This window comes from Leptosomus discolor, chromosome 4 (genome assembly GCF_034619465.1).
Source record: "Leptosomus discolor isolate bLepDis1 chromosome 4, bLepDis1.hap2, whole genome shotgun sequence".
NCBI classification, from domain to species: domain Eukaryota; kingdom Metazoa; phylum Chordata; class Aves; order Leptosomiformes; family Leptosomidae; genus Leptosomus; species Leptosomus discolor.
The window spans coordinates 11609084-11724359 of NC_141394.1; the positions used below are offsets into that span (position 1 = coordinate 11609084).

At 42.5% G+C, this 115276-nt stretch overlaps 2 protein-coding genes across 2 annotated transcripts; both read right to left on the reverse strand.

Annotated features, from left to right (window-relative positions):
* Window positions 1-14852: 14852 nt before the first annotated feature.
* Window positions 14853-20847, reverse strand: COX18 (cytochrome c oxidase assembly factor COX18). Its single transcript, XM_086464310.1, has 6 exons — window positions 20602-20847; window positions 19157-19257; window positions 18267-18430; window positions 17043-17155; window positions 15937-16044; window positions 14853-15144 (listed from the first exon to the last, which is right to left on the reverse strand). Exons 1-6 carry the CDS (start codon window positions 20845-20847, stop codon window positions 14971-14973), a joined length of 906 nt encoding a protein of 301 aa, XP_086320436.1. The 3' UTR covers window positions 14853-14970.
* A 1698-nt stretch (window positions 20848-22545) lies between these two features.
* On the reverse strand, window positions 22546-112249 carry ANKRD17 (ankyrin repeat domain 17). The gene is made up of 34 exons (XM_086464420.1): window positions 111875-112249; window positions 71135-71288; window positions 70366-70522; window positions 67921-68068; window positions 67480-67627; window positions 66156-66389; window positions 65143-65237; window positions 59770-60007; window positions 59024-59215; window positions 58529-58638; window positions 57631-57718; window positions 56572-56699; window positions 55970-56113; window positions 55291-55393; window positions 52988-53743; window positions 45545-45693; window positions 43718-43829; window positions 43398-43543; window positions 41230-41372; window positions 40244-40457; window positions 39006-39181; window positions 38029-38191; window positions 37160-37255; window positions 35855-35971; window positions 34915-35086; window positions 33770-34217; window positions 33210-33365; window positions 32827-32976; window positions 30675-32323; window positions 28655-28852; window positions 27407-27655; window positions 25324-25499; window positions 24812-24976; window positions 22546-23129 (listed from the first exon to the last, which is right to left on the reverse strand). The coding sequence occupies exons 1-34, from the start codon at window positions 112247-112249 to the stop codon at window positions 23070-23072; spliced, it is 7809 nt and encodes a 2602-aa protein (XP_086320546.1). The 3' UTR covers window positions 22546-23069.
* Window positions 112250-115276: the final 3027 nt, after the last annotated feature.

A 115276-nucleotide genomic window follows, 5' to 3' on the forward strand; every position in this document is an offset into this window, starting at 1 on the left:
CTAGAATGAATCTTAAGTTTGAATAATAGTGTTATGTCTAGGCATAAACAAAAACATTTTCAGAAGCTGTCTCGAGTTTTATGTTCTCCTGCTTTACAGAACCTTAAAAAAAAAATAAAAATCTTATTTCATTACATAGACTGGCCAGCTAGACTTCAACCAAATGCACAAAGACAACAAGTGCTCAAAAAGGCAAAGCCCGTTAGCTGTACCCACAAGATAAAAGACAAGGCCTAGGCTACCTTATGAAACCTCTAAAAAGTAGTTCTTTGCCAACTTAGAATTTCAAAATTTCCTCAAGGCAGAAATAATGTGCCTAGAGGGTACTGCCACTAGTCGTATTTATTAGACACGTTTCTAAGCACCTGACTTTCCATATTAGAAGATTTTATCATTTAACTGCTTTCTAGACAAAAACGGCTCAAGTTCTCAGCCATGAAGAGAGTTCAAGTTCCACATTTCTTTCTCCCTCCCTATCCTAACAGTTCAGAAATTCACATAGACAAGAATTTTATCTGCCTGCAGCAGCTCCCATTAGTTGTAGTTGCCCAAGGTTAGACCACATGGCATTTTTACAGCGCAGACCCTCTGACTCTCGTTTCCTTAAGAAAGTATGTTTCCTGACTCACATAAATCTGTAGTTACGCTCAATATGATTTCCATCTGCTTATGGCAAGCATGTAAAACAAAAAGGGCCTGAGTTTTAATTTCAGCCCTTAAGGGCAATTACGTCTATTATTTAAAACTAAATTCCTGCATCTCAGCTTTCTTCCAGCCAGGATCGTACTGGAATACAGCTGGGGGTTTTTTTGGCCACTTACGTTTTCCACAGGTGCTGAGTACAAGACGACCCCTAAGCTGGCAAGTGGTCTTTCAATGCCTCCTGCACAGCAGGCTAGAAGTCATACCTTAGCATCTCTTCTTGGGGCAAGCACAGAAACTTCAAACAGTTTCCAAAGCTGGCCACAATCCCACCCTACAGACATAGAATCTATTTTAAATACCAAGAGCCTCAAAGTACAAGACTCAAATAAACAAGTTGCCCCTCGTAACATAATGTGTATGCTCAGCCTACAGTGAGATGTACCTTCAGACCAATCCTGCTACCACAAGGCCAGCTCGTAGCTGCCAGCTCTGCCATGAGCGATGCTGCTGGAACTATTACAGAATGCAGGACTGTCCTGTCCACACCAATTCAAGCACATAAATAGCATCTATCACCTTAGGTCACTTGTGACATTCCTGCCACATTTGCTCAGTTTAAGCTTCTTCAGTCTTGAAAGGACCAACACACTACAGCCATGGCCGTGGCAACGCCTGTACCCTGCTACACTACTCAAACAGCTCTCAGCATCTGATGGTAAGTGACCTAGGGCAAATAACGGCACTTTGAGGTACTAACTGTAGACTAAGGTGGGAAAAAGTCAGCCTACCGCCACTGGCTAGGCAGCAGCTCCACAAGGATCTGGAGAGGCACTCTCACTTCCTTAAGGAGCAAGTTTCACACCACACTGAACTATGTATTTCCTAACACACAACGCGTCATGAAAGCGAATACACAAACAGTAAAGTCTGGAAGATTTTCCAAACTGCACATGAAACTATAACAGCATTTTTCCTTCTGCTCTCCCTCTCCCCCACACCCCACACTTTAACAGTGTTTTTCTGACGTAGCTGGCTATCTTTGCAAAGAGACTTTGGAAATACTCAGCCTGCATACCAGTAGTTCAACTTTATCCAGGTTTATCGAAGTACAAATCAGGTAATAACCTGCAAGATGCAAGACATTATTTAATATAGGGACTACTGACAGTAAAAAAGGTCCTGGAGGATCAAACCATGGAGACTGACCTTTTGGCTCACAAAGTCTAGAAGCATCATATGATACAGAGGTGAGTACAGAAAAAAGGCTCAGCTACTTAAAAACTAAGTCTGCATATTTGCAAATTCTAACTCTGCCTGAAAAACTTCTTTACTCAGTTTGTGCAGCGTCTAAGCAGAATTTGTACTTCCCTAAGGTACCATTTGAACACCTGGCTATTGTTTAAAGAAAAAGGGAAATACAAGGCAGTGTGAAAGACATGGATGCGCACCACATACAAAGCGTTATTTGGATTTTGCTACATTGGGAAGACGGAATTTCCACTTACAGTTCTGCCACAGACTTCCTCTCGGCCCCCTTGAGCAGTTACAGTCGGTGTGCATATTCCCCTTTTTGACGTGCCACCTATGACCCTTTAGGAACCGAGTGCTGACCGCTCCTCCATGTTTTTTCATGGCCGTCCTCAGACTACTTCAAGCTCCTTTGCCCAAATTCAAGGAACATTTTTTAGTGTAGGGACAAACAAACATAAAAATAGCTAAATATGGAAAAAACTAGGTTGTCACTACCTGCTGCAGTGGCTGACTTGACTTCTGGCAGCTTCTGGGTTACACACCACAGTAGGAACCCCTACAGGCCAAGTACAGAAAAGGGTATTGATGTGTACAGTGATGTTGCACCTGTGAAAAGTGTTTCTTAATCTCCATTCACCTCATTTGCTGATGGAAATAATCCTGCATAAAGGTGTTAAAAAAATAACCTTCAGTGGAAGTTGAACTGGCGTCAAGGAGGAAAGGAACACTATCAATCCGACTTTTCACCCAGCAACTGCAAAGGGAGTAAACTTCAACCAAACGCTGCACCAGGAAGAAATGCATTCTAACTGCCTTGGGATCCCCCTTCTACTCCACTCACCCTCCAGGAAAGGAAAACAGCTTGTGTGTCCCAATCCATACTTATGGTCTCTAAGCTACTTGAGGCTATGCATCTCTACCCAAGGCTGCAAAACTCAGTCTCCTGCAGAGCTGATATACAGCAGCTCAACAGTGTAAATAAAATTCAACTCCACAACAGTGACACTACTTACAATTCTGAGAGAAACAAGATGGGTAAGGTAGGCAGGGGTACATGTGCTTGGGATAGGGCTGGGGCAGATGTCAGGGGCTCACAAGTAGAAGACAGTTTGTACAAGTAACATTTAAGATTATAGTTCTGACAGATGCTTCCGAGTTTAACAATCATATTCTAAAGAGCCCACCATGAGACAATGTTCCACTGCTATCCATCTCTCCCAAGCATTAAAAAATAATATTCTTTCCCTCCACCTCCAATTAACAGACTGGCTATGTACTCCAACCGGGACAAGATCTCACCGTACCAAACTCCAAGCACATAACCTACATGAATCTACTATCTAAATTAGTAGCTGTACCAAATATGTCACACAGGCAGTACAAAAGGAATGAAGAAAAACTGAAAGACTGAAGTACCCATCCTCAAGGAAATAAATGTACGTGTGGCAGAGCCCTGTACTGTATTCAAGAGCATCGTCTACCTACAGCTTTGGCAAGAATTCTTTTTTCCTCGTGAGTGATATCAGCTCAGTCAAGGTCTAGAAATGGCAGGGTCCTTTCGAAGGAACTGTTATTCCCCTGTGCTCCTGACTCAGTTGTCTTGGTAAGTTCTAGCTGCCCTACCTTTGGCATGCCTGCCAGTGACATGAAACCTGACCAAAAAGTGGGGATCCTCTCCAAGAAGCTTCATACACAAACTAATTTTCCTGTCACTAACAAAGTACACTATGAATTAACTGGCGAACAATAACTAACTTAATAATTCACTACCCTGAGTGAATTATATTAAAAACACCTTCACAACTATGTTTTTCCTTTGTGGCAGCTACATCAATCAAGAATGCTAAGAAAGCCCCTCCTCATGGCAAGGCTTTTCATCAACAGCGATGAAACTAAAATAGTGCAAGGAATTGGATGGAGAAAAAGTGCTCTCTGAATTCTCCTAACAGTCTGCTTCACTAACCTATCCTGCAATTACTGTTTCGAACAATGTTTCAGACACTTAAAGGGCCTCTTGTCCTCACACACATTACTCATCATGTTTGAAAAACCTCTATCAGCAACACCCACCAGTAGAGAGGTCGTTATGTTCAAACTTAAGATACAGAAAGAAAATCATTGGACTTAAGTGCTCTGGTACCTCAATTTGACCTCTCAGCCTTTCAAAAGCTTCAAGCAAAATCTGTATTTAAAATGTTATCTTCTCAGAAAAAGTTCACGGTTCAGCATTTTCTAAAATATGTTCCCAAAGTGAAAAACACACAACGACAAATGGTCAGCCGTCACAGCCCTCAAGAGGAATGAAGACTAAAGCCGGTCAGATGTTCTCCTCCACTCAAGTTCAAGTATGTCAAAAGTTACCATGTCTCTGCCTGAAGATTTCCAGCCCGTCTCAGTGCAGAGTAAACCAGGTAATCTTAAAATACTAGAGTGGAATTGGCTTGCTCTAACTTGGCTGCAAGAGTATGATTTAACGATGATCCAAAGTCTCACCCTCTTGCACTTCCCAGGATCAATCACTCATCATGGTTTTGCGTTCTATCCCCTCTGGAACAACTGCACACCACTTGTGATCGGCACTGAGGAACAGTCCCCAAGCAAATTCAAACCAAACATATTCGGTCCCAAACTCCTGAATCTGACAGGCCCTTTTCATCAAAACTGGCTGATGCTGAAGGCTGGCATTTGTTTCTAATTAACAACATTCTTCCCGTTAACAACGTGTGTGGTACCCCTCAACATTCCAAATGGCTTTTCAACTTTTCTGGCCCCTCCATTTAACACATTTGAGCCTTGGACTCATAAACCCAAAATGAAGCTTGTGGCAGTATCACAAGTTCTCAGCTGTACTCTAGTAACAAAACCACCTTTTTACTGTTCAAGTGCGGATGCAAAAGTGTGATTTCCTTGAAGGAAGGCCAGGTACTTGGCACAGGTAAACGTGTTTTCCTTCCCTACCTCTCTCTAGGCCTAAAAAGGCCTGGTATTATTAAGCTTCAGTACGATACCCCATTTTTTTTCATGAGGGATTCAAGTACCAGCGGTTCTGGGCGCAGGAAGATTTCACTGCTTTTATGCTTGCCATGGTGAAGATCGTGTTATCTGCAAGGACACACTTGTATTTGAGTATCTGCTGTTGGTATGAGATGAATGCTCAGGGCTTGAGGAATACTCTAAGCATGGGACAAAAGCCTTTCTTCGATCCTGGGGATCTAAACAAACAACTGAGACGCTTGCCCGCACCATACTTGTTCCATGAAGCCAGACTATAAGATTCCAGAATTTAAATGTCTTCTGGGCTTCATCTGCAGAATGCTAAACTGGAAACGGCTGACTGCCTTGGCACTCCAGTGAGAGAGGCAGAAGGGTGCGAGCGGGTGAACAGAGGGGACAGGCTTCCAGGCAAAACGAAGCATGATGTTTCCCACACAAATTCTTCCACTCTGAAGGATGGCACAAGGACTGCCATCCTCCCTTTCCTCCATCCTTAGCTTTTAGGTGTGGCAGCGATGGCTGGTTCCTTTCCAGGCCAGTCAGGAGCATTTGTTATATGTTAGGTTCTCCCCTGGAATCTGCATGAAATGAGAGAATTCCTCACTGCTAGCTTTGCTAGTCTATCTTTACACTCCAAATCATTATAACATCCGAGGACTGTAACAACAGGATAGTTTTCAGAGCAGGAAAGATCATCTGGCACTTAGGGAGAACTGTGATCCCTAACAAAAAAAAAAGTCTCCATCATTCTGTAAATATGTGACATATTAAACAGCTGACGGACCTTCCCAAATCATCTCCAGCACAAACAATGTGGACAACTTCCAAGCACGCTGTTTAACTGAAAGTAGCTCCCCAGCATTTAACATTCCACCACCTGCATACCCCATTTGGCTCCAGGAGTACAGAATTACATTTGTTACTTGTTTTTGTGAAAATGTTTGCCCATCCCCAGAAGCGTGTTGGCTTTTTACCAAAAATATCAATTGTCCATCTGAAAACCTGGAAATGAAGATTATTTGTCTCCCATTTTTCGAGGGGCTTCAAATCACATTCATTCAAATTGATCCAGGACAAACTATTTTTTGTTCAAGTGGTTCATCACATACCCTGCAAACAAGCTAAAATGTATATAAACAAATAATAAGATAATGTAATTTAGTGTCTTTTATCATGCTACACAGGAAAAAAATAGTACTTAGAAAACAAATACTGGGAATTAGTTTGAAGGGAAAAAACTTAAATAAAATGGCTCAAACCACAATACTTAGAATTCAGAGGAAAAATTTTCGCAAGTTCTAGTAGTTTGTTTAGATTCACACCAGTCTACATGGTTCTTAGCCTCCCTCGATGTGCAACAGAATCTAACTACTTCAGAGAGATGATGACAGTCTTAATTCACCAGTCTAAGTATGAAAGCAGATGAAAATCATAGGCTTCAATTCCAGTTCTCACTCATCACAGCTGATAACACTACAGTTCTTCACCATTTTCTACCATGGAACTAAATAAAAGCAGAGACATCATTTTCACCACCATTTTATCTACTCCTGGTCAAAACCACAGAAGGCTGAATAATACGGTCAATGAAGAATTTGCTAAAGGAACTGGGGGGGACACACATACAGTCAGGGACAGCACGTTTATCGAGTCTGTATCCGACCCTACACATGGCAACAAATTCTTATCGGTCACCTTGCAAAGAGACCCAGAGAGGCATCCTCCCCACTGGCAGAGGGGACCCCTCTCCTCTTCCAGTAGAACCCTCATTTCCCCAAACAAGGGAAGCAGTGGGCAAAAAAGAGCCAGTTGGGCTCTATGGTTAGCTAGTGCCCTCACCCAGAAACCAAATCCCTAAAAATAAAGCAGCAGCAGTCTCTCCTGAAGGACTCTTACCCTTCTTCTTTAAAACAAAAGTAGGGGATTACATTAAATAAAGCAGATTAAAAAACGTTATTTACTGTTACTTCAATTGCAAAGTTAATTAACACATTCAAATTATCAACTGGCAGTTAGACAAGTGAGTCTACAAAGCTCTTTAGATAAGGGAACATATGGACGTGCGCGTTCACTTTAATTTGCACTAGGTTGGGCACGTAACTTACACAGGCTTCCTTAAAAATCCCTACCCAAACCCATAGCACCACGGGATAATTGTGTGCACCAAAAACTGAGCAAAACCATCATGGCGACACTGATGAAAAGCACCGATCCCTTATTATGAACTCACTTGGCCGATTTACACGTGTTGTTCACAAGTTTCTGGCAGGTTAACTTTGTAGCCTGAGGCTCACAGCACACAGTGTCTTTCTGTGACAGACTTTTTGCTAGATCTAGCATCTTCGGTCCTCCCGCAGCTGGCATGATGCAAGCGAAAGCCCTGACAACAGCATAAACTCCGTATTTGTGCCCTCTAATTTGACACAAAGGCAATCACACAGTCAAGTTTGATCTGCACCACGGTTGTACTGCTGAGAGATCCAGCAATGCCTAGCTATTACGAAACCATGCCCTAAACTAGCCTATCTACAAAACAGAGGGCAGGGGGAAGAATGAAAAAAAAATAATTAAGGATGTTCTCTCTGCCCATTTTTCTGTGGCACAAATTCTCCGTTGGCCTGTTCCCCTCTCTTTTAAGATAATACTAACTTGTGATCTCTCAAACTTCAAAAATAGAGCAACAACCCTCACTTAGGACCACAGCAGCTGCTGTTACTTTTGGCACCATGCTGAGCTTCACAGGAACAAGGATTATTTTATTTAGCGTTAGAAACAAGTCAGATCAATTAAATACAGGTAGTCCAACGATCAAGTGAATAAAGAAAGAAGAGTTCTCCTGCCAGCTGGCCACAGGGCTGCATAAACGGATGGCTTTGCAAAGACAACCAGCCAGTAAGAGGGATTGTCCTGACACCTGCCAGTTTCCATTTGGCATCCTCAGCCCACAAAGAGGGAAAAGCTAGCAAGTTCCTTCCATTATTTTAAAGATCAGCAGTGTTAAACACTGGGCTACTTCAAAGGGACACAGCAACGAGGTGGAAAAGCAGTGTACACTGCAAAGGGATGGGCTGATTAAGTTCTGAAACAGCATCAAGATGAAAGACAGAAGAAGAAAAACGTTTTGATCTGAGGCCTGCCTGCCCTAGATTTTAGAACCCTGAGAGCCCAACAGCTAACAACACAAACTATAGCTCGAGCACCCCCATGTGTACAGCAGCAGACTCAAAAATACTTCAGCACTTTCTTCTTTCCAGGAACGATGGAAGCGCCAAAAATGACACTTCGCCCTTGAAAAACTTCATGCACTTCAAGGAATCCACCCTTTTAACTCAGTTTTGAATTAAGAATTTGGATTCCTCGCAAAGACCACCACAAAGAACAAGCAGGTGGACTAGCAAAGCATTAGATCCTCAGGCAGACAACAGCACTCCCCTCTAGCAGCCTGTAAATGGCGTTAATATTATACTGACATTTGCATCTTGAATGTGACATTGATCAACCCATCTTTCTTACAGTATTCCAAGCCAATAAGCAGAGGGAAGTTAAGAACGAAACTCTCTCCTCCTTTCTAAAATCTCTAATCTTTTATTACTAGCTGATTTTGGTTATTTACTTATATTTTTTTTTTTTAGTAAAGCCAGAATGGGAGGCATGCAGAATAGCTGAAGAAACAGTTAAGGCAAACAGAGCTGTACCTCACATTACTTAAATAATACGGTTTCATCCGGAATGAATACTAGACAGACTTTTTCAAGACGCTTCAATTTTGTTTCTCAGAAAACACAGCAAATTTTTCTGATTTCTCCTCCAGAAATCCACCTTTGCTTGCTCATTTGCAGAAAGCACACCCTCTAACACAACACAACTGCCTGCAAGGCTGGTCACTCACACGATCAGCAGGAAGGCAGAGCAGATGTCTTACTGGGACTACTTCCCCTCCACTGCCGACAAGCCTGTTTGGCCCGAGACAGATCACTATACCTTTCTTTGCTCCACCCTTGTCTCATCAACAAGGACTGAAAACAAAAGAATTACATTACCATAGGAAGGGAAACAGCAAAGTTCCGATCCTCTTCACTACAAACAGCATCAAGCATCAAGACAAGGATTTCAGCACAGACAATATATTTTAACAGAGTAATTACCATGGCTGAGAGAAGAGGTAAGCTTTTGGGCATACAGGGTTTTTTTTCAGGTCAAAACTATTTAAGCTAACAAGCACTGCAGCCCTATTGTCAAAGTTTAGCCTGTATTTTCAAGACAGAGAATGAAACACATTATGACCTGTAAAAATGTATGCTTTTCAGTATCATTAATCCTAAACTAAGAAGGTCAGTATGCTGCGTGTGCATGAGCAGGCTCTGCCAGCTGTATGCATATAAAGGAAACCCCACCTGCACTGGCTAGGCAGGGGCAGTCACAGAGCATGTAAAACGGGGACTTTCCAGACTCAGGTTTCACCTAAAATAATGCTATAAGAAATCCACCTTCAAATACATTCACTGGAGGAACTTCACTCTCTTTTTAACTTGCACTGGCAGACCTTGGGTGCAATTTTTTAAGGTAAGCAGAATTCAAAGAGTGTAAACCAAACAGCAATAAATGGAGAATGGGGCATTTAGATTAACAGACTGCTGCACCCACATACTGCTGAAACAGAACCGAAAACTTGCTTGTATGGTAGAAGCAATCAAACTGACTGGCAAAGTTCACGCTAACGTTCTATGCAAGTGAAAACTTCCATCTGTATACAAATTCCCACGTTTATCTATGGTGCACAATTTGCTAAGAGCTGAAACAGACTATTTGTGATAGAGAACACAGTTCACAAACATCACAGACACAGGCTAGGAATAAGCTGGCCTGAGTTCAGCACAGCAATCTTTCTGCCACAGATGGATTCACGGGGATTTCAGACATAAATGAGAAACACTCAAGTGGTACCTGATACATCAAATTGTAACAAAGCATCTAATATAACTGCTTATCACTGCTGACAGAGCCCCACGTTTAAATCCGCACCTGACAAGTATCTCCTGGGACAGCCATTATGCATGCTAGCTGTTGAGAATACACACAATTACCTGCATACAGGAACATATATTTATGAAAACACATGGTGTACATGTATCTACATACCTGTACGTAACTACTAGATACACTGCTTATGTATATATGCCACAGACAGAACACCAAAGAAAACAAAGATGCTTCTTCCTCCGAAGCCTAGGGTGACTCAAATCTTCGACAGTAGCAGACACTCAAACAGACCAAACACCAGCAAATCTAACAAAGTCCATTGCGTGTACTAAACACTTGGTGTCCCGACAGAGCTGTTAACCTGTAGGAGGCATTTTCCAGTGACCAGTTTCAGGGCTCTCTTCGTGCTTCCCGCAAAATCCCACGTTATTTTTTACTACAGAATAAACCTATCTGGTTCAAGGCCCTGCCCAGCAGCTTCGGCGTGCCCTCTTCCCAAGCTGGAAGCATGAACCCATTCCAGGTTAACCATGCTAAGGTGAAGGGGACGTCTCTCCTTGAGCTGCACGGAGTACCAGCTCCCCCTACGGCCAGTTTACCAGCCAAAAATTCACTCCACCTTTGCACATACTTTTTCCAGCACCTTCAGCTGAGACAAAACGGCATTATGACGTTCAGAAATACCTGTCACACCCTCTAAAAAACTAGAAACAATTTCCTACATCTGATCCGACCCTGGAAAGGACTTCCATCACATCAGTTTGGACCCTGTGCCATGACCTCCTTGCCTGCAGTTTTTAAGTTGTTAGGTATTGTTGGATAAGATGTTTTTCGCTGCCTCGTTTAACTCGCAGTTTCACACGCACAAGGGGTTTTTTGGTGTAAGAATATCCTGGCAGCACACAGATGTAGCTGCACCGTAGACGTTCTGAGATTCATAACCGGACGGTGAAAACATCTCCACAGGTAAACCAGCCAAACTCGTGCAAGCCCAGCATTACTGGTACGAGGACACCCGCACTTCGCACTTCTCCAGAGTCGCTGTTCTCAGTCAGAAACGGTATCTCAGCCCCATCTGTAATGTTTCAGCTGCATGAGCACAGATCTATATACAGTAGGCAGCAAGCTGGAACATATTGTTCCTTGTACGGAAAGCTGACTTGCGCTACCCTATCAAAACCCGTATTTCGAAAGCCCAAATATGTTTGCCAAGGTGCCGAAAAGCAACTCCAAAAGTTTATCCAAAAAGGAGAAACAGGATTCTCCAATTCCATCACACAACAAATGGCCAAGTGGCTGACCCATGAACACAGTGGCAAGATGAACACATATGAACAACAGAATTGGTGGGCATATGGTGCAACTAGTTCTCCTTGAGTTTCACTGAGCCTTCACCACAGTCCAAATAAATGCTTCAAATGCTGTGTTAAAAGCTTTGCTCCCATTTTTTTTTTGTAATTTAGTAATTTGGTTATTTAGTTGACATCGAAGTAGTAACTTGGACTCTTTTACAAATTTAAAATAAATAATTCCTTATCCTTCATTTTAACAAAGAAAAAACTTAAGATGAATGCAGTTATTTACACAAAGCACAGAAGCAACTATTCTAAAATCAGAGTGTTTTAAATTCAGACACACGGCAGTTTCTGGGGTAAGGAGCACATATACTTGTAACAAAACTTAAAAAAATCCACAGATGTATCTCCATGTTAACCTACACAGTTGTTAAGGTGCTTCTATTAAAAAAAAAAAAAAGAGAAAAAAAGGCATTTATAAATAAAAGGAGGAAAAGGAGGACAAAAGACACATGGATAATGTATGATTAACTAATGCTAATTTAAAGGCCTAGAAAAAAAAGGCTAGGAGAAAATTTCCTATAAAACAGAGCATTCTCCTGTTCCTTCCCCCAAATGAGAGGTGAAGTCTAGGGAACATAAAACATAGATACCAGTAACGGATTTCATTTCTCCTACCAGTTCAAGACTAATATCCTGCAGCTATACAAGCACAGCTTATCACTGGTTTCAGACAGGCTTCAAGGCACTGTCAGGAAGCAATGTCAATAAATGTCTGGAAGAAAGGGCCACAAATTATGGAGCAAGCAGGCCAGCTACAGAATAAAACCCTGTGCTTAGTCTCGCCGTGCCACACAGCGATTCCTCGCACTGAACCTGTCATGTCTTGATATTGATAACCCGTTACGTGCTGTGAGCTCACTTCTGCTCTTGGCCCGTTACCCATGTACACATGGGCTGCCTGCAAAGCAAGGGTGCCTGCTTGTGGCTCGCTCAGCTGCACGAGCAGCTCAGGTCTTGGTTATGGCCCGTCAGTGGATAGCCCTGATAGCTACAGAGAAGCACTAAAGTACCAGTTAATACAGGACTAGAAACAGTACGGGACTAGAAACAAACTACATGGAACAATTTTATTTTCTTTGTTCATCTCGTGATGCTGAAACACAAAGTATGGCTTTAAGGACCTCAGCATGACTGTTCCGCACTCAGTTACTTTCAACTGAAAAAGAATCTGGAAAAAGTGCACTCTGACAGGGGTAACACTTTCTTATTCAAGTTCAAGTTGCTGAACTGCCCCTGCTTTTAATCTGAGCATTATCAGTAAATATAAAACTGTTTTCTTAAAATCACGGAACTGTGGAGAAAGGCTAAAAGAAAGACTGGAGAGGCGTGTTTGTGTGTATACATGCATGCCTGAAGGTGTATATAAACACCGTCTTTCAAAAAAAAAAGGTGGTTTTTTGCCTCTTTCCAGCCTTCTTGTCTCTCGTTTACTAAGGGCTTGTGGTATCAGCTCTCAGACAAGACTGAAGCCTGTCTGAGGCATGTGGGTTTCTTCAATGCTGGGTGGGACACTTCCTGTTTTATAGTTTATTTTACAATTTGTCCCACCTTTTTCCTTCAACAGTCATCAGAGAGTTTTTGTGGCTGAAATCCATGAATCTTCTTTCATACCTGGGATGGTATCTAATAATCCCTTTTTCCCAATTTTCCATCCAGTATGGTCAAGTAGAAACATTTACTGAATTTGACTTATTTCTGTTACTGTTTAAAGGTCAGCTTAATGTTCCCAAGAGATTCTTAAGGTTTATGGTACTTATTTCTACTTTGTGGGTGCTTTTTTCCGCAATGCTAGGAAAAGCATTTTTAAAATTCCACTGTTTCTCATGGTACTGGATGTATTTAAAGAATTCATGGAGCAAATTTTTGGAATTTGTAACTGGCTGAAGTTCAGAAACTATACATAAATTGGAAGCTTCTTTATATTTTACAGAAAAGTTATTGTTAGGGAATATTTTGACAGATACCATTAATTTAATCAAATGTAGACATTTTTGAGATGTCTTCAAAGAAACACTAGCAGATCAGGATATAGACCTGCTTTTATCCTGCCACCAGGTGACTATGTTAATCAACAGCAAGAAACCAAGCCCAACAGCTACTGCTGTCATTGTCCTGTCTAATGGGTAGATTGCAGTCTGAAAAACCATATGGCAGTATTAAATTCAAATCAAACGCAGCACAAAGTTAGAATTTATATGAATTTTTATAAGCTTCTGAAGTAAGCATGAGAGAATATCGCCATACCTTCCCCTAGCAAAAATACAACCACTAAAAGCCAACATTAAGTGTGGTATTCAGGACTGAAAATGAGAAACATCTAGTTTCAAACAACTTTTCTGAAAAAAACATCCCCGCCCTGTCTACACACCAAACCTTGATGAACTCGTTCAACCCCATCTTTTGCTCAGAGGTCAAGGCGACAGTAAACAAACTATCAAAGAAATAAACCAACAAGACTACAGATTCTTTCCACCGCAACAAAGGCATGTGACTGTTGGCTTGTTACTGTTGTCTACGTCTGCCTGGTATTCCACCTGCTTCTCTCTTGCACAGTGTAAATCATATTCTCTAATGACAAAAAAAATCCCAGTTATTTTAAAAATCACTTCCTATTATTTTAGATTAATGAGCACTAACTTCAACAGTTAAAACATCATTCATCCTGACTCTGCGCTATGACAACTATCTGAGAGCAACAACCACAAGCAATGCTTTGCCACCCTCTATCCCAATTTCTGCTTCTGTAAGCAAAAAAGACAACCTTTTATGAGATGGGAACTTGTGCAGAGTTCCATGTAAGCGGACATTAGCGTGCAGTTTCGGAGCAACGTACATCTGCTGACTTAAGACATATGCAGAGCAAGGCGAGATGTGAACCTGAGCACCCTTACAGAAAGTGCCCACGGGCAATCACTCTGCTCTTTACATGAAATACTGCACAGGGATCCTTTATGGCACAAAATATTTGCACTTGACCTTTAGGACTTGAAAAAAGACATTGGATATACAGTTCTTTTCTTGTCATCATTCATTCTTTTTCAAGGTGCTACTTGCCTCATTTTAGTACATACAATAAGCAGCTGCTACTCTATTTTACTCATGGACAAAGACATCAGGAAGAAAGAGAGTGCTGTCACTCAACAGGTGATTGCCAGAAACGACACAAGGAAGCTGTCCTCCTAACTCCAAATCTAATGCACAAGAGACTGACAACAGCCTCGTTGACTTTGCAGTTGCAGGAAATCAGCTATCAGAACTGTTATGAAGAACCACCCACGTGAAACACCTGGATATCCAACAACTACACCTCATTACTGATCAATCTGCACCACTGTCTTAATTAATACACCAATAACTACAGCATCAGTCCATCTAGCCTCCTCCATCACCCCAAAACTTGCTGTTCGCTAGCCCATGGGTCAGACCAGCTTGCCCACAAGGTGGCTGCCTAGATGAGTCATGATTTTATTGACTATTCATCTGCACAACTCCTTACAACAGTTGAGGAAACAAACCCGCATTATTGGGAGTATTCTAATTGTGAAACAACCACCCTCGAAACACAGCTTCCCAATAAACATACGCTTGTGCTGATGAATCAGTCAGTCAATGCTTTATTTGGAAAATAAATATAATTCCAGCTGCAACATTTTACAGTAAGTAAATACATCTCAACAGAACAGCACTACTTAATTACCCATGCAACATTTATGGGACAGCTCTTCTGACAGTTCAAACGACATCATTTCTTAAAACTGTATTTGGTAGTCAAGGCAGACACGATATCCCTGTAAGGAGTATCCGAGTCAGACTTGGTCCTCGGTATGCAACAGAGCCGACGAAAGGCCGGAGAACGCAGCAACAGGTTGTGTGAGAGTCCCACGAAGCTCGAGGACAGCCAGTACAACGCCATGGACTGCAACGAGACAAACACCGAGTTCAGCCTAGAGGCAACGGAAACGCTACAATTTCAGGCAGCTCTTCATGAACCACAACCGCCGGTTACTCCCAGTTATTGAGAAAAGTAACTCACCTAAGACCACTCCTCTCAATAACAACAATGGCTTCCATTTCAAATGTGTTTTTCACTCTCTCAACTATTCTGGGAAGAAGAGTTCTGGGGAAAAAGGTCATCTACACTGAAGTTTGACAACAGTTCACAAATTAATTCATATTAAACTTGCTTGAACTTTTGTACTTCAGACTGTGAGGCGATGATTTAAACAACGAGATAGTTTGTTTCTGCTAACCACTGCAAAAATATTCAGAAGTAGAACACCTGGTAAAAATGAGAAGTGTTTTAAGATCACGGAAAATTTCCTAACCTAAGAACTACGCTGTTTTCCTCTCACCGTAAGTAAACACTTGGCAAACCTTTGCCTACACATTCTCGTATAAAGTTTTCCTCTCATTTCTGAGATCACAAAAAGGATGCCAATGCGCTCCAAATGTTCTTCCAAGCCCTAGTTTGTGAAAATGATTTAAAAATGGTAAGTTTGCAGATTCTTCCCTCTTGAATAAAGATGTTCCAAATGTGTTAAGAATTTAAACACAGACATAAACAAAACATTTTACTTATTTGAGGGCACACTGTAGCACAGAGTATGGTCTATTACATACACCAGGCATTTGCGCTGCTCTTTAAGCACCAGGTTAACAGATGCAGAGTCCCAGGTTAACCGATGTGCCACTAAGGCTCTGTACTTACAGAGGGGACTGATGCAGCAACAGGGATCATTACTACTGACACCACTCGAAAGAAATTCGTAGCAAGCTTCTGGAACGTGGAAACTTTCATCTTCTGTGAAGCAAAGATCTGAAATGGGGGAAACCAGTTATAAACAAGTTCTTTTTGAAACAACTAAAATGAGGAAAAAAGGCAATGGTGGAGTGTCCTAAAACCCAGCACTCTTGTTCACCTGCTACTTGTGCTCGGCATCCTCCACTTCAATTAACATACTGCTACCACCTTGCATTTAACTTGTTCGCTGTTTTACATGTTCAGCTCTTTGTAGGAAATACTGTACCAACCCAGCAGAGTACCTAACAGTCATTTCAAGGTAATGCAGCTTTACACAGTCACTTTTGCACATCCAAAAGTTCCAACGCCTCAGCCTGAAGCACAGCCCCTGGAGAAAAGACTGCCGACAGGGAACAGGCCAAAGACGGCCGACAGAAAACCGAGCAAAAGCAGAATCAGGTCTACAGTCACAGATCATTTTTCTCTAAGACAGTCTCAGTCCACATGACACAGAAAAAAAGAGAGTATGAATGAAATCCAGAGGGTTAGTTTTTGATGAGAACGCCTAACAGAAAAATCAAGAAAATTATTTCCATTAAATTACCCCCAAAAAAGGGAAGACTTTTTTCCCTTTTTTTTTTCTGTTGATTAACCTCCTCAGCAATCTTAAAAAATTATTTTTTTTTTAATGAAGAACACATAATATAATTAGTTTTGACCACAAGGCAGTAATAAATAAATGGAGGTGGAGTGAGTAGAACAAACCAAAACCCCCATATGTCTTTTTGGATGCTTAACACCCAGAACATCATCCTAAGACAAACTTCACAGTCAAGACTCAACTCTACTGAGGCTCAAGTAAAGCCAATAAAGTATCTGAGACACGTCACATCAGAATTTGTCATTCCTAAAGAAGACACGCATAGAACAATTCAGTTATTTTTCAGATCTGCCCAATGCATTTAAAGCAGTCATAATCTGAAACTACCCTTCTGCTACCTTGTTTTATATCTGGTTTATTCTATAAAAAGAATTATCCTTTTGCAACCATCCTATCTATTCCACCAACTTACCTCCACTATCAGCAAATTCACGAGCCCAAGAGAAACTGGCAAAATCCACGTAGAATCTGGTGCAGTGAGGTCTGTAAACCACAACGTTCCGCCTGCTGAAAACTGTTCTTGAACTACAAGAATGGTTTAAAGAAAATACGGAATTAAGTATGATTTGCTACCTCACGTGACCCAGAACCACAGCATTTATTACAATCAAATCATTCAAGTTTCTAGGTATATTTTATCTACATGATAAATACTACTAAAGCAGAAATGTTTGTGGTTTAAGAGACCACATGTCAAGGCGGTCTGCTATCAATACAAGTGAAAATGGTGGGAGATACAAGCTGAGATCCAGCTTAGCTCATGACAGCCACTGACTCGGGTAAACCTCCAATAAGAAGCTAGCTTGATCTCAACCTCATTTTACAAGCCAATGAGGACAACCTGTATTGCAGTGACTACATATTTTGTGGGTTTGAAATAATTACTTTTTTCTTTATAACTATGTAACTTGTTGCATTTTTGTTCAGAAGAACAAACTATAAACTCTTTTCTAAAATGAAAGTATCAGTACTTTAATTTAAAAAAAAGAAACCCCACACACGTCTATAGTACTTCACATGGAAGAAAAAGATACAGATTAATAGCTAATGTGCTGTAGCGTGGGTAATATCACTTGCTAAATATGCTTTATCTCATGAACCAGAAAAATCCCAAGACAAATTTTTTTTTCTAGTAACCTCATCTTCAGAAGACCATGAAATAATTGAACGCTCACACGGCCCAACAAAATGCCTCACATTGCTCCCAGAGCTCAGACCCCGATACTGCTTTTAAAGAGGCATCCCACAAAGCTCACACCACTATCCCAAATAATGAGTGTATAAGCAGAGCTCAGTGATGCTCTGGGTGCTGCAAATACGTGCTGGAAGAGTTCAGACCAAAGAAAAGTACAGGTGTGGTCCAGATGCCAGTTCTTTGGCTATATGAACTATGTTTTAATTTAGTACAACGTGTACAATGTACCTAAACAAAGTCTCTGAAATTAATTTTTATTTTTATTAGATATTTATCTACGCTTAAATTATATTAAGCTTAAAAACTCTGTAGTGGAGTAGTTTTGCTATCAGTTTATATATCAAGCTCAGGACATTGTGTTCTTTAACCAACAAAGCATACGTAAGAACTGTAACTGAATGAAAACCAGCTGTTAGGAGCGTGTCTGTTCAGATAAATCACCTTCCGAGTCCACGGCACCTACGCTGCAGTTGCGCAAAGCGACGGACACGCAAACCCACATTGGAACCTGTACCCAAACCAGCAAAGTGGCTTTGAAGGGATGGCAGTTGTCTCGAATGTACAGCTCTGTAATAATCCTCCGGAGGTTTTTCTTAAAGTGAAACCTTTTAAAAAGAAATAAAAAAGTCCCCTCTCAACACCTGCTCCAGAGTAACAGGGTTCTCAAGTAACACCTCTACAGGCTGTGCATGTCAAATTGGCTTCTTTACGTGCAGCTGCGGAAACCCCGAAAATCTCTCCTCTTCAAACACGCCCCTCTCCTTTGCCAAGGCCCTTCCCTCACAACTTTTAGCCCTGTTGCTTTAAGCAGGTTTTCACACCAAAATTTCCCCTTGTCATTAGCAGCTACCAGGAACTTACATGATACTTTATTTCATGGTGCTTTTTGTCTGAACTAGGGTGTAATTTTCTCAGCACAGAGGCAATCAGCCAGTTACGTGATCCTCAGTATCCCAGCTCAAGTACACTGCTGCTGCACGGCGTGCAGTACTACACGAACGAAGGAACAGGACCCACAACCACTCGAGCCTCAAGTTCCAGCAATTCTTAGATACCATAATAGCTAAAGAAACTGTAGCCACAAGTCAAGCTAACAAAACCAATCCTGGACTGGGCCCTGTAATCATAAGCCTATCGAAGTTCAGAGCTTTACAGTGGATATACTCTGAAGCGCAACGTAACAAACATAAAGAAGTCATAAAAGTGGAATGAATATCTGAGCTTTGGGCAAGGGCAGAATCTTGCTGTAAGACTGTCGTTTGTAGGACTTTCTCTCCTGCCACCTCTCAGTCTGGAATGGGTTTCTAAGGTGTGTATCATCGCCATCTTACCTGGCCACCTTTTCAGACCAACCCAGCTGCTTTCCACGAACAGCAACTTCATAGCGAAGACGCTCAGCTAGTTTTTTAATCTCAGGCTGCAAATTTTCCAACTAGCTAAAGAAAAGGAAAAATGTTTATGCACAATTACATGTAACAACCACCTCCTCTCCCCACCTGGAACTGTACAGATATTGAAAACCACTGTGAAGGACAAGGCACACAACTGGGAACATCTTTTATTTTTAAATAAAATGAATGTGTGAAGACACTAGTGAGAAATATTTACAGTAATAACCAAAGATACTCTCTTATTACTAAACGGCATAAAAATAGAATTAGATTTTATATTTTGTTCTTGTTGAGTGTCTTTCTGTTTTCATTCAGGAACGGTGACCAGCTACTTTACTGAACAAAAAGAACCTTTAATGCCACTTCAAAACCATTAAAAGCCCAGCAGAACACACAACTCCACAGTCACTGAAGTCACTATCATGAGGAATAAGAAGGAACCCCATTATTCAAGAGTGCAATACGATATTCACTTTTGCAATCAAAAGGAAAAACGAACAGTTGTTAAAAAAACCCACCAAACCGTCCCCAAAACTAACCAAACAAAAACCCTCACCCCAATCACGCTGCAGTAAAAGAATTAAGCTATGTTTCTTCTGCAATAACCCTCTTTGATGGTCACTGAGGAAACACACCTGCCTTTACCAGGCTGACCTTCACACAAGCGAAGAACAAAGATCCAACTGATTCCAAATCAGACCCGAGTTCTGGCAGCTGAGAAGCACCACCTTAAAGTCTTCATGAGTTGGTAAAGTCAGCACAGAAAAGGAGAAACATCCTACTTGACACCACGGCTCTGCAAATGCTCCTTTACTGCTGCAGACACAGCATACAACCTCTTAAACTTCAATTTTTTCCTCACTTCTGAGGACAACAGATATTCAGAAACTGCTGAAGGCTACTTTACATCGAGTTTTTGCTGGAGCAGCTTTAGCAAGAAGCCTCTCCAGCAGATCACAAGAGAGTGCCTTGCACGTGCCCTCCGATTCTCACACTGATCCAACTCGATTTCTACACAGTTGCCGCCAAGTGCCACATTCCCTTTTTCCCATTTCAGACTTCTCGTGTCCCGGGAAGGCCCAAGGCAGGTTTACAGCCACAGGAAGGCCTCCCGCAGGCCTCGGTGCCCTCCGCCACACCGGGCCGACGCGCGGCACAAGAAGGCCCCTGGCAAAGGGTGGGGGGAAACCGCGGCCACGACCACACCGGAGCGGCTCTGACCACACTCTGCCTCCCCTCGACGCTACAAACCGCCCCCCTCACCACGAACCGGGAGCGCCGCCCGTGCCCCTCGCTCCCTCCCTGACCCAGCCGCGGCGCTCCGGGCCAGCTCGGCCACCACGGTCCGCCCTCAGGACACGGGGTCCGACGGCCGCGGAACCCACCTTGGCCAGGAGGCGGCTCTGGTGCGCGGCCAGCGGCAAGGTGACGGCGGTGCGGAGCAGGGCGGCACCGCCCGCGATGGCGGCCCACCAGGGCAGCCCCGCTGCCGTCTGCAGCGCCACCAACCCGCCCTCCGCCCAGTGCACGGGCGCCGACTGCGCCAGCCATTCGTACCAGCCGCCGGCGACGCCGCTCGGCACCGCCGCCGCCGCCGCTACCCGCCAGCCCGGCCGCGATAGCCGCCACATGGCTGACGGCTCCTCCCCGGCGGAGCTGCCTCGCCCTGCGCATGCGCTAGCTCTGCACGGGGAGCCGTCTTCCGGCGCCGCGGCGGCCATGCTGACTGCGGGCACGAGGAAGGGTACGGGTGCCATAGGGTACTCCTCAGCAGCCCGGCCGGGGGGGGCTGAGGCGGGGTGTGAAATAAATGCTCCTCATTCCGATTTCCAACGCCTCAGGATTTCATTGAACAAGGCAGACACCACAAAGGTAGTGGCCAGTCTCATTCCCCTGGCCACAGTTTTTTTTTCAAGCCACCAACATACAGGTAAGAAACCACAGCCTCAGCAGCCCCGTTCTCTCACCCACAGAATGCAGGAGGGTTTTTTTGGAATAAGAATGCAAATAATCCTAAATAACAGTGAAGCCTTAAGCAAAAAATTGTTAGACAGCAAAAGGTCACACAGAAGAGTGGAAGGGCACTGTTCCCTACGCGCAGTCAGGTGCTGAAATGGAGCTTCAATCACTTTTGTCAGCAGTTCTTCAGTTTGGTATCCATTTTGCTACACTACGTATTTCAGGTGATCAGGCAGCTGGAAAAGGAGCTTGCTTTTATTTACAGCATCACCTGAGGGCATGTATATGGATATCAGTATGCGTAAGTGTTCTGGACACCTCAAATATCTCAATACTTAAAAGGCTGCAGGTTTCTTTGGACAAGTGCTTTCAAATGAGCACTGTAATAAATATAAATTCACACTTTTTAAAATTCCAGCCTTAACAGGAGCCTGTTTAACTAATCCAGGATATTTCTTCCCCAGATTCTATCTCTCAGGATAGTAACTTAGAACAGAAGGGTTGACTCCAAGTGGCACAGCGAGGAAAAAACAAGATTTCCTTCACCCTTCCTCCATGGAGAATAACCAGCACCAGACCATGCTGGCCCTCACTTGTCCTGCACAAAAATACATTCAACTTGCAGATCTATTTTAAACCATATGTACACAAACCATATGGGGAACCTGACTGGAGGAGCTGTGTGTCACTGCTGACCGAGTCTTGCCTCACAGGACCCCCGAGACTGCACCGCCAGTACTGCTGTTCACTGCAAGCCATTAAGTCAAGAAGGTGACAGCTCCTGACCATGACTGCAGGGGAATTCTCACATCGAGTTTTCCAAATAAACCTTCACGGGGCAGTGACCCAGTTTGGGGCAAGGCATCATCTACTAGAGCTTAGCCACTTGTTCTGAAGTGAGCCTTCCTTTGAGGATGGTTTTCATCAGTGAAGCTCTGCTAAAACTGCAAAGTCTCATTGTTGAGCTAACACGCACCAAGGGTATGTATTCTGAAATGACTTTTGTAGGCAAAGGAAGGACCCAGAGGAACAGAAGCCCTGGGAGAACTCATGGAACAGAACAGACCTTGCTGCATCAACCCAACTTAAGAAAAAATTTTAATAGATGCTGCAGCATGATACATTTACCCTGTTTGCCAGGTGACTAGGGGAGCTGAGGGTGGAGATGACTCTCAATGTGCCAAAAGGCTGTTTCCTCAGGCACCTTTTGCTGAAAAGCCTTTCAGGGAAAGAAAATGGGACTCAGTATCTGGTTACAACTGATATATGCCTTTCAAAGAAAAAAAAAACAACACACATTTGGAAAAAGCCCTCTGATAATGCCCGTTTTTTTTTTTTTATAATGTACTTAAATTACACAAGTAGAAAAGTTATGCTTATTAATAGTTTAATGTATGAAGGAAACATCCAGATTTCTGAATATGAAGGTACATATCTCACATTAATTTAAGTCTACATAAAGTAGAGCCTCTATACTGACATATTGAAATTTACTTTCTGCTTAGCCATTTGTTATGTAAACAATTGTACATTTATTTGCCATTCTAAAACTTCAGGATCAAGTTTACATAATTTTGCTAAATTTCTGTGTTTGCTCAGAAGCAGTTTACAGTACTAAAACCAACCAGCCAAAGAACAGCTTCAACAGAAAGTTATGTCAAAAAAAAAAAAGGTAAGGAAAGAATAAAGGCTAACTAAGTTGAAACGTATGATGGTGGGGAATGGGCGGTCACAATGTTCACAGAAAAAGGTCAGTTAGTAAGTTCTTCTGCAAAAAGCCTACACACTTCAGTCAAGCACATCAGTAGAATGATCTGGGAGCACATAAACTGTTTCTGCCACTTGTGTTTTCCTCTGCAAAAAAGGAATCTCATGGCTAGCAAGTCGATCCCACTCAGCCAAGTTGGTTCATATGCACACTGTTCATGTGAGGTGTCCAAGTTCCAGTCCACACCTGAAAGAGAAAGCTCCATTTAACACCGTGCGGAAGTCAAAACTGAAATTACCCGGCAGTGCTGACTGTTTTCGCCACACCCAAGCCCAACATCTGACAATGCAGCAATCCCTCACCAAACTACACCGAGCTTCTTTCAGCACTTGTTCTACCCTGCTGTAATTCAGGTGACAAGGGGGAAACAGGGTTTAATCTTTCTGCCTGACCTTTTTCACCTTGGCCAAAGGGTCCATTTTCTCTTCAGTGCAAAACCAAAAAATACTTTCACCCAGCTTGACTGCTCTCCAAATAGCAAAATCCAAGAGAAATCAACAGTATTTATGCCTGCTAGTTCCCCCATCATAGCAACGCTGATATAATACATATCTTACTATTCCACAGGAAAACCATATCCCTTCAGACCCAGGAAAGTAAGTACGCCCTCAAAACATTCCAGGTCGGCTCTCAAGGAGAATTAACAGGACTCTGTACATGTGCAAAGTTATTTGCAAGCAGTGCCTGAGGACCTCTTGCTTTCAGAGGAAGGGACTCTCTACCTTAAGAAGCTCAAACAACTTTATTTCCAGGACCTTGAACTATTTCCCCCCACTGCATACCAACATCCTCACCCATGTAAAACGAAGGAAAGCCTTCTTTGGGGGACAGTTTTCTCACTAAACCCAAAGGTGCCTCGTTAATGGTCAGGAGCCACTTCAGAGCAACATATGAACTGTGGGCAAACCACAGACCCTCTCTTCTTCTGCACATCTATAGTCTGCTGTTTGCAGCTTGGATGGTTCCCAAGCACATTAAGTCCAGAAATATCTTTATTTAATAACAGTGTAACAGAACTCACTGTATGATTAAAAATAAACACAAGATATAGCATAACAAGAACTACTGACAATGCATTATAATATTAGTTTCTGGCTGAGTATGAACAAGGCGTTCAGGGGAACATAATGGCTATACCAAAGTCGTATTTAGTGGACAAGCCTATAACCCAGGCAAGATCAGAGGAGCAGACAGAAGACCTACTTGCTCCCCTCCTACATGAACTCCTAATACAGTGAAGATGTCGTACCTTTCAGAGCCCACCAACAATCCTTGAGACCTAATGCTGTTTGTCCCTTTTTGGGGAGGGAATGCATATGTAACAGCAAATAAATGGCTTTTTCTCCCAAAAGCCAAAGTGACTGTGTTTTCCCAAATGAACTGCACAGACAGAAATCATGATAATTTTTAATAAAATATTGAGTATAAAACTACCTTTTCTATCCAGACTTGCCTACAACACATCATCCAAAAAGCTGCAGCAATTAACCAGGTGTCTACTTTGGTTCAATAGGCAGCTTCTCCAAGCTCACCTAGAAGCAAGCTTCCCAATTCTCAACAAGCACAAATACCTTCACAGCACACTCCTTTGAACCGCATTAACTTAGTGATGCTGATTTTTTTCTCAGGACAGCTTACACTTATTTTTGGAGAGGTGACTAGTGTTTAGAAGTTGTCAATAAGCACGTAGAGCACTCAGTGCTGTAGGGAGGCTGTGTCAGCTCTTTGGACAGACATGAGCAGAAAGAAGAAACACTACACTGTACTTTCATACTCTCTAACAGCTAGGATCTTATTTTCACCACACTGTTTCACCACACTGTTTCTTAAATTAAAACAAAATTGCGAATATAAAAATTGAAAATTACCGTCTGAGGCCCGTTATTTTCTGTGGAATTTGAAACCATCTTTATCAGCGAGTTCCAAGATGGGTCAGCAGCATGAGGCCCATTAAATATAGGGCCTCCAGTACCATCTGTGATGGGGGCTACAGGGGGAATCATTGCATTCCCATACACAGAAAAAGGCATGCCCTTAGAGGGAGGAAAAAGCAAGAATCAGTATGTAAGCATAAACATTGCTACTATTGCACATACAGAATGACAAAAAGGGATTGGTGTTAAAGAAATTCTCCATCTTAAAGCGATAATGAAACACCTGAACTTAAAAAAAAACTCCTTCTATGCATCTATTTATTACACCATGAGCAAGTTATTTTTTATTTGCTCTAGGTTCTGCAACACTATGAGGGCTAGTCAGCGTTTCAGCTTACGCACGCTCCCCTGCGCAGCGAACGACACCTCCGTGTTGCTCACCTGCCCCACACACCGACAGGGAAACAGAGCAGTACCGCGCGGATCAAGGCCGAGGTGGTCATTACCCCCACTTTTGGGAAGTCCATGTATCCTGCAGGAACAGGCTGATGGAATGTACCGGAAGGCGTTACGATTCCCGTGCTGTCTCTCTCCATGGCTTGGTGAGAGAACACCCCTGGATCAGACATGGGCCTGTGGATCATGTGGCTCCCCATTCCGCTGTGACACCAGTCCACTTTGTCTAACAACACAGAAGACACAGCAACAGCATTACACGCTACACTCGCTAATCAGCCATTTTCCAGCCTAAGTGTTTGCACGCTGTAACATTCTCCAAATGGCACATGCTCAGCTTGCAGTTTCTGGGCATCTACCTGCATCAAAACTTGGGTGCATGCAGGATGGAGAGCATCAGAAATGGTACCTGCACACTCGATGGCAGGAACCTGAGCCAGTGCAAGGAGCTTTGAACAGCAATATGCGACTGAAGCATCATCCCTGCAATTCTCCTTCAACTGAAAGGGAAAGCTGGCACTTGCGCTAACTCTCCCTCCTCCAAACACCTAAATTCCTTGTGCTTTTGGTGCTATGAAAGGGGTACGTAAGCTATGAAGACTAATTTGCTCCACTTGGATTACCACTCTTTCATGAATTATTTAACGAGCTAAGAGACAGAGAAGTACTTTTGAAAAGCAAAACCAGAAAATGACCAGCTGGAGACGTGTGCTCATGTACTAATTACATGAATTCATTAGAGGCAGCTCGGTATTGTTACCGCAGTTCAAACCTCAGGCATCCAGAAAGCAAATTTTTCAAAACAGAACAATAAGGAAATGGCATTTGAAGGGGTGAAAAAGGAATACAGGAACATTTCTGAAGCCATCCTAATACTCAACGAGAAGAGAGCCACTCCCATTCTGAAATGAAAATCAAACTTTCGAATTAAAGGAACAAAGCAGAACACAAGCAGCATTCCAAAGGGAAAGACAGACACAAAGGGCAACTTCCACACCCAGACAGTGCAAATAAAAACATTCCATTTCTAAAGCCTTAATGATGAACAGTCTCTCACTACAGAGACGGCGAAAAGACCACTAGTGAAGTTAAAGGTTTGGATACGTCCTATCTATTTTGTAGTTGGGGAAAAAAACCCAGGACAGTATACTCAAGGCATGCCGTAGCATGTGCACAGTCAGTCTAGCATAACCATAAGCTGTTTGGACTCCTCAGTCAAGCAGTGGAACAGGTTGTTCAGAGAGGCTGAGCAGTTTCCATCCTTGGAGGTTTCCAAGATCAGATTGAATAAAGCCCTGAGCAATCCCGTCCGACCTCACAGCAAATCCCACCTGGTGCAGGAGGCTGACATGACCTCCAGAGGTCGCCTCCAACATGGTCTCATGATTCCCTTCCCCTCACCCCAAGCAAAAACCCCAAACAAATGAATAAACCAACCAAAAAAAAAAACCAACTTTAAAAAAATTCAGCAGTCTCCTACAAATTGCATCCAAGGCTCCCGGAGCGTTTGCTGAGCAAAGCTGTCCTATCAGTAACTTAAGTTTTTAATGAATTCTGAAATACTGAATTCTGTGTGACTAGAGGAGAGCCAAGAACCTTGCGTTAGTAAACGCAAATGGCACAACTGGAAAGGAACAAAGACGACTCAAATATAGAACACTACCCATTCATGAAAGAAATTGCATGATCCTCGGCACAAAAAGCTCCATCTTGGCTACGCATTGAAGTTAAATATTAACTCCTATTGTACAATATAATCTCTTTATCAACAGAACAAAACTACACAGTTATCTTGAGACATTTTCATTTCCCCTCTTCCTAAATCCAATGATCCTCACTCAGTTCATCCCTGTAAACCCTGTGGTTTTATTTTCCGTGTTATTTCTTGCTTCAAGTAACAAATCTTCACAGCCAGGGTGTTTCAGAACCCCTGAGGTTTTCTGAGACCTTGTCAAAACACAGTTAAGTGGATAGGAGGGCAAACACAAGTCTCTGCTCCAACTCCTTCAGAAAGAGCACTCCCACATTTTGAGGCACTCACTTCTGCATCGTCCTTCAGCTCCAAAGGCAAGTTAGGAAAACACAGTATTGTGGTCAACTGCAAGTGCAGGAACATCTGTTAACACTACATACCTTGATTGCCACCTATACCTTCGAAGGACCAGATCCCACTATGTCCCACTGGAGCAGCTAAGTTGCTCCCAATAACAGATGGAGTAGAAGTTCCAGTTTGTCTAATACGTGCAGACCGTTCAGTCCCAATTGGAACAGGAACTTTTCTGTCCTGAGAAACATTACTGGGTTTTTCTGATCCCAAGGACACCGCTGAAGGGGTGGGAGATGGTGCTCTTACTCCAGCCGACACCGACTGAGCAGGAGATTCTGCAAGAAGAGCAACAACAGCACTTAGTAATGGCAGCCAGACTCTCTCAAGTCACCACAAACCTATCCTTCTAACGTCAAGCCACACATCAAACAAGTGAAAATGGGTAGTTTGTTAATGCCAGATTCATACAGCAAACACTTCAGGACAATTTTAACAATTTTACTTTCAGATCAGAGAGATCAATTCAGACTCTTATATAAAGCAATTATCATGCCCTGTCAGCTCAGCTACTGGACATACACCACAACTGATGACAACAGACAATTCAAAATCTTAACTAAGCACTACTGTGTATCATCAGCAATAGAGGATTTGAGGATTATATCCAAAAGCATAGCTCAAATAAACCCACGACACTGTTGGGGTTGGGTTTGTTTCTTCTCGGTGTTTGTTCTTTTTTTTTTTTTTTTTAATCCTGATCTGTTCTCTGTGGGGTTTTTTTTAATGTGTTTTGTTTGTCATTATTTTTGCCAGTAAAACAGACTAACTTGTTCCCTGAATAAGCCAGCACTTAGTTTATTTGTTTTCTGTCAAGCCAAAACAGCAACAGCCAAACGTGGAGGAAGGTACTAGCATTTGCCATGAGTTATTTTCTCCTGGAACACATCAGACAGTTCTGTTTGAAGAACATCAGAAAAACAAAGCAGTCACCACTGTCGAGCTACCTTTAGTAAAACATGATTACAAAGTCTACACAACTCACACTTGGAATATTTTCTTCACAAACCAAAACCCCAACCTTTTCTTTGCAAGATGACTAAAAGAATGTCATATATGTTAACAGGCCAAAGTTAATTGCAGTGAGAATACAGGACTCCACAACAGCATGGCCTTAGCTGCCAGAAAAACGACACTGGAGATCAGAACTTGCACAAGAAAATTTTATCTCAAAAATCTGTGATCACATAAAAGTTTAAAACTTACCTAAAAACCTCAAGTTAAAAACGAACAAAACTAGAAAAGCCTCAACTCGTTTCCCACTCGCTCAAACTCACCATTTGATGCTGATGAACACGGAGGCAATAAACTAAGTGGAGAAAAATGCTGTCTGTTAAAATTAGCAGCTGCAGGTGCTCCGCCAAGAGGCGTCCCAGGCGCGTATATCTGACCTCCCGAAAGGTTTGAGGCGAAGTTACCCAGGTGTGTAGAAGAAGGTGTTACAGAAGCATAGGGTGAATCCATACTGACAATACCTACGGCAGAAATTGGCACAAGTGACTGCCAGTACCTCCCAGATCTCTGTGAAGATGTGGAAAACGATAAAGAAAGAGGGAAAACTTTTATCCAGTCAGTTGCTGGGGTTGTTACTGTTTTCCAAAGAGAACTGGGAGTCTTAAGCTTCATACTCTGCAAGTCTTGACAGTATGCGGCTGTCTATATAAATCGAGAATGATTCTTATGTTATTGTGCAGGTACCTTGAAGGCAAATAAACTAAGGGAATATAATGCGTGTTCTGATATAACTGGACGTTGGAAAAGCAACTGAGCATTTTATTAACCTGTAATTTAAATTTCGTAGGTTTAGAAAATACCATTTTGCACCAAGAATAGTGGAAATAATACTGAAGATTTGAAGACCTTCTCCATTCACTTTTTATTTGACAGGATGATGTCTGTGTACACCATGATCAGTACCGAAGTGTTTTTTGTTTTCCTTGCTCAAGAAAATGATATTTTATTAAGACCAAATGGCACCAATTACCCAAGGTATTCAAAACACAAGAATTACTAACCCCTTAATGTTCTCCTCAATAAATAAAGGGAAAAATAAAATCTTAGGATTTTAAGTTTCAAAAACTATTAAGGAAGCTTATTGCCATCCAACTGCTGTGGCACTTGCATCTTCTTCCTGCTCATAAAGCACGTGACTAAAGATTTAAATTTATAGTTTTAGTTAGGAGAAAAAACACCCCTCTCCATCCACTAGTGACAGGCAGAAGGATAAAGCAGCACAGCACCTGCCTCCTCTACATCATCCATTATCAAGTTCCAACCTCTAGTTTTTGTCAAATTCTTCCGCTCTCAGGGGCTTTTCCTATGAACTAACGTAACACCTCCTGGCTCTACAGACACCCCCCCCCCCTTCATCTGTGGTGCCTGCAGCCTTCTGAAAGAGAAACTGCCGAGACAGCAGCAGGATTGCAGCGAGAGCACTGCTTTTACTCAGGAACTGACAGGCCTACTCCAGTGACACACAGCGTGTGAGTGTGCCAAAGTGAAAATGTTAGAAGTAAGAAGTACATTAAGTTTACAAAATTCACAGAGTGCACCTCAAAAGCTACTAACACCATGATATCCGCAAAATAAAAAAAAAAAACTAGCTTCTATCTCTTGATTCATAAACAAGCTACACAACTTGCAGGTCCTACTGAGGGAGGCACAGACAGTACGAACTGTGTCTGTGCTTTCTGGAAGGTACAGCACAACAGCACAAGTTCTGTGACAACCCCATGGCCTCTTTGCGCAGAAGGCTAAACATCTCGCTACAAAGTTGGGGAAGTCAATGAAATTAAGTTTTTGAATCAAATTCTGTAGTTAAAAGAACACACCCCTTACTACAAGTTCAGAGCAAAACACAAATTTTATCATCCTAACACTTCAAAGACACTGCACATTTTTCTGCAGCCTCAGGACAAGAAGCAAGTTATCACGAACTAGAACAGTTACTAGCTGGTGGTACGGAAGGGAAGTGGAAACAACAGTAAGTGTTTCATTATCTCAGCTATCGCAGGACAGTAGACTGGAATGGCAAAAAAAATGCCTCAGCTTGACTTTTATCAAGTTCATCAGCTGCAAAACAGTTACTAGATGCGACAGGTGACACTTAAAAGGAAGCTGAACTCAACTTTGCTTACAGAAACAACAATGAACTATATTACAGCACCCTTTTGTTGCAGGGCAGACAGCGGCTTACTACAACTGACTACAAAAGCTGGAGGCAGAAGGTATTACGTGTGCAAAATAAAAACATGCAGCAGTTATTATTTAAGGTACGAATGCAAAACACAGACTTACCTGAGGGACTTGGAGCTGGCCTCTGTAACGGTGGCCGAAAACCTGGGGCTTTGGAAGTATCAGACTGATGTAAAGGATCCGAATTTGGCAAAAATGAAGACTTTCCTGACAGCATAGATTCTGGTGTTGTCTGAGATGAAACGACGGAACCCCCCCAGAAGGCATGAGCAGACGTAGGACTGTTTTCAAATAACGTACTAAAGGGCCCAAACGGTAAAGTAGCACTGAAATTGTTACCCATAGATTTGTTTGCTGGATGGGCTGAATTCTGAGAAGCACTTTGTGTACTTAAGGTAGAAGGAAGCTGCACTGAAGAAGGAACACTGTGGGGCCTTTTGATGTGATTAACGTTGAGGACTGCGACAGAAGAATTTTGCACAGGAGCTGGATTCTTATGGACGCTACTGGTTCCGTGGACAGGCGGTCTGATGGCCGGGGTTTCCATCTTGGCTGCGGGCTGAGAAGACCCCATTGACGTCTGAGACATGGGATAGGTCATCTGGCCATTTGTTGGACCTGCCACAGGAGCAGACGAGCTTGTCGCCACTAAATTTGGAGGCACAACCATTCGAGGATCTGATGCGGGAACCTGAGGTTGCTGAAGAGGGGGTCTTGCCTCTTGCAGAGGAGCTCCCGGAGGCTGCTGATGAGCAGGGTGCACAGATGAGCTGCCGGTACCAGAATTGGGTTGCCTACTGCTGGTCGAGCTGCTCGTTTCCACTGCTGGCGGACTACCCGCTTCTGGATCAGACGAAGGTGCACCTTTATTCGGAGAGGCTGCTGCGCAGTCAGAAGGACTGCTTCTGGAAACGCCTGCTGGCTGCGCAGGAGGAGAAGGAGATGAGGGGGAAGATGCAGGGTAGTGTTCTTTGGCAGTAGGAATTGGATACGTGGCATTCGTAGGCGCTGTGCTCGTGTTGCTTGCCGTGGTCGTCACTGTGGTCGTGGTGGCGTTCGAGGTCTTCACGACCGTGACGAAAAGCTGTCTTCTGACTGAAGGTGAACTTGGACTGCCGTTCACAGAAGAACCAGGCACAGTAGAAGCCACTGAACTTGTCGTAGCTGTTGGACTAGTTGTCAAAGAACTTGCTGAATTCACCTGAGAACCACTGCTGTTCTGACTGTTATGGCGAGGCACCATGTGAGGTTTCGGTGAGTTGGTAGCTCTTGCAGGGCTCAACGGCCTAACAGGAAACGGACCCCATGTGGACTGAGCTGGTGGGAAAGTACCTCCAAAGTGTGTCATGGGCAACCGAGGCGGACGGATCTGCTGGAAAGTCTGAGCAGCAAGTAAAGCGTGTGCAAACTGCGGAGGAGGATATGCTAATGGAAGAGAAACTTGGAAACCAGGCCGCACATTATTCACCGGGTTCTTAATGGTTTTGTGAGTGGATGCTGAAGAAATTGCAGGCACGGTGAGTGCAGAGGCAGTCTGAGATGTTGACGAAGCAGCTACGGTGGTCACTTTGATGCCCACGAGAGAACTGTTAGCAGCTGTAGTGGTGGCAGGTGTCGACGACCCTATTTTGGAATTTGCAGCTGAACTTTTCAAACGGTTCTTTGGAATAAGTTCATCAATTTCTTTATCGGGATCCTTAATCAGAGCGTTGATCAACTGTGTGGCCTGTCTTGTTGATTCTGTGCCACCCCTGTAAAAAGGAAGGGAAGGAAACGGGAAAGTGCATCTACAGCATTTACATACATTACAGTGAAGTACCTTCAACACATGATCCAGCCTGCCTTCCGTCATGCTAACACAGACAGAAAAATAAGTCTGTCTAAAGACTGAGCCTGGCATGTTCTTGCTGCTGACAATTATTTAAGAAGCTCAAGTTGAAAACAAAGTCCCAAAACCCCCAAATGGTTAAAACGTTGACTTCCCTAAATACGCCTATATATTTAGCCATGTCTAAACATGGAATCCTAAAATGTACGATCCACCTTATCTGTCTTTTGTACTAACACGATGGTACCAACCGGTAGTTGTTCTCTGTTACCCCAACCCATCTGTCTCTGCTGCTTCAAAGAACTGACTTTCTCAAAGTGATCTTTCAAGGGACAACGAGGTCAAGCCTTTTAATTTTTCTATACAGAAAAGTGTTTTAAACTGAAAAATCCCTGCAGGAATGAGCAAATCAAGCAGCCTGCTTACCTTATTGTTATTATTCTATCTCCAGTTTTGTCCTTCTGTTTGTCAATGTCTATGTGTGCTCCCGTGCACTCGCGTATCGCATTGATGTTACATCCTCCTCTGCCAATGACTCTGGAAATTACAGTTGATGGAACAGAAACCTTCTTGGATCTATACAAAAAAGAAACAGTATTACCTGGGAAACGCTTCCATGGCATGAAGCGGTGGGTGGGTTGGTCAAAACAATAATACTGCTACATAAGTTGAATTATGAATTATAAGTTTGTGAACTCTTATCAGGTCCGCTAAAAAGAAGGTCAGTCAGTAATCCCAAAGAGGGCTAACACTAGATAAAACCTTCTGAAGGACATGAACAAGGGGGAGTTAGGGGATGTTTTGCTTACCTTCTCACAACTTCCTTCCACCCTTCTTCCCTTTTCTGACCACGTTTAGGACTAGCAATGGTTAGCTTTCCATTTGGAGAAGAAAGGGGAGAAGGACCAGATTTTGTGCAAGTAGACAAGGAATTACTCGTCACTTCACTCATAACTTCAGACAACCTTTAAAAGAAGTTAAATTCTGTCATTATACAGCCCAAAAAAAAAAAAAGGAAATATGACTTGAATTTTGCCCATTCTCCAGCCCCTACTCCATTTTTCTCTTTTAGCACAAAAACACTATATTAAGAAGTTGCTTGAATTGAGATGCTTACATCTCAAAATACCCAAACAACTACCTATTTCCAGATCCACAACTATGTGTCTTGCTTCAGAACCTACTACTGAGTTCAAGTACATACTGCAAAAATGTTCATACTCCTTATACACACTAAAACAAGGACACACCACCTCACCCGCTTCCTGACAACTGGTTCAAGAACAAAAGTCCATGAAGACAAGGGCCTACCGCTCGAACGTAGGGCAGCCACCACCTTTAAACAGCATGCACGGTCACAGCAACTTACTTTATGGATGATTTGCCAGTAACTGCTTTCCTCTCATCCTTTGGACAAGTGACAAGAACCGACGGTTGCTTTTTGTTGCTCTGCGTGTTAGTAACGGCCGTGGAAGAATGATTGTCACTTTTGTGGCTGCTGTTGCTATTGCTGCTTTCATCGCTACAGCTGGAAATCCTCATATTGTCACTATCACCACTTTCACTAGTACTGCTGCTCTTAGATTCACCATTCACTTTTTCTGGTTGGCTATAGGAAATTGGGAGTTGATCATCAAATATAATCTGAACATTTTCAGAGGTTACTTTGTTTTTCCTGTTTTTCCTTTTGGAGCTTGCTGTGGTGATTGTATTATTCCTCTTCCCATGGGAACCTGCTAGTGTTGTCCAAGTTGCAGATATACCTATGGTGGTTGTAGTGGTAGCACTAGGAGGCTCCATTGGGACCTCTGGATCATCTGATGGAACAGTAAAAAACCAGTACAAATTTAGCTGGCTTAAGGAAGCTTGTGTGGACATCTGTAAAGCTATTATGTGTCAAATCGTGGAGTCTCTGCCCCTGTTTATGCTAACTCATACAGAATTTCATTCTCCAAACAAATGCAGTAGCAATTTAACAAACCTGAAATCGAATCCAGGCACGTAGAGACAGACAGAAGCAATGAGGGGACATCAACAACCGTACAAAACAGAAAAACACTGTCACTTGTCTTCCCTTTCTCTCAGCATATCAGAGTGGGGGAGCAAACAGCAAAAATCATTTCTCTGTACACCACAAAACTCATTGCCATAAGATACAAAAGAACCAGGTTTCAACAAGTAAGAAGTGAATCATACCTATGTGGAATTCCCATATTGCCATTTGTTTTTCAGCTAATCATTATTATCATTCCGTTTGTGAGCTAAAAAATAATTGACCTGGTTTTAAGTATTTGGACCTCAAAGAAAAAAAAGCCAAGCCAACACCATTGCCATAGTAAAGTTAACCCGTAACTCCCACTGAAGCCATTGTGCTCATCTATGGGCTTAAAAGAAAAGGTAAACAAAAGGAAAGCTCAGCAGGTCACAAGAAAGCTTTGACAAGAAAAGCCACTTTTAATACCAGGAATACAATCAAGGCTGTGTTTCAGAAATAAGGAAAATATTTCAAGTCACCTTCAGCTTTTAGCTTCTCTTTCTCCTGAGCAGCCTGAAGTTCAAAATTCTCTTTATTTTTTGCTTCTATTTCTTCTAGTTTTCGTCTTTGTTCTTCTTTTTTCTTCCTCCTTTTCTCCTTTCTTTTCTCTCTTTTCGCAGCCAAAGCCAGTCTCCTGCTTTCTTCCCTTAGCTAGAAGTCAAGCACGTGGAACCGTGTTACAAGATGTCCCATGCGCTACCAAATATGCTAACGCTTTCTGCTTCCTAGGAAGATGAACTTGCATTTTAGACTAACGTATTTACTGAACAGAAGCTGAATTCTCCCTGATCCATATTTTTACATATTTACTTCTACCAAACAGATTGTTCAGTCATGTTAACAGAAGGATAGTGTAGAAACAGAGGATAGACGCCACGTAAACTTAAGTCAGAGTTTTCCAAGACACACTTTCAGGATTCTTTGTGTAACCTTGTGTGTCTCAGCAGTAGTCAGCTAGTTTGAAAACAATGTGCGTGCTCATTTGACGCTCTATTCGTACTTTGATTTTTCCATTAGATTTCTGCGACAGTACTATGGCTTCTAGTAACATTATTAGTCCACTTCTGTACTTTTTAAGACCCAAAACAGGGTTTAGACCCCAAACGCACATCAATGTGACTGGCAAATGCCCCTCTATCATGCACTTGACAAAAAATTATACTCCGAAACCCTTCTTTCAGTACAATATAATTCCGGAGGAAATAGTTACATCGAGTTTCTTGATCCAATTTCTCTGAAGAAGTAAGTAGTCAAAGTAAAGTCCGAAGATTACCTGAACAAGCTGCTCAGCTCTAGACACTCCAATTACAGTAATTACACGTACTCCTATACTTCAATACGTACTTTCACCAATCTTATCATCTTGAAGGAACGTGAAATTAGAGTTTTCTCAAATAAACATTCACAGCTCCAACTTGCCTTCTCCAAGTCCAGTTCCTCTAAAAGAATGCTTGCATTTTTGTTGGCTTCAGCAGCCTGTCTATCTTTGGCTTGAACAATTGATTCCATACACAGGTGGCACTTCTTCAGCATCTCCTAAAATCACAGAGTACATCAATCCTCTGGAAAAGTAACACTCCATGATCTCAAGCTTACACTTGTAATTTACGAACTGTTGCATTACTTGTGCAGGAGTTTAAGGGAGAAATTTAAATTCTCTCCAGTAAGCTCCTCTTCATGCTCAATCTTGCAAACTGGTATTCCAGTCCCAGGTGTGCCACGCAATCAATAACCTATGTCTCAGCATGCTAGAAACGGTGCAAAGACAATTCATAACCTACACCCACTATCAAGTCCAAAAAATTTTATGAAATAAAAGACTGTCTGAAAGGTAAAGCAATGGCAAGGGGTTTCTGTTGGGTTTTGGGGTTTTAAGACACATGGGAAATACGTGAACTTTCTAGTACTACTCAAACCGGTATTGGCTTCACAGAAGTGAAAGTGATTAAATGCACAGGGTGCCTAGCATCATGGAGGCGGACACTGGTCACAGTCACTGGCAAACACACACAGATTTAAACATTAGCAACTCTCCTCAGCCTCAACACGCTCATCACAACCAGATGCCCAGAAAGAAGACAACTCAATTGCAGCGCAGCAGATCAGTGAAGAGATGGAAGCATTATGACTGTATTTCTGCACCGCTTGCTATTCTCATTTCTCTTACTACAGAGCTTTTGCCCTGTTCATCTGGACTGGAAATAAACCAAATACATCTGAACCTCCACAGGGAAGAGCAGCAGTCTGCTTAACATGCTACAGGAAACCCCTTTACTGTCAATTATGTTTTCTATTTTCTTTCTAGCACCAACTCTTTTTACAAGGTCAGGAATCTTCACACTTAAGGCTCACACATACTCTTAGCAGAAGTTCCTTCTGTCACCCCCACCCCACTGCAAATGCCATCATAAATTCAGTACAAACTGGCTCAGCAGGGAGGAATGCAGAGCAGAGTGAGGTAATGACTGGGAGAACACTGAAAGTAAGCATGAATAGGTAACACCACCTTTACTACTGTTCTCACAGCGTTAAGGTGCACAAAAGTTACTGTGGCCGCACATTCCCACTTTTTGCCACGTTTTTTTTTCCTGAAAAATTCCAACAGGGCTCATCATTTGGCTGAAATCTGGTGTGCCAGGAAGCTAAAGACCATTCATAACACCAACTCTAAAGCTGAATCACAGCACTACTCTTTCTCAAATATATTCTTTCTTACCATCTTACCTTATCAGTAATTGTTGCTATGTATCTCATGCACTCCGAGTCTGATGGAAACTGGTTTACTTCTTTCACTAGGTAGCGCACCACTTTCACATGACCCTGAAAAAGTAATTTCAAGGACGACATTTTACATCAGGCCAGCTGCTGCTGGTTTGCTGAAAAACACTTTAGCCCAAGGACTCATTGCAAAATATTTATTTTCAGCTCCTTCAAATGGGCCTCTCGCCACTTTTTTTTTTTTTTAAACCTTTACCACTTCCTATATTAGTGAGGGATGTTTCTTCATATTTATGGCAGAAAAGGTGGCAAGCAATTATAGTGCCCGTTGTCTGGTTGCCCTTACACCTGCCATACTTTTACATTCTTCTGCCTTTTATTTTTGTACTTTTCAAATGCCCAGCTCTGGCAACTTATTAGTTGCAGGCTCCTACCATCATTTGCAATTTTTCAAGTACTGCAGTGCTTGAATTATGCTCCTTGCTAACAACAATTACCTCTAGAGTCAAATCGGGCTAAGCTGCACTTTTTTTTTTTTGGTAAAAATGCTCATGCTCTCCTATTATGTAAGAAGTTTCCCCCGTTCCATCACATACTCCCCCTCTCTGCACAAATACACTGCAATTTCACCTCTCAGACACATGAGAACCAGCCTCAGTAAAGTGCCTATAAAGCAGATGTCCACTAGAATTTAACACAGGTATTATACAGGTGATAACACACATACCTATTTTTGAAGATTCAATGCCAAGTATGGGAATTAGCTGATGTAAATTTATATCTGCAGTTTCCATCAGCTATGTTCTATTTATAATAACTGTGCAGAGATGATTGAGACAACACTAGCTAAGACCAAAGCTAACTTCATAGTCTACCTTTCGAAAGGCTGCCATAAGAGGAGTTATTTTCCTGTTATCAGCAGCATCCACATCAGCTCCAGCTTGAACCAGCAGTTGGACAACATCTAGATGCCCTCCGTTTGCCGCCAACCACAGCGGAGTATTCCCCTTCTTGTTACGCACATCAATGTGAGCTCCTCTACAAAAACAAACACATCCAATCAAAACTCTGGACCAGATTTGCATTTCACGCATCAACTGGACGGGCCAACTGGACATACAACAAAAAAAATCCCACCAAGGTAAAATCCAATACTCGTTTTTACATCAAGCATATGCATTCACAGCGTGCTTCAGTTTCCGAAATTATATTTTTGCTTCTTCTGACGCTGTCAACAGCTTCAACTCAGCCTAAGAACATTTTTAATACTGTAAATCATGCTGTTTGTCAGCTGTCTCTGAAGCTTCTCTAATCACTTCATTAGCTCCCATCCATCAGTACACTGTATTCTTCATTAGCTTACTTAGAACTACTTACAACATTTCAATGGCAAGCCGAAAACCAGTGCTACTAGGACCTATCCAAAAGCTACCCGGGAAACACAATTACACTGAACATGCATTGTGATCAATCTAAAAAAAAGAAACCATTAAGACGTACGTTTTGTGTGAATCTTCTGCGTTTTGAGGACTTAACACTACCATCTGAAATGGCCATGTGTCATGATTATCAGTACCACATATGTAAATTTCAGGAGAAATTGTTAATTTCTAACATCCATAATTTAGTGACACAGGAAAAAAAATAATTAGTCCATTCGGGCAAAAGCAAGCACTCTGAACACCAAGGAGAACTTTGATCACTTTCGACAACTAGAAAAACATAGTAATGGTTGACAAACGCAGAACCTTTCCCCATTTCCTACCCTGTAGTGTATCTTGGGAAAGATTAGTCTAAGTAAGGCCATATTCAAGATGTTTTTCTTCAAGCAGCACACTTGCAAATACAGTACCTGCTAATGAGAAGCTCACAGAACTTGTAGTGCCCTTTGTCTGCTGCAATGGTTAAAGCTGTATCTCTTGAGGAAGGTACCGGAGGAGCATTTACATCTGCACCTTTGTCCAGCAGTACTCTGCCCACTTCTGCATATCCACCAGAAGCTGCTTCCATTAGTGGTGTGAGACCAGTCTAAGATAAGCAAGCAGGAAAAACAAGCAATTAGTTGGGGGCGGGAGGTGGCTTTTTACTTGAGCACCAGGTCAACTTCCAGCAACCAGCAACACATTCCTAGTTCCGGTGCATGGATTCCAATTGTTACCTGGCCAATTTCCTAACAGCTTAGCAACATTTTGAAGGTGAGCACATCTTCAGCTAGCTCGAGAAGAGCTTTCACTGAGCAGCAGCGCAGTGGTCCTCTGCTGCTGGGCAGCGCTAAGAGGGAATCAAAGCTCACTGCTGTCAGTTTCTCCAAACGAACCCAACCAACCTGGAAGGGAGGAGGATCATCAGCGTGAAGTCCTATAAAGTGCCTCTGTTGTTATTCAGATGATGCAAACCACATTTCCTACCTTCACTACGAGATCATACATTGCAACATCCAGAAAACACCTGACTAGGTCAAAGGGACACGTAACTTTAGCAAGAAGAATATCTAGCAGCCATCAGTACCCGGCAGGTCCTTTTGAGCTCCTCTGTGGCAACCATGAAGTACAGTGGAAAAGGAGAACAAAACGCCACATTTGTGGCGGGTCTCTTTTTGTTCCCCCTCAATATACTAGCCATTTTTCTAGTGAACAGCCTTTCCTCCCATTTAAAGAGCTGGGGTCAACTGAGACTCTCAAGCACACACCTCCCCTTTCAATTCTGCGTCACAACTGTGGATATAAGCAGCTGGTCAGACAGAAGAGATTAGACTATGAGCACAGCTAGGCCAAGATTCTAGCTATTTTTGAATATATTAAAACCTTCTGTTTTTATCAAGTTAACAGATTACTGTTCTTATGCTTGTAAGCACTGGAACATGAATTAGGGTTTCACAAGAAACACTTATTTTTTGATGAACTCTATAACCACCAAAATACTAGCCCTTAAGCGCAGCCATTATTTTTCTTTACAATACATGGTTCCGTTCGATCAACTGAACTAGAAGTCACCTTGCACAAAAGGCTAGAAAATCATCAGATGACCACAGAGAAGTGATCACTAACAGACATCTCTTTTTGGAGACTTATTCACCTATCTACTCCTTACCTTAGCTCTATGTTCCACATTAGCTTTTCTATCAAGCAGCAGACTAACCACTTCAGTTCTCCCTTGGAAACAAGCCAGAGTCAGCGCTGTATTCCTGTTGGTCTCTATCTGGGCATTTATATCAGAGCCCATGTCCAGCAATAGCTTGACAGCAGCAGTGTGCCCATTCATGGCTGCCAACATTAATGGAGAAATGCCCAATTTGCTACCAGTTCTGAAAAAGAGAAACAAAACCAAAACACCACTCTTTAAATCACAATCACATTTCTGAATAACAAAACTAGTGAAGGCAGAGTACTTATCCAAGACTGAAAAATCAGCTACAAAGCAACTATGACCCTATGAGAGGTTCTCTGTAGTAGCATTGCTTAGGTAAACTATTTGTACTTAGCGATACTATCCATGTTACCTTCAATTGCAGTAAATTTAAAGGCATCTCTTGTGAGGAGTATAACTTTTGCTTAGACTTCTCATTTGGCTTATGCAATGCGTGGCTGAGCTGTTTTGTACCTCCCAATGGATGCAAAAGCATTATATATATGCATATACACACAGAAAGCATTACATACATTCACACGCAGACAGAAAAAGCTTTCCTTAAACTGCACAGGGCAAACAAAGGGAAAAACAAACACGCACATCTCCACTTAACCCAGAACTAATTTCCATCCAGCAGACCAACCACAGCAAAAAAGAAAGATTCCTATCTTTGAGAAAGAAGACTGATGGTATGATATAGGACAGAAGTTAACAGAATACAGAGAGGGAGATGGAAGATAAGAGAGCATTAGAAACGCATAGTGAAAACCTTTCATTTCTAACTTGCAGGGGAAAAAAGCCTACTAGACATTAAACAATACATTGGTTGTGATCATGTGAGAGTAGTAAGATTTTGCTTCACATAGTTGTCAAGAAAGGCTTCTGGAAAGGGTAAAAACTCTGAACACTACAAAAACCATGAGAGAAGGGGTGAGAAGGGAACTTGCCTGGAATTTATTTCTGCCCCAGCATTTAGCAGAATCTTGATAATGTTCACGTAGCCACCAGAAGCGGCGAGGCTTAAAGGTGTGTAATCAGAAACATTCCTGTGCTCTTTGTTTGCCCCTCGAGCTAGCAGCAACTCCACCACCTGCAGTGTTTTAAGAAATAACATCTGGTTTTCTCCCGAACTTGCACATCTATCCAGGGCAAACGTTTTTGAAGCCTAAATATACCGTTGACATCTTCCAACAGTAAGAAAGCAGTTTCACTCAGTTGCTTCCCTACACTCCTCGCCTCCATGAACACATGAGGCTGCAACTGTGTTCCCAAAGTCACTGTAAAGCTTCCCTTAAAAATCAAATTGTGATTGCCCATTAACATGCTTAAACCTTTCACACCAAGCTGTGTAACACAGCAAGAAAAAACGGACATCTTTTTATGATTATTTCAGCCTTCTTTAAAGACTGACAAAACCAGAGATTCAGTTTGAATACGGTATACAATGCAGTCTAGCTTTCCATCCTCTCTCCCACGTTAATACTCAGTTTGCTATCAAGTTAAAAACTCACCCTCCAACGAAGCTGCAGAGCAAACAAGAAAGCAGTTGCATGCTTTTATCTTACACTCTTTATTTACACTAGTACATCGAACGGTATGTAGATTGTACACAGAAATGTCATGCAAGAGCCATCAGAAAAATTAACATTTGCATCCCTTGCTGATTTTCTCTGTACATCAACAAAACCAATGCAAGTACTTCTTACATTATTCCTTCCTTACACATTCATTTACAACCCAAACAATTCACAGCTTCCCATATTCTACATTAAGCTCATATTCTGTAATGAAGTTTCTGCAGAAACTTGAGAAGAAACAGAACTGTCTAGCAGCGTAAAAACAAGATGAACGCTGAGGTGAAAAGCCACCGTGTCATCTCCAGTACAATGTTTACTTTGCTCCACTTACAGCTTTTAAGTGTAAAACATGTTTAGATTAGACTCACACAACTGAAGCCAAGGACTTTTCAATCAGAGTATTTTCCCCTGATACCACAGGACAAACATACTGTCAAATACAAAAATTGGGATGGGAGGGCCTCCTGAATCATCTCGACTGCCCGAAGCCCAGTGTTTTCCCATCTTTCCCAGAAGAGGAAAGAAAATATGATGCATTCCTCTGAGAAATACTGTTTGAGAAACACAGATCAATCAAATCTCTAATGAAGAGATAAGCACAAATTCACTTGTGCTGTATGAGGCTGCTGGCCACAAGGGCTGCTATGACAGACTCGCCAAAAAGCAGGCCCTTCCCTTCACTGGGGAGCTGCGATTGTCATTGCAGCTAATGCCCTCAGTGTCTAGGGCCATCCACAAGATTTCAAAAACAGGCCAGCAGAGCTGCAAGTTTTCAGTAAGATTTTGTCTGTGAAAGTAATCACCTTTCAAATGCCACAGAATCACTGTTACGACAACCTGCAGAAGTGGAAGAGGTGACTCCAACCTCATTAATTTCCAGATGGCCACAGAGGAAGGTGATCCTGCACCAGATTACACAGCTTCCACTGTGGCTTTTGCAACCCAAATAATAGAAAAATTAACAGAATTATACGCTTAAGATTTGTAACAACCATTAGAAAAAAAAAAATCATCAAAAAGCAGATTTCATAATTAACAGTATTTCACACAACATTCAAAAAAATCTTCTCTCCATTCACTTTTGATTAATCATTTGAAAAATGTTTTTTGTGTTTTCGGCCAGAGACACTGGAGTCATCTGCAGTACTCCAATATCCTGTGGCCTATACAACAGAATCCAGTAGAAAACTCTCTTGGCTTATATACGGAACTGATCCGTGTCTAACTCCAGCTTCTCAACAAGAACATTCATCACATTCACTTTCCTATGTACACCTAATTATGCTGGTAAAAGCCCCATAATGACTCACTAATGATTACAGTCATGAGGTCATCTGCACAGCACTGGTCCAGCTTATAAAAAGAGAAAAAGCAGTCTATGACACACGTTGCAATATGGAACTCAAAACATGTGATGTTCTCTGCATTGTTTTTAAAACACACCATCCTGAAACAGAACAGTGAAGTAAGTTCACTTTAGCATACTGACACAAAACACAATCTACATCCTGCTTTTGAAGACTGAAGTTTTACTTCACCTCTTGTCTCCCTCCTGAACAAGCCAAAGACAAGGGAGTGTCCTTGGTTCTCTCAGACTGGGCTTCAATATCAGCTCCGTTATCCAGTAAGATTTCAACCACACCCACGTGGCCAGCTGTAGCAGCCAAAATAAGCGGAGTAAACCCTGAAATGAAAAAGGATGTTTGAAGAATCCACATTCATAGCTTAAACTGAAGTGACATAAAGTTAAACTGCCGGAAATGCAAGCTTCACATAAAGACTATGCTTATCGTGTATTTATTTCATGTGAAACACTGAAAACCAGAGAGGGCCTGTATTGCCATACTGAGATACCTACCTTTCTTGTCCCTGTGTTCAATATTAGCTCCTCTCTCTAGCAGTGTTTGTACTAGTTCTTCGTGGCCACCAGCACAAGCAAGTGTCAATGCTGTGTCATGATTACTCTCCGTCTAAAATAAACAGACATCATACACACAACCAGATAAGTATTTCCCTTCTCAAGTACAAGCCCCATCATACTGCATATTAGCCCAAGTACAACCATACCAGTGACAAAATAAAAAGCTTCTATAAGCTTAAGACATGTCTACTGATTACCTCACCGTTATCTTTTCTGTTCAAGTTCACAACAGGATTCTACCTCTCAAGTCTCATTGGGAGATTTGGGAACAAATCCTAAAAACTGAGCTTCTTCAGGAGCTGAGATCTCACTAGTGCTTTGCTAACTAGACTTCTTTACCACTGCTTGACTGTGACCTTTAGTTGGTCTAATGAAGGTAAGAATTCTCTCTTCAATTCTTAATCCTTCGCACAAATCACAAGGGGGAAAAAACCCCCATCTCACCACCACTGTCACTGAAGCCTCTGAACAGTACAGATCAGCTACAGTGAGTTCACAAATCACAGTAATCAAAAAAGAACAAAACAACCAAAAAAATACAGGAGTCTTTGAGCTTATGCTCTGCTTTTAAGTGTTTTCCCTTTAGAGCACTCATGCACTGTCTCCAAGTGAGCATTTCTAGTGGTAGACAGTTCTCAGTAACAGCACAGAGCCCTTATCAACACTGATTCTGCATATGAAACACTTGTAATGAAAAAATGTGCATTTAATTTCTCAGGGTTGCCAGGGCCCATACAAACGGCCTCCATACTATTTAAAAGAGCGACTTCGAGGACTACTGGCACTGTTAGTCACGGCACAGGGCCTGACTGAAACAACACTTCAACACCACTAAACACCAAAACCACAGAACACCCCGAACCCACACACACATATCTTAGCTACTATGAGAACTTAGTTTTACTTTACTCTATTATGACCCAGGGTAGCTGGCAACTTACTGCAACACTGATCTGCACTAGTGTCTACCAGCTAACAATGAGGCCGGTCGGGTTATGGCAGGAGCTCCTGGGCATGGTCACAGCAGAAACCAAGCTACGTGCCACAAGCAGCTCAAGTAGCCATGACTGGTTTTGAAGAAGTTTCTGTTCCTTTCTGCACAATAATCTCATGCCTTTCCTCTTCTCCACACTGCTGACATCTTAACCATGTTACATATGATCTAGAGCTATGCTTATACGCATGCTAGTTAGTACATGCATGACTTTCTTTTGCTGGCCAGCTACTGCAAGTCAACATAGAGTAGCACTTTCTAAAATTACTTTTGATACAGAAATGCCTTTCCTTTGATGGAAATGAGAGCTTGTATTATTTTCTCTTGTTAAAAAAGTTACAGAAATTACTACTTTCAATACTTTCACACTTCTGTCAAGCTGGGTGATCACTGGCCAACAACTTCAAGCACAACAGTGTGCAACATTTTAAGGCTTATTTTCGTCTTATGATAACAGGCCAGAAAAAAAAAAAAAATCTTAATTTCTGTCAGAAAACAACTTGACTGTTTTTCATACTTACTCCGACAACAAAGAAATAAGAAATAAAAGTGTTTAGTCATTCAAAGACCTTCTTTTTGTTCAGTGAGAGCACAGAGGAAAGTGGGTTGCAACTCTCCAGGGAGCTGTACAGGCTTTCTAAAAGCAGCAAATCAAGTGTCTAGAATGCAATTCATTATACAACAGAGCTGTTTACTATTGTTGAATTATTCAGGATGCAGAGGCAAAATAGCTTCGCGCATCTGTGCTGCAGCGACAACTGCAGGCTTACCTGCGCGTCGATATCTATAGCAGGGTAGATTGGTAGCATGGCTGAAGGAGAAATGATAGGACTCGGAGTTGGCGTCTGAGGTTGAGAGACAGAAGTTGCAATGCTGTGGGTAGGAGTGTTTGACATTGCAGATGCTCTTCCGCTCACTGCTGTTGAACAGAATAATTGCACTTAGTAAAAGCAAAAACACTTCAAATGTTTAATGTGACAATAAATGGACAGTGGGACAGAACTCCCACCAACAGACAGAACTCCCTAAAAACTTTATTTTCCACACATTTAACCCAATCTTTGAACCTTTAACACTTTAAATTTAGTAACTATGAAAAAGGTTAACTGTATTCAATCAAAGAAATAGGTAAGTATCAGATTGGCATGTTTTCTAGAAGCCTACCACAATTTTTTTTTTTTTTTTTCCAAAAAACAAAGATCTTTCGTACAACAAGTCAGCCATTATATGGACCAGGAGTTCCATACCTTTAGAAGCACGACTGCAGACTGAGTCCAATCAATGGGTATCTACATGATTTTTTTCTTAAAACGGTTTAAAGACTCTTATATAAAAGTCTGTCCAACCTTCACCTCCCATCGCCCCCAGCCCCCATAAACATAACAAAAAAGCAACAGCGCTAGCGTCAGGATGCTCACATGGCAGCATTTGTGGGAACCAGGAGCAGAAGCTTCTTAACAGCCATTTTGCAGCAACTTTGGTCAAGGTTGTTAGGATAAGCAAAAGATAATACTATTTTACAGTTTTTGACAGTGTATCAACATGACACAAAATAGCACCGACCGGCATACTTCCCTGAAATTTATTTCATACATATAATGTTTAGAAGTACAGAGCAAACTCAAATCTAAAAACACCTTTGTGGAAAAACTCCCATTTTCCACCTCCGCCCCCCGCCCCCCCCTTTAAAAGAACTCAATGTTTTTCTCCCTGACTTTCCCCCACCATTTCTACAGGTCTTTATCAGGTGTGACCAGCAAAGGAGGAAGTAAAGCACTGTACACTTCTGCTGTCAAGTGGACAAAAGCCCCTGTAACCACAAAATGGAAGAAATGCAGTTTCCACATATGTGAGGGTTCATCTAGCACACACCACCACGAAACCTTATGAAACATCAAAATAATGCCCCTTAATCCCCAACCTTCCAAGTCCTGTTCATTTTTCAAATGGGTCTAATGATCAGCCACGTCCCTAACTGCCAGCCACTGGTCATTAGCTCCTGTAATTTGCAGTGTTAAGTTTTTCAACAGATGCCACAGAAATTGTACCATAACATCCCAATTTGTTGTGTACTCCCTCCTCTGCACGGCAGCTATGTTTTTCATCCGTTACTATTTTAATTTCTGGGCTTCCTACACTAAATCCCAGCAAAGCAGCTAAAAAATGTCACAGAGAAACAAAGAACCCTCAACTTACGAAAAATATGATAAACCTCATATTTAAGAGTAAATCAAGATTCAAACTCCCTTGATGTTTATATTAAGAGTGCCTTTGGAAAACTTTCTCATCTTACAAGACAAATCAGTCAAATGGATTAAAAGAAACATATGGAAGCTAAGCAAAAATATTCTGACACAAGGTTGGCTTAAGGGAGTTCTGTACAGACGAGAACTACACAAAAATCGTAACAAAATATCATTCAGTGGAGCATCTCATTTAAACTCAGTCCTTGTTCTGACTGTAAATTAGAGAGTAAAACCCAAAAACACAACTTCAAATTGGTTTCATATAGAAGAATAAGTTCGCAGTTTTAACTCCTGCTCCCCTCTTACCATGTATGGCCATAACAAGTATTTTTGAAAAACTAGCATATTTACCTTCTTTTTGTAAGTTCAAAGAGGAAGTTAGAAGTAGCATAAAATAGTAATGGAATTATAAAGAATCATGATTCTTGACTCTCACATCTAGTCCAAAGGAACCTGATAAAGATGGTAAAACGGACTGGGAACTAGCCAAATATGCTGAACTCGGACAATATAAAAGGACAATCATCAAATAATCCACACAGGAGAAGAAGTTAACCCTGCTACAGTAGTACGTGTATTCTAAACATCTACTAAGAATTACTGCTGTAGGCCCAATATGGAGCTGGGGAGCATCTGCTCTGTTACAGGAGTCACTATTAAAGTTCTTAGATGGTAAAAAAAATAAGAAACCAAGGTAGTTAGGAAGGTCTCAATTCAGATTGAGTCTGGTTTTTTGTTGTTGTTTTTTTTTTTTTTTTTTAACACCAATGACATTACAATGAGGGGAATGAAAAAAAAACAACCAAATGCAAAAGAGACATGTTTAAAATCCAACAGCCCTCTTTCCACAAGGAAGAAAACCTTTATTGTACAACCCACACATCCATGTTGTTATGCATGCCAGTAGAGGAGAATATGCACGTTGACTTACAGTTCTCATATTAAACATATTTCCAGCATGCTTCAGCAATAATTCACAAATATAGTTCATATCCTACAGCACATTTCACTATGACAAGATATTAATTTTTATGGGTAATGACTTTGATTACATTCATTTCAATATCACCTGTGCAGAGTCCAAATTTGTAATGAACATGCCAAAGGCAATGAACATAACCTTTACAATGTCCAAAGAAAAATACTGAAAGTTTTCAACAAGTCAAAAAGGTTTTCACAATAGCCTTGAGCAGTGAGAAGAATAACCAGCTAGCTTCATCAAACCTAAATGCGCTGACCGCCAAAGGTTTCTTTCCCCTCTGCCTCTCCAGCTACTCTAATGGACCAGTGGCAAAACTTAACTAAAAGTATGTACTTCAACATTAAAACATCATTACTTCATGCCTGGAACAACAGAGTCTTCAGAGCTAGTCCACTACTAGAATATTTTAGTGTATACATGCCCTGGTACAGGACCAGCTACCAGTCTTAATCATGTTACAAAACCAGGTCAAGCTTCTCTGTCAGAATATACCACTCCAAGCACCATTTGACTGCTCTAGTCAAAGTCTTATATGTTTCTTTGGTTGTCAGACAACCAGTTTTGTGCTTACTGATATTAGCAGCATAGATGCTCTTCATATTGATTTCTTTCTGGACAACTCAACTTTCTCTTAGGCTAAATTAAAAAATAAAGTACACTCTCACAGCTGCTACCTTCTCCCCCATGCCCGACAGCCTCACCATCCAGAGAAGCATTTAGTTTACAAATGCAGCCTCAGTACTAGGGAAGGAAAGAAAACAGGCAAGCTGACAAACTAAAAAACCCGAAAACTAACACAAGATACATAACATTTGAGCCAACAGTCATTTTTTTCCTCACTGATCTGCACGTCCTAAATCAAAAGGTGAGTCTAGAAGAAAGCCTGACATTTTCAAAGGACATGGGGTTGTTTGCGCTGTTCAAGTTTGCCACTTCCTTCAACACTTTGTATTTTCAGTAAGTGCAAGATGTTACAGGAATCAAGCACCTTTTCAATCCCATTTCATCTTGATGTTGACCATTATGTTTCTTACTAGCGTTGTCTGATTGCGGGCACAGCACTGTTCTTATGCATCTATTCCTTATCTCCTGTAATGTCAACAGCACATGTATAAAAACTGTTTCACATCACAATGCAATAAGGCAAGATGAGGGACTAAAAAACAACCAGCACACACATTAGAAGTAATACATTAGATACCTCAGCTTTTTCCAATTTGTTTGAAGCTAACTCCACAAGCTTGTTCCCCTTCAGTTTCTCCTCCTCTGCCCCCACTTTCTCTGTAGTATCTTAAGATATTTAACACTACGTTCCTGTCTCACATGCTTAAAATCAATACAGAACACTTCAGATGCATAACATGCCTTGAATTACAAGAGTCAAAGTTATGTTCTGAATTCAAATACAAACACGCAGCATTGCATCTATGCACTAACAGCTCCATGGGTGAAACCTGAAAACCACACACCTACAGGCTTGACGATTACTAGTTATAGTCTGGAAGATGCACTGTCAGAGGCTCAGTCCAACACAAAACCACCTCCCTAGCAATAGGTGAAGTCTCTTAATAGTCCAAGGACAAAGGTCTAAATGCATTTACCAGCCATTTGCAAGAACAACATAACCAACTGCAGTCACAACAGCGCATAACAGCTTGCATCCTCGGTTTTCCGCGGCTCCTGCATGGGTTGCAAGTGGGACAGAACTTCCTGATTTTTCTGTGTTGCTGGTGCTCTATAAGTATTTTTTCAGTATTGAACTTCTGTGAAGAACTTACAGTCAGTCAATGCATATTCTTTCTTACATATTAATTTAGATAGTTACAGTTGAAATTGACTCATCCCACAAGGTAGCTTCCAGGAATTCGTTTTATCAAGTGCTTCAAGATTCCTGAAGTTCTTTGTGAGGATCTGTTATTGGACATAATCCTTTGAATAGTTACTACTTAAAAAAAGTCTGCTATTAAAAACGGAGGGTTTTTTTAGATCCTTAACACACCATTTAACACATGCAATGTTTTCATTCAATAGATGCATAACTAACCCTAAAAACTATTTGTATTCACTAGCCTCACAGCAAGCAAAGAACTTATCCAACATCTGAAGCTGAAGAGCAAACCTTTTGCTTGTCATCAATTCCAGTGGGATCAGAAAGGAGCCCCAATTTAAAATGGGAAGATTATTTACTAGTTTTTCCGCTTATCCTATTTCTTTCTTTTAAAAAACACAAAACACCAAACCCCTCAACTCAGTACCTTCTCTCACTGTTTCCAAGCAAATTGCGGAGAGCTCTGGCAATGCCAATTAGATTCTCTAACAGCTAGGAATCCCACTTCGAAGTCCCAGTCTCGACCTAGCATCAACACTTAACCTCTAGGGCAACACCCATGTCTTACATTCGTGTCTGACAAACACCAGCATTTGCACACGTGGCCTCGTTTTGAACAAGTATTTAAAATGGGAAAAATAAACTCATCATTTGCAGCTATGCACAGAGATGAACATTAGATAAAGTTTGCACAGTCAAGGTGAAGCTTTGTTCTTGTAACCAGAGCTGTGAGCCACAGCTCCGTGACGGAACTAAGCTCAGTTCATCTCAGAAACAGAGATTGAAATCCGTGGGAATAGTCTAGAAGGTTCCTACCAAAGCAATACACAAAGCCTCTGACACAATATTTAACTGCTCCTTAAATGCTTTGTGTTAAATTGAGCCCATTTCGCTTTCACACTAAATGTTGATGTGTGGATTTAAGCTGGCACTTAAGTTGTATACTCAGGTCTGTGTCTGCTCTCACTTAAAAAAACCAAAAACCAAAAAACAAACCTAAAATGAGCCACTTTACAGAAAAGCAAAGATGGAATTGCATCTGTACAGCTTTTAACAGACTTACCACAAATGCCTGCCAGAGCACAATTTGCTGGGGGACGAAGGGACTGAGAGTAGCCCTGCTGAGAAGGTCTTGGGGGACTGGCGGATGAAAGCAGGACGTGACCTGGCAATGTGTGCTCGCAGCCCAGAAAGCCAACTGTATCCTGGGCTGCATCACAAGCAGCATGGTCAGCAGCAGGTCGAGGGACGGGATTCTCCCCCTCTGCTCTGGTGAGCCCCCACCTGTCCAGCTCTGGGGCCCCCAGCACAAGACAGGGATGGACCTGCTTGAGTGGGTCCAGAGGAGGCCACGAAGACGCTCAGGGGGCTGGAGCACCTGCCCTGCAAGGACAGGCTGAGAGAGTTGGGGTTTTTCAGCCTGGAGAAGAGAAGGCTCCGGGGAGACCTTACAGCAGCCTTCCAGTGCTTAAAGGGGGCTACAGGAAAGGTGGGGAGGGACCCTTGATTGGGGAGGGTAGTGATGGGACAAGGGGTAACAGTCACAAACTGAGAGAAAGGAGTTTTAGACTTTTGACTCAAGTGCACATTGGAAATACCTGACCTTTCCTAAAAGGCATGCATGAGCATCTGGGTATATGGCGTATGACCTGAAATTGTAGATTCTCAAGATGTTACATGCAGTTTAACACATAACAAGTGTCCTAACTCAAAATTTAAGTTACATTTAAACACAACTGAAGTGCATCACACAGATTCTTTGCAAGTAACCAAGAACTGTAATTATCCCATCTCTTGAACTGAGTAGCTGGTATTGTTACATATCCCAGCAGCTCCACGTAAGAAAAATATTCACTATCAATGCATGATGGACAGTTTTATCTACTTTTTCATGCATCCAGTTGTTTTTTTTTTTTATCCAGTGACAGCTTCCAGTTGCTATGTCTAGGCTTCAACTCCTACACCAGAATCTCTGTAGCTCCTGTAAGTTTCAGCAGTGTTCAATGAGGCTCTGCCTGAACATCAGCTTACTGATTAGGTGCCTAATGTGAAAAGTGTTGTTCCAAATATTTTAAACAATCACCACGTGGTATTTTTAACCATTACCATATCTTCTGTTCCCTCTGCACCTTTACAGTACTCCATTGACTCTGACAGCGTAAGTACCACCAGCTCTGCACCTCTGGGCTAATGTGTTCCTGAAGACCTGCCTTTCCTCCTGCACATGCCCCCCAAACTAACATGCTTTACAAAGCAGACTTGTCAAAACAGACAACATTTTTTAAAATGAAAGTTCATCAGCTTAACCAAGAGCACCTCAGCAAATTTTCAGTGCATAACAACAGTTAATCTGTATTCAGCTAATTAATCAAAAACGAGTCTTTTAGCAACTCCTTGAACATGGAGAGTACAACTGAAGCGGGCGTAAAGGAAAGCAACACTAACTCGCATATCCAACGGTATTTAAAACCCACTTCATTCTTCTCTTTTACTACTCAAGGCCTTAAAGCACTGATGTCACTAGGTAAAGAATTTTCTGAAGTGATCAAGAAGAATTTGGTAAGGCTGAATTTGTTTATCGCTGGCAAAGCAGCCGTTTTTATGAGTAGACACTTTCGAAAGTCATCAGATTATCATCTTTTTTCCTCCGAACAGAAGTCAAAGACTCCAATAGGTAGACTATTCAAGGCCAAGCAGAGCAGCTCTCATTCAAAAGACAAGCCTACAGGTTCCTCACATGTTATAGGCTTGATGCGGTGCTATAGTTGCCCAAAGCCTATTCTGAGCTCTCCAAGTCAGCTCTTGGTTAGCTAGTCCTAAGTACTAACCAGTACTGTCAAGATGTAACGAACAGGCCAAACCAGAACTGTTAGGCCCTAGCACATCCCCCCTGAAACGATGAAGCGTTAAAAAAGCCACTTCCAACATACAAACCTGACAAGCAGGCACCAGTTAGCTCAGTAAAAGGAAAAGCAACCCTGCAAATTGAAAAGTTAAAACTAGTTTTCTGAACTCCTAAAGACAGGGATCAGTAAGCTAGCGGTACTTGCTGTAGAGCTAGCAGGAATACACAAATACACACACACACATAAAGAAGTGGACATACCCTCAACTGGTCAAGCAAATATTATACCTGCTCATAACAATATAAACCCACCTGCCATGATGTCATCCAGCGTGTCATTGAGCGTCTGAGCAGGGCTGGCTACCATTAACCCTTGCTGTGTTTCTGTCAGTATTCCTTGCCCCAGCCCTGCTAGTTGTGCTTGGCCCAATACTGGCTGTCCAACTATAACACCTTGCAGTTCTGTAAGATTTGCGATGGACCCTGGAGGTAAGGAACCTGCTGCCAGAGGCAAAGCTTGTGGCATCGCCAGAGGCTGAATTGGTGCAAAACCCGTCTGCGCAGCAGCTTGCTGAGGATCATCTTTAAGCAAGATGGGGTCCACTTGCTGTAATCGTGCATAGTCTCCCTCTGAGAGTTGTTCTCCTACCCCAACAGGAGTCAGTAGTCCCAGATGCTGGCAAGACTGTTGCTGCTGCTGCTGCTGGAGCTGAATTCTTTGCGCTTTTACCTCTAGATATTGCTTTTTTAGCTGCTGCTGAGTTTTCAGCTGTAACTCTCGCTCCACTTTCTGCAGTTCCTCCAAAATCTTTTGTTTCTTCTGAATTTGTTCCTCTCTCGTTTTGTTCAGCTCCTCAATCTTCTCTTTGGTGAGCTGGTCAGCGTGTGCCAATTCCAGGGACTGCAGCTGAGCGTTCTTCTCTATGGCTTCTTTTATCCTCTGCTCCAGCTCTGTCAACTTGCCCTGAGCCTCTTCTACAATGCTCTCTGGAGACTGATTGGTGATGTAACCCTGTACATCCTGGTTGTTTGCTGGCAAATGACTGCTGGACTTTTGTTTAGAAGCAGCTGTGTGAAAAAGAAACCCCCTCAGAACCAATGGAAGTGCATATGAATGGCATCCTCATTATAGAGCTACTGCTGGGATGCTAAATGGCCGGTTATGCACCAAGACACAGCACCCACAGAAGGTCAGCGTGTCCTGTAAGGCCCTCAAAGAAAAGCGTACCTTTCACTATCAATTTTAATACAGCAGTCAGATTGCAATTTAACAGTACAGATTACTGCGCATACATTCCAAATAACCCTGCACTACGTTGACATATTTACTCCAACAATTGTTACACTTTCGCCAAATGAAGCAATTGTCTCAAGAGCCGCTGTTACCAAGTGGTGCTACAGGATAAATGGAAACAAAAAGAAAGAATATGCTGTCTCCTTACTTGACGTTTTGCGCCTGGTATCGTGTTAAGACATAAACATATGGTTACAGCCCTGACAGCACGGCAAAAGCGATGCAAAAACATCTCGAGGGGCAGGTGACTTGCTCTAGGCCACCAGTTTTGCAAGTAGCTCGGCACAGTTTAGGAAGCACTACACTTCCTAGGACTACTGAATCCTTTCACTACAGGTATCCAGCTTTGCTCGGTTGACAAACAGCGCTAGAACCCAGAATAGTCATTTAGATTTAACATGACCTAACAGGGTATGTTTAGCCACTACATTTTATCCATAGCAGACATGATTTTGCCTGTGTCAAAACTCAGCTCTCTGCCCAGGCAAGGCAAATATTTCAGCCTTCCTGCAAGAACGAGTGATGGACTAATCCAATTCATCTTTTATGAAGAAGTCCACAGCAACACAGCTGACATGGTCTGCCATACGGTTGGAGAAGGAACAATCAGTTAATTTTGAAGGGCGAAAGGCAAATCAAAACTCAGGATTTGAGTCAGTGGAGGTGCCCAGTTTCTTCCAGTCATCCTTGCTGTATTTCCAGAACAATACAAGTGTACACACAGCATTAATTTTATGACATGCACGCCTGTATTTGCACTATCGCTGTTCCTTGATAAAAATTGTTTTGGAAGAGAATTCTTAAGTACAGAAAGCGTTAAGTGTCAAAATGGCAGTATCAAAATAGATGCAAATTTAGCCCTAGGAGGACCTGAGCCACATCAGACTAAGTATTTTATAGCACAAGAAATTCCGCCTTCAATCAAATTAGTCAAACCCACTCCGAGACTACTATCCTCAGAAAACGCAAGTTGTCAAATCAACTACAATATGGAGATTAACAATGTTTTCACAACTTCCATTATCAATTTTATATAGGCTTCTGGGTGACATTTTGCATTAGTCCAGTATGTCAGACTAATATGTATTTTAACATATTTACTTAGGCAGATTTCTTGACGCTTTATGATTACAGGGTTAGATGACTGATACTTCATATTTGGCCGATAAGCAAATCCTTAAAAAAAAAGTAAATTAAAATTGCAGTTTCCTTGACTGAATCCATAAACACTCTTCAGAGGAACTACTCTGCTAGAAGCGCAACCCTCTATCTTCTACCTAGGAAGGATATTTAGAAAATAAGCTCCAGAACTAAGACTGACCTTTATTTCTGATGGGAAGGGTTGTGGCGACATTAGCAGGGGGTTTGTCAGGCTCCTGGGGTGGGACGACCATGGGCAGCGCCTGCACTGGTACACGAGGAGCCTAAAATGTTGGATACTAACAGATTACTTTTCTCATACTCTAATCTAGTTATAATTCAATAGAAGGTAAACAAAACCTGTTAGCAAAGCAGACTTTAATGGTGACTAGCAACATTGAATACGCTTTTCTGAATGCTGAGTTCAGCAGTTAATCTGAGATCATCTGACTTCTATATACTTTGCATTTTTAAACTAAGAAATTACTTGCCAAACAATACTCATCTCGGCACGGTACAGTGCTATACTGTGGTAAAGCAAATACAAGCCACAACGGGCTACAAATTTAATTCTGAAGAGCAGCCTCATTAAAACAGACCTTTTCACTTCCTGGGGTTTTTTTTTTCCCCCCCATCATTTTTTTCCAATGATATTTATAGAGCAACAACGATGAAAGCACTACACGGTGATTCTCAGTCATCACCATTTTCACAACAGCTCGAAGTAACTTTTAGCATGTTCACCTACAGTTCAGTAGTTCATGAAATGATATGACACTCATCTTTAAACTTGAGTAAGCTGCAAGAGAAACGCAAAACAAGCCCCACAAATCCACTGATAACCAGCCTTTAAGTCTTACCCTATTTAAATCGTGGGATGGTGGGGTCAGCTGAGTAGCATCAGGCGGAGGAGCAGAAAGCAAGTTGTTTGGGTAATCTAGAAGGTAACAGACCACGCTGGTATGACCACCTTTTGCTGCCTCTATTAACATAGTTGATCCATCCTAAAGAGGCAAAGATCACAGTATTAGAAAAGAGCATCATCAAAACATGACAACACAAAGCATTTTGGGCCACACAACACCATATCTATGAAGACTGCTCTAATAAATATTCATTCCATTTGCATTAAATCCACATCTAAACTTAAGGCTCCATATTTCAAAAAAAAAAAAACCACCCAAAACTTTTTATTTTTCCTTCCTTACAATCTTAGTGCAACCTTTACATTCACAGCAATCAACAGACCTGCACTCCTCCTAACTCCAACTTCCATAAATACGTTCATGGGCATAATGCCTGCTTGTGGAAGTACCAGCTCTTGCATCTTCCTTCTATTTAAATCATGACTTGTTGGACCAGTGGCAGAGAACACAAAAGGAGCAAATTTGCTTGGAAATTGTTAGTTTTAAGATTAATAAAAGACCACTGGAGAGGAAAATAAGGCAGTTAAGTGACAAACCTTCAGTCTGTGTGTAGGATCAGCACCATGAGCTAGCAGTAACTCCACAACTGCCAAATGACCTCCAGCACAGGCCAGCGACAATACTGTATGATCGTTGTTAGCCGTGGTCCTATTCACATTGGCTCCTTGAAAGATACAGGGAGAAAGATTATTTAAAAAAAGACTTCAAACGGCTCTCCTCCACCGAAAGTGACAGGAAGTTAACTTTTTTCTTCAATATGAAGTCTTACAACTGATAAATTAAATCCAATGGCCAATTATTACCAATTATATATCATCGGAAGACCATTTAACACATGACAAAACAGAAAGCAATGCTACCAGGCCTAGCACTCCAAACTCACTGTTCAAATGGCTACGTCCTAAGAACAGAACAGGACAAAGCAGGTGAACCTATAGCTTTTAAATTTGCCAGAAATTGTGCCAAAGCTATGCCTCTTTAAAAACAAACAAACCCCACAAATGCCAATATCCAGTGCATGGATCCATGCATGTTAGCACCAACAAGCAGATTAATTAATTAGAGCTCTGCTTCTTTCCTCTACCATCTACAGAGGGAAAATTACAGCACTCTGAAAGCTTTAGACTAGTCCTGCTCCATAAAACGAAGGTACAGGAAAATCCCTCAGTATCAGCTCAAGAGAGAAAACAGCAATTCCAAGCTCTGTATCAACTCTATGCATTCAACAGTGATGTAAGGTTGGTGCTGATAGTTCTGACAACATAAGCAACTTATTGTCAAAACTGTGAAACAAACCAGCACCTGAAGTTCAACTTCTCAAAAGACAGTGCTCAAAAGCTGCATCAGGAGCATGCAGACACCCAGTAACCACTACTACTGCTGCTGCTTTTCCTAGGGATTATTTTTACAAGCAGATGCAGTCCCCACTAATCTCACCAGAAACCAGAGGTGATCATTACATGTCTAGTTTGAGGATGAATGAGCTACTTGAGTTAAAATATTTGAAACAAATCCAAGGAAGTTACGCTAGCACTGACACGTTCTTAACTTCAGTATTTCTAAGTGGGAAAACCAAAACTTTTTCACACTCTTACCTTTACTAATCAAGAACTGAACAGTGCAAACATGACCTGCCCTTGCAGCTTTCATGAGAGGAGTTCTTCCACCTTCTGATTCATGCTCCTACAGCAGGTAAAAAAAGGATTAAAATCAAAATTCAGAAGTCGCACATGTGAAAGGACACAATTCAGCCTTTCGTTTTTTTGACTGAAAAGACACTGGACATAGAAGATAGATTTTAGCGTTTCACAAACTACAGACATAAAAATTTACCTCACATTTGAACTGGATGTATCTTGCAGACTGCTGAAACTATCTACCTACCTTCATACAGGTCAGAATCTTGGACATTCACGCACATGGTGAGGGTTTTAGTTAAACAAAGTGTGTTCTGTCATGCTTAAATTCGCTTTTTGATAACGTACTGGTGTACAAGCCTACTGAAATGTAAACATCAATTTACCTCCATCATCTTAATTACGGCACACCAAAAAGATCACATCAGAACAGAACTATCAACTGTTTGCTGCATAAGAAATAGAACAAATTTGCAGGTACAAGTACTAACCCATAATCAGCTCAACAATTCAAAGCTGAATACCATGCACAGGACCACACATGACAACAGAATGACATCCCCCCTATTTCAAGCAAACTTGAATGGCTTGGAAATGCTTCAGACATCAATCGTTCAAGTAGTGTAACTGAACTAAGCATTTTCAGGTACTTAAACAGCCTAAAACAGACCAAAGAAGAGTCACTAATTCTCACTTAGTTAAAAGAAAAAGGTTAAAAGATAATTTGAATACAACTATAACAATTCACAGCAAACTCAGTTCTCAGCAGTGTGCACAGGACCAAAACTAAATAAATAAATAGCTGTTTATAGTTTTATTTCCTGATTACAGGTTTTTTAAGAAGGTAATGACTTACCAGATCTGCACCTGCCTGAAGTAAGACATCTGCTACATCAGTATGGCCATTTTCACAGGCATATGTCAGTGCTGTGTCACCTGTTGCTGTTGTTGCATGCACATTAGCCCCTGAAGCAGCAGTAACAAGTGCGTAAGTTTTATGAAGTTCAATACAGAAAATACGCAAGTCTTTTCATAATCCTTGCTAGCCCAGATAGAAAATTTTTAACCCCCCCCTTCAAATCCAGCATCCATGGAACTGACAACTTAATCATACTCTCGAGGAATAAAAAAAAATAAACTAGAAGTCAGTTTCAAGCGAATTTACATCAATATAATCTTCAAAAGCTAAATTAGGGTTCGACTAGAAAATTACTTCAGGTTCCACAAACCTTCGCAGTCAACTTCAAGAAGCTGCTAATGAAAATGTAACAAACAAGGAAGAAAAATATTTTTCTCTTAAGGTTACATTAAGTCTCCACAAAACTGTTGAAAACAAAAAATCACTCCATACCTGCAGCTAGTAAATATTTAACCAGCTCCAAATGACCCTCTTGAGCAGCCTCCATCAAAGGTGTGGAACAACCAAGCTCTATGTCAGCTCCTGCTTTAATAAGAAAATCGGCAACCTCCAAAAAACCTCCACAGCAAGCCAGAGTTAATGCGGTTTCTTGCGTCTCCTCTGTTTGAGCATTGATATTTGCTCCTTGAAACAAAACACCAAAACCACACATGTATCAGAAAACACTACGTACCAAAACCAGGATCAGCAAAGCCATTTCCTGATGCACAAGGCATCACCTTATTACATATCTCATTTCTAAAGCTGCAGAAAAATCACACTGTATCAAGGTAAAAGATTTCAACTTTATTTAACTACTCTGGAAACCCCTCTGAGGGCCTCTAAGCGCTGCTCTACAGCTTTTCAGCAACACCACCATCTCAAGATAGGCCAAGGCCATCGTGCAGAGTGCAAGTTACCCACACTAACCATCCACCATTTGATGTCCATCTGAAAAACGCAAATCTGTTCTGAAGAACAATTTGGAATGACCACTTACCAAATAAATGAGTAGAGCAAAGGGTATTTTGCTAAAAAAAAAAAAAATACCCCACCAAGCGTTCAAAAAAAGGGGGACTGTAGCTCAGAAGTTCTTGACTAAGCAAACAAAAGTTACCGTAACTTAGCCTTCCCCCCCCGGCCTAGCATATGCCAAAGCCTACTGAATTATGGTCCACGGAAGGCACCACAATACTTACCTTGACCAAGTAACAGTGCCACCATTTCTTCATGGCCTTCTCTAGCTGCTTCCATGAGTGGTGTGTATCCTTCATCATTTACCTCTTCCAAGTTGGCTCCACGTTCAATTAACAAAGCTGCCAGTTCGACATGCCCACCACAAGCTGCCAAAGTCAATGGAGACTCAAAAGAGTCAGCAGGCATGTTCACCTGAGCTCCACTGTCAAGAAGTAATCTTGCCACTTCCACATGGCCATCCTAAGAATTAAAAAAAATGAGCTCAAAAGACCATCAAAAGAGAAAAGCTGCTCCTCTTCTCCAAAGCTTTAAGTAGTCACCGACTCAAATTCCCTCAGAAGACCCAGAAAGCAATGAGTAAAGAAGTCCAAACACATAATTGAACTTGCTTAATAGTTTTTTTTTGGGGGGGGGGGGGGGGGGGGAGGTGGCAACAGGACAGGACAACACAACAAAACAAAAAACCCAAACATATGAGAGGGAGTTCAGCAGGTATTTTAGAAGCTTGCCTCCTCCAACAGAAAACACCAGAATCCCCTAACATCCAGTACTCCTCTTTGTTAAAGACTGTAGACACAGAATTGTATGCACAAAATTATCTAAGGAACACAAATTCTAAGAAACAAGTTACCACTAAAGTGTATTTCTTCTTCCTTTCTGCCAAGGAATTTACTACTAACACAAGCGATCTAATAAATAAAGGAGTATTAAAGAGAACTTCAGTTTAAAAAAGTTCTTCTTTTGGATGCAAGAACAGGTTTTGATGTCCTTCCTAAAGACAATAAAAACTTTTTATTGCAAGCAAGTCACTCAATGCCAATGCTCCCCACTTTTTGACAAAGAGGGAATTTTGTTCTAAATTCAACATGCAGTGGCTCATTTGTTAAATACAGTGTACTGTAGTTATAAGAACAAAGCATGTCAGGCACACAGTTCATCCTCACATCCACGCAGACCGTCAGTATCTTGAATTACGTGTGTTACAGATTCCCACTTTTGGAGAAGAATAAGAGAGGAAGCCAGAAGAGGGGACAGGTTTTACGTTCAACAATTTTCCTTCCTCCTTTCTTAATAAGAAGCGGTGTACCATCAGACTGCTTGCCTCTTGGCTCCTGCAAAACTATTTCACTCCTCATTTTAACAGCAGAGTCAAAATTTACTTTCTCCCTCCAAGAGAAAAGCCAAAACCAAGACCATTTGCCAGGGGTTCCTCATACATCACACAGGAGCCGCCCAAACGACAGCCTTCCCTTGGCAGGATCTTGGCACAATTTTCCAGATACCATTATCATGCTGTCAAACTCGTTTTACCAGAACGTAGCTCCTATGTTAGCTTTCTTCCTTTAGAAACAAAGAAAATACCTGAGCATATGATCTTCGTCATGTTTTCAGTATGCTATAAATTCAGTAACTATTTGAAGTGGGTTTTCAGCTGTATGTTTACACTGGCGGCCTGACAGTGACATATCCAACTGCCATTCAGTTCTGCTTTTGTTTAGACCAAAGCAGAAACAGGCTCAGTCACTGCAGTTCAACAACAGTACAAACTCTTCAAGCTGGTTTTCTCCATGAGGAAGTTGCCATCATTCAAACTTGGAGTAATCATAATGAGAAAAGGTCTGACATACGAAACACGGGAGGGCTGCCTAGAAAAAAACAGCCGCTTACCAGGAACACAAGGCTCCCCAAGGTTGTCATTGAACAAGGTAAGTACACCTTGATCTCAGATTAACTAATAAGAGGCAGGAATTCACAGCCACTGCCAGCCTCGCCAAGCCCGAAACCACAACCCCAAAAAGCTCTTCTCCAGACAAAATATGAAGCTGCATCTGACATTTTTACGCTTCCTTTTCTTAAGTGCTTTATACCTTCTTCTGATATCCAGGGAGCAAAAACATTACTTCCTCTCAGAAAAATATCTAGGACATTAACTAGGACATAGTCACCTTTTACACGAAATGACAATACTATTTTAGGGAAAAACTCCAAGACTCCATAAAGAATCTTTCCCCAGGGAAATGCAGAGACAGTGCCTCAACCATCAGGTTCTGGCAAGACAGCTCACTAATCATCCCTGATTCACGACAAGCATGGCAAACAGCAGCACAAAGGTATGCTTCAAAGCCTCTTATATGGGCCAAGCAGCCTTGAGAATCACTGCTGCTGTTCAACCACATAGGGAAATTCTAACTGTGCTTTCGCAAACTTTGCTATGGGGTGGTGCTGTTCAGCTCTTCAACAGCTAGAAGAAGCCTCAGAACTGCTACTTCATCACAAAAAGTCACCTGACCAACCTGCACAAGCACACTAGGTATATTTTAAAGATCAACCACTGCGGGCAATCAGTACTCAGCCCTTGCTGTGGAAGAGGAGGTTACCTCAGTAAGAGAAAAGGCGAACTAGACAAACCTGCCTTTTGCTCCCGCAAGGCAAGTCACACTGCCCAACAACTCATTTGCATTAAACCAATGTTAACTGCTGTCTACAAAAAAACTCTGTCAGAAGCCTTCCCAAATGCCTTGTAGGACAAGGTTTACACAGCCTCACTAGCTTGCATTTAAGTGCTATGCCACATGTAAACAATTCTGTAACATACATCCAAGTTCAATACTGCTCTAGAGAAGGTAGTTTTCTTCTGCTACTGCAGAAAAAATTGTCACTCCTCAGAGAAAATATGCTCAGATGAGAAGCCCCTGCACTGCTCTATTTCAGACTGCAACCTTTTTAAATACTGCTATGGAAAGCTCCCCCCTCTCTTAAGAGCTGAAGGTACTGAGACTCTCAGCTATCTGTCAATTCTGAGCAGCAGCATGGAAATGCCTACCTCAGAACAGTTTCCTGCAGAAATAAGGGAGACAGATTTTACTTCATTTTTTCCTATTGTTCAGTAAATCTTAACAAAAACCGGGTCTCAAATTCTGTGAGTCCAACGGACTTTTGTTAGTCTGGGGGTGGAGGAAAAACGGGGAAAAAGAGGGTGGCAAGGAAAAGAAGGCTCCACGGCTCCACGAAATAGCAGCTTTCTCTGCAAACTTCTGATCTGTCAAGAAGTCATCCCGATGAGAAGGCTACTGCAACATCAAACAAGATAATTTTACCGTCACCTTCCAGGGAGCTTGTTGCAAGGACAGCGCCCATGATATTTATATGGCTAATCTACTAAGATTTCAGAGTGAGATAAACATAGCTCAAGTTTGTTTATCTACATGCCTTTCTTTCTAACGACTTCTTGAGAAGCGTAATGGTTTCTGTTAATGATTCCATTATCTGAAGCCATTAACTTCCTTGAATAGACATAACTGTCTGACTTTAGAACCACTACAGTTATTTCAAGGAAGTGAAGACTAAATAAGGGCTGGTGGCACTCTATAGCCACAGATTCACAATGTGACACTACACAAGGCTTATGACATGAAAAACCCAACCCATGAGAAACCCATTTAGAAAGGAGGGTAGAAATGAAACCCAAGAGACAAGTTTTCAGTTTTACATTTAAGTTCCATAATCAGATACAGGGTTTGGAATATGCTGGCATAAGGCATAAACTATTGACCTAGTAGGCATGCTGCGGTTATGCATCCTGAATAGTAGAGGAAACTACTCTGCAGTATGCACTGCACAACAGCTTACTGCAATTCAGGGTTCCAAAGAAAACTTGAGGGGGGAGGGGGAATGTCTGAAAATGGAACCTAATTCTGCTCCATTTTGGTTCATTTCCATTTCTCCAGCAGGAAAAGTTTCAAAATTTTCTCAGTTCTAGATAAACAAACCAACACCTGCTGCATTTCCCACCCTGCTAGCTTAGCCCTGCCAGCCCTGGGTATGCTGCAGGGTCAATAAGCTCACAGTGGCAGATGCACTCAGAGAGGGTACCAGAGTCTAACCAACTCCTGGGGAAGAAATAAAGGAATAAATGGACACATTTACTCCATCATCAAAAGAGATCTCCAAAGGAAAAGGCCAAAGCAACTGAAACAAATTCCCTCAGGTAACACGTAAGAAAAATTTCAAATAGGGTATGTGCTTTAAGGAAGATGCAGATATAAGACTTACATAGCTGTTAAAGACTAAGTACTTCAAACAGAAAAAACTACGTAAAGACACTGATTTAGCAAGTTTCCTTCACTACAAAGTCTGGGAGAATCCTAAGTCCGGCACCAATTGTGCCATTCCAGCATTAAAATGCACACACAGATAACCCTTTCAAGGGAAAGCTTCACATAGATTTGTGCTCTATGGCAAAAAAATATTATACAAAAAAAAAAATAATCAGAGTTGTTCTCAGAGTCTTCCTAAAGGTTATCTATTCCACAGCATTATTTCACAAGTGCCTCAGATGGGCCAAGCAGCAATATGAAAGCACTCTTATTAGTAAGAGGTTAACAACTTCCCCTTCCATTTTCCAGTTGCTTCCCAAACAGCTTCTGATCCTGCGTTTTCAAGCAGCACGTGGCTACGTGAGCCATACTGAAAACAACCGGCACACACACACCTAAACGCAACTACCCACACTGAAAGAGAACTTAACTTACGAACTCCTTAAACACGACACAAGTAAGTTAAATGCCTCCAGTAGTCAGGTTATGACCATATTCACTGCCTATGTTTAGCACACATTAGAATTGTTAACAGCATTTCAACTGAGAAGCTTCCACTCAGAGTTACTGAATTTGGAGATTCCCATATAAAGGATTTTCCCATTGTAAACTGAAAGTGGCTCGCCCAGAAGCCTGCAAAATTACACAAAGTAAAAAAAAAAGTTCCGTTCAAATAAATTACTATTATTTACTTTTGGCTATCTCCTGAGGTTATTAATTTCTCTGAATTGAGGTCACAACATTACCTGTTTCAAACCACGCCTCCAAGATTATCAGAAGGGCAAAAATCAAAGAGCAAGTGACATAAAACAACACAACGAGAGACACAGCCTACAGAAGCTGCTTTGGGACAATAAGCACAGCCTTACTCACTGGCTTCTGCCACTTCAGAAAAAAAAGTAAGCGCAGCTGGACATACAGAAACCTACTTATTCAAAGGATGGGTTAACAGAGCTCTCCTGCTAATGCTTACATGATGCAAGCTTTAGCTGATGTCTCTTAAGACTTCAACTACTTTGTCAGCCACAAGAGGGCTGAGTTCAATTTTGCTGGTTTAGGCAGTACTATATTTCAACCAAGTATTCCCCACCACCACCACCTCCTCCCCAACACATACACACTTCCTTCTCTGAAAGGGCCATCAAGTACACAGGAGAACAGAAACACCACATGGTTAGATTCTGTACCAGAAGGACGCCAAAAGGAATCACTTTGCTCATCTTCAGGAAGTGAGGAGAGAGTACGTATGACTCGCTGCTGAAGCCACACATCTCTTACCATGCAAGCCTCCATGAGAGCAGTATGCATTTCATCTGTCTTGTGTTCCTGGTCTGCACCAGCTTCCAGCAGGAATCTCACCATTTCTAGATGGCCTGTATGGAGGAAATATTTAACAGATAAAAACTACCTGAGAAAGCGCATTTCACAAGTCATAGAAAGAGTTTAACACATGTAATGAAGGTAACACAAGGCCATGTTACAACATTAAAAAAATCCCATGAAACACTCTCGACAGGCAGGTTCGTATCTATGCACTCAATGCGCACAGAAGCTTAGCAGCACAGTTACTATCAGTACAATCCAATCCACTTAGTTTCTGAAGTCATGTCTGCACTACACGTGTTCTTTAAGGTGATGTTAGAGCTGAGCAGCGCACACTTCAGAAGCTTTACCAGAGTTTATTTTGTGCAAAGATACCTGGGACTTTTTTCACATACAGAACGCTGCTTTTTTGTTGGAGGGGGTCAAGGTTTCCCTTCTACTTGGTTGACATTAAGGATTTAGGGCTACCGTTTTTGTAAGAACACCTAACAGCTTTTTGAAAACACTGATACCTGAAAGGCAAGGCCCTAGATCTCGCATGCTTTCCAAGTGCTAAGTCCTTTAAACTTAAGTAACTTCTAAACCTAGGCAGATGCATCTTGTAAAACAATCCCATCACAGAAAGTGCATCACACTTACGCTATGATAAAGTGTGTTATTTCCTCACCTCATAACTCATTTAGTAGAGAACAGAAAACTCTTCTGAAGCATCATAAAGGCCCAGATACAAGTTTTATATCTTGATACTCACACGCTCCATAGTGATTGTAATTTCACATATGGCACAGACATATGTGGTATCCCAGCCAGGACAAAAGCGGTAGAAAGTGTCCATTCCTAGCCTTTAAATTAATTTTGTCCTAGACAGCAAGGCTGAATAAATACACGTTTGAAAAGACTTCCCACACCTGTCACACTTTTCCACGCTCATTACACCTCTGTAGCAAGTACGGTATTTGGCACCGTACCTTTGTAGCAAGCCAGCGTAAGTGCACTCTCCTTGAATTCATTGGAATGCGTATTTATGCCTGCTCCATTTTCCAACAGCACTCTGGCTACTTCCACATGGCCGGCACTTCCTGCTTCCATCAGAGGAGTGTGACCGTTCTCATTATGGTCCTCAATGCTAGCGCCAGATTCCAGAAGTACTTTCACAACATCAACATAGCCTCCAGCACAGGCATATGTAAGGGCTGTATTGCCTAAAGCCAGACAGAAAAAAAAAAAAAAAGTTTGAAAACAGGATTTGACAACGTTTCTACACCGGGAACTTCCACTTATGCTCCATTACATCCCTTTTACCTGGCTACCTTATGGAACTGGATTTTTTTCATGCTACAGACCAGGAACTACAAGGAGGGGAAGAACTGCAAGTAACTGCACAAAGTAGCTCAGCGCTGACAGACTGAAGATCTCCATGTGCCTGGTGACTTCTCTTCCTGGCAAACCCCAGCTTCCACCACAAAACCCCATCCCTTTTCCTGTTAATAATCAGCAGGGACATTCTATGCTGCAACAAGTAAAGCTCCAAACAGGGAGCAGAATGAACTAACTGCTGCTTCTAAGTTAAGGCTTAAACACCTCCAAAGGGCTAGCTCAAAAATGTCCATAGTCTCTACAAGGAGATGAAAATAACCTCCATGGAAAAACTACAAAAACATGTATCTGAACAGAACAGTCAAATAATCTGCCTTTATGAAAGATTCTTTGAAAAAGCAGCTGTATTCCTACTCAGAACTACTTCACTGAAAAAAAAAAATAATAAGGTGTCTTCTGGTATCCCAACTTTCCTCATCACTCTGGGGCAGCAGTTCATTTTGGCAATAACTGCTGACCGCGCACAAACTCTCCACTTCAAGGCCGCACAAACTAAGACAATTTCCCAATTTGGTCACTTCAACACAAACGCCTGCCAAACTGCCATGGGGGGTGGGGGGGCATCTTCTTATGTTTACTATTTTCCCTTTGTTTCCTACACCTGACACCAAGTAATTTTCGATGTACACACAAACTTCACCAACTGTGCTTAAAATACTACATGGCAACAAATCCTACATATGCAAATACTTTCCAGTTACTGATTGACCTTACCCACCTTTGTATGTCCACAACCAACTAATATTTCATAGCATCATTTAAAAAAAAAGGCAGAAGCTAAATAGTAAAACCAGAAGGAAGCATTCTGCATTGCTTGGCCGAGAGCCATTGCTCTCCAATTTCCACACACTTTCCCACACACTGCAAATCCCAGCTTTTCAGTTGTTTTCGACAAGCTCTAACACACTTATTTACCTGTTGAGGACTGCGCGTTCACATCAGCACCATGAGCTAGCAGCAACTTGACGATTTTGACATGTCCGCCGTTAGCAGCGGCCATTAAAGGTGTTATGTCTCCTTTAATACCACGGTCCTCTACATTAGCATGCATTGCCAGAAGAACCTGTGAACAGAAGGGTGATCAACAACACCGGCAAGTGACAAACCAGCATGTCAAGATGGTTGGAACACTACACAAAACCCCCACCTTCAACACACAGTTTTGTGTTAGAAGCACTCAGTAAGCAGAAAGACTGCGTTAGCAATCTTCAGTTTACATAAAAGTCTTCATTTGCCAGTTAACTGACATTTTCCTCTACCTTCACACCGCCTTCCAGGTGCATAAGACTGGAATACATTAATTCAACTCTCATTCTTGTACAATACACACATGCTAAAACCAACTAGGAAACTAACCTGCGCAAGCTCATAATATCCTGCTGAGCAGGCTAAACAAAGGAGGCTTTCCCCTTCTTCTGTGTGCTCGTTCACACTTCGTCCTTCAATTAGCAACTTCCGCACAGCATTTACATCTCCTTCTGAACAAGCCTCTGCCAAGCTGCGGCTAATAAGATAGAAATCATTTAGAAGTGAAAATGGACTATGCTTGAAATGCTTGCTCTATATGCAGAGTAAAAACCCAACTTGCCATGAGGATGCAGTCAACAAAGAAGTAAAGACCATCTAAATGAGTGCTAACTGCTAATTAAAGAGGTGCCGTTTTTACACTTGAGGTCTTCCACATAACTTTTCCCAAAATTGAGTGACATGCATACTCAGCCATTCCTGTTACTAATTTTTAACAGAAGTCTGCAAGAGAAATACCTGCAGGACGACCATTTAGGCTGCCAAACTCCCCCTTATGTACAACTGAAGCAGAAAACATGTTGCGAGAAGACGTGACTGTGGACCTGATTTACCGTGTCAGCACTGTACATGCAGCACAGTGTTATGTCCTACGAAGTACAAAACCTTTTTTGGTAATCATTTCAGAATTTGAGAAGCGAGGCATGACTTTCCTTTTTGAAAGGCTAGTCCTATAGCACTGCAATCCACTGTTGGTTTATATTACTAATTAGGACATAATATACAGTCTCAGCCTATTCCTGCTTTGTAGTTCCAGTTTGACAACACAGGTTGTGTCCCATTCATTTTCTGAAGCAAGAATCAAAGAAAAGGAGAACTGATTAAGTCACGGTAAGCACACCACCAGGAGCATTCCTTTCCAAATCAGCAACCACTACTCAAGAGCTATATTCATATTCTCTTTTACCCCAGGACCAGAAGACAGCTGAATCTCCTGTCCATCTTAAAAAAATTCTTTTGCTCAGTACTGTAACCGTTAATTAAACTAGACCAAACCACCTGCATCACTCTTCACCTGTAACAAACTTAACCACTTCCCCTCTGTCCTGCACTGAAACCCCCAGAATTTTGTAACGCTACACAATGTTTCAGTTGTGAACTTCACCAAGCAAAAAAGTACAGAGTTCTCCTGGTTTGGTAAGCCCTAAAGTCAGAGTATTTGTGGTTCTCGTGTCACTCCACGCGTTCTTCACTTCTGTCACTCCAATTCTCTTTCAGTCAGAAAAGGGTCTACTGGGAGCGTATTTTCAATCATGTCAATTCTGTCCTCTGTCTACATTGCCTTAATTCCAAGAGTTATTGCTTTCTGAGAATAAAAATTTAAGTCCATCCTATTTCTCTCTTCTGCTCCAAATAATTGGATCAATAATAGTAAATCCAAGACTACTGGCCTTGCCCTACCCACTGCTCTTTCATCTTTTCTCCATTTAGAAGCCCCACCAACACAGAACTAACTCAAAAGGGAATGGAAAAATAAGGTAGTTGACAGGAAACTTTTGCATATAACGCAACCTGAGTATGAGCAATTCTTAAAATACTCAACACATAAAAGCAGGTAATTTATGTAGCAGGGCTCCTACTTAGTTTGTGCCACCAGACACAGTCTTAATATATGGAGAAGTACTTCTCAAAAAATGTCTGTTCACTGCATTTCCCACGTTTATTTTTATTTCGCATGTCCTCTGTCCCAATAACAACTTTGGCAACAGCCATCATTCACAACAAAAGAGGTAGCTGTGTACAGGGAGGGATGCACACAGAATAGCAGACATAACCCAAACCCTTCTGCTCTTCTCCATGTCCTGATCAAAAAACCAACATACATTTCTTTGGAGTCCCTCAGCATACAAGGAACAAACCGCCAACTTGTACAGCAGCACTTGGTTGTTCCTACTAACACTCCGTTTCTGTCGTATCAAAGCTTCATGACAGCCTAGAAGCTTTTTCCTTCCCTCATAAGCCTCCCAGTAAGACAAAAACTCACAAAGCCAGAAAGTCCATTTCAAAAGTAGCAACTCTCTGGTCAAGGCTCTGTCCAAGGTCCTACCCGACACAAGGAAGCTGCTGACCGCCCTGAAGGCTCCAGTCCCTCAAGACTGTTTTTCTTCCTCAATTAAAAAGGCATTCTTTAGTTGTCTGAAACAGATTGGGTTTTTTTCAGTCCCAAAGCTAGTTTCATGAGTGACCCATTCTGGGATTTGCTTTTTTTGGTACACTTCTAAGGCTCACACTACTTAAGAGCTCAGAAACTCTGTTGGTCAAGTTAAAGTACTTGGAGCACAATTTCTGAATTCTAAGCAGTATTAATTGCTTCACTCCCCACTGCAAGACCTGACAGTCCAGGAATATTTAACAGGAGAACCACAAGTGATAACTTGGCACTAATTCCACTTGAGTAAGAGTTTCACCGTCCTGTAATCACAAGTGATACAACAAGAAAAACTGCTTCTAAAAGTAGCAAACGACTGAAAAAATCCAGTAGAAAGGTTGTCTTACTTGTCCGTCTGCCCTGCATTTGCTGTGCTTTCTGCTCTCATCCGGGTAAGTGCAGCGGCAGCTTCATCCAACGCACAGCTGACCGAAGAAGTCAGTCTGCGAAGCACCTCAGGATCTGCAAATGCTTTACCATCAGCCGTAGACAGCTTACCTATTCCTTTCATGCCAATTTACAACAAATTGGTACGCATGCCAGAGAAGGAGAAAACAGAGAAGTTGAAATTGAGCCTATGAGATCTGTTGGCTGAAACATTCCAAGCATAATGAAGTACAGCTTCCAAAGTGAAGGGATTAATTGTTTATCACGCTAATTTTAAAGCTGCAGACAGAAGTGATGCGCGTGACTGAAACCCTCCAATCCACAGAAGGCGTTTTTTTCAACTGTTGACAACTACTTAGTATAAGCAACTAGTAAAGCTTTTCAAACAGTAATTGTTACAAAACAAAGCCTCACTGAGCAATTTAGTTTTTGATTTAAGGTTGCAAGCCAGGGTTGGGTGTCAATTTTTACTCAGGCTTTTAGAAATCCAGTGTTGGAAGAATCCAATTAGAAGCATGGCCTCCACATGAAACTCTGGTCTTGCAAAAATTGAAATGCTTTAACCAACTTCTTTCTCTTCCATGACTTGTACAACCTTGCCAACTTCACACCGCCTTACGCTCTGCATACGTATCATGCTCATATGGATTTGACTTATGCAAGCAGCTCCAGTACGCTCTCATGTGTAAGGGCTTCGGGGTTAAACCTGTGTGGGACACGAGTACTTACCTGCAGCTTCAAGTAAAGCTTCTAATCTTGCCTGGGTTTCGGGATCTACCGTTCTCAGGTCAGCACCATCAGCAGTACTTGACAACAGCAATTTAGAAGCTGTTTCCAACATAGGGTTTTCGAGATCATCCTGATCCAAGATAAACGATTCCACCTGAAAAACAACAGATCTGGTTTAGGAATGGTATAAGTGACCAAAACATACTTAAAACATGAAAACCCCACAGCTGTAGTTACCACTTAAGCATTTGCTCTTTAAGTACTTTGTTAGCCAAGCTACCTTCAGTTGACTCAAGATGGTATTATTTCAAAGGAAGCAATGAGATTTTCCAAAAATCACATAGGAGGAATGTATCTTATCCACTCGCTCCGTTAGCAGAAGCCACATAATATACTAGAAAAGTTAAAGATTGACTTCACATCTCCATGTTGCACTCTACAGTTTTCAAGTCCAACTGAACACAGGGAGGGGAAAAGTGAAAGAAAAGGTATCACTGCAGAAAGCCTCAAGGTAGTAGCTGCCGTGAGTTCTATGCCAGCTGTTGAGTTTGTTTTGTTTTGTTTTTTTTTTCTCCTTGGGTTTTCTTTTCCCCTCCCCAAAGCATGGAAGATATATATTACAGAGACAAAATTATTCTATTTCACATAACCCAGTCACCTTTCAAAGAAGCAACGTACCCTCCAATGGCATTAAACCCTACTCACATACAATACCAGGGAAACTAAGTCATCACTATTTTACTGTCGATCCTTTCTTTCTGACTGATACAAAAATTCTCTCAGCTATCTCACTTCTTTCAAGTCTGACGTTTACTAATCCAACATTTAAAAAAAACCCCGAAAGGACCAGCAACATATCCCAGATATAATCAACTCAAACGCAACATACAAGGGTTTCACAGAATCTCTCAAGAAAACATTTATTTGTAACATTACCTACAGAACACGCAGCCTATTATATCTGCCTTTTTCAGAAAACAGATGCTGAGTGGTCAAAGTTCCTCTGAAGGTCCTACCTTTCTGTACTCTGCATTTGTTTTGGTTGTGAAACATAACAGAAATCAAGGAAGAGATCAGTATATTAGAGCAAAAAGGCCATAGTACCCATTTGTGGTTTACGACCTTTTAAAGTAAGAGTGGGTCAAGTACCTCAGAGAAGACAGACCTCCAAGAGTGCCATGGACACCCCGCTACGCCTGTGAACTTGCCATTGAACCATTTATTACATTATAAAGACTAAGTTTAAACACCGTGTACAAAGCTCAGCAGCCTCAAAAATCAAAGGCATCAAAAAATAAAAGACAATTCCAAACCAAAATCAAAATCAATCTAAACACAAGCCTGTCAGACAAACCAACCACATGTGCCAGCCACTCTACAACATGATTAAAAACTTCATTCATCTTTGGATAAAAGCTGCTACTGTCTGTAGTACAGCAGCAATCTATTTCCACAGGGAATACAGTTCACAATAGAAATACAAATTATTTTATACTTCAGATTCATGTGTGTCTCAAGTTTAAAAGCAGTCTCATGAGCATCACAAGTTCAGATTCCTGCAGATAAATGCCCCAAGAACCCAAGTGGGGAGACAAACCAGAAGAGCAACCAATTCATCTCAAGACTCCTGAAAGGTCTCCCTCCTTCCTCCCATTCATTCTCTTGTCACAACTGAAGAGCCCACACATCAATGTTTCCTTCTGCAGTCAGTCTCCAGCTCAAAACTTACCAGGATACGGTACTAGCACATAGCTTGAACCTAAACATGTTGTTTGTTTAGGAAGGTAGGCTGAGAACTACTTTCAAAATTACCTCGATTTATCACTTCAATGATATCATAGAGAATGAAAATCTCCTGTCAGACAGCTTTGGGCAATACACAAGTATACATCTCCAGGGCATCTTCGAAGCCTCCTTCCACTCCTTTGAAGCCTCTTTGCCCTCCTCCTTTAAACTTGGGAACACAGCAAGCTGAATGGGATGACTTCCAACTCCTGATGAAAGTGTCTCTGATCTCAAGAACTGCCGACAATGGGACAGCCCTGCAGTATTGCGTGTTGCTCCTCAGCACTGCTTTTTCCAAGTGATACTTGCACAGGCTGCAGCTTTCTAGTTTGGCAAACTGGTGGAGGCAACTCCTAGTTTCCTCCCCAGCCCTAAGGAACAGCTCACTCTTGCCTCTCCAGGGTCCTTCACTGGTTGCTGCCAGCTCTGCTCTGTGCACCTACAACGCTGGTTTTAGGCTGGTTTTGGTTCATCTGAGGACTTGCCATTTGTCTTCTACCACAGCACTAAGCCTGCTGCAGCAAGCAGCAAGAGAAAGGAACTACTCTGCTGTTCAGGAGCCAAGCGACAGATTTCATCACTACAAAGGCAAAGCACTGAGCAGTTGGAAGGATTCTTGGCTCACCCAACTCATGCAAAATCTCTACCACTAAGACTAACTGAAAAAAAAAACCTCATCTGAGATATTTAACAGCTGGTCGTGGTTCTTCCTAACACTATGAAATATTTGTTAAGAAAAAAGTCAAAATAGGAAAACGTCTCTTCCCCCACTCACATCCTCTCCCTTCAAATTATTTCTTTTATGTAGTTAAGTTTCAAACGGAAAAATCTTCCCATGTTTCTTCCAGCTAAGAACATAAGTGTGGTACAATTAAAAAAAATACAACTGTTACACAAGGAGAACGGGGAGAAAAAGCAATCCACCTACAAACAATACAGCACCAAGACAAGCACAAGTTATCAGGGGAAAACTTCGCTTGCAGTAAATTTCTGAAAGTATTTATATTACTTGCTGTCATTTAAACCATTTGAGAGCACCATCTCAAGAAGTTAACTCACTAAATAACAAATTCACACTATTTTATGACATTAAATATAGCTGATTTTCTTTTTCTAAGGTAGAAGGGATACATCTTCGAGCTGCGGCTTGCAGAACTCTTCATCAAGCCTCCAGTTATACCCTTCTGTATTTTCACCATTGCCTTTTAGCTTAAGAGTTTTATTAGATCTGCAGTCTTGACTTTTCAGCCAGTTCAGCATGACACACAATGCCTTACAGGGCGATAGTGATGTAAGACACAGCATCTAACAGTGGCGAACAAAACTGTGTTTTGGTAGAAGTGAAAATTCCATTTTCATTTCTCAGAAAATACCGCCTTCTCTACAGAAGCTACGAACTAAAGACAAAACATTTCCATTTACTAGGCCAAGTAAACAGACATTTCCTTTAATGGTCTTCAGATGTATTTTATTTCCCTTAACTAAAAAAGGTGTAGAATAGCACACAAATGCTCCACCTTACGTATCAGAATATTCCATCTGGGTTCTCAGTCAGTATTTCTCTGATCAAACAATACTCTGACATAATCCAATTGTTCAGACAGTCCCCAACAGAAGGCCTTTTACAAGACTTCTCTTCCTTTCTCATCCTGCAATAAAAATCTCATGTTCTGTACCTGCCCAAGTTTACTTTGCCCGTAAATACTTCCAGTGTATTTGGTGCTTCTACAATCAAATAAGATGCTAGGAGAACAAAACTACCAAGTTCTGCCTACTCAAGCAGAACAGCCTGCCGTTTCAATGCACTGAATACAACTGTAGAGGGAAGTTTAAAAATGGCTTAGAAAAGCGTGGTGTTAACAGGTATATAAACCCAAGCCTCAAGGAAATTCCATGCTACAAGTCCCTTAGCATATGTTCCAAGTCCTATTTTTCTAGGCAAAAAAGTCATTCTAAGTTTTCCAAGTATTGTAACACTAGACTAAACTTAAGTTTTCAACGTTACGTGCTTTTATTAACTCTTACTAGAAAGACAAGTTCTTCCCTACTTAGCAAAGCTTTGAACAACATCAAACCGGGGTCTGCACACTCGTCCTCTCCCTCAGAAACCTCTTTTGTCCTTCGCCCTGTGCACGCTCCCAGGCTCTCCCAAGGCACGCCACTGTGTGCACGCACTTACACAGGCCTACACATTCTGTGTTCTGAAGTACAGACTCAAACCCCCACCTGTTCTTTCCTCCTCCAACCTTGGGGTGATCTGTTTGCTCCTCTTGGTTTCCCCACCAAACAGGAAACACAAAATCAAGGGATTTCCTCTTCACCAGACCGTAACCAGGAAGTATAACTTTTTACAACAACTATTCTACAGGCAGGGCTGTCTTTTCTTTTGTGCGGAACAGTACTTCTGCATTTTTAGTACTGCTTTGTCATCTGGTACATGGACACAGAGACTTCCCAACCAGGTAAAAGCTGATCCACCAGGACTCACATCTACACACCCTGAAGACAGCCCTGCAAGATGTCACTAATTTCATGTTTTGACTGCCAAATACTAGACACTGAACATACATTGGAATAAACGCCAGGTTAGAGCACAAAACACCTCACAACTGAGTCACTTTGCTCCAACTGGCACTGCCCTTGCCACCATGTGATACTAGACCAACTATAGATGTAATTCAGTTCTGGACACCAACTCAAACTTTATCAATCTCTCACCATCAAGCCATATGCACATAAAACCGCCATCAGCATAGATCCCACTGTGAGATCCCACATGCTACCCCCGTACCAGCGTCTTCAAGTCCATACATACACCTCCACATCGTCTCACACAGATGTAAACTGAAGTCAAACTTCCTCCCATCATTTCCCTCACAAAAAAAAAAAAACAAACACCAAAAAAACCCACAAAACACACACACACACCCCCCATGAATTAAGGATTTGAAGAGAAGTAGTCAGTCCCATATTGATTTACATTTTACTACTCATAAAGCTAACACAGATTAGCATGTTCCTAATTTTATGCCAAGTCAAGCCCAAGAAGGGAAGAGGAAAGATGAAGTACACCCTCAAACAACTGTCCCTTCTCCTCTTCGACACTTACGAGATAGAATTCCAGTACTCAACATCAAACAACTCCTCTAGCACCACATCATTAACTAAGGTATCAAGCTAGTCAAGTCTCTTCACTACCAAAATTACACCTAAATTAACATTATGAGCCTAAAATGACAGCAACTCTAATCTTACCCTCAGCCACATACTGGCAATTCAGTATGAAAGCTCTTCATACACATTCGAACATCAAAACCAGTGCTACGCATCTGACCACAAGATGATTCAACTCTTATGATACTGCACAACTCCACTGATAAGAATTTCTAAACCTGTTTGATGCTGCGCAATGAAAAGAACCCAAGAGCAAAGCTAAGCCTTTTTGTTATGCTAGTGACTTCGGTACCTTTAGAACGTCACTTGGTTTAGTGTCTGAACTCCCTCTTTTCATGCATATCTAACACTTGGTAATATTTACACTTTACATCAGCGTAGATGCCCACAAAGCATTACCAGAGAGCTTTATGATTAGCTAAACTTTATCAATAGTAAACAACAATAAAAGCAACTCTTCAAAATTTCACTTACGAACAATAGCAGAAAACAGTTTCCAGCATCCACCACCTACTACAGCCCTCGCTGCAAAATGACAAAAGCCCATTATTTATCTATCTAATCAGTACATGGCTGCCATGAATAGCTCTGGTCATTAATTACACAGCATCTCGAGCATTTGTTTATCACCGTTTTAGAGTTTTTCCTCCATTGCAGCTGTGCCATAAGAACAACCCAGAGGCATTATGAAAAGGCCACAAAAAGTCATTTTCTCCTTCTTATCTCAGGTTCCCCATCTGATTTCAAGAGCCCATTTTGCCGACTCCCTTCCTTCTCTTCAAGGCCATCCTGCATGCGCACAGTATTATGTGCTACTGCTTTCCAGCACTTAGAAATTAACACAGAGTAAACATTCGAGACCCTACATTCCATATCAATTACAAAAATTAACATCCTATTACTGCAACATGTGCCATCTGAGAGCAGATGCACAGAGATGGAGAGTAGCAAAGAGTTACTTAACCGTATGGTACTTTTAGGCACAGTGTCATTAACCCAGCCAAAACACTTGCTCAGAAGAACATGAATAGCACCTTGGCCAAACATCCAGCATCTTCCTGGAAGCAACACAAGTTCCTAGCTGTGTTATAGCCATTGTTCATAACAACAAAATAGACAATATAATGTTTTTCTATCTTGAAGCCTTACATGAAGACACTCTCAAAAAGTAGGTACTTTTTAAAGAACTGTTAACAAGTAAACAGTGAAACTCAGTTTAAGCGTATAGCAGTTGCAAACAACAGATCTCTAAGGCTGTGAAATAGCAAGTCGTACTCATTAACATAATAGGATGAAATGTTTTTAAGCTTCAGTGTTTTTAAGCTCCATAAACAACAGCATCTGAAACTTGGTTTGGATGAACCACGCTAGCCCAGACAACGATTTTAAAAGGTTCAAAAAACAGCTTTCATGATAAAATATTTTCTCTGCAGGTTTGTGGTTTCCCCCCCCCCCCTTATTCTTGCATCTGGACCCTATTTTCTAGTTTTACCATACAACAGCAGATTTGTTTCTCCACTTTTGTCAGATGATTCCCGTGAATTTCACCTCGTATTAGGCACCCATCACAAGTTCAGAATTTGCTGAATTTCTACCTTGGCGCTTGGGCCTTTGATGTTTGCTACCCAGAGGATGCGAAATGGATCCTATGGGAACCAAGACTTAGTACAAAGCCTTTCTGAAGAACCTAGCGCACAAGAACAGCTAGCAGCTACTGCCAGGTCACCAACCTCACCACCTCCAGCAGACCTGAACCGCCACAGTCCTTTCGTATTATTTCTTATCGAGGTACAGAAGACTTAATTCCAGTTTGCAAGCACTCTAACAGTTGATTTTTCACAGCTCCACAAGTTTTGGAGAGCAGCAAAACATTTTTAAAGACACTATGAAATTGAACAAGGACTTTCAGGTCCATCAGGTATTGCAAAGCCACCTTCACACCCAAACAACCACTGTCACCAGGTCAGTCAATACACTTCAGTCCCACTGCACTGGCAAGTTACTAGCCTGAAGAGCAAGGAAGCTTCAGATTCTTCACTGTCTCCACAAAAATGACTCTCGTACTGTGAGCAGTTTTCATCCTGATTTACATGAGGAACTCCTCATGGAAACAGCAGAGCCTGACCCACAGTTACACCTTCCCCTCGCACTCCAGCAACTCATATCCAAGATAATCTCAGCTTTCACTCTGGAATAGTTTTAGCTCTCATACCTCCATGGCAGAGAGCTAATTATTCCTGTCCCTGTCCTTCACTGCACTAAGACAACGGATTGCTTTTACAGCCAATGTCATTTACTGATTTAGAGCTGGACCTACAGCACTTCCACCTCACAAACTGGATAGGCAGGAAGGGGTCACCAGGCTAGCACAACCAAACCTTTTCTTGAAGATCACAGACAAGCCTATCAACTCCACCGGAGTCTGGGATCAGGACCCCTGTCAGGATTTTCTTCTGTCTGTTCTTGTAGGAAAAACAGTCCCCAAGTATTTTTTAGCTGCTGATCAGTTCCACTGAGCATCTGCTGATCACTTCCGACAGCCTTGGGAATTACTGTGAAATTGTTCCAAATTACTGCACGACACTGCACCAAAAAACACCTCCATCTTTCATACAACTTCCATGAACATTTCTTTAAAGTAAAATGTTTTCCACTGTTCACTTCATAAATACACCTTATGAGCTTGTTTCACACAGAAATAGCAGCTTTTATACTATTACCTTGCAACTGGAACACACAAGAGGAAATAAAACAACATTCCCAGTGTAAGAACAAAGTCAAACTCTGACTAATAACTAGTTAAAAGTTTTCTTCGCACGACACTGCTAGGTATTTTTATTGTCTTGTATCTAAACATTCAATGCGCATCAAGGGATTCGTGAGCTAAGAGTGAATCAGAATAAAGCAATGATATATTTGGAACGCGGCAAACCGGGCCAAGTATTTCAAGCACCGATCTTTCATTTAGGCATCCAAAACCTAACATACAAACAGGCAACCCAGAAACTGCAAATTACAATGCATAATTCCATCGTGTTTCTAACCTTAACAGCCTATAAAAGTCTTTACATGCAGCCTTCATTTGTAAGTTTCAAGAAATCATTTGCAGTCTTAGAAGGATAAAACACTCGTTATTCCAAAAGTACATCATAATGCCCGTACCACGTACATGCACTGTGGTTTTTTGTTCATCTTAGAACAGGTCAGCTCAGAGTAGTAAAGGGCAGGAAATTTTCTCAGGCTCCCACACATCCCATAATAAAGCAAGTATTTCATGCCTGCTCTCTCTTAGCCCTCATAATATCACCTCTCACACTTTCAAGAGACATTAACGCATCTCAGTTGAAATTAAGCTTACTGGAAAAAACACTCTGAAGTGAAACATCAGACAAAGCCATCAACTTACACACATCTTCAAATAAAACACTGGGAGCAGACTCTGACTTTATCAAACTAAATACTAAGACAAAGCGTACGCTTCTGCCTTTACTCCTAACGGTACTTGTTTTCAGGTGAAATTACCACTTATTTAACACAGATTTCAAGCCATTTTAAGACTTATATCTTCACAGCATTAGTAATGTATTATAGAAATTTCATTCAAAATCTGAAGACAAGCCTTTGGCATTGCTTGTCATTTTTGTGGGGACAAGAGAGACCATCACAACCACCTAACCTATATGACAGCTCTGAAGTGGAAGAGATGCTTTACTCGATATTTACATGAGACACCATTTTCTTTATCTAAAGATCAGCTTGCTGGTTACTGAAAAGGAAAGCACACACTGCAGCCAAGTGAAGCAGACTATTTTGCCTACTCAATTTCTGCCTAGCAGGTTTTTGATTTTTTTTTCCTTTCTTTCTTCAAATCTATTTTGAAACAGGAACAAGCTGTGTAATTCTCCCTTGCTCGACCCAGCTACTACAACAGCACCATCACTGCAGACACAAAGTCTTACAGCTACATTTCTTCCCTGTACAGTGAAGATCTCTTCTAGTTATGGGGATACATTATCAGATCTGTTGTCTTTCGAACTTGCAACGACCCTCCCCAAACCCGAACGCCTTGTTCAGCAGAAATGTGAAGTCTGGCAGCTGGAACGTCTCAACAGTGTCTTCTTTCATTTTATTCCATCAACTATACACTCCATTTCTCTCACTGCTGCTAAAAAAAAAAAATTAAAAGGGGGAGGGAGAGAGGAAGGGAGGGAGGGAGAACGGTGAGAAGAGTAACACTCCACACTGCTGAAATGGCATTAACACCGTCCTCATGACTGGCACCAACAGAGTTTCTGCTGCAGGGACACCTGCATTATTACTGCAGTATTACTGTGTTTCTGATGATGAGACAGGTGCTGATGTATTCACATGAAAATTCCCTCCCCCTCTCTGGAGTCCATCTCCCCAGCATTACAAACAACACAATACCTATAGCTACAAGAGGGCTGTGAAACTACAGGGAAAAAACACCTTCAGTTTAACATTTTTTGCCCATTTCAAATCTTCATTCCAAACACGCAGCATACTTCCACATTAAGGAAATTTATGCATTGAGTGGTATTCAGCTGCAACTGTTTGCGTGAGAAAAATTTTGCGCCAATGCAAAACCACCACCACCTCAATTCATTATCTTTAAAGTTCCCTGCCCCAGTTTCACATTTGGGGGGGGGACGAGGGGACGAACAGGACGACTAAAACCGACTTCTAGTCTGACATGAATAACAGGATATAAAAATCACCAAAAAAAAAAATCATCAAAACAGTTTCTAAATCTGCCTGCCACCATGCTTCTGAAAGCTCAGCTTCACGCAATACTTACATATTAACAACAAAAAAGCTGACACATTTCCAACCCAAACACCTGAACACAGGTATGCACCTTCCCTCTCCCACCAAGCCCCACAAAAAAGCTAAACATGACCATTTGATAGAAACCATCTCTTTTGGCGTGGGCTTGGAAAGACCTGACCACAGAAGCAAAACTTGACAGTGTATGAATAACTCAGACTGCTGCTGTCTTAGACCAAACCTGAGATAGGGTGGTCCGCATCAGAGCCACTGACAAAGAGGTAACACCTATAACAAAGGTTGTTCCCATATTATGGCAAAACCAAAATGGAACTGGCTTTCTGCAAAATAACCCTGACAACTGGACAACGCTAAACAGACAGCCTGATCCTACACAGGCAATTTTTGCTGCCCTTTGCAAGTAACTTGTCACATCTTCCCAAACAATACAAGCCTGTCTATCAGAAAAACAATAAAGGGGACACATAACAGACATGAGGAGAAGAGACAATACAACCGAGCTTCCTGGAATCACCCTCTCCCCTTGTTGCCAAAAATCCCCCAATGTCACACTTGAACGACTGCAGCCCCTAAGACTCTCTCAAGTATCTCAGGTAAGCACTGCTTAAGCTACTTAACAAGTTACTTATAGGGCCACACAAACCAGAGCCTACTCATCAACAGCTGTAAAAAGCTTAGAGGGGTTATGCTGCCTCTGACCACCTAGCCAATTCTCCACCCAGACTGTATCACAGGCTCTTTAAGACAGGCCTTCTGAGCTATATAAATGGCAGTTTAGTTTTCCTACCTCTCCTGCTGCTGAAGGACAGCTCAAGGACTCTAAATCTCTCTGCATAAGCTTGCACTTAAAGCACATCCTGAGGACCATCACCACAGACTCAGACTGAGCCCTTATCATGACATGACCAGCTGCAACAGACCTAGTAATAAGAACTAAGGCCTGAAGAAAAGATAAAGAGTACAGAACAATGTGGCTATATGAACATCTTGTCAGCTTCATCATTCAACATATAAAAATTGGGAAGTACATTAAGAAAAGATTCTGGACATCGACCTGAAGAGCATCTCCATTCACAGCAACGCTAGCATCTCCGAACGACGTGTGCACTCCTGAAAAAGGACTAAACAGTCCTGCCATGCACTGTTACATCCTATTCCTCACTGCCCTACTTTGAAAGGACTAATTATTCTCTTAAGCCTTGTTTAAGGAAGGTAAGCTCACAAGAAAGAAAATCCTTCTCTTAACAGTTGGTCACATTCCTTTTCAATTGGACTCACCTTTTGCCTTGACTATATATTACCAAGGATGGATTTAATGGATCCATTCTCAATACATGCATTTCCAACCCCACAATGAAGTTGCTACACTGACAGATCCACATCAACTGATTAGAATCTTGAAGCATCCTCCTTTCAAATGATACCTAAGGAAAAAGTGACAACTAAGAAAGAAGATTCCTGAGCTGTCAAAAGCCTGAACGCATTGTTTCAACTCTGCTACCTTCAGAAGAGCCAAGCTTGAAATCACAACGATCATTTAGTCTTTATCACTGGTTAACTTCAGGGGGCTTGTCCACATGTTTGTTGCCTGCAGAGTCTTCAAGGAGAAGTATCTTCAAGGAGAAATATCTTTTCACAGCTCAATAAGCAGCCATTTCTCTGTCACTCTGGGGCTTCATCGTAACAGATCAAGACCCTTAACTAACCCTTTGAGAAGGGAGTTTCAAGCAGCTTAGCACAACTAAAGGTGGCCCAACTTCTCACAAGTGCTTTTTCTGGAATGTTTTTCATCTCTTCCATTTCACTGGCTCCATGCACTTTGTTGAAATTTCAGTTCATGACTGTGCACACCCATCCACTTCCAGCTGAAACAAGTTGTTATTCTAAGGATTGTAGATCAGCACAGCCGAACAATGGAAACACGACATCATAACTTCTATGTAGACAAAGCTAGCAGCAATAAAGTTCTATGCAGACACAGTGATGTGGGGCCTTGCCTGCACCCAGATTTTCTAACAGCAGATTGAAGTCTGTTAACACAGGAGCAGTTCTCAGACTTGAAAACACGCTTATTTCTTGCAATGAGGCCAGGCCTCAGATGATCCAAAGCAGCTTCTCTGTAATCCATGCCAAGGAAGCTTCCTAACTGAGCAAACTATGCAGATTCAGAGGAAAAAGAGGACACGCACTTATAGCTATTCATGTCAATCACAGGCAAGACCACCCTCCTATCCTTCAATACGTACAATACAAAACCCCAGAATGGCATGTTCATTCAAAATAAATTCTCCAAAAGAAAGCCTCCACTAACACTGCTACATGGCAAGTTTTCACTGACAGAGCATGGTCCATTAGTAAGGTTAAGAAGAGGGAAACCACCAACTTTGCCTGTCTTCATGAAGACATGCTTCAGATTTGCTATGCTAAATCTGCCAGAAAGCATTTCTCAGTCAACACAATTAGCCTAGTCAGCTTGGCTTCATTCCTCCCTGCATCTGCAAGTGACTACAGTGGTGGTAAATCAGCTACAGTTCCCATCGGGAGTTCACTCCTGTTCCCTAACTGTCAAACCACTTATTCCTATGCATTTCCCAACTCTGAATTTAAAGCCAAACTTAACCCCAAAAACAGAGGGCAGCTCACATGCTCATTTATACCTCAAAACCTCCAAACAGAACCCAGACTGCTCTATCGTGCTGGCTGCAATACAGACACACCAAAAGACCTCCACTCCCTGAAAACTTCAGACACTCGGACAAGCTATTAAGTCAACAGCATTTTGCTCCAACAGTAAGTATCAGAAGGCAAGTGATCCATGTTTGTCCACGTATTTTCATCCCCAAACACAGATACTGAAATACATAGATTGATCAGATCATGGGATAAGAGAAATAATGGGAACAGAATTAAATAGCTTGTGTTATGTCACAGTATGTTGCTGTTACTCTCAGGACTAAGCCTCACCTCTCCCGATGCCTCATCTACCAGTTTAACAGCACAAATGCCATGTCTCCCATCCCTAGGAAACTTCTCCCTTTCCCCCAAATTTCCAAGGTAATGGCTGATCTGTGTCCTGGTGGAAGAAGGCCCTCCTGATAGTGTTTGTGGAAACCCACCACCAGAACCTATTGCCACCCATTCGGCAGGACCAGCCATCCTGGGCTCCGCAGCAACAATGAACGCCACACATTCTTGTCGTGGGAAAAGGAACCCACGATGCTATGGTTCCATGAAAGCATGACCAACCTTTGCGAACCCAACAGACGCTCAAAAGGCTCTGTGCATCACACCAACTTACTTTAAAACTCTTCTACTCAGTCAGGATCCGGAGTGCAGACAAACCCGATGCTTAAGAGACTTCCCATTCCCAACCACAAAGCTCTTCAGTTACCAGCAAAACGAAGGAAAAACCAATATCCCTGCTGCACGAACAACTCCCATTTTAACTTCTGCAGCGGCACCCTGAACTCCCTCTCACACCTAAAAACCACCAGTAGAGTTTTCCTCAGTCAGAACAGCTGGGGGGTCAGTTATCCAACTGCTGCATTTCAAAGCTTTAAAAAACCCTTGTACAACATCAGACTAGCACCAAGTAAGAAGCTAAGACACTCACAGCTTTTTTTTCTCCTCCTCTTTTCTCTGGTCAGGATCAAGAATACACACCAGGCATCTACATGAACTGCTTCCTGGAAAAAAAATCATAGCTCAAGTGCAGTAACTGAAACCTGCCTGAAACCAACTTCCCTTCAAGGCGAACCACCAGCAGCACAGCAGGACTGCCTATCCAGAAGAGGCACAAAATGGCTCTATGCACTGGGGAGCAGCAGCTTTTTCAGACATGCTTTTCACAGACCTGCACTAGAGGTACTGTGTTAAAAGAACTCCCATTATTTAACCAACTTAACAGGTTGGTTGAAGTGTTTAGGGCTTATCTGAACACAGAGCACGAACTGCACGCTTCCATTACATCAGCTGTTAAAAGGCATAAGGGAAGCCTGTGGCAGTTATACCAATAGCATGGTACATAACCGTCACAGACTTTTTACCAAATCATTTGCACAGTAAGAAGATGCATACCAAAAACTACTTTTCAGAGTGGAACATACTGAGGGTAAAAGACTTAAGTTTGCCCCCAAAGCATCCTATTTTCTCTTTTTAACAGAATCCAATGTGGAAGTTAGCATAAAGCTTCAGTAGCAACAGCCAACTTGAAATCAGCCATTTAGAGGATGATATACCAAACTTACGGCAGCAAAACCGTCTTCTGTGGTAGTAGCACAATGGGTCAATGAAGTGTAGGAACTGAAGCATGGCAGAGGCTGTCTCAGCCTCAGTTGAGGCACGCACCCCACTGCACCCACCAGCGCTCTCTCTGCCACAACACTGGCAAGGGCATAAATCAAAACCCAGTGTCCAAAATACCATCAGGGACTGAGGAAATGTTGTCATGTGCTAAAAAAAAAAAAAACAAAACTGTCACACAACACACTCTCAACCCCCCTGTCTGTCCCCTCCACGGTGGCAGACTGTGTCTTTGCTTGCGCTCAGAAAAATGAAGATCTACTTTAGAAGAAAAGACATGTCAATGGCAGACATCCATCTCTCCCCCAGCACAGCAAGAAAGAAAAGCTGTTTGCCTCCCACTCCAGTCTGCCTGTTTTGCCCACTATGCATAACCTATACTCCATGTAGAACTGTTTTTCTCTTGTCAGACACTACCAGGGAATAAAAGCCCTGGGGGGGGGTGGAAATATGAAAAAAAAAAATCAAAGATAACAGTTTTAGACAAACAGCATTTTCACTGCCCTCAATGAACAAATGATGTTCAGCAACACTAACACTCCTTTTCACCTAAGAATTTTTCTTCCTCATTGCATATTTCTTCATCACTGTTCCTGCTAAAAAAAAGAAATAAAAATCCTCTCGGATTCTCAATTCTGATCACTCTTGCACATACTCTGACATATGCAGGCCACGCATCAGGTTCACAGTCACCAAAAGGACACGCAAATTTACTCTGTCATTGACTGTGGCTACTGAGCATAAAACACAGTGAGCAAGTGGCCTGAACTGCATAACACCAGTTGGTTTTGAAACAGAAATAGTTTTAAGCTGCCCACATGTTTTCTTACACAAATTTGGCAAGAAACCATTCCCTTCTGTAAGCAGTTTTGGTCGGCTGTTCTTCACAATAGCAAGTGCTCTGCAACGAAGGATGAAGCAGCAGAAGGGAACGAGGACATGTGGAGGAGGGACAGGATGAATGCACAAACAGCTATTCTGTTTGAGTCCAACTCAGAATTCCCTTTGGCATGAATGAAACACTGATGTGCGCACGGGCTTGTGCACAGCAATACAGTATCAACTGGCATGTAGAGATGAAAAACAAAATGCAGGAACGCTAGGAGGATTTTCTTTTTCTTTGAGCAACACAATCTGTAGCTTAGCTTAGTCACAGCTTTCCCTTCCCACCATCAAACTGATCAGAGCATCAGCCCACTGTACAGGGCACCACACAAGTACAAGACAACCCTGTCCCCCTCTTCATGGTCTTACTGCAAGATGTTATTCCAGGGATGAAAGAACCAGAGAAACGTTATGCATGTCCCCCAACTTATCCTCCTGGCACTAGGTGACAGCAGCTCCTTTAGTCAAGTCATACTACACTAAGTGACCAACAGACAAAAAGATGTGGACGCTAATGCACACGCAAAACAAGAAAACGATACAAGGAGAACTAGTTACTAGGACAGAGTTTTCAAACATATCTCTACTAATAAAAAAAACCTGAGACATAGCAGACATTTGCATTTTGTCTCCAGCCTCCCCTATGTTTAAGTAGAACCACTGTTCTGTTTAGCATATGCAGGTTTAGCTACCATTCCCTCCTGCCCTAACTTCCAAAGCTAGGAAACAGCAAAGCAACCAGCCACACTGCTACTGCTTAAAATTCACCATCACAGCAGAGCCAGGAGACTGAAGAATGGCTCCTTAAGGGAAGTGCTTTAAGTTAAGATCAGTAAATCGAACGCTACACGTCATTCAACTGCACAGCAAACTACAGAAATCCTTTTTTTTGTCCTGTGCAGAGGACAGTTAAGAACTTGTCAGTAAACTGGTGAGGGAAAAGTAGAGAGGTCCTTAGAGAACATCTACTTTTCTCCATGTAATTATCCCAACAAAATCTCCCTTCAGTATCTCTCCTCACACACCATAACCAATTCAAAATATTATGTAGAGACACTTACAGAAATAACCAAGAGTAGTTTGGGAAGATATGACTAGTTAGGTCAAGAGCTTTGAAATTACTTCGAGTCATGCCATTTTTCTTTATTGCCATTTATTCTTGTCCTGTAAAGTTCAATGGAGAAATAGCTATACAACTGTCCCAAAACAACTGACCATACTTACAGACCTAAAAACTGAGCCAAACAAAAAAGTGAAATGGAACCAACTGAAACATAATGTGGACTTCCTTTCCTTTCTTGGCATCTACAGTTGAAGCCTTTTTTTCAATAAGAGAACTGGTATAGCCTAGTTCACCAATATTCTCTTCTGATGAGAAGTGAGAAGATAAAGTTACAGCAGGAGACAGCTGAGTTCAGTATCTGATTAGAATTCCTATTGTTACTGCCTGGGGAACTGAGCACAGAAGGAATTATTTCTAATAATTTCAACCCATTTGGTTAGAACTCTGACAAGCTTGAGAAGTCACTGAGTTCTTCCTTCAATACAAACTACTGTTAGGCATACCTAATAAACGAATAACAATTCCCCCCCCCCCCCCCCCTATTTGGCACACTCAACTGAAAGCTTCTGCATATTGAACAGATTTGAAGAGTTTTTACACATGGTAAATTTAACAGACTTGTGAAGGTAGCTAAAGCGAAGCACAAGTACTCGACTAAATCCAGATTTTTTTTTTCCCCTCTCTTCCCAAAAGGAGGTCCTATTAAAAAAAAAAAAAGGTTCAAGGTTTAAGGGCAAAGACAGCATTTTAAGTGGAGGCCTTCCTTTTCACTATTTGCTTCACATGCTACACATAAAAATTATGTGCCAAGTTACTTGAAATCACTACCACAATTTTGATTTCTACTCCCCCCCTTAACACTTCTGATCACATCTGTTCCACAAAGGTATTTCAGCATATTTATTCAGTGTTCACACAAACATAGCTCCAGTATCAGCTTCTGAGTAGGACAAGCTGCATCGTGACTCGCTTCCTCTCCTCCCCACCCCTGAGCACAAACTACATTCAGATCACAGATAAAACTGCTTGTACAAAGCTCCTTTTCCTATTACAACATACTCATCCACAGCGAGAGGGAAGAAAAACCCATTTCTTCCTAAAACACCTAAGGTGTTCAAGTCCACCACCTACTAGCAGGAACGTTGCTGCTTTAAAGTGCAACGAAGTTGAAGTAACTGGGGAAGAACTACACGACACAGGAGGTAGTGACCATAGAGTGACAGAGAACCGCGACTTATACCAGCCAGTTACCTAGATCTCCTTCTCGCATACTTTTGATGCTGGGGCAGTGTAACAGGTTGTTTTGAGTGCGGGTTACAGCTTTATAGCATGTGACTTCCTATCAGTCAACACAGCCAGCAAGTTCCAGCAAGGCAAAGATCTGAAGAGATTTTACACACATGCAGGAGAAAAGGGACAAGTACCTTAGCCATGATAAGAACCTTTCACACCTACAGAAGTTGAAAGGCATGAGGTACAAGGGGGAAAAAAAAAATCTAAATAAATCCACCTGTCTAAAATCTCTCTCTCAAGTCTCCTATTGTTTTTGATGAAGTACCAGATCTGAACGAATAGCTTAAAGGAAATAAGAGTCTGGGTTGGAGAAGACCTTTGCAGATCATCTGATCCCATCTGCTAGTCAAGGCCTTGGTTAAGTTACCCCAATTAGCAAGACACTCACTGGCAAACACCACCACTGAATAACGTTGACCTTCTACACAGCAGTTACCCAAGCACAAAGTCATTTATTGGCTTCAAGGTTTTTCACACAGTAACTGCATTTTCATATTACTCTACCAAGAACAAACCATACTGAAAAAGATAAAGCGATAAAGCATAAACAACAAGAATGTTTTCCAATTATACCATCAAGCTTGTAATCTCTTCCTGCAAGTCAAGGAGAAATAGCCTAAGACCTGAAGAAATCACATCTACCAGCTTTTGCTTCTGGCTTGTCACACAAGGGAACCCAGATCAAGCAGCTGAAAATTAGCTCCTTGCCCTGCAAAACAGTCTTGTCAAATTAACTGGAAGGGGGAAAGTAACAGAAATCAAAGACAGGATTTGCTTTTCTAGAAGACTCAACATACACACTTGTTTCAGCTCTTTGTCTCACACCACAGGAAAAATGGGCAGCAGAGGAAGTATCAGGGGGACAGCAGCTTCAAGGGAAGGGGAATCACCTTCCTATGTTTTGTTTGAGGCCAGGCAGCCTCATACCAATTTCTGCTCACCTTCGGGAAGCTGCAAAGACCAAGCTAGCAGGGCCTGAGTGACTGCCATCACTATCACTGTGGCTCAGCCAGATTGACACTATTCTGTCAATCCCACCGAGCCAGGGGAAGGAGGTGGCAGTGCAAAGAGTTTTTCAGGACACCTATAGTTGCATAGTAGATCAGTAAGCTGCCTAAATGTCTCAGCCAGTAAGCTCAGAAAGCCCCTCTTTTCTCCAGCTGATTCAAGAGAAGGAAGGAAAAAACAAAAAGAAAAGGGTTTTTCCTCTAGAATTTCCTAGAACTCGTGCGATCTTCAGTCAAACAAGGATATGGTACAAGTTCCAGCATCATGGTCTTCCTGCTCATCTTCACGGCACATCACTCAGGGTATTAGTGCCACCCCCTGAATAGAAGATGGCTGATGAACTTTAGCCTCTTGTGTTCACATGTTCAGCTTGCTTTCCCTTCAGGCCAGTTTGCCTCCCTGAACAATACTTCAGCTACATTCAGTTTTCACTCACCCAGAGAGCTCCTGGAACACTCCTCAGAGCAATTTAGTCCCACACCCTGAAACAGCAACCAAAACCATCTGCTTTTCTTAAAAGTTTTGGCAAACTATGGCATGATCAACGAGCTATTGACAGACACAGTGCACTGACCAGATGCAAGGGACTGACAAAAGATAAGGCTGCACTTGCTCTTCAGCTCATTTCTCCTTCAGACTATCAAACAACAGCACAACTTCACAGCACGGTAGCAAGTAAGAGTCCAGCTCTTGACATACTTACAATGCTCCATATTGCATTCTTGCTGCCTTGCCACCAGCTTCAGCTTTCAAACCTTTTAAACATCACTGGAGGTGGGCAACCTCACAGCATTTAGGTGGGGATCCTCTTGTCAACTTTAGCTCAGTGTTTCTTAAGAGTAAACCTTAGAAATCCTACTACCTTGGACCCAGCCAGGAACATCAGCTTCCAATATTCACCACCTGGGGTTGGGACTAGATGCAGCCCAGAATCAGTAATGGTGCCTAAATAGAAGGAATACTACAGCAGTGCTCCAGCCTACTTGAAAGTAACACATGAAGAAGTAGTGTTCTGACAGACAACATATGAACAACTGCAATGAATCACTTGGAAATGCTGGAGCACATTAGTAGCCAACGCTCACTTCATACAGGCACACTCTCTAAAAAGATAGGAAAACAGGTAAAAAAAGTAAAACAGACAAGATTATGGAGAGAAACTGTAAGAAAGAAAACAGGGAAAGGATTAGCCTGTTTAAGAAATACTGTAACATTACCCTGATTTTAATCTGACCAAGCGACTACCACGTTTATAAATATTAAAAACCTCGGCCTGTTAAAAATAAAATTGCATTGCAGCAGCCTCCCTGATCTCTGAACATGCATTATAGGCATTGTTCTTCTATTTAATGTTTGCTTTTCCTTCCATTATTGTTTCTTCAAGCACCCATATACTCAAGCAGCATAGTCTCCACTTTATGTAAAGCTTTCGGTCACAGCATGGCCTATGGTCCACTATCCTCACTGTGGCCTGACTAGACAATTGAAGGTATAATACATGATCCTTTCCTATTACCTCTCCTCTTATCAACACCAATGGCAGCTACAGACAAAGCAACCGAGGTAGAATCTTATGAGATTATTAAAATATCACCATAGTACAAAATGAAAAAAACTTCTGCAGTTAAGAAATACTCCCAACATCACAGTAAGAAATGAAGATTTGTTTGCAGCGATTCCAAATGTCAGTCCAAGGTAGGTGAAAAATACTTACCTTAAGTGAGAAAGTTAAAGGCATTTTTTTAAATGCACTCGCTAAGGACATAAAGGAACTGGCAGATGTGGGCTTGCGTTATATGCCAGTCTGCTTCTCATAAGTCAAGTCCAAACAGGCTTTCAAAGAACCTGAAGGTCACAACATATGGTTGCTTCTCTTGAAGTGCCTCAAATCAACACGAGGAATATAAACTTACCCCTCTACTGTCATAAGCTTCCAAAGTGGATTTCTGTGCTGTCAGAGTTCAGCACACAACAATAGAGACCACATCCTCATCTGTCAGGACAAAACATATCTCCTTTTCTCCCAACCAAGGAAACGTTTCTGTTGACTAACTCAAGAGTCAAAAAAACACAACTGTAAGTTTATGCCTCTCTTTGAATACCACACTAAGGCCTCTCATAGCACAGTTATTCCTTCACAAGCACACATAAGCCCACACCTGAACCTGAAAGGTTACACCAACAAAACGAGCCTTGTGTCAGGTCACACATCAATAAGGAAGCATGGCCAAGATACACGTATCAGAAGAGCCCCCTGACCAGAAGCTAACTGCATATTAACACCACAGTACTTAAGTTTTATTCAACTGCGTTCCCACCCAGCGCTTTCAATATAGGACCCAACTAAGCCAAGATAATGTGCATCTTCAGCTGACAGCAGTGAAGCCAGCCCAAGGTTCTAAGTACACCTTTTCTGAAGGTGGCTTAAGCACATGGCAGCCAGGACACTGCATGAAATCCTCTACTGATGACCATTTCTGTGTGCAGTTGAATTAAACTTTCTGAATAGTTGTAGTCCCTGGTAGGAAAGAATTATTGGGGAAAAATGATTTCTAACAGAGTCCTGCAACTTCAATAATGAAAGAAAGCAGAGATTATGCTTTCATCTCCTCTTTTTTCTTCCTCTCCCCAAGGAATTGCCTTCACACTAGGGCAAGCTAGAACATGCCAACTATGAATTACTGTATTATTACCTAGTTTTTAACTCAGAAGTGATTTTTGCCCAAGAAGCACCCACTTGCTTCTTGCAGTAAGGACCTCCAACACAGTTTGGACCTCAATCTCTATGTTAACGTAAGTAGTATGCTACAGAAAATATCTTTTTTCCTGTTTCAAGTTATAACCAACTCAGAGGTGAAAACATTCTCAAAGATTTTATGAAGAGGCAAGGATCAATCCCTTCAAATTTAACTAAATACCAGGCAGTATCAAGTCTGTCCAATAAAACAGAGACCAGATATAGATTCTGCTGCCTAAGCAAGAGCAATCCTCTCAGTCTTCACGCTGCTGTCTTTGAACAAACGATGCTCCACAAGACAAAAAAAAAAAGCCCTAAAACAGGAAAATAAACCACACTCAAACACACTGTTCAAAGTTACAATAGAAGTAAGTTTTGAGGGAAGTAAGTTTTACTTCTGGACCCGTACTGGCAACGCAAGGCAATTACATTGCTTCTAGTGATGCATTAAAAGAAATTATGAGCAGCCTCCACTGTTACCAGAGTATTTCAGAAATTCCTGAACAACTGACTCAGTCCTAGTTCACACACATCTGAAGTCAGACACGCCATACTTTGTTTTCGTAGATGTTTTACCTGAATACATTTGGTCTTATGACCAGGAAGAGAACGGGTGATGAAATTATCAAGTTACTGCATCCTACTCTGAAAAGGAAAATGTAATGGCTTAGTTCACACATACAAACCCAAAAATACTACTATACTGACAAAATTAATTTGCTAACTGCCTTTCCAAATGAGACCATTATTAAATGCCAAGTATTCTATTAATTTGACATACTATGGAGCTGCACATGACAATTCTAGTTGAAACAAAAAAAAATAAAAAGCTTTCAGTATTCAGTAAGACAAGTGAAGTACTGAATATTTGTCTGATGGCAGAAAGCCCAGTTCACTCTTGGTCTCCTACCTCACCACAGAAAGCCAGCTACAGACAGATGCTGGTAGAAATGTCTTGTGCATACATCCGTACCAGTTTCTTAAGCACAAACTGGGCAGTTGTGTTAGCCTTCTGGATGTAATTAAACAGTTCCAAGGTTCACAAGGAAGTTAAACACCAACAGTAAGTATTTCTATTGATTTAAAATTTCAGAGCAATGTAAAGAGCAACTCAAGTAAGGCCATTAAGGAAAAAACCCTACAGCACAAGCATTGCTGAAAGCACTGTTTTGTTTAAATGTTGACAACAGCTATTGTAGGTGACACTTTCTTGTTACAATAAAGAATACATGCAAATATTTTGAGAGGTCACCTGCCAATGAAATCGTGTTTTTGCTTGCAAAACCAGAAAAAACACAGGAACAACAACAAAAAAAAGATATTTCCTTGAACTATTACAGCTAATATAATCTGGAATAGTCATCTGTGTCACTCTGAACACAAGTTTCAGTTTATGATTCCTAGGCAGGCCCCTCCATTTGGCTGAAATAGCATTTTCAAGCTTCACTCACAAGAATGGAAAATGTCATTTATTTAATAACGCTCGATGTACTTCTGCAGGGGAAGTAAAAGCTGACTATAGATGACTGGAAACACGGCAATGCAAATTATATCGGCCTAACACATTCCCAGTATGAGAAACAGGAACACTGGCAAAAAAACCACCACACAACAAAACACAACCAGAAGAGACTTATGACAAGCAGGCATCCTGCAGAAGGGCTGAAAGCTCCAGCAACCTCGCTGCAGTGTCAGCTCCAAGCCCACCCAGGGACTCCAGAGAGCACTGGCCGCTCCCGCAGCCCTCCGCAAGGCGAAGGCGGCCCCTCTCCCCCCGAGCAGCACTCCGGCAATGGGGAGGCGGGGGGGGGGAAGTGTGTCCCGCCCCCCCAAACACTTCATACGCGGGGTGCCGCTGTCCGGCCCCGCCAGGCACCCAACGCACACCGTGCCGCGGGCAGGCCCGGCCGCCGTGCCGGCCCCGCGCTCCGACCTAGGCCCCGCGTCCGCAACCAAAACCGACTCCCCGCTGGGCGCGGGGCCGCCGGGGCCCGCCTGTCCTGCGGCGGGAGGTGAAGGCGGGCAGCCAGGCTCCACGCTACCCGGGCAGGCCCCGGCCCGGCGGCCCAGGCTCACCCCCCGCGGCGGCCCCTTGGCCGGGCGCTTCCCCGGGGCTCGGCGGCCGCCGCCGCCTCCCCCCGCCACCGACCCCGCGCACCCCTTTGTTCTGCGGCCCTCTCCCGCCCCTACCTCCAGGATGTCCTCCAACACGTACGCCTCCATGGCGGCGGCCGCCGCCTCCGCCCTGCCTCACCGCCGGGCCATGCCCCGCTCCCCTCTTCCCTCCCTGCCGCCCCCCGCCCTCGCCGGGGCGGACGGACGGACGGGCTGCCGGCCGCCGGCAGCAGCACGCTCGCTCCCCCCCGCTGTCAGCACGGGAACAGGAAATGGACTGTTCCACCCCGCGCAAGGCGGGCACCTACCACCCGAGCGCGGGGGGAGGGGGGGGGCGGGGGCTCCGGGGCAGTGCCGCCACCCTCCGCTGGGCTCCGCTCCCCCCGCCCCGGCGGCAGACCCCGGCCAGCGCCTCCGCCCAGCTCCTCCTTCGGGGTTCTCCGGCCCTGGTCTCTCAAAGAGCACATGAGTACTTAGAAAACAAAAGAAGAAATAATAAAAAACCCACAACACCAAAAATCCCGACGACACCAGCTCCTTTTTGTGTTTTCATAACACATTTCACCGCCCTTCCCCAGCCACTACTCCAGCGCTTGGTGCTTCTCCTCACCCACCTCCTCTGCCACCCTCAGGCCCAGCACAACCCGCCTGCCCACCTGAGTCCCCAGCTGACACGGACACACACATTACCAGGAGCTCCCAGGTGCTGCCAAGGCCTCAACCAACACACTTGGCGGCCTCCAAAACTGGGAGCACTGGCTCACCCAGCGGCCTCCACGAGGTCTCCTCCTGGTCTGTGGGCCTGCTGCCAGCCTCTCGAGGCTGAGAGGGTCTGACAGGCTGTTTGGGTGCACATCAGCAACGCTGGGGACACCTTCGGGTACATACTCTTTCTGACCCAGTGAAGCTCACGAATGCACTTCAAGTGGTTTTCCTTCAGTGTTCATTGCCATCCTATCCTAACCACTCTTCAGAAAGCACGCTCCTCAAAAATTTTTTAAAAAAAAAACAAACACCAAAACCCAACCCTTCAACTAAGCAGATCTATGGCACGGCCACACTTTTTTTTCTGTGCTATGGCTTCGCATTACAGCAAAACCTCCTAAAACCAACTAACCCCTCTTAAGTGCTGCACTGTCAAGTAGTGCATTTCCAACCACCCCATCCAGTTCTCCTCCACTGCTTGAGGGCCATGAAGGGTGGCAAGAGTTCCAGGAACAACAACGAAGGTACTGACCATGTGAAGCAAGGTCTCCACAGGGTAGTTGTGAGAAACATCATCACCTTCACACTTCTCTGCTTCACCCAAAACACAAAGTGATAACTTGCACCAAAACCAAAAATGAGATGTTACACACTTCTTCAGACACTAGGTGACAGTGATATCCAGTCTGCACATAGCAGGTCAAAATCATTGAGCAATCATACCTGCAACTCTCAAAATACTTAATTTTCCATTTAAAAAAAAAATACAGCACAATAAATCTTGTCAACACCACAAAAATCTCCCCCCTCATGAACACAATTTTAGTGGAGCACAACAGCGTCTAATGGCCAAAGGAATTAAATTCACATTTTGACTTGAATAAATGCTAGTGGTGATCACTTTTTTCAATCAACACCATGTTTTTCCGATAAATGCTCTAATTGTAACCAATACTCTCTTTAACAGCAAGAACATTCCTACCCCGCTTTGGAAAACTGACCACACTAACATAAAAAAGAAAAATTCTACTTGATCAGTCTAAATTTAGGCACACTGCTAAAAATTCTGTTCTTTACCCCCCCCCCCCAAGAAGGGAAACATCCTACTCTCCTATGAGAAAGTCCCTCATCTTACACAAACTACACGTGCTCGGGCAGTCCATACTATTTTTCTACTTTAGGGACCACCCCAGATTTTATCGTTTTACTAGAATTCATTCAAGGAGCACCTCCCCTATGGGCTATTCACATTTGACACTGTATTAACTTGTCTTGAGCTTGTCAGTACTTAGTATGTCCTACACAATTCACTTCACAGAAGAATTTTTATGCTATTCATCAACCACCTTACTGAACTCTGAACTTTGCCTGTTCAGCTGGTCACATTTCCTTTCAGAGGTACTGTACTGGAAGAGTTAACTAATAAATCCAGCCATTACTATTTTGTCTGCTATCCATCCAGTTTTTATTTTTAAGTTCTAAACTATATATTTAAAAAAAAAAAATTGAGAAAAAATAAATAATTAATGACTTACCCTTATAGGAGGTTAACTCTGAGCACAAGACAACATTTGCCAACATTTACCATAGACTTCAACCTACTTATGTTTGTCTTAACAGTGCTTTCTGCAGGACCACTCCTAGTGATGCCTTCCTGCCTCCCTGTCAGAGTTCACTGGGCATGTGTACCTACGGAAGCAAGAGCTCAGCGATCTAAAGTTAAACAGCCAAGAAGATTCATAGAAGTCTTAGCTGCCTTGAGGGAAATGAATCATAGACATCTACATAGCACAGCCTACTTGCCATAGGAAAGCGTTGTCCGTGCAAACAATCACAAGACAAAATTCCACCGTTCCTCTTGAGCAGTGCTTTTCAGTCAGCATTACTAGCATCCTTCCCAGCCCCTCACCACTGATCCTGTGTACATGCAACCTAGTGATCATAAACAAAAGTTAGCCTAAGTACAAAGCTATCTCTGCCAGCTTGAAGGATTCCTTTATACATAATAAAAACCCCAGCCACCACCTCCCACATAACACATCTCAAAAGACTATTCAGTCTTCCAAGCATCAAGAGAGAATTAACAGATACCTTATATCACACACACACAAAGCATAAAACAGCCAACTTAGTGCTGAGATCAAGATACTTTACATATGACAATACTGAAAACATTTTCAAATGGAAAGGCAGCATAACACAGGAACAAAAGAAGTCTCTTCCACTCAAAGCAAACTGAACATCACCTTCTCTGTTTTTACAAAAGTAGTGCAGAATTTTCAGGAGAAGCAGAAATGAGCTCACCTCAAGAGGTAAACCATTTACCATCCTACTTGGAAGACAATAGAGAATTCTGTCTCCAACAACATAACTTCATTTACAAAACCGTATCTGAAAGACTTGTCAGCTTCTCAAGTTATGTTACATCATCAGAAACACGACAAGGAGTCACATTCTATGCGTAAGCAATGAGGGCAGCAAACAACCTAACCAGCTAGATACTCCACTGAGAGCAAGTCACACTCAACATTTGTTGGCTTTCACACTCAAAATCTCGATACACCAATCCCCTTCGCGCCCCTGTTCTTCCCTCACCTCCTCCCCTCTCCCGGCCCACCTTCATCTGCTGCAGACTTAGAAAAAAAGCATTCATTTGCCAAATGACATCCACTACTTCACTTCGTACTTCAAAACAAGTTAAGAGTCTGGAACAGCAAATTCCAAAAAGCCCATTCCCAAACACTATTAAGATCGTCAGTAAAACACAAAGGCTTTAATGCAGGCTTCCATTCCGTTCCTGCAAGCAAAAGAGGTATCTAGGGGGGAAAAAACCCCAACCAAACAAAAAACCCTATTTAGATGTCCACGATTAATTTCTTTCATATTTCTACTATGGGAAATATATCTTGAAGTTTTGCAAAGGTGAACGCAAATCCATTTCTTCCTTGTTTTTGAGTCCAGCTCTATGAATTACTTGAAGTATCTGCTTTTAAAAAAAAAAAAACCAAAACATTCTTTCTGAAACATCTTAGCTTCTATTTGAAAGCTTATTACATTTATTTTACCTTACTCTGAAGGGCATGATCTAGTCAGTATTCTCATCTATTACTACCCACTACTAAAAAGCAGCCTTTTCTTCTGAACAAGTGGCACCTTAAAACAATGCATCTGTCCAAGTCATGCACATCCATCATGCGTTCTTATTACAGTCCCTCACATTCTGCAAGCTAAGCCACAGAAAAGCTCTTATGTTCCCCTCACAGAAGGGGGGAGAGTAAACATTTGAAGTGCAGCTGGAGGAGACCAACTTAGTGCAGCACTACTCAAAAACTGGAGAAAGAGAGCCCTATTTCAAGCCATGCTGAAGCACGTTAGACCAAAAGGAATCCTGAGATAGTACCCTTTGAAAGCCAAAGCCAGGGATGAGCACAAATCAAGGACTGTTTACTCTATGTTATGTTCCCCATACAGCACTGGTAACTTCAACTAAGTGCAAAGCATATGATTTGACCAAAGGGAGGGGAAAAAAAAAAAAAAAGGCATCCACAAGAACCCAGCTGTTCACACAGGACGAAGTACGTAGCAAAGCTATAAATACTCAAGAGCTAGTGGACGGTTTTTAAGAAGATTCTTCATTCCATCTTCTAGTACCAGACAGGCCACCGTGAATTCCGAACCGGCATTGCTCAGATTACGTCACCCTGAAACACAAGCATTTTAACAATTGATCCGAGACAGATTCTGGCACCCAGAAATGTAAGCATTTGAACAATTGATCAGACAATTCCCACTCTTATATCACAAAAGGACATTGTTATCTATTTACAGCTGATCAAGCAGTACTGGTCACCAACCGTCCCAAAGCACATAAACACACTTTTTTGTGTGTTTTCAGAGTCACAGAGCTCAGTGTCAAGGTTGGGTTGTTTAACCTCTGTCCCATGCAGATGCTAACACCTTATTCAGCAGAACCACGAGGCGCATTCATTACTAAAAAACCAAAAATCTTTTTGAGATGGAGGAAAAAAAAAAGCTTCCAGCTTTGTGTTGGGTCCATTTCTTCCTTTTTTAGAGTGATAATACTCCTACCCACATTCATTTTGCTGGACTGAGCCAAGTTCTTCCTATCTGCTCTTAGAGTAAAAATAGTTGGAGAGTGTTGTGCAAAACTAAGTCAGAACTGAATGTTTCCCCAGACAGACACCCCTAAGGGTACACACTACTCCAGATGAGCTCACTGCCTTGTGAAACTGAAGCAGTATTTATCAACCTTCCTTAGGAACTACATCCCCACCTGTGCATAGACCTTTCATCACTCCATTATATGGGTGGCTAGTTCAGAGAACCACTGAGACACTAAACTTTCTTTTCTGCCACTTCTCATATCACCTTTTTTTAAACACAAAAGTCTTGTTGTACTGCAAAATCACAACCTCTACTTCACAGTAGTTTGCATCAGCTATCACTTGGTGCATTTTGTCAGGTCCCTTAGTTCCATGTCAATACCAACCAAAAAAAAAAAAAAAGAAGCTTTAAACCTACTGTTTCAGCTTCCCTCTGCAGACAGATTCATCAAACTCCTGACTCTTGATCTTCAGTGGTCAGTTACCACAGAAAATCAAGTCAGTCCAAAGCCAAACCTCAGGAACCATCTGAAGTCATGACCCTCACCTGCTTTTTCCATTTCCACATAGCATATTGTTTTCTTTTTCTTCACTTCTTACAACAATCACCTCTCCGCAGTTGTCAGCCTGACTAAACTACCAGTATCTTTCAGGTAGGTGCTTTAGTGAATATCAAATCAAAGAAATCTACTTTCTTCCTTTAGTTTTTATTATTGAGGGTGGGGGCGCACAGGGATGACAGACTTCAACCTGATAAAATCTACTAAATACACTTTTACTCTAATTTCTTTTTATTCCTTTACCCTTATAATTCAGTGTCTCTCTCTGAGCATTTCAGACCTTTCTGCCCAAAACTGCAGTGGAGCATTCACTGAGTTTTATAATCACAGGACGCTCCTTGCTGCCCACCCTTGCTATCACACCACCCTTGTTCCAGCTCCATTACCTCCCACAGATAAGGAAACTTCCGTAATGAATCCACATATTTTTCTTCTGGAACAAGTAAGCAACAACATTTTTAATTGTCCAAGGTTATTTCCCACTCAAAAACTAAGCTTTCTCCCAAGACAGATCTTTCACTTCTGTCCAGCACATTCCTCACCTGGCCTACGGCAGCAGCAAGGCATTCAAGACCTTTCTGCCACATTCAGTGTTTCCTGTTCATTTAGCGTTACTCGTTTTGGTAAGCACGTAAAGCTGCAGAGGATAAAATTCTATTCCTTAAGGGGCCTTAACTTTCTTAAGGCCTAGGGTTTCCACAGCTCCAAAGAAATTAGTCTCTTCAAAAGGTATCTGTACTTAACTACCTTAGAAAAGTGTCAAGATAAACACATTGTGAGCTTTTTATGTCAATTTAAAAGACTGTGTAAAACTAAAACGGTTTAAAGACTGTTGACAACAGAGTTAGATGTTTATGACCTGTCTGATGGAACAACACTGCTCGATTCCCTTCACATAGCCCTCCTCAGATCTGTTCTGCCATAACAGCAGCACTACGCTAGGGAAGTATAATCGGCAGCTTGCACGAACTATCAAGTCCTGGTGGGACCCGGGAAGATGATTCTATACCCAGAAAACCCTTTTCGAATAGGTGTTACATCCTCCCAGTAGTAGTTGGGGGATTTTAGCATTCACCCTGCATTAGCAATTCATCGAAGATTTCTCATTCAAGGATCAGTAAAAAAGGCAATCACTTCCACAAATGAAATAAAGTTAGCAACATAATGCTAGGAAGCTAAGGAAACTATAAGGATTCTCCAACAGCACGTACAAACTGAAAGCAAAAGCATTCTGCTTACAGCACTTCTGGCACAAACTCTCAGACAAGGGGTGTCAAAAGCTATCTCTGCCTAAAGTCAGATTGCGACACTCAAGTCAAGAGCCCTAAGCTAATACTCTTAAATGTAACAGAGAGCAAGCTATTAGAAAAGGTTGAAGAAGGAAAAATACATAAACTGAATAAAAACAATGAGAGCCTTTTGTGCTCTCTGTATTATTTTAGTATGGTTATTCACTTCTCGTTTCATCTGAAGTTACTTGGAAGATCAAGACAGACTGAGAACCACACAGCAGAACTCATAGCATTTCCTATCAGTGCCAGCTGCCAGAATGAAATACTTCTAGCTGGATGCTGCTCGTTCACTGGAGCTCAGTACCTCCTGTCCTCCATCTCTTCTTTGCTGGGCCTTCAGAAATAAAATCACAGGCTCAGTTTCTCAGATTACCAGAAGAAATGATGCAATAACTTGCAAACATTTGCCCTTCTCAACTAAAGACACAGTCACAGCGAGAGCCTGATTTTAGCTTAAGACTAACCCGAAAGGCTTTCAGGAGTCCAAAACCCAAGAAATCTTCAGCAGTCTTCAACAGCATAGCCAGACAACTCACTGACCAAACAGCTGAGGTTGAGGTCCCCTTTCAACCCAACATATGTGCAACCCCCCTCCCATAGTAGGACCTCTCCCCCTCCACTGGCGTTTAAATTACACCCTAGATACAGATCCTAAAGCAATTATTTTACTATGACAAAATCTAATAAAGGCACTGGAAGCTCACAAAAAGTTAAAAAATATTTTAAATATGTCCCAGATTATGTGCACAATACTTCCATTATAAAATTAGTTGCTCAAGTTATTTCTATTAACAAGTATTCCAATGGTTTGGAAAGACCGCATACTCTGCAACACCCTTCTCTGGATTACGATGAAAGCCAAAGACATCTGCCTTTCTCAAAAAAGATTTTAGGGGGTTTTTAGATGCAAAAAAAAGTATTTTTTTAAATTAAAATTCATTGAGATTACTAGTACTAACCTTATTTCAAGTCTAATTCAGTCAAAGAAGCACTTGCTAGGTGGCTCTACTTCACATACTTCTTCAAAACCAGTAATGTTGATAAAGCTATCAAAGGCAAAGAGATGTGCAACCTAACCGAGGCTTTAGCCACACACTGACATAACTAAGCAATGCTGGGACAGAACAGCACACAAGCGTTCCAAAGCACAGAGGAATTAGCATCTACATCAACTGTCATAGCAAACCCTGCACTTGGCAAAGCTATTCCATCAATGCTCAGCTAAAAAGGGTATACCCAGTCCCACACAGGAGAACAAGGCATGTCCCAAGCTGATATGACACCACAGTTCCAGACTCAAAAGAAAAACCAACCGACCAAAACGCTCCACACAACTCTCTCTCCCTTTCCCCTTTGTACACACTTAACCACCTTGCAGACAGATCACAGGCCAGTCATCTGCTGCAGAGCGAGCCCTGTAAATACAGACCTGGGAAGAGCTCAGAGGAGGAGATTTCCCCCTCTTGGCAGAGGAAAGCTATTAGATCAACTCATCCCATTACACCATCCCATAGCCTCAGTATTTCTGCAGCACCCCACTTTGCTGCACCTACAGCATGCATTTAAAAACCTAACTCAACACAGACACAAGTACATTTTCTCAATTCCAAGGCACAAGTAGTACATTTAAAGCAATTTTACACAAAAGCTGCGTAGAAGCATAAACATCTCCCCCACACGCAGGCTTCAGAAAAGGCATTTTCCAAAGTTTAGCACATAAAGTGTGCCACTATATTTATCACTGAGGAGATCCTTTATCGAGCTGATGCTTCACAAAAATACCAGCACGCTGTTATGCCAACTTTCAGTTCTGTTAGTGACTGAGATGGACAGAAGGCATATGTTCATCTATCTAGCAGACTGTTATGTTGAAAGTGCTCTTTTTCTTTAAACTAGCTTCGTTATTTGTATTACAATTGCCATACTGCTTACAATTGTGCTTTGTGACTATTTTATGCTAGCCAGTGCACAAAGCGACTTCTTTGCTGCATTGCACTGAATGACACGAAAGCAGCCATGGCGATACTCAAAAGTGCGGCAACATTTTAAGAAAATATACCGCTTCATTCCTCTCTTTCTCCCTATCCTTAATACACTCTTTTCAAGAACCTTAACAAATACCAGAGACAAAAAAACTCAGTGCTGATTTTATCTCGAGAAGCTTTCAAGTCTTAAAGCTACATACAAGAAAAACTTTCTGCGCTATTTATCTTTCCAGGACCGTGCCAGCCACTTACAAATAGAAGATCCAGAAGAAGTGCCAGGACTACTTTGCCCTGTAATTCAAAAACTCTCACGGATCTGTACCGTTCCTAACAATTCAAGCCCTGAAAGACAATGCAAGTGTTTCTTTGACAGGCATTTAAATGCCTAGTTCCACTGAAAAAGGCAGTCCTCATTCCTCCTCCCTGCCCAAGCTCCTGGCTCTTCGCTGTGTCAGCACAAGCTCTTGTGCGACTGCCCAACAAACTGGATCAAGGAACTGATCAACTGTAAACATGCTTTTTCTGTTGCTGAGGGGTTTTGAACGAGATCATTTCTCAAGTTGCTGGGAGGAGCAATGAATGCCTTTTTTCTTGATTTTTTTTGGCAGCAGCGTGCTCACTGCAACCTTCCTACAAGCCCAATTCTCCCAACTTCAGTAGGATCAGTACCCACGCTGATACAGACGCTGAACAACACCGAGCACTTCAGGAGAAAAGAAAAACCTAAGTCACATCATGACTTGAGATTTTGAACTTCATTAAAGCATTGTTCAACATTCTGTGGAGGAGAACAATTCACACCTGCAGAACAGCATAAAAAGGAAAATTCCACTGGCATTTCAGGACAAGACTGCACAAAAGGAAAGAAATACCTGAAGTTTTGAAATGGTAAAGCTCAGGGAGGGGAAAAACACGTGAGTTACCAGGTGCCCACCAGACACAGATGTACTAGGGACCTTCAGCTCCTCGTTAAACAAAGTGTTTAGTTCTATTCTACTGTGTGGGAAAAATTGGGAGGATAAAAACAACCTTCCTCCTCTTATCTCTGAATCACTCCCTGCCCTTGAGAGAGGTTTCAGATGTTCCCCTTAGGCCGAGGCTGTAATCCACAAAACAGTTTCTGCAAAGGACAGATGTACAGGCTTAGAAACAAACATTCTGGTTTTGTCAGAGCAAGGGGAAACAAACCTGAGCTCAAATACAATCTACCCTCCTCATAGAAGAAAGAAGTCATATTACTGTGTGAAAGATGCCTTTAATTTTAACTTAAAAAAAAAAAAAGAAACCAGACACTTAACTTCTTCGCTGTTTCAAGTCGATCTTGAGGAGAATGGAGGCCAAAACCCCAAAATGGTATTGTAAATAGTGACAGTGCATCACACTTAATACTCCAAGCTGCTTTCTAGCTCTGCTTTCCAACATCTGAACAGCTGCACATCTGGACACATTATCTATTCTTGATGATCAACACCACAAAGACCAAAGATAGCGGGGTGGGGCAAGGAAAAAAATAAAATCAAGGTTTATTTCTGCTCATTTCCTAGAATACAACATCATACTCCTAAAACTTGAGGATTCAGCTAACATACAGCAGAAGAAAAACACCTGCACCTCAAACACCCGTAACTTGAATTTTTCAAGAACTGCTTTGGGCAACACAAACAAAATCATCATAATTACAATATTCGGCCTGAAATAAAACACTGCAAGCACAAGTAAAGATGTATTAAAGATATGCTTGGTTTAGTGGCTGATTTCCAGCCTGGTATACAGCTATTACCTAATGTGAAAATAAGGTGACACAACAGTTAAGTAATAGCTCCACACAGCTTCAGCTCTTCGGATAGTTATGAGCTCTGGATTGTACTGGGGTGAAAAAAGTAGCTGAAAAACATCTGGAATACTGAAATAACTTCAACTGCAAATTAACACAAAGCACTAACTGCTCAGTGAAAACAGAGCGGAAATGCTGCCCTTCATCGGTCACGCACAGTTGGGTTTTTTTCAAATATTCCTGTCGACACAGCACAAAGACTGCACAGAGGTCACCAGAATTCACACACTGACACCAAGACATACTTCCATTCACGGTAAGACTAACCACAAGTTAAGGAAGAAATTTTTCCCCTATGTACACATGTTAGTTAAATGACCTTATCCAAACCATCTGCTAGCATTAAGTCCTTCCCCACACAATTAGCATTCTTTCTCGAAACTCAGAAGTTTTTGACATAACAGAAGTCCCACATAGGTACAGAAGCTCTACAGATACAGCACCTCTTCAAGATATTAATTCAACAGCGTAACCTAAAATGCCATACCATTGAGAAAACAGAAGCACATCTTCATTTTGGAAACAAAGCCTAATGTCTATGGAGGCAACCCTGGAGTCTGCCTCAAGTGGCCTAAAAACTAGTATCAAATTTGCCTAATTTTTTTTGTTTTTAACACGAACTTAAAAGGGCTTGTTTCTTTATCCTCAGAAGCAAAGCCTTCTTACTTATCTTTGATCTGCAGCATTGATTTTTCAATTCCTAAATCCAATTTCCAAACCAGCTATATCCTAAATAAGCACAAAGAGGTCTGTTTTTAAAAGACAGATATAAAGAAAAACACCCAAACATACATAATCCCATTTCCCTTCAAAGTTGACAGACGAGGAAATTCTCTCAGCTAAATCTCTTCCAGAAAAATTGTTCTCTTTAAATAACTAAATTACTAGCTTAAAATACAGGGTGATCAGCTCCAGCCTGCACACAGGAGTCATGTTTATAAGGACATTTCCTGAAGAAACATCTGAGGAAGTAAACAAATTCACATGGTGCCACCAATACCTAACTCCACCTTCTGCAGTGGTAATTTTATGCAGGGGGCTTCTTTTTAAACCCAGATATTCACTCATAACTTCAATCATGTGGAGCATGAACAAGAAAAAAAACTTTTATGATTTTTTTTTTTAAAAAAAAAATCATAAAACAACAGGCACTAGGTCTAACCAGACACCATTTATCAGCTCTGCATACCGAGACTCTTTGCCATGCGCATCAAGACACCACTTAATCTTTGCTTCCCACCTTAGCCAGTTAACAGCAGGCTCCATCTCCTAACTAGCATATAGAATTCCAGCTATGTGACTCCCTCAGATAAGGGGGCATGTGCTAGTCATCATCTACAGGACGATGCCAGTAAGGATTGAAGGGATATTAAACGTTTTTGGCTAATGCTTGCTACAGCAGATTTCCCTGTTGTGAAACTTGTTGTGGGATTCACCTACCAACAGCCCTATCAGCCCTGTTATTTCAGGGAGTTTTGAGAAACATCCTTTACACACTTCCAGGCCATCTCTAACTCTACTCATCTTCCGAGACAACAGATGCTAACTCTTGACCACTATATTATATTACATCATACTTACCATATCCCTCACACAAGAGAGAATAACAATCTCACCCGTAGCACCAACCTAGTTAAAACATTTTCTGTAAGAGCAGGCTTTGTGGTGGAAGCACGTAACACACAGGTAAGAGGTGGTGCTTCTGAAGTGTCATGACAAGGTTCTTTCTCAATGGAAAAGTCATCTGCCACAGACCCTGCTGTGGCTCACTTGTTCTTCAGTCACGTCAGTTCAACTGATAGATAACTACTGCTATACCAAGCCACACGTTGCACCAGCTACACCAATGAGGAAAGTGCCAAAGTCACCTTCGCTCTTACACGAATTTGGCTTTTTTTCCTAAAGGATTATTATTTCTTCTATTGAAGGGTAGAAACAAAACAGTACAGGCAAAAAACTGCCAAAGTAGTCAGGAAGACATGAATTACAGCATAAACAACATGGCAGAATGAGAGGCTGAACCGTACATCAGGCTGTCACACGCTAACAAGGACAGAGCCCAATTAGTGGCACGTTCAGTCCCGTTATTTGAAGACACAATGCGATGAAAGTAATGGTAATACAGAGAACTTACCACACTGACTCTTCAACAGCCCTGCAGAATCCTGCCTTATCCCAGGATTGTAATTAAGACAGTTGGGAATAAATAAAGAAATTAATTATGAAATAAATTCTGAGTTTCAAATCAACAACTTTTAACACTTAAGCTGTTAAAGCCTTTTACAACTTAAGTATTACAACCGCGTGCCTGCAACGCTCTTGAAATCACACCAGTAAGCCCCAGTTTTCAGATTAACACCTTATATATGGTGATAAAGAAGTTAAAAGTAGCTTCTTCTGCATGAAGAAATTTTAGCAGATCGGTGGTGTTTCCTTGGTTTATTTACTTCATATTACAAGTTCAGTTCAATTACTAATTCAATTGCAGCTGAAAACAACAAAACCAAACTTTTGCTTACGGCAGCTATGAGGCCCAAGTAAAAATAAGAATGCTTAAGAAACAGCCAAAACACCTCAAAACCATCCTTTGCATAAGGCAATGCTTCCAGGTACAGGTAACGTTATCGAGGATTGTGTTTAGGAAGGTGAATTTGCACATCGTATGACAATCCAGTAACAAACTCTACCAGTCACAAAAAAGATGAAAGGAAGAACAGAAAGGAACACACAAATCCAAGACTGATCTACATCTAATCATCACGAGGCTTTTTGCTGATGGACACAACTACAAACTCTCAAAATGGATACGAAATTAGGGAAAGCAATTATAAACTTCACTGCCAGCAGCAAACATCCTGTAAGTTCAAAGACCTCAAATAAGCTTGTAAACAGTTTCTATTATACAATTTAACCTTTCTATGTTTAATAAGAGAAGTCCTAATGCACTCTGGACATCAGATATTGAAGTAGCAACTTGTTACTAGGACTTACTCATTTTTTGCACTATTTCACTATTTATTAAAGACAAACATTTATCAAAATTAGTACATACAAGAACATTTTGAAGAAACCTACATATTTATGGTGTTTATCTGAGCTTGTTCAGAGGAACTGCTAAACCATGTTTTCACAAAAAAAAAACACCCCAATAGAAAATAAAGTTCCCAAACAAGAATAATACTACCAACCTTCATATTATATGTCAGCTTTCATTTGTCTAACCTGCTCCCTCTTTTTTAACTCATGTCCTGAAAATCATTTTTTTAAGCCGCTCAGACAGGCCTTTGACTCGACCTAAGGCACAAATTTGACAGGCAGTTTTTTCCGGTTTTGTGTCACATATTTACATCTCAATAATAAGCCATGCTAAATGGAGGGTGGAGGATACACTGTACAAAGCCCCAGTAAGAAGTAAAAGCTGCTTCCCATTAGGGATGCAATGAATAGGCTGGCCCAAGAATATCATCTTTTCCCATGACACTCCTCACACAGTTCCGACCATGAAGAGATGCACCTTCATCTCACCCTTAAACATCCAACATACCAAACGATGAAATTTTCCGTACACTTCTCTGCACCTACCCAATTTTTGCCTGAATGCATGCTCCCCACGAGTCATCGCCTGATCCAAGTGGCACTGCAGTCCTATTTAACAACAATACAGCTCCTTAAACAGCTTAAGAGATTACCTCTATGAAAACCAAACAATTTCACTTGTTGTACATGATCGCTCCTAAACTAAGGCCAGATTTCTGCCAGGAAGCACGCGAGCTGACACACATCCCCCACCCCCCCCAGACTTCCACTGTCATTTTTCTCATACCTTAAGATTCCTCTTCCTGTGTACTGAAGAGAGTTGCCATTTTTTTATTAACTGGTGGTTAGGGAAAAGGCAATTTGCCATTTACAGACAATACTGGACACCATGTTACCTAGAAACTGGGTTTTTTTGCAAACAGCAATTCACTGCAATTTCAAAAAGCAACCTTGGAGGTTGCCATGAACATTGTAGTAGGAGCTCCTTAAGTTGTTGGTATGAAATTTCAGTTTAACTTCTCCCAAAGCTTTACCCAGTGCCTGTGCTTCCACACTGAGATCTAATGGGGTTTAGAAACAGACTGAGGTGAAAACATCTGATCACAACTTTTTATTCCATTCCATCAGCTCAGCAACAACTGAGCCAAACAATGTCTTTCCACTCATGGAGTTTTTGTGATTTACTATCTTCTGGGTTTCCAATTATAACTCCTTCAACTTGTTGCTCCTGTACTCCTGACTTTGAGAAGCTGTCTCATTAGTAGTCAAGTCTAAAGTACTTCGCTTCAGAGATCAGAGAAGTCTTCGTGTATGAAGCATGGGAAGGGCAAAAAACAGCCCAAGACAAACCGTCTTAAGTTTACAGAGATAATGAACTGAATGGTTGGGAGGGAACACCATCTTATGCAGTGTTTCCACAATAGCTTCCATTTACAGTAAAACCATAAACTTAAGAGTTCTTTGTGTTTTTCATTTTATGTGCCTTGCAGACTGCCAGTCGTCAGAAGACCACAATCCAACTGCTGAAAGCCACACAAGCCATGCACATCTCAACTAAGTCTGAACTAAAAAAAAAAAAAAAAACAACACCACTAAACACCAAACAAATAAAAATCCCACAGAAGAAACAAACTTTCTTTTTTTTTTTTTTAAGGCTTGTAAAAGCCAAAATTAAACATCAGGTTGTTCTCAGACAAGGAAAACTCCCTTTCACTGAGAACACTCAAAACACATTTCCTTCCCAGGAGCTGCTGGAGTTCCATCGTCCACTCCGTTATCAGGCCATCCTCACCTTCTCATTTCTAAAAACCTGTGATTTCAGCTGCGCAGGTTCTACAAGCTTTACCATTTCATCCTGAATTCAGTGGGAAAAAGACTAGAATGAGGTTTTTTTGCAAGTAACCTGAATGAGCATGAAAAAGATGATAAATGAAGCTGACAAAAAGTACCCTACCCTGAACTTCATAACTCGGTCCTATTAACTTGTTTATCACTCACTTACCTACCCCTGCTTCACAGTCAGTCCCAGACCACCCAGACTGGGAAAGCCTTCACTTACTACCAATGAGATGAAAACATCAGGGAAGCTTCCAGATGCCACAACTGCCTCGCCAGCTATCAGAATCTACAGCACATGTCATGCTGTCCAAAAAAAGCAAAGTGTTCTGCTGCCTCAGGATACTTTAATAATAATTTAGCTTTTTGATCCCTCTACAGGCCTCAAAGCATATTAAATAGGTACCTATGGCTATGTGAAGCTCTGTGTACCAGCAAAGGCTCACCTCACCTACAACTACACGTATTCCTCTGTTGCCTCTGCCTGTCCCGTCACGCCATACACAATAACCTCTGAAAGCCATCATGTAAGGAGCCATTTGGAACGGCAGCTATGGGCCATGAAATAAACCTGCCTATGATTTTGTCAATCTCACTTTACACAAATGCTGTTCAAGGTTGCCATCACGTACCACTCATCTCAATGCTTAAATATCAACCTATACATTGGCTAAGTCACTAAAGGGCCTTCATCCCTTCGCCACACACCACCACAGCAAACTCCATAGGCTCTGCTCCAGAATAAGAGATTTCTTCAGATATCTGCAGGGTGGCTAGACAGCACAGCGCGGCACATCACCAGGGCTGCCCATCTCACAAGTCTCACCTTCAAAACATTCTACCTACATGATGACACTCACTCTTCTAGGACATACTACAAAAACAAAATGCCAGGCATAATGACCTGTTAATCAAGACATGCTCATGATGTGCAGTTTATCTCACAGAAGTTGGATAAAACGCTTCTTGTATCAACTTCTGCAGAAATGCAGAGTGCTTAACTGTGGAAAAACCTACCACCATCTTAACCCAGCCCTTCCTTAAACATATGAGACTCTTCCTTCCTCCTCATTTTAATTTCTAGCACAAAAGGAGATATACCACTTAAAAGCCAAACCGCTTAGAATTGAAGTTCAAAGAAAAGCTTACAAACTGGAGTGGGCTTTTTTGAGGACACCATTCAAAAAAAAGCAGAAGTGAACAGTCAGCTTAGACGGTCACAGAATTAAAACTACTCAGCAAAGCAACTCTGTGTGACTACACAGGCAAATAAGAAAGGACTTTCAAGTCTTGCTTGGCCGTTTCCAGTAATACCTACCTGAAAAACCTAACGTTAAACGACAGCAAGTTAGTAACGCTTCCCTGTGCTTCTTCCAGCATTACACGGAACGGGTGGGTGCTGCCGGGTTCAGAGAACATATCGAAGGAAAGCAGAACGCCCAGGGCTCTACGGCAGCTCCACCTTCGCCTGCTTTTCTTCAAGATGGTCTATTCCCATGACCAGCAGTGCAAATAGCTTTCTAGCAAGGCACCTGGAGCTCAGGCCTATCCCCAAAGCCTCACTCCCGCGTACCAGCAACATTCCCACCCTCAAGCTCTCCCGCTCCACTCCGAATTGCCCTGTGGCACATGTAGGTGTAAAACACGGCATCGAGGGGCACCCGCAACGTTTCTTGGGCCTTCCTGTCCAACAAACACCACACGTGCCCAACACCAGAGACGAAGGCCATCGCCAGCTGAGGCTCACAGAGAGCCTCCGACCCCCGGGGCAACCCCGGGCTCCCTCCCCCCCGCCCCGGGACACAACGGCACACACACACACACACGGAACCCGAAGGGGTGAGCACGGAGGGCCGCTCCCGCCGCCTCCACCGAGGTGCGCGGGAACCTGTCGTGAGGCCCGGCTGGGCCGCGGCGCCTCGCCCTGCCCCGGGTCCCGGTCCCGCCCCACCACGAGGCCGGCCCCCCCGAGCGGCGCGGTGCTGCCCCCTTCCTGCCTTTGCGGCAGGTCCCATCGGGAGGCGGGAGCGGCGAGGAATTATGAAACCGGATCAGTAGGGCAACCCTCGGGGCCTCCCCGCCGCCCAGGCCTCCCCTCCTCAGCATCGCCCCCCTGCTCCGGCAGCCCCACCAGGGCTGCTCCGCCCTCTCCCCTTAGCCCCCCGCCCCAAGACCTCTCTCCCCATCCCCGGGGTACCTCGGAAACCTCCTCTTCTTCCTCTTCCTCCTCGTCTTCTTCCTCCTCCTCCTCCTCGCTGCCGTTGTTGCTGCTCTCGCTGCCGCCGCCACCGCTTTCGCTGCTGCTGGCCGGCCGACCCGCCCGCCCGCTCCGCTTCGCCTTCGCCGGCGCCTTCTTCTTCAGCAGCAGGTCGCACACCCGCACCAGCCCCCGCGGCGCTGCCGCCGCCGCCGCCGCTGCCGCCCCGGGCGGGCACAACGGTGGCGAGGTACCGGCGCCGCCGTTCAGCCCCTCCGGGGGACCGGGCCCAGCCGTGGCGCTCCCGGCGTCGCCGCCGTCACCGCCTCCCTCCGCCGCTGCTACTACCGCCGCCGCGCTAGCCGCCTTCTCCATGGCCGCCGATCCGCCTCGCTCAGCGACGACGACCGGTGAGGAGGAAGGAGGAGGAGGCACCCGGGGCCGCCGCCGCTGTCTCGGTCACCTCTAGCGCCGGCGCCGCGCCACCTCTCGCGATACTTGTCGCGCCGCTTTCAGCAGAGGCGGGCGCCGCTCCCGCCGCCACAGCCACCGCCCCGCGCGCGCACCCGCCGCCGCCCCCCGCCGCTGCCGCCGCCCGGCTCGCGCGGCCTCGGCTGGGCCCCGCGCTCGCGCTCCCCCGCCCCGCCCCGCGCCCGCTCCGTCGCGGCACCCTCCTGGCCGCGACCCCTTCCGTGCGTGCCTCAGTCACCGCCCCGGCGCCGGAAGCGGCGGCGACGTCATCACCCGCCGCGACGGCGCCGTGCGGTCGTGATCCCTGCGCTCTTCTCGCCTCGCCGCCCCCGTCGCCCCGCCCCCGCGGCGGGTGAGGCAGCCCCGGGCCTCCCCCGGGGGGGGGGGGGGGGGGGGGGGGATGGCGGCTATCTCCTCATCCTCGCCCCGCCGGGCTGCTGCCGTGTGGGACCAGCGAGGGGCAAAGCCCCGGCAGGCCCCGCCGGCGGGAGAAGGTGGTTTGGCGGCGGAGCCGCAGAGCCAGGCCTCTCCGGTGGTGGTGGGCTGACGTTGAGTTACCTCGTCAAAAGTCAGTGGCAGGAGAGCGGTAAGCCTGGGCCTGGTCGAGCGCTACGTTCTGTGGAGCGGTGCTGCCCGCTGGGCCTCGGCGTGTGCGCGGGAGCGGGCGCAGAACGTGGCGGCCTCCTCGGGAAACGGCGAACACACGAGGCCTTAGGCCCACACCATCGTCAGACCACGGTAGACCCGTTTACAGCTGCAAGCGGTGGTCTCCGTACAGTCGTGCTGGACACTGTGCATTCAAAGGCAACCTGCTAAGCCCGGTTTTAAATGAAAGTTGATGGGTTATCACTAAAAAAAGCAGGAAGCATCAGGATGCCTGTGTCACTTTGACCATCTGCTTTAATTACATCCTCTAACCGTGTCGCTCTATCCTGCTTCCTCCCTCAGGCCCCCCGCCCCAGACTGTCATCCCCAACATGTACGGGGGGCATGAAGGCTCCACTGGTTTTGTGTCTGGAACAACCCTGTTGCCCGCATTGCTGCAGTAACAAAAGCTTTGTGGCCGTTAAATACTGAAGGAATGGACACCCTTTTTCTTGCCTTTTTTTTTTTTTTTTTGTAAGTCAACAAGGAAAATGTTTTTACCTGCAGAAACACATGATCGTAAAGACTGGTAATGACTCTAATGTGCTGGTACGCTACGGATGTCTTGGAATTGGTGTTTCAAGCCAATAGTGCCTGTTCCAGTTATACTTTACAGCGATACAAAGAGCTTGTCGTTACTTGATTACTCTTAAGTGTTGTCTTTTGTCTCATTTGGAGAATGTTGGAAAGCAGCAGTCATGTCTGCAGCACCTCTGAAATGAAACACTGCTTTTAAAAACAAATCTCAAAAGACCTAATGCTCATCATGAGAGCAAGTCTACACAGTTTCCCCCCAGATCTTCATGTTCCTTACATCCCACCAAAACCTGCCTGTTCTGAATGAAAGGACTGCCTTAGTGGTAACAGCACCACTGTGAACCTACATTATTTCTAAGTCATCCGGCTGTAACTGTAGTTCTTAACCTCTGATCTTCAGGCACAAGGTCTAAACTGAACAATGCATTTATAAATATATAGATGACATTTTGATGTGATCCAGGAGGAATAAACTGAATGTTCCAGCCACCTACCTACAACTTCCTGGTATGACTCCACAAAAATCTCAAAAATAGCACAAGATGCATCACAGCAGTGAGAATAACGCTTTTGTCCTCTTGTGACAAGTGCCTTGATTTTTACTGATTTATATCGCGATACAAGCACAAATTAAACATTTGTTATTTGTCGAAGTCACAACAAGCAGAAAACAGAATCGTAAGTGAGTATGGGTAACCTCAGCCATACCACCTGAGATTCGTGGTGTGTGTGTAAAAGCGATGACACTTTTTTCAAGTGATAAGCCTGGAAAAGTGACCTAGTCTTCATCGATTGATCCAAGAGGTCGCTGACTTCTTTAAAAGAAACATATCTTAGTTTTCTTTGGCTGTACGAGCAGGCTGGCAGAGGAACAGCTTGTCCGAATGCACCCGCTTGGATTCAGGAAGGGCGGTTGCAGGACTGGATTTTACCCTTTGAGCTGTTAGCAAGGAGTTGCCCTCTCTGTCCCTTTCAGGTGCAGCGTAAGGTTGGGAAATGGCATCGAAGGGCCGGTCCGCCGCTGAGCTATCTAAGCTCCAAGTGAAGCTGCAGCAATACTCAGTTCGATTGTTACAAATCTGCGTTTTAATACTGGGCTGCAACATTTGCAGGTTACTTCAAGTAGCCATTGAAGTTGTTGGCCTTGGAAAGGGTACTCTGAGCCATCCGGCCCAGTTTCTTGCTAATGAAAGTGTCTGGATTATTTTATCACTCGGCGTTGTATTCTCAAGCCCTGAATCAGATGGAGTGGTTACAAAACAGTGCTTTTGTTGGCACAGGCAGCATGGCCTGGCTGAGAATGTTTGTTCAGTTTCTTTTATGATGGTGACCTCTGTTCTGATCAGAGTTGCTCCTAATCTTACAGGGCAGAACAAGTCCTTTTCCTCCATTTTTATAACAGACAGTTTATACCTGCTCTCCCTACTACCCTTACTAGTTTGAGCCTTTCGTGTGTACAACAGCAACAAAAGCCCTTGTGGACTTTAGAGAAGCTTAGTGTTAGATTCACTGGGCTTACAAGCTTTGCGCTTGTCATGGGCAAAGGCTGCTAACAAACGTCAGCCATCAGTCTCGTGGTGGTTTGAGTGAGGGAACATCTTGGCAAGGCGTGAAACTTCTCCAGGTTGCGTAACAGCACTTTATATTTTAGAAACCCAAAATAAAACATTCCTGTTGATACCATGAGCATCATCAAGAGGGGCTTATAATGAAAGAGTAAATAATTAAGATAATTTTTTGGTATCCCAG

Excerpts from the sequence above, each read along its gene's own strand:
- COX18 (XM_086464310.1), bottom strand. The coding sequence starts at position 20,847 with ATGTGGCGGCTATCGCGGCCGGGCTGGCGGGTAGCGGCGGCGGCGGCG. Across the intron at positions 18,431-19,156 it reads TGGTCTGAAAAGGTGGCCAG|GTTTCACTTTAAGAAAAACC; the intron begins GTAAGATGGCGA and ends TCTTTTTAAAAG. Across the intron at positions 15,145-15,936 it reads TTGCTGCATCAGTCCCCTCT|TCCATGGCGTTGTACTGGCT; the intron begins GTAAGTACAGAG and ends GTCTCGTTGCAG.
- ANKRD17 (XM_086464420.1), bottom strand. The coding sequence starts at position 112,249 with ATGGAGAAGGCGGCTAGCGCGGCGGCGGTAGTAGCAGCGGCGGAGGGA. Across the intron at positions 67,628-67,920 it reads GATATTATGAGCTTGCGCAG|GTTCTTCTGGCAATGCATGC; the intron begins GTTAGTTTCCTA and ends TTCTGTTCACAG. Across the intron at positions 59,216-59,769 it reads GGCACTGTTACTTGGTCAAG|GAGCAAATATCAATGCTCAA; the intron begins GTAAGTATTGTG and ends TTTTGTTTCAAG.